We start from the raw sequence: 144179 nt of genomic DNA, 5'->3' as shown, positions 1-144179 counted from the left end.
AAACGAAGAATACTGCATCCAAAACGTTCACCGGGGAAATGTGAAATAAGCATAATTTGGTCAGGTCACCATCCTTACTTTTGCAACAACAAAAAATCCTTGGGATCTGTTGTATTTGTGTGTACTCGCAATCACCCACAGTCGGCAGCAACAATGAACTCTTTTATTTTGTTTTGTCCAAAACAGAAAAAGTACAGATGAACTGCCTGCTAGCAAGGAGGAAGCTGAAGTGAACCCTGAGCAAATCCCTTCCTCTGTAGACGACAGCTCATGGGTACTAACAATAGCACTCCTGGTGATCATGTTCCCCGAGATAAAACTATAGCACCCCTAATGCATACATAACAGGATGTTTAATGACCACAAAAGTAGCTTATGATGATGTATTTTCCAAAATTCAACAGCACATCCAACAGTACAGTGACCCTTAGTGCCATGTTGCCTTATTACTATTGCAGCGGGAAGAGTCTGACTGAATCAACAAGAGCATTTTATGCAGCACTGTGAGTTTTCCTTGACTGCCTCCTTCCCAAGGAAAGTGCAGCACCTCAGCTTGTGAGACCGAAGGAGTGCACAACACAAGTGACTGCAAGTGACCAACCATAAAAAATCAAGTTACCAGGAATATCGCCTCAGCCATGAAGAGGATAACTGTTTGTAGTCCTAAGTATGCTGAAAGTGTGCTTTCAGGTTAGGGGAGATACTGAGAACATGATATGAAGCAAAATAAAAGCACTGCCTGTGAGCAGTGCTGTTTTCTTTTAAGAAATTGGCCTGCAATACTGAATGCTGAGATTTGCAGGTGAGAAGAGACAATGCAGTTGGGTCCAGATTCCTGAGCTTTTATTCTTTTTGATGAAGAAATAATTCCATATATTTAGACAGTAGCTACCTCTGCACTAAATACCATGCCCAAGCCCATTCCATCAGATGGATGGCTCATAGGAATCATTATTCATCTACTGCAGTTTTTATCTGGAATGATATTCACATGCGCAAATTAAGCATGTACTAATAAGCAAAACACATGAACATATTACTAATAAAAATTGTTGTAGATATGGCTGCAATTTGGTTGTGTAAGAGAAAGGTGGAATTATGTGGGCCATGAGAAGTGAGGTGATTTGAGGAGAGGTACAGGTGAGTGTAGATGGGGTACTGAATGACTCATTTGTTTGTTTCCTTGGTTTTCACAGTTTACCTTGGTTGGACAGCAGTCTAGCAATCCAAAGCTAACAAAGTCTTTCCATCTGGATATTTAGGACTTGATGCTGTTCCTCTTGAAGTAAATGACACAGTTCAGTTTACTTCTAGGGGTGCAGGATTGGCCTTTAGTAGTGTGTATTGTACTGTGTACTTAGTCATTGGAATTTACAGATTTTCAGATGAAGAGCAATCATTTAAAAAAAAATGTAGCCTTGCTTTACATAGTTTTGATGTTCTGAAAATGGCGCCAATACATATGCAAAGATTTCCTCTTGATTTCTGCTTCATGCAAACTGTAATTCTATCAGGTCTTTCTAAAGTAAAAGAATGCAATGTGCACCCAAGATCAGAGTTGCTTGTATGATCTACCCAAATTCTAAAATACTGCATTTTCTCTCTCTAGCTCAGAATGCAGATTTTGCAGGTGGGTGCCACAACCAGAGATCCAAACCTATTACTCATGTGCTCTTCTCTAAAATGATTTTATATCACTAGTCTCACCATTCAAAAAAATGTTCATTTTATTAACAGAGTAAGTTATGTGACTAGCGGTGCAGGAAAGCAATACAGAATGTCTGCTAAGCATACTGAAATTACAAATATATTTGTCAGTGCAATGAGTTAATGACCTCTTTTACACTGACTTATTGACCTACCACACACTGCCACTGAGGGATTGTTAAAGCAGCCGTTACCATATATGATACTTGATGGATGAATTGCACTTTTACATGTTTATATTAAGCACGTGATTTTTATCAAAACTGATAATGTTTCTCTGCTGTCCTGAAGATATTTTATGCACAGTATTATACCTTGTAAGTATAGAGAGACAGATTCATGGGGTACATTCCAGCTGCTTTGTGCCTCTCCACTATTGACCACGTTAGGATTTTGTTGAGCTCTACCTTCTGAGCCACACGACTCTTTGGCCCAAATTAAGTAGTGACATAGATGGGGTAAGAGCATAAGATTGTTTGTTTTTACCCCCCCCCACAGGGGCAGAATGATGTGATTGTGGCAGGTTTGTAAGAGAATGTCAGCTTCTGAGTAAGGGCTTGTCAATACATGGAATTGGGAATAGCTGTTCCAGAAAAACTCCATATGTGGGCACTCTTATTCCAGAATTGGAGTGCCTCTTTCTGAATTTATTTAATTTGTGGAAGTGGATTAAGTGAAATCAGCAAAGGCGGTCTTATTTCAAAATAAGGTGTTCACACTTGGAATTATTCAGGAATAGCTATTCCACTTTCAGTTCATATGTACCTTTGTTCCAGAATAACTTTTATGTGTAGACACTCTAGAGTGGCCAGGTGCCCGGTTTTCGACCACAAAATCCAGTCAAAAGCCCTTTTCAACCGGACACCCAAAGTCCAGTTACTGCAGGTGGGGGAGGCACCGAGTCATCACCCGCTCCAGCCCCTATTCAGCTGGGGCTGCCTTCTACCTTCATCAGGTGGCTGCAGCTTCCAGCCCCGGCTCCGCAGGCAAGTCCCTCCTGACCCATGCAGGGATGGGGAGGACAGGGGAAGAGCAGTGAGTGATGCGGGGAGGGGTAAAGAGGAGCTAATGGAGGGTGGGGCCTCCACAGGAAGGGGCAGGAGTGGGGGCCTTGGAAAAGAGTTAGGGCAGGAATGAGGCCTAGGGACAGGGGTGGGGCCTGCGGGGCACAAGGTGGAGCAGGGCCTCATGGAGAAGAGGCGGGGCAGGGGAGGTTCCGGCACTCCTGCTGGAGTGTCCAGTTTTTATATATTACAAAATTGGCAACCCTAAGACAATCCCTTACATCAATTTGCACCAACATACAGTTGTTTACACTGATTTGAAGTACTGATATCCAATAGGCACCATCAAGTATCACCTCTGAATTTATAAATCCAATTTTTATGTGGCTAACTGTAAATATTTGGCAAATGCTGTGTAAGACAACTGGAGAAAAGAATATTATGGGCAGGCTTTCCAAGCAACGTATTGTTATGTTTTATTATTTGTACTGCAGTAGTGCTATAAGGCACCAGCCATAGTGTGTTAGGCACTGTATGTATATATCACAAAAGATGGTCCCTGCCCCCAAATTGATTACAATCTAAGAATAAGTTGAGAGACAGGATGTGTATTCAATAAACTGATGTTGGGAGCATGAGGTAACAGTGACATGAGTATGATCAACATGACAAACAGCAGTTGAAGCATATTGGCTGGATAAACATTTTAGGCACAGAATGATATGCTCAGTGCGTCCATTTGGTAAAGGCAAATACCACAGTGGTAAGAACAAGTCCAGTAATGGTGTATTCAGTAATGGTATGCACGTAGGCATATGGGTCTCTGTTTTTTGAAATTCTGGTCGTGTAATCACATCACTGAAATAGGTTAACAAATGTAGATATTTTTTCTCTCCCTTTAAAAGATGGGAAGTAGGGACCAGCTAGTTCAGAAGCCATGTCACCTGCGTCTTAAACAAGACGCAGAGCCATTAGGAATTCAACCTGAGGTTCAAATCCTTTGACGTTGAGGATCCAGGCCAATATATATTGCTTTTTCCAATGCACAATACACTCTCTTTAATTAATCACCTGTTGCTGTCATGTCATTTATGCAGTATTATAAAGCAATGTTTGTGGGTTGAAAAGCTGAGGCCTTACTTAGTCCTTAGGTCTCTCACTAAATTCCTTCCTCAGGCAAAAATGGAGTGAAGACCTCAGTAATTTTTTCCTGTCTGTAATACTCTGCAAGGAGATTGAAAATAATTTTCCATTTGACAAACTTTGTTGATTTTTTTTCCCCGCAGTGAAATTGGAATGAACATCATGGATTTTGTTTCAGGACCACAACTTCAGCTGAAATAATACTTTATCTTGCCAAAGCACATTTGCTTGTGCAGTGCACCTGCTTCATCAGCGATGTCAGCACAGCTCTGAAATCGTGATTTCCAGATAAATGCTGCTGCAGAACCAGTAGCGGGACCAGAAAATATAGGGCCAAGTGCACCTCTCATGTTAGAAAACCATAGAAACCACAGTAAGCACTAACTGGGTGAGATAACTGGGGTAATATCTAACAGAATGTCTCCTTATGGAGGTGGTATGAGCAGTGTTACATATGGGCCTGAGGGTGTTGCTAGCAAGTTGCAGAGGCACCAAGAAGCTGTTAGAAATCTCTTTCCCAATCCTGCAGACCTCCTGGTATCTGTGTATCTCAGCACCCAGTGAGAATTTCTGGGGTCTGACCTACTTGTTCATTGAATGGTTGAATCACAGTCTGATGTGTGTGCGTGCATGTGAGCACGCACATATGTGCAATAAATATATATCTGCTCCATCCAAAAAACTACATTAAAAGTAATGTTTAGGTCCCAAAGTAAAGCACTCAAAAATTAGGAAATGCCAGAATTATGACAGTCTTTAGTTGCATGTTCACATACTAATTTTTTTCTAGGACTCCTGCCTCAATATTCTTTTTATCCTCTTTTATCCAAGGTGTGGGCCTTGAGTGCTATTTACTGCACACCATTCAAAACCTGTACCAAACACAAAATTAATAATTTCCTCCTGGGCATTTCTATGGTGTTTCTCCATAGTATTTGACTGCTTCACAGACGTTTATCTTCACCATACCCTGGTGAATTGAAGCCTGAAATCATCAAAAATGTCCACTAACTTTGGATGCCTAACTTAAGAGACCTAGGGGACCTGATTTTCCTGAATACCTAGCATTTTTATACATTTGAAACACAGCTCCAGTTGATTCAGTTGCAGTTGTAAGCACTCAGCCCTTTTGTAAATCTGTCCCCACACCTCTCATGTTGGGCACCCAGAAAACGAGGAACACGTAATTAATGGTCACCTGTGAATAGTTTGGTTTAAGTGGATTGCCCAGCTTCTTACAGGAACTCTGTGACAAAAGTAGGGATTTAATTCTGGCATTTCTTAACTTTTGAGTGTTTGACAATGTAACCTTAATGTTAAGTTATTGGAGGTTTTTTGTATGTAATTCCTAATTAAGACAACAAAACAAAACAGAAATTCTATTCTGTGGAACCATATTGTTGACCCTCAACTTGGGTCATCAGCATGGTTTGAACCTTTAGATTCACAGTACAGATCTCTACCACACTAGCTAATGGAGTAACTAGCAGTTGTAGTAGTTTGTTATGTGGAGCAGGAAAGATTTAGAAGTGTGAATTATCTAGCAAAAGGGTCTTCTTTTTTCCTTATTTTCAACATCTTCCACAAGTGCACCTGTCTTGAAGCCTGGCAGAATTGCTACATTTCAGGTGACACAAAAATCTTCCAAAACCAAATTGTTTGTGGAACAAATTCGGAGACATGTTTCTCCAAAATATTTGATTGCTGTGACATAGCTCTCCTTTCTCTCTGTAACTTACATGTGCTTATTCTTTCCTACTGTTAGATTTTTCAGTTCCATGACCGTGAAAGAAGTATGGGTGGATCCCTGGGCCTCCAGTGTGCTCCATGAAGGCACAGGATTCTGTACAGAATTCCTTGCAGGATAAGTGCCTAAGTCCTGATATTCAAACTTCACATCAGTGCTTTGTACCTAGCATGTTATTTCCAATGGTAATTTATTTCAGCTGCTGAATTTTTATGTAGTGTCAAAGTGTCATTTATTACAAAGTGATATTTATCTTTACCAGGAAATAGGACACTTCTTAAATGTATCTTCCCTTATCAGGGAATTTGTTTCTATAATAATTTAACTGCAAAGTAGTCATTGATTCGTTCCATGAATATTCCTTAGCAGACATAAATGAAATACTAAGAAATGATCATCCAGTATGAGCTGTGCTGCAAAATACTTGCAATTTTTGGGAAGCATTTTCCAGCTGCTTTTACTCAACAGCATTGATTAGAGATCACAAAGTGCATGCCTGGCTGGCTGGAAATAATATTTAACATAATACCGTTTGTTTCAGAAACCATCTCTGCAGTAAGAATAATGAGGTGTGATGCCTCTAGAAATGGATGTACCAGCTATATTGTGCCTATCATGTCTTATTTCATCATGTGGAAGTGTCATGAAATAATAGTAATAAGCTGAGGAAAGAGGAACTTTTTACCAAGCTTCTGTCTCTTCTTTCAGGAGGGGCGGTTCTGTACAGTGATGAATTTCTGGCTAGCTCTTCAAATCCTTTCTGTTAGTACATGGTGCTACAAGGTAGAAAGATTTGTCCTGCTGTTTATTTCACCTGCACATGTATTAAAGACATTTCCTATCTTAAGCTGACATGAGCAAGTTTTGCCCCTATACAAATATTGATACATTTTAACATAACAGTGGAGATTAGTCTGGGACTCTGGAAATTGCTTGAGGCTGAGGTTTCTTTTCAGGAGCTCTGTTGTCTCTTTCCATTTAAAAAAAAAAGGAGGGGGATTGATAAATGTATGTAATTTTAGCTGTTACTCTGCACCTAGAGAGCTTCGATGGGTCAAAAAGGGAAAAAAATGGAAATAATGGCTTGATGCCCTCGAGGGTAAGGAGCTCTCTGCTCCCATCTGTTGGTAAATAGGTAGAAGAAGAGCCACAGAGCTGCTTCACCTGCATAAACTAGTTCCCCAGAATTCTAGATGAATGGAAGTTCCTAAGGATAAGGAACTCTCTTCCCTCCTCTGTTGGTGAGCCAGGTGAAATACAGCTACAGAGAGGGCTTTGTTTGCATAAGCTTTCTACCCTGAATTCCTCTAGTGACACTTTGGGAGCCACCATAACTGTACACAAACTCAGAATTGGTTGCATGGTGGAACTGAACTGAGGGGAAATGAAGTGTGCATCCCTGGTTGCAAGAAGTCTGTTCAAGGGTCCTATACACTATTGTCCCATTTGCTGGGGCTCCTGTGCTGTTGAGAGAGTCTCACAGTGAGAGACGATGCAAAGAGAGGACTTTGTGATGGTTGGTGATACAGTGGTGGGGTGGCTCCTTGATAGGGTACAATGCAGAGAGGGCTCTTCACTGAAGCCACAGAAGGCCGCAATAGAGCTTTGAGTGAACTCTGGTGAGGCCTCTCCTATGCAGCCACTAAATAAAGCTGAAATCACTAGAGCTGGGCTAGATGGTGGAGTCTCAGGACCAGACCAAACAGCACTTCCCAGAGGTCTGGAGACAGGCATTCCTGGATGCACATCAGGATCCTGACTATGCTACTCACTGACACCAAACTGTGAATGGAGTTTAGTGGATGGGGAAGGAGAAAGTGACATTGTAAAGGGACATTTGCCTATTGGATGTACGCACTGGCGGGTGGGGAACAGAGCTAACAGACTCCTTCTAGAGTTACCTTGGGGGAGTGATTTACTTACATTCATTGAAATATGTGTAACGATCTGTACCTTGGGGGAACACCCAGCACCCCCATGTTCATCCTTTTAATATGATTGTGTGGTATCTAATGCAAAGTTTGTCACGTTGGGTGTCTTCGGAAGGCTCATGATGCACTGAGCATTGTTGTTATAGTAATGTTATAGTAATCATTGTTATAGTAATGTTATAGGTTGTAATGTCATGTATATAGTTATGAGCAATGTTCCCTCTAATTTTTGACAGGCCATGTGCGCAAAACATTTCTTCTGTGCAAATTTTTGACAGGTTGTGTGTGCAAATTTTTGTGCTTCTGTACAAATTTTTGTGCATGCAGTGTTTCGCCATGTGCACGGGGTTTAGGATCTGTTTGCGAACGCACATGTGCACCGCTTAGAGGGAACAATGGTTATGAGGCTGAGAATGTGTCCTCATGGCTTAAAGCAAGCCCAGGCAAAAACTCTCCAGACGCAGAGGGGCAGTTCACACCTTATCAGGACATGTATGGGACAAACCCAGCCCAGACTCACAGGAACAAAGAACACTGGCCTATGCAACAACAAAGGATCTGTGGACTCTTGAGTGAGTCACCCCCTTCCTTTGGTCAGTTTGGGACTGCGATGAGGTAATGCTCACCAGACTCTGAAGGGGGGGGCAGGCAAAGCCAAGAGGGAAGAAAGGACATGATAAAAAGGAGAGATGTTTGCCATGCTCTTCCTCTCTTTTCCACCTACATCTACAGACACAGCACCAAGCGACTGAAGCACTGATCAAAGGGGAGAGCCTGGCTGAAGCACAATCAGCCACCCTGTGATGAGAAGCATCTAAGTTTGTAAGGGCACTGAAAGTGTTAAGATCAGCTTAGAATGCGTTTTGCTTTTATTTCATTTGACCAAATCTGACTTGTTATGCTTTGACTTACGACCACTTAAAATCTATTTTTGTAGCTAATAAATCTTTTTGTTTATTCTACCTGAAGCAGAGTGTTTGGTTTGAAGAGACTCCCCTTGGGATAACAAGGCTGGTACATATCAATTTCTTTGTTAAATTGACGAACTCATATAAGTTTGCAGCGTCCAGCGGGCATAACTGCACGCTGCAAGACAGAAGTTCCTAGGGTTGTGTCTGGGACTGGAGATATTGGCTAGTGTCATTTGGTTGCACAGTCCAAGCAGCAGCTGGCCAAAAGTGCTCACTCACATAGCCAGGAGCAGCTTACATGATAGAGGCTGTGCATGAACAGCCCGGGAGTGGGGGTTCTCACAGCACAGCAGGGTAAAGCTGGCTCCCAGAGTCAAGGATTGGAGTGACCTAGCAGATCACCAGTCCAGATAACACCAGAGGGGAATGTCACAATATGTTGTTGCTGTTTTCCCAAGTTGATGTTGTGTTTCCTTTCCCTACTAATTTAGTTCCCCTTGTTTCATACACGGACTCAGTGCTTATGAGTTGGAAAGTGTTGCCTTATAAGTATACTTGGTAAGGTATTTAGTGATCCCAAAAATTCTGGGTTGTAGTTTGAGCCAGTGGGGTTTCTTTGTTCTTTATTTGAACTGGTCCTGTTACTGCTGACAACACCCAGAAGAAGGGCTACATATATGGTTCATGAAAAAGATGCTATATTGGCTTTAAACTGGTTATTTTTTCATTTTGTTGCTTGTTAGTTGATCTTTTAGACTTGTGGCAAATCTGTCATAGGTCTGATCCAGCATGGCAATTCCTAAGCTCCTAATGTCCATTTAGTCCATTATTCTGTATCGATAGGTCTCATCCTGATCTGTAATAGTTAGTGATTGGCTTAAGTCCTGAACCATAAGGTTTAATAGCCCTTCAAAAATGTATGTTATAGTAAATTGTGATAACTCTGGATATTTTTAATCTATAAAGATGTCCAGTCCCTTTTTGTTTTCTTACTAAATTCTTGGCCTCAATGGGTATGTCTACACTGCATAGCAAACCCAGGCTCAGACTCAAGAGTAAGCCCCATCCCCTGACCATCCACGCACAAAGCCGTCTGACTCATGCCAGAAAACTCAAGACTTGGGCCTGTGTCTTCGCCGAGGGATATAGATTTGAGCCCAAGTCCCAGTGTGGTGCAGGTCCAATCCCATTCATTTTGCAGCATGAACGCAACTGAAGCCTGGATCGTCAGGTTTGTGTGTGGAGAGCCTGCCAACACTATCGCACGATCCCCTAGGTCTGTGTTTCCTGACCCGTCTATCCCCAAACTTCCCACCCAATGCCCAGGAACTGGAAACAACCTCCTGGTTCAAATTTAGCAGCTCAGAATTTCCATGCAGACTACTCAGCTGTAAGCACAGTTAACCCAATGTGTTAGCTATGGCCAGAATAATGAAGAAGCTATACATCGAGCATGCCACTAGCTAGCTGGCAAGAGGAACAGCCTGATTCTGGTAAATATGTGGTGTAAGGAGGGCAAGACATTTGGCCACCAGACTGCAGGCTCTAGTTCTAGCACCAGCACCATACGCTGAATCATCCTAATGTCTCCTAACGATGTTAAAACACTCATATAAATATATATCCTGGTAAGGTAAAAGTAAAACACTTCTTAAAAATATCTGGAAACATTTGGGTATTACAGGGGTGGTTAGAGGTCAGATATTTGAACTATTGACCTTCCTCTGAACTTTCGACATCTGGCATTTTACATTAATTCCTTAAACAGCCTGCTTCCTAAAAAGTATTACTGTAGAAAACATACCATCAGCTAACTAGCACTGACAGATAAAATGGTGTTCCCAGAAGTGAAACCCAGTATAGAAAGGTAAAAGAAATGATCAGGAATGTAAATAAACGCCAATGATCAGCATCAATAATATTGTTTGTTATGTAGGAAGACTATGGAGGAAGGTTGTGTGAAATGTTCACAAACAGATTTCACCCAAGCACAGAGGGCTCGTGCAAAGCTCTCTACCTATGCTGGGGAGGAAAAGGGGCTATGTGGGAGGCAGCAGATGGAGCAGCCACATGGCTTTGTCAGCTTCTGCACGCCACACTGGAGTTTTCCATGTCAGCCCCACATAGGCCAATATAGAGGGCAATGCTGGTGCAGGGGACAGGAGGGGTCAATGCTATCTGGGATTAACCTGTGCAACTAGCATGGAGAGGGGATTTGGCTATTGAGCACACTGGCTGGAATAGCAATTACAAGAGGAGGTCTGTGTTGCAGCCCTGTAACTTGATTAGGGATGTTGGATTGGCCTTTTCCTGCACAAAACCTTTGCACACTTCAGCCATGTAAATCTGTACAGTGTAAACGGAAACATTAGGAATTCACCTAGTTCTATTTGCTACAAACTTGAAACTCCAACCTTTAGGGCTCTCGAGCAGGGCCCATGATTGTGTTATGGTTTCAGTGTGAAGCCAGGAGAAATTAATCTACTTCAAACAAGTTTGGGGTTAATTTGAACCTAGAACTCAAAGCAAAAGTTGAGACGTGCAATAGTACAAATATTGAATGAAATGAAACCTTGTGAAGTGAAATGGCTGAGTTTTGTACAGCTATGCTTGATGTTACTGGACCCCTCCATAGTATAAGGTACTAACAATAATGAAATCGAGCTGGATTGTCTCAGAGATCTAGCAGAGGTGAAAGTCACTATGCTGTAGTGGGCCTAAACCTCCCTAACAAGGCAGACCTAGAGGTAATGATGTCAGTCATGAGATAAGAGGGAAGGCCCTCTCCTGGATCAGTAACTGGTTAAATGACAGGAAACAAAAGGTAGAAATAAGTGGTCAGTTTTCAGAATGGAGAGAGGTAAATAGTGAGGTCTCCCAGGAATCTGTAGTGGGACCAATGCTGTTACAACATAGAGTAGAACCTCAGAGTTATGAAAAACAGAGTTACAAAGTAACCAGTCAACCATACACCTCATTTGCAACTGGAAGAATGCAATCAGGCAGCCGCAGAGATGACAACGACAAAAAGCAAATACGGTTAAACATAAACTACTAAAAAATAAAAGGGAAGTTTAATAAAAATGATTTGACAAGGTAAGGAAACTGTTTCTGTGCTTGTTTCATTAAAATAAGATGGTTAAAAGCAGCATTTTTCTTCTGCGTAGTATAGTTTCAAAACTGTATAAGTCAATGTTAAGTTGTAAACTTGTTGTTTGAACATCCATAACTTTTTGTTCAGAGTTACGAACATTTCACAGTTACGAACAACCTTCATTCCTGAGGTGTTTGTAACTCTGAGGTTCTACTGTAAAAAGCAGACTGTGAAGAGTTACAAAGGGATCTCACAAAACTGGGTGACTGGGCAACAAAATGGCAGATGAAATTCAGTGCTGATAAATGCAAAGTAATGCACACTGGAAAACATAATCCCAACTATACATATAAAATGATGGGGGTCTAAAATTATCTATTACCACTCAAGAAAGAGATGTTGGAGTCATTGTGGATAGTTCTCTGAAAACATCTACTCAGTGTGCAGCAGCAATCAAAAAAGCTAACGAAGTTATGAACCGTTAGGAAAGGGATGGATAATAAAACAGAAAATATGATAATACCACTATATAAATTGATGGTATTCCTACACCTTGAATATTGCCTGCAGTTCCAGTCCCCTCATCTCAATAAAGATATATCAGAATTGGAAAAGATACAGAGAAAGGCAACAAAAATGATTAGGAGCATGGAACAGCTTCCATATGAAGAGAGATTAAAAAAACTGGGACTTTTCAGCTTGGAAGAGAGATGGCTAAGGGGGGATATGTTAGATGTCTATAAAATCATGAATGGTGTGGACAAAAATGAATAAGGAAGTGTAATTTACTCTTTCACGTAACACAAGACCCAGGGATCACACGATGAAATTAATAGGCAGCAGGTTTAAAAAAAGGAAGTACTTCTTCACACAACACACAGGCAACCTGTGGAACTCGTTGCCAGGGGATGTTGTGAAGGCCAAAACTATAACTGGGTTCAAAAAAGAATTAGGTAAATTGATGGAAGATAGGTCCATCAATGGCTATGAGCCAAGATGGTTAGTGATGCAACCCTATTCTCTGAGTGTTCCTAGCCTCTGACTACCAGAAGCTGGGAGTGGATGGCAGGGGATGGATCACTTGATTGCCTGTTCTGGAGCATCTGGCATTGATCACTGATTGGGGACAGGATACTGGGCTAGATGCACTATTGATCTGACCTGGTATGACCACTCTTACGTTCAGATTGCAGCTCCACTTTCAGAGCTCTCAACTGTGGAATTCCACAAGGCTCCATTTCCTTCTCCATCATTGTAAATATATAGGATAATCCACTGGGGGGCAGTTTGTAAGACATCATGGTCTTGGGTGCCAGCAGTGCAGAGACAGTACTACACTTCACATCTTCTTCACGTCCAATACAAATAGAACCATTTCCCAGCTATGCTAGTGGCTGAATGGAATCAGCACATCAGAAGAACAACTGTCTGAAACTAAATCCAGCCATAATAGTGGTGATTCTGGTGGGAAGAGAGGAAAATGTGAAGAGCTAACAAACACTATATAATCACCCTCTCTCTAAAATAGCCTTGTCCTTTTAGACTCCTCACAGGTACTGGATACTAAATAGCAATGTCTACAAAAAATGCCTTCTTCCATGTATTCTCTCTGGAAGGCTCTGTCCCAACCTGACTAACACAGACTTGGCGATAAGGCATTCCAACCTGAGAATGAAACTACAGTCAAGAAATATCGCCAGATGGTGTAATACAGAGCAGTCCACTGGAACAATACAGGTTGTTGTAAGTATATGTTGTAGGTGTTCTGATCATTTCAGTGACTCCCTATCAAGTTCCAAGGTCTTGGTCTTCATTGCCCATTGATCCCATTGGTTTTAATGGGTTAAGCCTGGGCAATATCAAGAATCAGCTGGCCCGGTGTGACCATGACATTTGTACTGCTCAGGAAAAATCAAAACTATCTCCAACGAGTGAATCTAGTGGAAATGGGAGAAAGAGCCTTCTTGATGACGGCATGTGTTTGTGGAACTTCCTTCTATGACGAGTAGACTGCCTTTGGTCAAAGCAAGGCCTTCCTCTTTACTAGTTTCTCCAACAACAAAATAAATAATTATGGGATGAAAAACATCTTTCTGTGTGCAGGAAAAAGGGGAGAGAAGCAAACAACTTATGGATGCCCCGGTGATGCATGTAGTATAGATAAAAGGATGTTGTAGGCTGTAGTGTAGAAACCAAGTAATTCCCATTTCATCTTGGGTTACATACTCTTTCTGGCCTGGAATCACTGGGAACATAACAGATGAGTGCAGCTTTTGTGTTCATTAAATTTTAATTTGATAAAATGTCTTATGTCGCCCAGAATAAATTTCTTCAAAAATGCCATATTCTGTCCCTCTGATAAATGTCTGGTGAACCCTTTAACTGTGGTTAATTTTTTAAATAGATTCTTCTAACCCTTCAGCATAAATTGTGCAGTATTGTAGTTATCTAAAAAGTCTGAAAAGAGGTGTCTGAGACATGATGCTTCTGTTCATTAGTTTTATGGTACGTCTGTATCTTAACTTTTACTATTAGTGTGCTAGATGGCTATTTACACTCATTTAAGTGATAAAGCAAATCTGTAGAGTGATCATGCTGAAAATGAACAGGAAATAATTTGCAAAACTGTATAGAATATCATAGATATCATTTTATTCCAAGAAAGAGACTAAATTCCTTTTGCCTGACTGATTTTGGCTTTTAGAGATAGATCCTGACTTGGACTATATGCCTGGCCAATGTGTATGGAGAGGTGAGGATTCCCTTTATAATCCTGCACAGGCTACCAGATGCTGGTCTAGGCATACAGAAATAAGTGCGCATTGTATGTCCTCTGATTCCTCTCCACTCATTCTTGCTTTCCTGGGCGCAGGTGTTGAGGGATGGGCTAGCAGTGAGTGGAATCTTGCCTCTGATCCTCAGACTGCTCTGTGCAGCTGGGTTGCTGCAGGGAATATTGTAATTTGTGGCTGACATAGGCCAGCAGCAAATTAATATACCATGGAGCTAGACAAAAACAGGGAAGGAAGTGGGCCTCAAAGGCGTGTCCCAGGGCTATTGTGGGGGTGGTGCCATTTATACTGTGCTCAGGTTTGTGCCTCAATGCACAGTCTGGCCCTTAATTGTTAGCCATTAGTTAAAAATAAAGGGCCAGCCTCTGCCACCCTTAATTGCACTGAGTAATATCTTACTGAAATCAATGGGATTACTTGGGAAGTAAGGACCAGATCCTCAAATGTGCCTAATCCCCATTGGCACTATTAAGCACTACTCAGCCTGAGAGAGACTACTTGGTATTAGTAAAGGCAGCAGAATCTGGCCCAAAGTAATTACATTGTTTTTTTGAAACATATTCAAAAGTAGATCTGACTGAATAATTAAATTATTTGATACTATCATCTTAAAATAAGAGTTCTGAGAGGATAATGGGGTACCACTCCATTATTATTCATGAATATATGGAAGACTGTTGGGCAGTTGTGAAAATATTTGTCAATCCACACATTTTAATTTTAGCACAAATTATTATTCTTCCAAAAAATTGTATCAGAAAGTGAATTGTTGTTCTATTAAAATGTTTGTCATCCAATCAGGGATTAGAAACAGCATCATGCAATTTAGCCTACCATGTCACAATGCTAATACATAGTAAAGAGTGTGGCTGAAGCAAACTGTTTAACCCATACTCTGAGAATTATTCATCCAAACTACTCTGCATATACTTACTAACAACACATCGCAGACCATACAACTATCACAGACCATACAAGTGAGGTTGGGTCCAGTCAGTGTTTGAATGGGAAACTTCCAAAGAAAATCCAGGGCTACAGGAAATGGTGTCAATGATTCAGTAATTGGTGCTCTGTCCTCTACGCCAGTACAGAGCCAGAGCAGTATAGTGAAAGAAGGAATTTTGTTGTGTGAAAGTCCAGTGTTCCAGAGACGTTAATCTCTTAAGGATTCCATGGCTTCCTTTCAAAGGGTGTGTTTAAAAGCAGTGTGAGTGCCTGGCTGTGTCCTAGTTTGTGTAATTACGTGCTGCCTACCTAAATTTTCCTTGCAGTTAAATCTTTTTTATTCTGCTTCATTTCCTGCCTGAGACTGGTTAGCTGCTTAATGGCACAGTAACTGGTCGTGCTGTTGTTTGTTAGTAAAGCAGAATGGGTGGCATTTAAATGGCAGCTGATGTGACCCTAGTATAGCCATATATAATGTACTTTGGGCTGAATGATATTCTGTAGAACAAATGCAGTGGTGATGCATAAAGAGATGCACGTTATACATTTGTAAGTGGATCTGAGTCTAAAGGAATCTAACTAGGTGTAACTTGCATATTAAGAGGGCTGGAAGAAGATGTAAATTACATCTACTTAGATTTGGGGCCAGGCTTGCTAGAGTAATCAGGAGGGCATTAAACTAAAAGCGAAACGGGGAGAGGGGAAAGAGGACAGATATGAGCACTCAGCACAAAACTGAGATGTTGAGAATAAAATTAATCAAGGAACCAAAGGACATGAACAGAAGAAATTCTTTAGTTCATAGGCTAATGCTAGCAGCCAGGGTAACAAACAGGAGGAATTGGAATTGCTCATTTATGAGAATAAATTTGATCTAGTTGGTATTACTGAAACCTGGTGGGATGATTCCCATGCCTGGAATGTTAAAATCAATAGTTAAATTTATTTAGGAAGGATGGAGTAGGCAGAGGGGAAGTGTCACTCTGTCAAAAATGGCACTACCTATTTCTGAGTCACTGACAATTTGGAAGAAAATGATCTTCAATGCTTATGGATCAGTGTCCTAACAGACAGAACACAATATGGGGTATTGCTTGCGGTCTGCTACAGACCACCAAATCGCACTAGGGAACAGGATGACTGACTCCGAACACACCTATATATAGAGTGTAGGGGGAAAGAATAAGTTTGTGATCATGGGGGACTTCAATGTGAATGGCATATGCTGCAGGCGTCAAGCTACCAGTATTAAAAGATCCCTGGAATTTCTAAATATTATAGATGACAATTTTCTACCTCAGAAAGTGTTGCAGCCAACACAGGGGAATTCTATATTACATCTTGTCTTGACAGATAAAGAGCAACTGATCGCTGAAGTAAAATGTAATGGTAACTTAAACACAAGTAATCATGACTTGATTGCACCAGCCATGCAGGGGTCCATAGGGATACCAATTCCTAGTGAAACTGAGAGGAGGGAGGGTTGGGACAGGTGTTGCTATCTGATGGGATGGATGCTGTCTAAAGAGTTCTAGGCACCATCTGATCCTCCCTTCTCCAGTGTTTATAGACAGAGCTGACTGGACTCAACTGAGAGTCCTTGTTTCTGCTCAGTGATTACTAGAGCTGACATCACGGAAGAGTAGGTGTGGGGATAGCGTTGCATTAGAAGACAACAAAGAGACAACAGCTGAGGGGTCCCTACTAACCAGTGAAATCATTCAGAGCTGAAATCACTTAGAGCTTGGCCAAAGTGGTGGATGCTCTGCATGTAACATCACTGAAGTGCCAGTGAGTGGCAAGCAGCACACATGATACAGCGACAGAGGTGGCAGAGATAGCAGCAGCAATGAGTCAGTTTCAGCAGCACCGGGGAGAGAGGTGAACCCCCATGAATGCACCTCTCCGAACTCAGAGTCCTCACTGACCAAGGACAACCAACAGTGAGTGGGGTGCAGCAGAGGGGACAGGGAGTGGCGTGTTGAAGGGACAGTGGTTCATTAGACATTCACACCTCAAAGCAGGAAACTGAGGCAAAGGACACTGCCTGACATAATGTGGGGTGAGTGTAATGTTTTCAAATTGTGGCTGTGGTGTTTCCCCCCAATTAATGCTGGGTTCTCTTTCCCTTTTTATTAACTTTTGTTTTGCTATACACAGACTCAGCACTTGCAAGTGGGGAAGTATTGCCTCTTAGAGGTGCTCAGGGTGGTGTTTAGTTTTCCCAAATTACTGGGAAGGGGCTTGAGCCAGTTCTGTTTTGTACTATTAAGAGGAACCCCTAGATATTGAACCTGGCCCTTGTTGCTGACTCCATCTGGCAGAAAGAATACACAATGATTAGACTCGAACTCCATCTATTTTGCTTAACGAAAAGAAGGTTAAGGGGTGACTTGATCACAGTCCGTTAAGTCCCTACATGGGGAATAAATATTTAACAATGGGCTCTTCAGTCTAGCAGAGGAAGGTATAACAGTCTAATGGCTGGAAGATAAAGGTAGACAAATTCAGACTGGAAATAGGATGTAAATTTTTAATGACGACAGTAATTAATCACTGGAACAATTTACCAAGGATCGTGGTGGATTCTTCATCACTGACAATTTTTAACTGACAATTGGATGCTTTTCTAAAAAATATGCTCTAGGAATTATTTGGTCCGTGCTATATCGGAAGTCAGACTAGATCACAATGGTCCCTGCTGACCTGGAATCTATGAATGTGGTCCTATAAATGTAATGGTCCAAATTCACGCAGTGAATTCATAGGAAGGATGAATTTGGACCACAGTCTATTTGTCTTTCAATGTATTCTTACTTTGATATTTCAGTGCCAAATAATACTGGTACAGTGCTAGTGAAATAAACAATGGAAATGGAAATGAAAGCAGAGTGAATGGGACATACAACTTTAATTGTAAAAAGATATGTGAAAGTATTTGATATTTTTTAAACTTTATACTTTGTATTAGGTTTTGATTAATGTTATACTCAGGCACATCCCTAATTATTAATAATTAGATAATCAGGGAAACTTTTATGAAGTAATGATGGTTCATTACTTCAGTAATTAGGTTTGAAAGACAAATTTTATGGAGGTTGGATGACTGTATTTTTTCTTTAGTTGTTATTTCCTCCTTCATCTTTGAATAATACCCAATCTTAGTGTACAAGTGTACTTCCTGGGACTCCCATGGTATGGGACGAACATGTCCACTGCTAGATCCGTTCAGGGGGTGCACTATGCGCCATAGCATTGCTGACCAGTTCTGGTGCATACATGGCATGGGGCCATGGCTGTACCACCTTTCTGCCCCCTTTGAGTGTCTAGTGCTCAAGGACTGCTATGACGAAATGAATTCTCTGCTCTGGGGAGCATAAAGATTTCAACTTCCCGTAGCCTTCTTGTGTGTCCGTGGAGCAAGTGGATACAACATAGGCTGCAGCCGTCAATGACTTTCTTGTATTAGCAATATTGCTCGTGTAGCTTGTATAAGTTGTACTCCGTTAGGGCTTATAGGTCAAGTTACCTTACCCACCCAAATAGTTCCACTGAAGTCAGTAGAACTACTTGTAGCAGTCAAGGGAGCAGAATTTGTGCCTACATCCCGTATAAGCTGGAGCTGCCTGTAAAAGGCAACATGATCACACAAAGTAGAGCAGATCTGACACATTCTATCCTTATGGAAGGCCTGAGAAGCAGACATAAAAACAAACAGAGAAACAAATAGCTTCTTTATTGTAATGCTAATTTCAGAGTAAATGGCTATTTTGTAAGTAATGGTAAGGTTAGGAATCATTCAACCACCAACTGTTATTGCATCGTGTATTTGTTAAACCGGAGATGGAGTCTGACTTACAAACTGCACATGCAAATTAATGGAATAAAAGAATGGTTTGTAACCACTGTGTCACAAAGGAGTACCTGCATAATGTATGCCTTTATTTGAGCATACATACATTCTCTATTATAAGAGAGGAAGGATGGGTCAGTCACTAGGGTGCTGGCTTAGGACTTTGGAGAGCTGGGTTCAGTTCCCTGCTTCCTTGGTACCCTCTGTCAAGTCCCTCTGACTCAGTTCCCATCTGTAAAATGAGGATAATATTTCACAGGGCTGTTATGAGCCTAATACATTAAAGATTGTGAGGTGCTCAATTACCCTAACAGGGGCCACCTTAGATAAATTATGGTTTTATTACTATTTATATTTTAGTAGTGCTTAGAGGCCCCAAGTAGGGATCACTGCCCCACTGTGCAAGGCAATGTAGAAACAAGTAAAACAGAGACAATCCCTTCCCCCTAAAGCTCAAAAACTAGATTATGGTAATATGCATACAAATGGGGATTGGATGAGTCACAGTACCAGTAAGAATGGGTGCATTTTCATAACTAGTAGTCAGAAGCCAATCATTGAAACAAGTTCCAACCTACTGTGTCAGAAAATGCAGTTTGTGTAACCTGAACTCTTCAGTTGTCTAGCACAGGGAAACTACCTGGTGTATCTTTCATTTCACATCCCAGTACTTCTGCCTTGTCAGCAAACAGAACAGATGAGTGAGCGAATCCAAACAGCACTCAGTCATGTGATAACAGTTGATTCTGTGTCCTAATCAGATAGGAAATCTTACTGCTACCTAAAGGATAGCAGAGGATAAAATAGTTCCTGGATTTCCACAGAGCTCCTATTGGAAGAGAGCAAGGAAAAATACTCTAGGATTCTATGTTGGTTTTCATATTGACAGATTTTAGAACAAGTTATTTAGAACTGTTCTACAGTACATAAAAAAGAAATTTATATCCAAACACACACAAGTAGAGCTGGGAGGTCTTAATGACAGTGCTGAAAGTGATCAGAATATGGGATTTAAAAGCAATTTATGTTTAGAATCAACTACAAATGGCAAAAAAACAGTCTGTGTCTAGAACATAAGTCATATATTCCCTCTTACGTCTGCCATCAAAAACAACTGGAAACCTATGGGAAAAATGTATTAATACTTCCAGCAATAATCTATACAACAAATAAATAGCCCTGATGTCTTTTACAAAGATATATGAAAATACTATGCATCATTCTGAGGAATAAATTCAGTTACAGAGGTCACCCATAGAAGCTATATAAATATCTAAATGATCTAAGGTCTTTTCTGGCCACGATAGTTGTACAGTTTTAATTACACCAGTTAAAGCGGTACAACACCCCTAATGTGGACATAGTTATATTAATATAAAAATGCCCTGTATTAGTACAGCCTAGTCCCCTTCCCATATTGAAAAGGTGCTCTATATGTAAAGGTGTCTTATATAACTGTGTTCACACTAGCAGCTGTAGTGGTATTTAGATTAAATCTCAGGAAAAGCTTCCTAACTGTAAGCATAGTAGGACAATGGACCAGACTGCCTAAAGAAGTCATGGAAGCTCCTTCGTTGGAGGTTTTCAAAAAGAGGCTGGATAGCCATCTGTCTTGGATGGTTTAGACACAACATATCCTGCACCCTAGCAGGGGGTTAGACTAGACGACCCTGGCAGTCCCTTCTAACCCCATGGTTCTATGATTCTAACTATATGATTAAAAAAAAATCACAGCCTTAACCCAAAATGGTGTTCTGGTAGATCAGGCCAAAGTATACGCAGTATCCCCTAGACATTCCCTGTACTAGGGAAGATTGGAAATATTTTAAAGGCAGCTGTTGCATGTTGATGGAGTGAGGGTTGATTGAATGAGGGGGGAGAATCATATAGTTTTACAGTTAATGGTGTTTCCAAATTCAAGTGGTGCTTGATGATTGGAGTCACCCTGTGGTTATTAGCTAGGGCAGGGAGCGTTGGAGACATTCAGATCTGAGCAGTGTGTTGAGCTCCTAAAGACTGGTGGCAAACAGTGGCAATCTGGATAGAACTGGAGGGAGTAAGGGAGGAAGGCAGAGAGATTATATTAACTGAAGGAATGAGCAGGTAAAGCAAAGGGGAGTGTAATGAATGCAAGGAGAGATGGGGAAGAGAAAACAAAACAAATAAAAGCATAAATCAGAAGCTGCTCCAGTTTGGAGGAAAGTTTTTCCCAGGAAAGATGGGCAGAGCCTTAGTGAAGAGAAGAAAAAAAATAAATAGGAAAACAAAAAGGGAGGGAAATGATAGAACCAGAGGAAAGAAGGGGAGGGAGAAAGAACTAAAAATGGCAGCAGAATCAGACTTCTGCTTTTTAAATATTAATATTTGAAGGTATTTCTCTGTAGCCTCTCTCTGATTTATCCCATTTGTGAGGTGCTGCACCAGCCATGTCCAGGAAGTCAGTACAATGACAATTGAATAGGAATGCTGATTTTTATAACTGAATGTCTACCCCTTCCCTAGCCACATCCTTCCCTGCAAAAATAAAATTAGTTTGCTGTGCTCCTCAGTCTAAGCCTTGAACTACTGGTAGCTGAGGAAGATTCCCCTTTAGCAGAAGTAGTGGACTAGGCATATATATTTAGAGAAGAACCACCTGGGTTTTATCTCTAATGCCAAATATAATGTATGTGGTTTAGCTGACAACCAGCCTGTTTTCAGGCAATCATTAATTGTGACATATGAAAGGCAGGGGCCAAGATGAGACTAACCACTGAGTGAAATGAAAAAAAATGCCCTTGGGTTAATCTTATAACAAGTCCTATTATATCCAGCTACTTAATTTTAAACTTAAAATTTTACAAAAGGTATGGCACCTACTACTCTTAAAAACCCATTTGTAGGCTTTAAAAAGTTGTCATTTCTTTTACTGAGCTCTCTTCCTGCCATGCTATTCAGGTCACATCTTTTCATAATTTCATTCTTCACTCTCTTCAGGAACATTTCCGACTTCAACCATCGCTTCTCGGCTCCTTGGAGCTAAAATCAAAGTGTAGTGTCTGTTCTTATCAGTTTAATCTCTTTTGATGAACACTTACAACACCTGCTCTGAAGATGGATTCTCCTGCTGCCATTTTTGAAAAAAAATCGATGCTGCTTTGAAGATGTATTCCGCTGCATCTTCTTTGGAGGAAAATCCTCTCTCTGCTCCTGAGACATCCCCAGCTGCATCGTGTACCGCTAAGGCTGCTGCTCCACGGAAGGTCTCTCGGACAATGACTATGAAGAAGATCCTAGGTGCCTCCAGGACATTGCAGACCAGCAGCACAAAGGGGAAGAACGGTGCCTCCTTGAAGGACCCTCTCCGAGATGCTGCTCCAGAAAGATCCTGCATCCTGAGGCCGGCCTGTTGGGACATCACAACCAGAAGGAACATCCCGCCCCCCACACCCCAGCAGCACCAGCCGCCGAGGGATAGCCCCCGCACTTTCCAGCAGCTGCCGATGGAGAGCCCCCTGGCTCTCCAGCAGCACCAGCTGCCAAAGGAGAGCTCCCCCGCTTTCCAGCTGCAAGATGCTCTGAGGTGACCACCTCCCACCCCTGCAGCTGCCCAGGTCCCTGACACTGGTGGTGCTCTCGCTGCTCTACACACCATCAAGGTAGGAATCCCCACAGATGGGACCAGCATTTCTCCAGAGACCATCCAGAGGGTCACCAGTGCCTCGCCAGATGCCTGCCCAGCCTCAGGAACCACCCAGAGGGACCCCAGGACCTTGCCGGATGCCCACCCAGCCAGACCTCTTGACCCCACCCGCCCACACCAGGAAGAACCAGCCAGCGATACCGCCAATGCTGCTGGAACCCCCCCACTGCAAGGTAATGAGGACACCATCTACCTGCAGTACCCCCTCCCTGCGGACGTGCTCATCTGCCCCATCTGCTCTCCACCCCGAACCTTCCACCTCCTCGGTGGTGTCACCAGGCACCTGAAGAAATGCCACAACAAGCGGGTTGCCTTCAGCTGTGCCCTCTGCAGCCTGCCCTTCAAGACACAGAAGCAATGCAAGCAGCACCAAGTCGCCTGCAGAAAATGCCTCAAGGGAACAACACAGTCTCCTGCCCCGGCTCCCAGCCCTCCTGCTGCACGCCGGCCCGCTGCTCCTGAGCCTCAACAAAGAAAACCTACCTTGCGACCTGCCGTCAAGAAGCCTGCCCCTGTCGCCAGGCCAGCGGAACGGGATGCTGCAATCGAGAAGGTACCTGCTGCTTCGGGGAACATTACCCAGGTCCTCGCCAGCAGGAGGCCCGTCTCACCCTCCCATGTCGCCAAGCAGATCTCCATGCTGAGACGACTCAGTGCTACCTTGCCACCTGTCCAGCATGTCCCCGTCCCCAGAAGGATCAGTGCCCCACCGCGCATAGCTGCTCGAGATCCTGTCACTGGAAGAGCCACCGCCGCCCCTCAGACTGCCCTGCGAACTCCAACTGCTGGAGGAGCCAGAGCCATGTCTCAGACCACCCTACAAGCTCCAGCAGCCAGAGGAGCCAGTGCCAAGCCTCAGACCGCCCTGCCACTCCAACCATCAGAGGAGCCAATGCCACACCCCAGACCCACCCTGCGAGCTCCAGTCACCAGAGGAGCCAGCACCACACCCCAGATCGCCCTACCATCTCCAGATGTCACTGGAGGAACCAGCCCCGCAGCCACACGAAAGCACCAGGCCTTCATCGCCAGACGGACCAGCACGGCCCCCAAGTCCATTCTGTGGGACACTGCTTACGGGAGATCTCACAGTCCAGCGGCAACCGCCCAGGCAGCAGCCACTCATAGAAGGACCAGCGGTGTCCCAGCAACCCCCGAGCCGGACCGCGTCTCTCCGACCACTAGCAACGCCAGCATCCCGCCAGAGATCCCGCCCCAGCACCCAACCGAAGGGAATCCTGACCCACGAGATAGACAGCAGGCTGACCACGCAACAGGCTCAAAGCCTGCAACAGACGAGGTTGAGGATCCTGAGGACCAGCAGCCAATGGTGAGGGCTGCCACTCTATGGCAGATCGCCTGGACCGAGGAGCTACAAGCGGCAGCTTCCTTTGATGACTTCAACCTCCTCGTAGACAGGCTCACCTGAGAACTGTCTGTGGAAATCACTCCCAGGAGGAGTTCGAACCAGGAGAACGCCCCGCCTGCCCACAGAACACCTGCTCCGAACCACACCACCACCACCACCAGGGGACCCAGAAGTAGAGATGCCAGTTGCTGCTACGATCCAGCAGCGGCTTCAAGGATCCAAAAGCTGTACCGGGCAAACTGCTCCGAGGCCATGAGGGAGATCCTAGACGGGCCCTCATCCTACTGCACGATCCCATCTGAGCATCTCTACAGCTACTTCAAGGATGTATTCGACCGCATAGCCCAGAACGACACCCAGCGCCCAGAGTGCCTCCACCCCATGTTGATGAAGCGGGTGTCCTGGAGGCTGACTATACACCCAAGGAAGCGATGGCCAGACTCTCAAAAACAAAAAACACAGCTCCTGGGAAAGACGGCATCCCCTACAGCCTCCTGAAAAAGTGAGATCCCAGCTGCCTGGTCCTCGCCACGTTCTTCAACCAGTGCAAGTGATTCTGGCAGACTCCCAGCTCCTGGAAAAAGGCCATGACAGTGCTGGAGTACAAGAAGGGCGAGTGGGATGACCCCAGCAATTGGAGACCCATCTCCCTCTGCTCCACGATGTACAAGCTATATGCCAGTTGCCTGGTGTCGCGATCACAGAGTGGTCGGTGAGCTGGGGAGCCATCAGCTCCATCCAGAAAGGCTTCATGTCCTGCAAGGGCTGCTGTGAACACAACTTCACCCTCCAAACCACCATTGAACTGGCCAGAAGGGCTCGGAGGCAGTGCGCAGTAGCGTGGCTCGACCTGGCTAATTCCTTTGGGTCCATGCCCCACCACCACATCTTGCGATCTCCAATGGCACAGATAGCTTCAACCTCCATGGTGAGAGGGTGAGCATTCTGGCTTACGCGGACGACCTGGTCCTGACCGCGGATGACCCAGAGAGCCTCCAAGGTATGCTAGACGCCACCAGTTGAGCTGCCGACTGGATGGGGTTCCGCTTCCATGCAAAGAAGTGCGCAACTCTCCACATCAACGGCAGCAAAGGGGACTCGGTGCAGATGACGGGGTTCCAGATCCAGGGCAAGCCCATCATCCCCCTGGCAGAGGGGCAAGCATACCAGCACCGCGGCACGCCGACGGGTTTCCATGTCCGGCAGACACCCAAGGACACCATCCAGGAGATCTTGTAGGATGCCGCCAAGATCGACGCCTCCCTGCTAGCACCGTGGCAGAAGATAAATGCCCTGAATACCTTCCTGATCCCCCACATCTCGTTCGTCCTAAGGGGATCCGCCGTGGTGAAGGTACCCCTCAACAAGGCAGACAAGATCGTCTGGCAGCTGGTGAAGAAGTGGCTGTTTCTTCCCCAGAGAGCCAGCAATGAGCTGGTCTACATCGCCCACAGGCATGGCGGTGCCAACGTCCACCACATGGGCGACCTGTGTCACATTGCGGTGATCACCCACTCCTTCCGCCTGCTGATGTGTCCCGATGCCATGGTACGGAACATCGGGGCGAAAGCCCTCCATGACGTGACAAAGAAGTGGATCAGCAGAGCCCCCTCCAACCAAGACATAGCCACCTTCCTGAGCGGTTCCCTGGATTGCGAATTCAGACGGGATGGGCACGACATCGCTTAACTGTTGTCCCGTGCTCACAACGCCACGTGTTGCCTGTGGAAGTGCATCGGCTGCCGCTGGAAGTGGTGTGAGGAGCGCCAGGAGCTGGGAGTCCGGGTGCCGTAGATCAGGTCCAACAACAACACCATCATCACCCGAGCACCAGAGGCATGCTGGAGAGGACCCTGAAGGCAGCCATACACTCACTGTACATGGAAACCCTGAAGCGTAAACCGGACCAGGGTAAAGCCTTCGAACTGACCAGCAAGTGGGACGCCAGCAACCACTTCCTTGCTGGGGGCTGCTTCACCCGTTTCGCCGACTGGAGGTTCATCCACCATGCCCGGCTCAACTGCATCCCGCTCAACAGAGCCATCTGCCATGGGAACTGAGACAAGAGTTGCAGGAAGTGCGGCTACTCCAACGAGACCCTGCCCCACGTTCTGTGTGGCTGCAAGCCCCACTCCAGAGCCTGGCAGCTGCGCCACAATGCCATCCAGAACCGCCTGGTGAAAGCCATCGCACCGCGCCTGGGGGAGGTTGCCGTAAACTGCGCCATCCCTGGTACTGACAGCCAGCTGCGACCTGACGTGGTTGTCACCGATGAGGCCCTGAGAGCAAAGGGCTACGAGGTGCAGATGGATGCCCTGATCGTCGGAGCCCTGGGCGCTTGGGACCCCTGCAATGAGCGTGTGCTGCGGACCTGTGGGATCGGTCGATGCTACGCATGGCTCGTGCAGTGCCTCATGGTCTCAGACACCATCCGATGGTCCAGGGACATCTACATCAAACGCATCACTGGCCACTGACAGTACCAGGAGGTGTGAGCTGGAACGACATCGTGCATCAACTACGAGAAAGGGACCGAGAGACTTTTTCCATTGGACCATATGAACTGGAACCATAAACTCACTGAACATTAAATTTCACCAAATGAGGGTAAATCCATCCTCATCATGGTATCCACTCATTATACTCCACACCTGAACATGGCCATTATATGAACAACATACCCTCATATCTCAATGTCTGTACTTTGACCTGTTATCCTTTTACCCCCAATCGGGGATATTGCAGATTATGTATTCCTTACGCCACGCGATCCTAAACTGAACTTCACACCCTTTGATAATCTGTACGTTATTCCCTGATAATCAGACACTTCTATGCTTAAACTCTGTACCGTTTTCTTTTTATTTTAACATCCTCTTAACAAAATTATTAAATCTATTCTTATCAATTTAATATCTGCTATGTCCTTTATTTGAGGACTGTATATTAAATTGATTTTTGAAACAGGGGGATAGAAGAGGAGCTTGCTCTGTCCACCCCATGCATTGACCTGGTATTGCAGGGTCTCCTGGAATGGTGCATTTTTATTTATTTATTTTTTTTAGAGGGGAGGGATAGCTCAGTGGTTTGAGCATTAGCCTGCTAAATCCAGGGTTGTGAGTGCAATCCTTGAGGGGGGCATTTAGGAATCTGGGGCAAAAATTGGGGATTGGTCCTGCTTTGAACAGGGGGTTGGACTAGATCACCTCCTGAGGTCCCTTCCAGCCCTGATATTCTATGATCTTTCTTTTGCTTTTTCTTTAATCCCTGCACATTGCAGCACCATTCTCAGAACACTTTCAAAGTCTTCTATCAAAAATATTTGAAAACTACTTTTTTTTTTAAACCACCTTATTCAGACCTGAGCAAAAACTTCAAATCCAGACTCCAGCGAGAGACTGCTGAATTGGAATTCATTTGCAAATTGGATACAATTAACTTAGGCTTGAATAGAGACTGGGAGTGGGTAAGTCATTATGCAAGATAACCTATTTCCCCTTGTTTTTTCCTTCCCCCCCCCAGACGTTCTTGTTAAACCCTGGATTTGTGCTGGAAATGGCCCACCTTGATTATCATACACATTGTAAGGAGAGTGGTCACTTTAGATAAGCTATTACCAACAGGAGAGTGGGGTGGGGGGAGGTATTTTTTCATGCTTTGTGTGTATAAAAAGATCTTCTACACTTTCCACAGTATGCATCCGATGAAGTGAGCTGTAGCTCACAAAAGCTTATGCTCAAATAAATTGGTTAGTCTCTAAGGTGCCACAAGTACTCCTTTTCTTTTTATAATTTACAGGAATTACTTCATGCATGACTTAAATGCAGTGAAATGCAAGCTGTTTAAAAATGCACATATGATGTATTCCAGAATGCCATTGTACCCACAAAGTTGCTTGACGTCTTGTTGAAGGTCTTTGGCTGAGAAGCCATCATACACCAATCTAGGGCCATCAACTCTGATGGCCTCAACTGCTGGCACAGTTTCAGGAAACGTTTGATTTTCTAGATAGTGATGCCAGTGTGACTGGTAGAACTGCAGCTTCTCAGCCTGGGTGCATGGCAAAAGGAGGGAGACTATATTTTAAGGAAGGAATTGCTTCTCTGAAGTGGTTCAGACCATTGCCACGTGTAAGTGGGACATGCAGGAGAGAGGGGACAGGAGAGACTCCACCTAGCCTGAAATGCTGACAAATCTTGGACTCACAGCAGGGTAAGAATAGACTAGGGACAGGTGCATCTCACAGCTTTTATTATTTTTTGAAGATCTGTAGAACTTTTAAAGAGTAGATAGACCATGGTTAAGAAATTCCTTTGCTAAGCCTATGCACCTTCTTTCCTGACATTTAGTCCCTGAACGGGTTAAACGAGAGACCACAGCCTAAGCAGAACTCCGAGGGACTGTGTGTAAGCAACAGAGGAACTGGTTCTAGGATTTAGGGAGGCAGGACTGCAGAGTCCCACATCACAAGGAGAGGCTCAGATGAAAGCTCTTAGATCAGCAATGTGCCTTGCAGACCCCAGAGCTAAGAACAATGACTAGACTCTGCCCAGACACAGCTGGCTTGAAAGCACATGGAATCCTGTGGTTAGGTGCATTTGCAATAGACTGCTGACCATTTTGGGGAGGACTGAGGTAGGTTGTGACAGCATGCATGGAGCATGGCTTTTTAAGGAAGTTATTGGGTTAAATAACATGTCATGTGCAGAACTGTTTGCACATGGGATTGATGTATCTAGCGCTAATTAATTCCAATCCAGAACACTTTTTCAACTGGATAATAAAATGACATGGAGAATGATCTGGATCTGAAGTAGTCTATGAAAGTTGGTAATGTCAAGGATATTCATCCATCTTTTATAAGCTCACAGGAAACAAAAATGAAATCCTCTTTTTCATATTGGCAAGTGAACTTTTTATAACTTTATAGCCATTGCTTCATAGTGAAGTGCTGTTGCAAATGGTACTCTGCCCATGAAGGATTTTTTTACTCCATTAATCTAGAGGTAACAGATGTTTTCAGGCACAGACATACAGTTGTTTCTGTGGGCTTTGGTACATTCATGCATTTGATTTGCACACAGTAGGAAAAGGTTCCAGTTCAGAGATGAAAAGGATTTTTCTAAACTAGGTTAGCTTCTAGAGACATGAATGTGCTGTCTTCGCACAAGTCAATGACCAGATTCATTCCTGGTGTACTTCATTCACTTAAACAGAATTACAGTATAGATGAACTTGGCCCAACGTCTTGTACTATAACTTGGTTATTTGATCTAACATAACAAAATATATCACCACTTTGAAGAGGAAAAAAGTGTGTTATTAATGATTCTTTGGGAGAATTAAAACTCTCATTACACATCTGTTTACATTTTCAGACACTTAAAAGCATTCATCTGTGGCTTCCCAAATCTGTGCACACTAGTGTGAACTCCATGGGCAAAGAAAGTAACCACAACCTTAAACCAATAAACAGCCCAGTAGTAACTGGTTCAGTGCAATCCTGTAAGAGAATCTGTAAAGTCCTCATACTAAGCGGGTAGGCTGACCATAGCCTTGCCCCAAATATTGTTAAAAGGATTTGGCCACATAACTGAGGTACCATCTCAGCTAGATCATAAGTCAGAGGACCCATCTTTGACTTCATCCATCCTTGTCCTTGGGTTTTGGGCATCCAAACCATTTGGATAAACATCAGACACAAGGTCACAATATTTGAGCTAAGACTTCCAATAAACACAGGGCTATGAAGTGAAGCAGCTGATGCCCTGCACGCAGCCCTCTGCCCCACCCCCAAGATGATTTGTGGATGAGTGGATTGCTGTCAGGTATAGACATACTGCCCATGCTCTTGATCTGCCCATGCGCACACCATCCATGGTGAATTATGGTAACCCACCCAAGGGATTTTACACCCCTGCTACAAAGTGCAGTCAAACCAGGAAATCTCTGTAGTGTGCAGTGAGGTACAGAATGCCCTTGGGGAATGTTTTCCTTGCTTTGACTGCCCTTTGCAGTTGACCTGTAACTTTAAAACTGATTTGACCCTACGGGGTCTGACATGTAAGTGTGAGATGGAATCTCAAGCACTTTCACCAAAGATGTGTGAATTGCCATGCCATGGGAACTGGAAAAATTAGAGGCCCTGATCTTGCAGACACTTAAGAATTTAGGGCTTGTCTACAGCAAGTTAATCTAGTTTGAAAACAGTTGCATACACATGATGCAATCCATCATTGAGCACTAACTCTGCATTTGCTGTGAACTCTGGAGTGCCCTTGTCAAGTGGACTATGCTTGCTGCGAATGGAATTAATGTGGTCTATGGTTCGTGTGGATGTAATTGTTGTGCACTGCTTTTTGCCATGTGTCCAATGGCTATCTCACAGTGCTCTGCAGGTCAGCCATTACTGACGCATCCGTTCACCTGTCTGCCTTCCCCTGCTCTGGTGTCAAGTTCCCAGGACGTCCCCCTCCTCTCTTTAAATGCTGGCACAAAGCCAGAATTTGCCCATTTGCTTCTGGATCCAGATGTGTCAGCAATCCTGTGATATAAAGAGAGTAGCACTCCAGAAGCCCCACAATGTGACTCGTGCAGCTGCTTAGAGAGGTGCTGAGACCCTGGATCTCATTGCCATCTGGGGAGAAGTATCAGTGCAGGAAGCACTTGTGGCCAGCCATTGGAATAAAGACCTTTTTGTGGACATTGCCAAGCAGCTGTGTGAGCGAAGCTACAACCGGGATACCAACCAGTGCTGGATAAAGAGCAAGCAGCTCAGGAGTAAGTACACTGAAATGAGGGACAAAAGCAGACAATATGACCTGTCTATTTTATGAAGTTCTCAAGGAACTCAAATACGAAATTGCAGAAATAGTTAGTGTGGTATGTAAACTATCATTTAAATCAGCCTCTGTACTAGATGACTGGAAGGTAGCTAATGTAATGCCATTTTTCAAAAAGGGCTCCAGAGGAGACCCTGGCAATTACAGGCCATTGAGCCCTAACTTCAATACTGGACAAATTAGTAGAAACTATGGTAAAGAACAAAATTATCAGACACACAAATAGGATTTGTTGGGGAAGAATCTAAAGGGCTTTTGTAAAGAGAAGTCATGCTTCATCATTCAGTTAGAATTCTTGGAGGGAGTCAACAGGCATGTGGATAAGGGTGATCCAGTTGATATAGTATACTTGGACTTTCAGAAAACCTTTGACAAAGGTCCCTCACCAAAGACTCTGAATGAAACTAAGTAGCCAAGGGATCTCACTCAACTGGGTGATACACCTGAGATACATTGATGATATTTTCATCCTCTAGAAGATCGCACTGGCTGAGAGATGGAAGCAGTACATGGTGACCCAGAGGGAAAAAGAATTGCAACTCTCCCAGGCGATCATGGCAGTGGCCAAGGAAAGCAAAACCATGACAAAGGAGATCTTGGAAAAAGATAGGGAGCTGCAAAGGCAATTCATGGTGCTATCCTGAGCCCGAAGACTCTTACAACACATCCTCCTGCTCAGCCAGGAGGCCTTGCAATCCTGTTGGACAGGGCTGGCTTCTGGCTTTTAGCCCCTGGGCAAAACTGGCTACAGGGACCAGCAGTAACTCCTCCCCATCATACCCATGCAGCACTTGTCCCAGAGGCCATTCCCCATTAAGAGACCAACATCTGCCTACTGAAAACACTGGCTCCTAGTAGCCCAGCCCTCCTGATCCCTACAAAACACCAGAAAACTTCAAGCTGAGCCATTCAGCTCCAGAATCCCCATGTATAAGAAGAGGCAGAGGGAAGACCTACACGTGCTTCTAATTTTAAGTGCCTCCCCTCCCCCATGTTATTTTTTACACAGTCTGCATTGTTATAACTTTCCGTTTGGTTTGCACTGTTATTTTATTGAAAGCTTTGCTCTTTGTTGGGCAGTAAGTAGATAGTGTTGATAAGTGTATTTTCAAACAAAAAGGTATTCTTATTTCTCCATGGGTTCAATCAAAATTTTACTTTTGCCTTTGTTACTGTTTTATAACAAAAAGCATTTAAAATCCAGTTTGGTCTATTATGACTTATCACTACATGTAACACAAAAGGCTTTAAATAAAGCTAAAATGATTCATATGGTTTTGCAAAAGTATATACGCAACATCTGACTTCCACCACTCAAACAATGCTGCACTGCTCACAGTCTATCCCAACCTCTCCCCTCCACAGATTAGCAGCTGGACGTACAGCTACACATATTCAAGCATGAAACTCAAAATATGAACAATAGGCATCCCTGACAATATTCCCCTGGATGTAAGGCTGCTTGTAGTGCTGAGTGAGTCTCTGCGTCTCAGCCTCTCACCCATCATTAGGGCTTTCCTCCTGGGTCTTACTAATATGCTGAATACAGCATGCAGCTATAATAGTCCCATCTTGTTTTCCCCTGTTGCTGCTGACAAAGAAAACCAATAGCAGTGCTGTTGACTTTCAAAGGGCCAAATGCACACGCGACCATCATTCTTCAACTGATCAGGCAATAGTTAAAATGTTCCTTCCTTCTGTCCAAGTGGACTGTGTATGTGTAAGGGGACTGTTGCCTCCTAACTAACATTCAGTGGGGGTGTTTTAGTGGCTAGCTCCCATACTAAAAGGGGGAAGGGTTGATGGGGAATCAGGACCCTGAGACTGCCAGTCCCTAGGAGCAATGGGGAGAGGCCAGTGCTCCAGGTCAGCCTGAATGACAGGGCAGGAAGGCTAATCAGGGAGTCAGGAGGCCAGGGAAGTCCTGTCCTCCGTGTGAGCTGGATTTGCCTGGGTCAAACAGAGTGGGAGAAAGCTAAGGAGAAAGCAGGAGCCCAACTGAGCTGGGGAGCAGAGCTGTACCAGAGCCAGAGGGACCAGAAAAGCAGCCCAGAGAGAGCAGACCCTGTGCTGGGAGCAGAGCTGCAGCCCCAAAGCCAGAGGCACAGCCCAGAGAGAGCAGACTTGCCCTGGGAGGAGAGCTGCAGGAACCACAGCCAGAGGGGCCAGAAAAGCGGCCCAGGGAGCTGGAGGTAGAGCAGCAGCTGTGCTGAGGCAGAGTGGAGCTGGAGCTGGAGCAGTCCGGGGCTGGGTGTCTTGAGCAACTGGGGAGAGCGAGGGGGGACCCTGGGCAGTGGGCCCAGCACAGGGAGACGCTTCAGCCAGGAGGTTCTGCAGGCCAGATTCAGAGGAGGATTGGTAACCCTGACAGGGCGAGGGCAACGCTGGGAAGAAGGGCCCTGCCACCTAGAGCCTGAGAGCGTGTGGCCACCACCAGAGCGAGTGTCCAACCCGCAGCATCCCTGCAGCACAGCCAGGGCCTGAGAAGAAGGCCTGGGACTTACAAGGAACAGACTGTGAATTGCCTGGACATTCCAGAGACACTGTTTGTGATGTTCCCTACCACAGAGCGGGTTGATGGGTTTCCTTTAACCTTTCCCATTATTCCTTATTCTTTTTAAAATTAATTGTTGATTAAATAACTTGCATTTGCTTTAAATTGTATATAATGATCAGTGGGTCAGAGAAGTGCCCAGTGCAGAGAGAGTACCCCGCAGTGGGGACACCCTAGCCCCTGTCCTAGGTGACCACAGCAGGGTTGGGGATCGAGTCCCCCAGGAATCCTGGGCCCAGCCTTGTTGGGATTACGAGGACTTTGCCAGACAGGAGAGTGGAAGGGGAGTCCTCAAGGGCAGGGAGGTAAAGGAAGTGGGAGCAAGGACTCAGATCCTTTCGCTAGCCTGCTTCACCGGGGTAGCACAGAAGCCAGGAAAGTTCCCCACAATAGCGGGACTATTCCACCGCTTACATATGACTTCATTAACTGGGCATCCCAGAATAACTAGATCAATCTCCCCACCATTAATATCCATAGTGGTCCTTGGGGGAAAACCATCCTTTCTCCATGAATTTAAATAAAATGAGTTCTGAAACATGCTTGCATCATGGACCCTTCCAGACCATGCAGCATTTATGTCTGTAAACCTGCAACAGCAGTCAAGCACTCCTTGGAGCACCATGGAGAAATACCTCCTTCTATTTATAAATTCTGCAGCCTGGTGGAGGGCTGAGGGAAAATGATAAGCATATGGGTTCCATCAACTGCCTCAATACAGTTTGGGAACCCCATGCATGCAAAGCTGTAAATTTCCTGAGCATTATCTGACTTTATAACCCAGCTATACAGAACCTTACAATGGCATAGCAGACCTGCATGACAGTGGCTCCCACAGCTGAACTCCCAATGCCAAACAGGTTGGCTACAGACCAGTAACACTCTGAGGTGGCCAGCTTCCCCATGGGCATGGGGAGCTACACGTTTGTATGCTGCAGCTCCAGAGTCAGTTCTGCACAGAGCTCAAAAAAGGTAGCAGTCCCCCATCCTGAAATTCTCTTGCCATTGCTGGTTATCTTGGGTCTGCAGAATGGTCGTGTCTCATCATTCCACACTGGACCCAGAAACAGCGCTGCATGGTATGTAGTGGATCCTGGAGCCAATCCTCTAGATCCAGCAGCTCAGGGTCCTTGTCCTGCTGCAACAGCTTCATAGGGATCTGCTGCTGTTGGAGGAGCCACTGATGCTCCCATTGAATATTCTCCTGCACCAGCACCAGCTGCTCAGTGATGCAGCAAGCAAAGTCTAATGTTGAATGCGTCCAGGTTTGATGCTGTAATGGAGCCCAAGCAGCCTCTGTGTATTCACATTTGCCACTATAGCAGCGTGGTGCAATTCTGGGTCCAGGCTGGCAGGCAGCGATTCAAAATTGGCGCTAGCCCACCCAGAAAGGAAGAGTGGGGCGGCAACAGCAGAAACATCTTTTTTAAAAAACATTAGAGACCACCTGGCTTCCACTTTGCATCCCACAATTCACAGCAAAAAACAGTCTCATGAAATAGGTTGCTAAGCTGCAAAGCAAAGGACTCTGGGATATACCCCAAGAATGCTACTCACTCTGTTCACAAAAAATTGCTGCCAGGATGAGAATGTACAAATGGGATGCCTGTTCCATTTTACACTATTGGTGCAATTTGCATACTGCAAGTCACCAGCTGTAGATCAAAAAGCTGTGCATTAACCCTCCTGTTTAGACATATTCTTTCCTACTTTTATGCATGTGAGTAATCCCATCGATTTCAATGGAGTTACTTGTGTGTGTAAAGCTAAGCACATATCTAAATGTTTGCAGGATTGGGACCTTAGCAACAAACTGACAATTTGACCAGTCAGCGTAGAACAATTTTTCCTGAGATTCATGCATATTTGCCACAGAAATAATAAACTAGCAGACCAATGAACCACATTCAGATCTATGCAGAACTTCAAGACTCAGTCAAGAAGTCTGCTAAGCATAAGTTTTAGAAGCATACATTTTAATATGTGCTTGCCCAATATGGGGAGTTTGTTTTGTATACCAATTGCCATATTATTCTCCCAAAGCTCTTCCTTCTTAGGTTAAATAAAATATGCCCTCAATTTTTTCATCTTGCTTGTTTCGGAAATGTAATCTCTCTTAAGGAAAAGACTTCCATAGCTCCTCACTTTTAAAGTTGCAGAATAATTAGTACATTCCACTATCAGGCGAGTATAAATCTATATTTCATGTAAATACCATATTCTATGGTAGGCACATAGAGAGCTTTCAAACTTCTCAAACAAGACATATTGTAATATAAAAATTGTATGTGGGATGCTTTAACAAAGAAAAATTATTTATTCATACTTAAATTAGGCTGCTAAATCTTCATGCCAGTATCTTTAGATCAAAACAAAGTAAACTGCTCATTACCAATACTATCCAAATAAAAAAACAACAAGGTGAACATGTCAGAGGGACACAAACATTTACAAAATAAAGTGAAAGCTTCATGTTGTTTTATTCCATCCACATTCTATTAAGGGCTGATGTTATTTTGAATATTTTAACTAAGTCTTAGATGTTCAATGTGCAGAAGCTATTTGTCTGGTTCTGCTTTATTTATTTTCATACTATTTTCAAGACCAGTTTAATCTATTTATACTGTATAGTGTTCTGTCGTGAGCTGTTATATCAGGCTAATCACCGTGATATCAGAGCACCTTGTTGAGCAATAATTTGAATTCATTTAATACTGGCAATATTTCTTAAAAACTAGAAAAATTGAGTATATTTCAACGGACCATGTATTTATTTCTGCTTTTTAGGGTATACTCACAAAAGCCTCTCAAATGAATTGATCAATTTGAGCAAAGAGCATATTTGTTGTTTAATTTGGGGGGAAATAAGTGGGAAAATATGTTGATGCCACAGTATGAACTTGCATAGCTATGACAAATTTTATGAAATCATCCTCTTACACAGAGGAAAATGCATGGGAAATAAGAATTGACTTCTGCAGTTTGTGACACTGACTCCTAGTTGGTGCATTTCAATCAACCCCTCTTTCTCAGTTAACCCACCTGTTAAATGGAGATAATGCCAGAACTAGAGGTCAATACAGAGGATTATATTTAGCATGGCTGTGATAATGCTGTTATAGTGAAGGCTCCATAAGAGTTTTCACTATGACCTCTTATACTCACCCACTGATAACTTTCTGAAACTTCTCCCCAAACAGTGTGTGTGTTTGTGGGAACCACACTTCTACTTCCACTTTTGCTTGAAATTTAACAGCATGGAATTTTATACAAAAAGGACTTTTCAAATGGGTGCATAATTTAATGAGAAAAAGTAATGATTGGCCAATACATTTGTGGAAAAGAAACTGTGGGGTCATAAAGTTATCCCAATGGAAGGATAATACAAAAAAAAAAAAAAACCCACATGAAATCCCACAAAAGAAATCATGCACTTTTCCATAGCCAGGTTTGTTGCTTAATAACTAATAAGTTGCTAATACTTGTTAAGTCACTAGGTGGCAAGCAATTATATGTTTTGGAGAAAACGAAGTTGGGGTTGCTCCGTTTACTATCTCGTGACTGCATTGTAGAACAGTCTGCAATGGTTGTATTTGCATAACGTGTTAATGTTGTTCTATTGCCATTTTATCTTCGTTTCACTAATGCACCACACTTTAAATGGCAAACACTGCTTGTTTGTCTTCTTCCTATATGTATTAATCTAAGTACTGATTTAAGGAATTTAAGGATTTAAAAGGAATTCAACACCACACACTGATAAAGCTAAACAATTGTAATCCTGGCTTGACCAGTCAGTTACACTGGTTGTGTGAAAAGAACAGGAGTACTTGTGACTAACATGGCTGCTACTCTGAAACTGGTTTTGTGGTTGCTTTGCATCACCAGCGTGCTACAAAGCACTTGTCACACACTAATGAATTTAGCCCTAACCATTTTAACAATGGGAACCAAAACCCCCTCCATATCCCTCAGTTCAGGTCCTGATTCTACATATATATTATTGTTTGTTTAAAGATGGTCCAATATGGAAACTATGTCTATACCCCTACCTTTAACTTTAGCAGGGTCAAACATAAATATAAAAAAGGGAACATGCATACAATAAGCAAAAAAGTCTCCTGTAGTTGCTTGTATTCTCTACAATGGGCTTTGTCTCATTTTTCTGCTCTTCATTGTTCCTGAATGAAGGACTTATCTTTTACCTCTGAGACTTCTTTTTCCTGTATTTTATGATTAATGTGTGTTTGAAAAGACAAATTAAGGTCACATCATTATTCTGCATTTATCTGTTAATGAACTGTCTTTCTCACCTATTAGTCTTGAAATACTCAAAGTCTTTTTTCTGTCTTGGTTACATTCTTCATTATTTACTGTTCCTCGATAATCCATTTCAGATGGATTCCATGTAATCTTTGCAAATTTGTCTTTTATTTTGGGAACGAATATTAATAACATTCATAATCCGCTAGATATGCGAATCAAATGTCACAAAGTCAAATGCTTTATTTGTTTATTTATTTATTTATTTTTAGTGAAACTATTTCAACCTCTACCATAAATTTGCTGTTCTGGTATTATCTAAAAGTAATTAACTGTCACTAACAGTTTGTGATACCCCATATGTAAGGGAAGAAACTAGTCTGTTTTATTCCCCTCTTGGGATTATCCTGCAATAGGATTCTTACAGCTTCTTGGAGTCCCATTTACTTCCCTGTCTAGGATCAATGTTGTGATTACTTGGAGTTTCTCCCTCATTTCCTGTCCACCTGTCACCTGCACTGACTATTGTTATGATATAGGATCCATATAATCACTATTGGGAGAGAATAGAAACTGCCAGTCATTGCAACTGTACCTCTAGTTACTTCTCTGTTCAGAACTGGCAGCAAGAAGTTCTCTCTCCACAGGGACACACACACTCAGGTTGTTGGCTACCACTCTTGCCTTTCTGAAAAGTGTACAGGGTTTATTTGTTAATGCTTTTCTGTCGCATCCATTACCACAGTATTTGAACACCTCACATTAATGAATTAATGCATATCACTCTCCTGTGAGGTCTGGAAGTATTATCGCCTGTTACAGAAAAGAAACTGATATAAAAATCTCTCCAAAGAGACCAGATAACGACCATGTTTCCAACAATGACAAGGTAGGAGAATGAACGGGTCTGCTCATAGAGGAATGACACAGGTCAATGGCTGATGGATAGAAGAACACTGGAAATGATGCCCTGAATCTAAGTATTTATATGTCCTCCCATAACAGTAATATCTGAGTACCCCACAGTCTGTAAAGTATTTATCCTCTCAACATCCCTCTGGGCTAGAGAAGTACTATTACCCACATTATACAGATTAGGACTGGAGGCACAGATAGAGTAGGGTCCAAAGCCTCAAAAGGTAGTTAGACTTCAAAGTTAATTTCAATGGAAATCAGGAGCCTAAATAGTTTTGAGGATCTTAGCAGAAGCAACTTTCTGGGAATTGTAGGGTAGGGGATTGAACCTGGGTCTTCAAAGTTCTAGGCTAGCACCCTGACCACTCTACAGGTTAATACAATCCTGGGTATTAAGGAACAATCAAGTATAAGCTACAAGAAATAGAGGTACTTGGGAGCCTATTCCTTAGTTATTATGTTATCTGGGATGGTAAATAGGGACTCAGGAGTTGGAAAAAAAGCATTTTTATCACCCATTTCAGTTTGAGACTGCTCAGGCTTCTGGAAAAATGAATTTCACAATGGGACTGGTCAGAGACCTAACACAAGAATTGCCACAGTCACTCCCTTACTAGGAACTAAATACCTGCCCTTACCAAAAACTCAAGAAGAGTGGAGCCTGTCCCCACTCTGGCTCTAATATTCCTAAATCAGACACCAGACCTCCAGTACAGATCCCAATTCCTTAGATCTGTAATGACTGGAATATTCTAGGAGGATTGTTTTCTGTTGTTCCGGATAGATGCTTTTTTTTTTTTTTTTCCCCCCTCCCAAATGTCAATTTGTTCTAGTCTGAGGAAATTTTGAAGGTTCACCCCTTTCCCAAACCATTTCCTCTACAGATCTCCCCTGGCTTTTCAAAAAGCACCAGGATCCCAACAGCAGCAATGCATTGCGACATCTCCAAAGCCCATCTGCTTATGACTTTGGAGAACATTTGAATTGAATTCTAGTTCTTTAGTGACTGCCAGGAGAGTGACACGACAAGTAGCATTGTACCTGGGACCGCATTTATTTGTGCTCAAACAGAAAAAAGTTATATCTACCTTTCACAAGAATTTCGATCTGCAGCATGATGATGAAAAATTACCAAAAGAGCTTGAAATGCCAAGTAACTCTTCTTTGATGTGTTATCATTAGAAACATTTAAAGACTGATTACCATGGTATGGTCTGCAATATAGTATTAGAATGGGTGAAAGGCCATTTGGCATCATTTTTTGTTCATCCTGTATTTTCATCAATAGAAACATTGGAGTTAACACTATGGTTCAGATTTTGCCATTTGTGTTCACTTTTACTCAAATGAGTGGCCTACTGATAATATTGGGACTGGTCACAGAGCAAGGAACTATTGTGAGGAGAGATGGCTGAACTGGTCCCAGTATGTGATAATCCAGAACCCAGAAAGGTAGAAGTTGTGACCATAGGTATGGCAAAGCATACATCCTCAGTCACCAGAAGGAATGGCAATCATGACTGATAAAAGTCAAATGTTCAAGAGAGGAGAGATCAGTATAAGGAGGATAATTGGCATCAGCAAGAAAAAGCAGCATAAATTTCATGGAGATGGTGAGCAAGACAGCTGTATTGCATTACAATCCTTCCATTACTTCTTCCAGAATAAGTACATGTCAGACAATTCACCAGCTATATCAAATATAAACAAGCAAAATTAGTGAAACCAAGCAAAAGTATTTTAATTTTTGGAAACTACTAAAAGGTTTTGGACTCTTAGGATGAGAATCACAATCCAAAATAGTTTGCCTCTTAATACAAACCAATTCAAAATCAGACTTCACTTTCACAGAGCTGTATTGTATACACTTCAGCAGGAGCTCACTTTTAGTATTCTAAAGCTCAGAACACAGGTCCTATATGTTTGCTGAATCAGGGTTATTATTTGGCAAGTTGCAGAAAACTACAACGTGTTCCAAGGCTTGCAACTATGGAAATGAAACTTCTGAATACATACCAGAAAGAGGCTATATTGTAACAGACACAGTCTGACATTTTCAAATTTGAGTGCCTAGAGTTAGGAACCTAAATCCCTATTTAAATATCTAAATATAAGTGACATGATTTTCAGAAACATCAAAGACTTCAACATTTGGAAATGAAGGCCTTGATCTTTGCTCAAAAGAACAAATGTCATAATATATTGGATGCACTGTTGTTGTAGCCAGTATATTAGAATCATAAAGTGGGTGAGATAATATCTTTTGTTGGCCCAGCTTCTGTTGGTGAGAGAAATGAGACTGAGCTTACACAGAGCTCTTCTTCAGGTCTGGGAATTGTACTTAAACTATCTCAGCTAAATGCACAGTCTGAACAGATTGAAATATGTATTAACTACTTAAGATAAACAAAGCACCATTCAAGGGGAAGTTCCTAGTTAACAACTCTCCAGCCTTAAGGGGGGGAAAAAAAAGGGGCTGTGGGGGGAGAGGTGGGGATTTAGTGGGTTATAGATTGTATTTATGGCTTATTACAACCATCTCTATTCAGTCCATGATTTTTGGTGTCTAGCAAAATCTGGCTTGTCTTCTGAAGGTGTTGTTCAGGTTTCCTTTGAAAGGATGAGGATGAGGACTGAGAGGTTAATATAGAGTGATCGCTTTGTGAAATATGTTCATCCACAGTTGATATGGTGTTTTGTCTTTTATTCTATATTCTATCAGTTGGAGATGAAGATGAAAATTACTAGCAATTAGTCACATGAACCATACTGACAAAAATACAAGGATCATGTATGGATGATGCATACCCTTACAATGTTCAGTTATACACAATTTAATATAAAGAACGTGCAAGGATAACATCTAATTAGAGTACCCTGTATGGCCTATGCATGATCTTTACATCATGTAAAAGTTATCTTAGCACTTTTGTCATTATAGGGATGCCATCCTTTATCCATCTGAATTTGTTTCAGACTGTAGCATTCATTTTTTATTTTGTTCTGTTATCACATTTGCTGCCTGTCTCTTTTGCATACTACTGGCCTGAATGTTATGTTGTGTATAGTGTCTATTGTAGCATCTTTTGATGTCCTTGTGAATAAAGTTAAGAAACCTTGGGTACTATACAGAACCTTCATGAATGGGTATAGACTATTTTTCTTGTTTCCAGAATGTTCCAAATTTGTCGATGTCTGTAACTAAGGCTGTGAGTCTTTCATGAAGGTCACTGATTCTGTGACTTTCCGGGACCTCCATGACTTCTGCAGCAGCCGGTGCGACTGGCCCCAGGGCCACCTGAGCAGCTCAGGTGGCCCGGGGCCAGCTGCACTGACCACTGCTTGGGTGGCTCCAGGGTGCTGGTCCCGGAGCAGTGGTCCAGGAGCAGCAGCAGCGGGGCCCCAGGCCGCCCCCCTCACCTGAAGAAGCAGCAGCCACAGGGGCTCCAGGGCATCCCCCGCCAGAGCAGCAGCTGCACCCCCCTGCCTTCCGAGCATCTAAATTTTAGTCAGGGGTATTTATATAGTAAAAGTCATGGATAGGTCATTGGCCATGACTTTTTGTTTATTGCTGTGACCTGTCCATGACTTACTAAAAATACTAAAAATCATAGTCTTATCTATAACTGATGTCAAAAATTTACGGCAAAAAAAAAAAAAAAAAGAGGAAATATGTTCAACATAATTTCACAGAACAATCTTACTGATATTTTAAAAATCCATTGTCCTAATGCCTTTCTCTCTCATATTTGTTTTGATTAAAGTTGGTTGGGAATTTTTCTGACTGAATGTTTTTCTGTCTGAAAATGCCAACTTGTTATAAGCAACTCCTTTTGTGGAGTCAATGCAATCTTTGCCTACTCTGAGAAAGCTCTTCAAACTATCTTGAATATGTTTGCCAATACTTACGCATGTCTTGGTCTCACTCTTAATATTAAGAGGACTGAAGTGCTCTATAAGCCCTCTCCAAATGAGATATTACATGCCCCATCTACCAAAATCAATGGAGTGGCACTGGAGAATGTTGATCATTTCCTCTACCTTGAAAGTCCTCTTTCATCCAAGGCAGATATTGATGCAGAAATTCAACATCGCCTGAGCTGTGCCAGAGTAGCTTTTTCTCATTTATGGCACAGGGTCTTTGAAGATCACAACATTTGAACAGACACCAAGCTTCTTGTTTATCAAGCGGTTATTCTCCCAACACTGTTGTATGGGTCTGAAACTTGGACAACCTATAGACACCACTTGAAAGTCCTTGAGAGGCACCTTCAACACTGCCTTCGTAAGATTCTGAAGATCAAATGGGAAGACAGGCACACCAATATTAGTGTTCTGGAAGAGGCAAAGACCACCAGTATCGAGGCAATGATCATCTGTCAGCAATTCCCCTGGATTGGTCACGTTGTCCGGATGCCAAACCATCGTCTCCCAAAACAGGTTCTGTTCTCTCAGCTGAAAGAAGGGTACCATAATGTGGGTAGACAACAGAAGTGTTATAAGGACTTGCTGAAGGACAACCTAAAAATAATGCAATATTGACATTGATATTTGGGAGACACTTCCCCAGGATCAGTTAAAATGGAATGAAGTCCTATGTGATGGTCCCCTGCATTTTGAACCTGCTTGCCGACAAGCCAAAGAGGACAAGAGGCGCAGGAGGAAGGGGAGACTGGTCTCCAGTCATGGTCAACAGCCTCCTGCTGAGCCTGAAAACATCTGCTCTCATTGTAATAGAGCTTATTAGCTACCTGAGGACCCATAACTCCAATGGAAGATGATCATACTCGGTAACAAGTGATCGCCCATCATCCTGGCCCAGCTCAGGACAAGGCTTCCCCCTGCTGATGTAGTTCATAGGAGAGGGCAATGTTTCTGTGACAGGATCCCCGGAGTGCAACCTGGAACTGTGGGAGCGCTGTGTTCCCTTAACTCTCTAGCCTGGGTCGCCTCTCACAAAGCCATGTCAGTGACAATCAGCAAACACCTCCCGGAGTTGTGATCACTCAGCATATAGCACCCCACCCCCAGCAATATTGCACGAATGCTCCCTAAGTCACTCATAAATCATACAGAGGCCCCAGCCAATCACCCCCACGTTGCACCCCAGAAACATACCATCTTACTCAAGACTCTCTTGGACAGTGCAAGTTCATTAATAAGTTTGTCACTTCTTCAAAGGAAAGTGGATGTGCACCAGCCTTTGTAATTTGAGCTGAGATTCCTCAAATACTTTGACCAAACCCACACTGTTTTAGGTAAAATATAAAACAGATTATTAACCAGAGAAAGAAAGAGATTAAGTGATTGTAAGTAGCAGGGATAGAGATCAAGATTGGTTACTTGACAAATAAAAATAGAAACATGGTCTAAATTGTAACTTTAACAGATTAAGCAAGATTTGAATCAAGCTGTCTCACACCCTAACAGACCTTACAAGCAGCTCACAGTTCCTCAATACAGATTGGACTCCATTTCAGCCTGGGACCAATCTTCCTAGTTCTAAGTCTTCTTTTCCAGACACTCTTTCAGGCGTTGGGATAGGGAGGGGAGTGGGAAGAGAGAGGCCAACTGATGATGTCACTGTCCCTCTCTTATGCTGTCTTCCAGCTGCTAGAAAAATCATTGCTGTAACATAGAATCATAGAACTGGAAAGTACCTCGAGAGGTCAGCTATTCCAGCCTCCTGAACTGAAGTCAGGACTAAGTATTATCTACACCATCCCTGACAGGTGTTTGTCCAACCTGCTCTTAAAAATCCCCAATGATGATGATTCCACAACTCCCCTAGGCAATTTATTCCAGTGCTTAACCACTCTGACAGTTAGGAGGTTTATCCTAATGGCCAACCTAAACTGCCCTTGCTGCAATTTAAGGCCATTGCTTCTTGTCCTATCCTCAGAGGTTAAGAAGAACATTTTTTCTCCATCCTCCTTTTAACAACTTTTTATGTACTTGAAAACTGTTATGTCCCCTCTCAGTCGTCTCTTCTCCAGAAGAAACAAACACAATTTTTTCAATCTTCCCTCATAGGTCATGTTTTCTAAACCTTTAATCATTTTAGTTGCTCTTCTCTGGACTTTCTCCAATTTGTCCACATCTTTCCTGAAATGTGGCGCCCAGAACTGGACACAATACTCCAGTTGAGGCCTAATCAGTGTGGAGTAGAGCAGAAGAATTACTTCTTGTGTCTTGCTTATGATACTCCTGCTAATACATCTGTAATAGAGCTGGACTCACCTAGAGGCGCCTCCTGCTGGTTGTCCTTGGGAATTAGCTCATCAGCCTCTGGAGCGCCCTTTGCCATCTGGTGATCCGCCTTACCGCTGGCCCCAGTCCTTCCCAGGACCCGGTACCTCCTCCCACTGGGGTGCTGCCCCCTGGCAGTAAACCCCAACGATCCCTAGGGGGTCTCCCCTCCCCATGGAACCCCCACCCACTACCCCCACCTCGCCTCAGTCTTGGCTACTGCCAGTCATCGCTTAGCCCCATTCCCCGGGGCAGACTGCAGTGTGCCAGCCACTCATCACAGGCGAGGGGGTTTGGACCTGCTGCCTCTGTCTACCCGTGGGCTGCCCCCTGGCAACCCCAGTACCTAATAGGCCCTAACCTAGGCATCACTGCCTAGGGCTTTCCAGGCTAGAGCTCCCTGGCCTTTCCCATTCAGGCCTGCTCTAATCTAGGTATTTCCTCAGTCCCTACAGCCAGGCCCTTCTCTCTCTGAACACAGATAAAGACTCTGGCTAAGCTTCAGCCTAGCAGCCCCTTTATAGGCCCAACTGCAGCCATTTCCCCAATCAGCCTAGCTTTTCTTGCCCTCAGCCCTGGCTCTCTCGCCCCACAGGGCAGGAGCGGGTAACCCTGCTCCAACATCCCAGAATGATGTTTGCTTTTTTGGCAACAGCATTACACTGTTGACACATATTTAGCTTGTGATCCATTATGGCCCCCAGATCCCTTTCCGCAGTACTCCTTCCTATGCAGTCATTTCCCATTTTGTATGTGTGCAATTGATTGTTCCTTCCTAAGTAGAGTACTTTGCATTTGTCCTTATTGAATTTCATCCTATTTACTTCAGACCGTTTCTCCAGATCATTTTGAATTTTAATCCTATCCTCCAAAGCTCTTGCAACCCCTCCCAGCTTGGTATCATCCGCAAACTTTAAGTGTACTCTCTATGCCATTATCTAAATTATTGAAGAAGATATTGAACAGAACTGGACCCAGAACCAGTCCCTGTAGGACCCCACTCGTTATGCCCTTCTAGCATGACTGTGAACCACTGAAAACTACTCTGGGAATGATTTTCCAACAAGTTATGTACCCACCTTGTAGTAGCTCCATCTAGGTTGTATTTCCCTAGTTTGTTTATGGGATCAGGTAATCCTGAATGAGAAATCTCTGGGATAGTAGATTTTTCTTGACAGGCCACTAATGCCTGTCTGGCCATTGATAGTTGCTATTTTGTCCCTATTGAAACATCACTTGGGGGCATCTCACAACATATTTCAGTAACACATATAGCAAGACTTCATCATTACACATACAATAACATAATTCAATAGGATATTAATGTTCAATGAATCAAGACTTCTTAAATGATACCTCACAAGGCATACTTTGTACAAAATTCATCATCATCACATCTCAGTGGTGCCATCAGCATTCCAGGGTGCTATTCTGAGGTACAGAGTGTCACAGCTTCCCTCTCAGGATGCCTCATGAGCAGGATCTCAGGGGCCTTTGGGCAGTTGTTTTGGGAAAGACTCTGCCTTCCCTCACCTTGTCTCCCTGGAGCTGCCGAGAACAGGTGTGCCCCCAAATGAGTTGCTCTCTTGCCTTTTAGCACCTTCACCAGTGGGTGCATTTGCTACAGGTGTGGCAGGGCGGAGCTGGCTAAACCCAGAGTAATTCCTTAACTGCTTGTTGCTCAGTGTAAGGTTGCTCAGTGTAGGGTTCACCCATCATAGGAATATTTTGATTTTTCATTTCAAAAGTACTTTTCATTTAGAAATCTCATGTATATATATATAAAGTTCAAAATCAGAACAAAATATTTCAGCTTAATTGAAAAGAAAGGTTTTGTTTAACCCCAATTCTTTTTTTTCAAAATTTCATGTAGTGGGAACTTATGAAATTTTTGTTTTTATTCCATTCCAGAGTGGGGAAAAAAATTTGCAGAACTTCCCACTAAATTGAAAACCTGGTCCCTACCCAGTTCTAGTTTTGATGCATCCACCTCTCGCTGTAATGACACAGATAAAAAATCCTAAATGCACTTTTAAATGGGCGTGCTTTGACAATGTCTGCTTTTAATAACTCTCTTTAGTTTAGGATCTTTCTTTGATACTCTGAGTCTGCCTCTTTAGTGAAGTCTATGAGCAGAGCAGATGCTTTGTAGACACTTTGATTTTCTCAGTCTGTTTCATTTTTCACCTCCCAACATTTACTGCTTCTGCTTTCAAATGTTTTTTTCTCCCTGCCTTATATATCTGAGATTTTGTATAAGAGGAAGTCAAGGCAGGGCACAGAACAAGAACCACATTCATACCTTTATACTGAATACCGTTCAATGCAAGGCATCCACCCACACTTCTCTAGTCCTAAGGTTCTGTTGCTTTACTTCATACTATTGGCTGTCTGGGAGGAGCAGGGGGAAAGGACACTGTCTTTTCTTTAAAGTAATTTTGCATTGAAAACAGCTTTTGTAGGTACAGCACTGCACCCAACTTCCCCTGACTGCTTCCTGATGATAGTTTCCAGTTTCACTCTGTCTCTATTAATATGGATTCTCAGCAGTAATTTTGTCATTGTTAAGTAAATAACTCCTCCTCCCATTCTACATATATAGATTTTGTCATGTACGAGCCCTACAGCTATCTTATATCAGCTGTTTTGGTTCTCTTAGGCATCCTGTAAAAAATGGTGGTTACTAGTTCTAAATAGTTTCACATTTAAAACAGAGGGGAAGCTTAATGGCATAATCAGTTTATTGCACTTTCCTTCCACTTATGAGCATCAGGATTCAAGTTTAGCTGGACACACAAGTGAAATGAGTTTCCTGGTCTGAATCTACTTGAGCATTTGTCCATAATATAAAATCACCTGGTAATTCACTGGGATTGGCAGGCTTTGGCTCCAATCTTTGGCAGCACAGTAGCCACTTTAAGCTACACCACAGGTGAAAAGAAGGTCTAAACCCAGAATGGGAGTCATAAATAGAATCCTCCAATGGCACAGAGGTTCCCATAGCACCTCTTTTGTTGTGGCTGGCATAAGACACATAGCCAGGAAGGCTGCCACTGTAGACATGATCCTTAACTACTCTAAGGTACACCTGGGGACCGGCACAGCGCACAGCCAGGCCAGGATCTGTGAAACACAAAGGTGATTTAAAGAAGGCTCCTTCTTCTCTCCTCCAGTCTGGGCTGGGCTGGGGATAAGAACCTAGGTGCAGGTGAAGCGTATGGTTCAGAATTGTGGAAATACTTCTGAACTTTATTTTTACTGTTATTTGTAATTACATAAGAGTTTTGAAAGAATCATTACTTCAGGTTTTCATTGCACTTACGTTGATTTTACACCAGGGGTCGGCAACCTGGGGCACACGTGCCAAAGGCGGCACGCAAGCTGATTTTTAGTGGCACTCTGCTGCCAGCTGGGGTTCCAGCCGCCAGCTCCGCTCAGCCTGCTTCCGGCCTGGATGGACGGAACCCTGGGCCGGCAACGGGCTGAGTGAGGCCGGCGCCCGGGACCCCAGCTGGCAGGGGCCGGTGGACGGAACCCCAGACCGGCAGCAGTCTGGGAGTTAAATGAACTTGCAGTCCATGAAAGGAAACAACTAGTTAATCGATTAAATGAGATATAGTTAATCTTAACAGCATCAGGAAGTATTAACCCAAATTTAAAACTTTGTGAAACAAAAGATATATCTGACTTCCGTTCAGGAATGAGATGCGTTTACAAAGCTCGGAGGATCTGCACACATTATGACTGGCTCTAGCTGGTGTTTTCAGTCTTTTGCTTTCGTGAGTCCAAAAATACTTTTTAAAAAGAACAATGCATTTGAAGTGTTCTATTTCAGGTTTTTCTTAGGCACAGAGGAGTGCCCACCTTGCTGTGACCCTAGCTATATTTCTGGCTGCTGAATCCGATCTATATCTGCTGTAGCTGTTACAGCTGCTGCCCTAGTTGCATGTAGACTCACTTCGTGGTATTTCACACTGAAGCCAGTTGTACAGTTAAGTAAGTAAATGGGATCCCAGAAACTGCCATGGCTAATGAGGAGGAAATAAATTTAAACTTTTTACTTCAGGCCCTTCCACATCCATCTGGCCTCCAACCAAAAGCAGATTTAAGTAACAAAAATGAAGCTAATATACTTCTCAGACATGCAGGGTAAAATTGGATCAGAGCAAACATACAAGCCCTGACCTTACAGACACTTAGGCATGTAAGTGACTTTAGGCACATGCGTAGTAATGTTGATGTAATGATTTGCCTGATTAAAGTTAACTTGGTATTTGTAGCATCGAGGCCATCATGACATAACTCAGGAATATGGAGGAAATATACAACCTACAGTGAAATCCTGACCCCATTCAAGTCAATTGACTTTAGTGGGTTCAGGATTTCACCCAGGGTGTTTATAGATTGAGGGATACTATATTATACATCCATGTGTAAAGAAATTCCAAATCTGTCAATGCACTGAATTAGTATTTAAGAGGGTCATTAATATGTTTGTACTCAATATTTGTAGCTCTACTAAAGCAATAATTGTAGTAATTTCTAACAGGCAATTTGGTCAGCCATTGAGATACAGTATCAAATGTTCAACCAGCCTGTTTTGTTCACATGCACACACTGGTTTGTCCACGCAAATTTGGTAGTATAGCTATTATAACCTATTTGTTATGTAAACACCTGTTTTTCTAAACAATGATGGGTTCTGCTTAGTTGAAGGACACAAAAGGAGGGTGAGATTCTGTGGCCTGCGTTGTGCAGGAGGTCGGACTAGATGATCATAATGGTCCCTTCTGACCTTAATATCTATGAGGCCTGCTGAAAATTTGATTCAGGGTAAAACAAAACAAAAAACTACAGTGGATAAACTATCAAGGGGCAGTAACAGTGAGGAAGAAGTATGACACTAGTGGTTCCTTGTGAACATATGTGTGAGATGCTATGTTCTGTCTTCTGAATTTATAATCTTTTCAGTATGTTTACATATAGATGTGGAAATGGAAATTCTATTTCTCTCTCTTGCATGTTGTTCTTATTTATTGTCATCATAGTCCCTGGTGGAGATCCATAGGTGAAAGAACACTCTCCCATCTCTGTCTGTGGAAAAATCAGTGAGTCAGAACTCTCTCAGAGATGACTATGCTAGCTGAAGAAGAGGTACTAATTCAATACATCTTTCTCAGCAGCCTCTGCTGGTGAGTCTCCTAACTGCAAATTAAAGCATCCTCTCTATGACCAAAAAGCATAATGGAAGGTACTAGCACAATGAATACCTGTCTATTCTGGAGGTTGTGAGATATGTGTACTGTTTCTTTAACACTGTAGCAGGAAACCAGGCCTGGGAAGGTTCTAAGCAGAAGCTCTACACTGGAGCAGAGTGATAGAGTGAAGCTTTAGGGACAATTCTGTTTTCCTTACCTAACAATGTTCCTCGTTCAGTGTTATAAGAAAGTTACTCTTTCTGTGATATGTGATTATGTAACAATAAGAAACAATGGGCTCTCTCTCTCTCCTATTATGGGTTCAAACTAGAAGACTTAAGTGAAACCGACACCTCACTACCATGACCTGATTGATTCTGGCTCAGTAAGTGAAACCAGGGAACTCCTTTCCCCTTTTGGGGCAGTTTTGCAAAAGTGCAGCAAGAACAAAATCAGCCCTGTTTCCCTGATGCCGTTACAATCCATCACGGGTCAACAGCAGCTTTGTCAAATGCTTTTTGCAAAGCAGTATCACTAGAAGTAGCATGTTGCAAGAAAGGAGAAAAAGGTCAAAGCTATAAATTCAACATGCTTCATCACTTGCTCTCTCTCTCTCTGAATGTTGAAAAGGTGAGCGCCAGCAGTGCTTAGTTATACAACAGGGGATTTGGATGAGGAAGGACGTAGCAGCTGTACCAGAGAGAGAATCAGAAGCAATTAGTCTGATCCAGCCAATATGAGCCAAAATCATTGTTCTGTGATGTTCTCTTTAATATGTAGCAATTATGAAAACTAATTAACTGTAGGTGGATTTGCACTGTGTATGGGCCTGATGCTCCCATCACACCATGTTTACCTGCATATCAGCTAATTTATTATGGAAAACTTTGGAAATCTTGTTATTTAGAAATAATTCCGCATATATACCTTAGAACCTCACTGCTCTTTGCTTCGGGTAAACACCAAGCCCACCCAGTTGGATTGTCAGGTTTGCAGTTTCACTGAAGTGCTGAACAGAAAGGTTTTCATTGCTGGCCTGGAGGAGGATCCAGTGCATGTGCCCTTGTGCTTCCCATGGGCCAGTGTCAGAGCATCACATCACCAGCTGCCTCTCCCCTAAAGATTCAATGATGCCCTGAAACAGTCAAGGTACATGACAGCTGCCTCTGTCATCTTCAGGTTAAACTCCCATTGTTCCTGCAGAAGCTACAGGAGTGAAGAGGAACATGGCAACTGGTTTCCAGTTGGGTGCAGAGAGCTATAGAAAGGAAACCACCCTAACCTTCTCCTGTTTCGGAATAGCTCTTTGGAGAATGGGGCCATTGTTCCTGTTCTCTTGCAGAATTATGCCCAGCCACAGGTGTATAAAAAGATGGGCACCTTGTTACTATACAGGAGAAAATGTCACTCATCAACTCAGTCTCGCCGCTTCTACTCATAAGATGAATGGAAGCAGGTGGACTGGGAGATGTCCTTTTCCTCACAGCAAATGTAGTGGTCTCCACCTCAGTTAACTCTCAAGGATTGCTGTATTGCTCCTGCTTGTGTCCAGAACTGTGGGAGGTAGGGTGACTAGCTGTTCAGTAGCTGACGGGGTTTCCTTTATTTGGTGCTGAACATCCACTGACCTACACCCAACAAGGAGCTAATAAAACACATTTGATCAGATTAAAAAATACGTTTTCAAGCAACGACCCCAAAAAGGATCATGCCCTCCGCTACAAATGTCTTGGGGTGGGGGTACCCACTAAAAATACTTTGCCCTGTATCTTTCTTACATTTGTCCTTGAAGAGGGTAGCTATTCATCTTAGTGGGATCACACAGTCAGTGGCTTGTTTCATACATGAGCAGTGAGTCATGTGCAGAGATCTTTTTAAAAGGCCTCCCTACCCCACTTAAGACTACATGCTAGTTTCCTTTTCATTCAAACTGCAGCGGAAGGGGTTCCTTTCCATTTAGAGCTGCAGGGAGCTATGAGAGCCTGACCCTAAGGACTTGTCTACACACACAAGTTGTACTGCTTTCATTAAACCACATCCTTAATGTGGTGCAACCCACATCCTGCCCCCTCATGCATACAGTTATACGAGTGTGAAAGCGCTTATACTAGTATAGCTTATTTCTGCCCAGGAAGGGGAATAAGTTATGCCACTATAAGGCACATTTAGATCAGTATAACTGGGTCCACGATAGGGGGTTGTACCAGTACAGCTACATGGGTGAAAAGTCATACCCCTAACTGCAATAGTTATTTTGGTACAAAATGTGTGTGTAGACCAGACCTAAGCAGCAGGAGCAGATGAGAGGATAACCAGCTGCAACAAAATAGTCTATTTCAAGCCATCAGTAAACTTCAGAGATGGGACCAGCGAGGTGAATTAGTGCTCTCCTATCATCCTGCAAAAGCACAACATCACCTGCAATGATCCCACCCCATCAAACCTTGATAGTCTGCACACCAAACTGCTTCTGTTCTAATGTAATCGCTATGTTTTCTGCATTTCTCTTCCCTTATTGTTTGAGCCTACTTCCCTCCCTTACCTGAACAGTCCCGGTAGGTATAATGGGATTATTCATGCAAGTTAGATAAACAAGATTTGACCCTACAAGGGACATTTGCATGATAAAAGGATCTTTGTTTCTTAAAAATTAATCTCTTGCTGACACGTTTCTGCATGTTCTCGGTGCAACTGATAAATTAAATGCAGAGTACCAGTTTATTTTATATGTATAAATGCAGCAATGAAAGGATTACATTCCTTCTCTAAATATATTTATGCTGTATAGCTTCAGTTGTTGATTTCACAAGATAAAACATGTTTAGAAACTAATGACCAATTATTCTGTGCTTTGTGTAATCCCTCCAAATATTTGCATGGCTATGGATCAGGAAATGTTCCTTTTAATTGTGTTCTGTATACCAAAAATAGCTTCTTAAATAGAACTGCTGGATTTCTCTGAATCCCTTAGTTTTCTGCAGTGCAAAAAGAATTCTTTCATGCTCATTGGTACAGAGATACCATGCAGGGGGAATACTTATAAATATATGTATTAATAATACATTAATGATACATTAATTAATGCATTTTGTTACTTGGGAACACCATGGTAGAGGAGTAAAAATGTAAGACCAAATGTGGCAATCTGACCAGAATCTGGAGTTTATTCAGCTTTATTTCCATTTTGTTTTAAGAATGTGTCTGGTTGGTTGATGTTGAATCAGAGAGCCCTTGCTTTAGAGTGAAAGCTTACTTGCCTTTTTGCAGTTTTGGGCACATAGTTCAAGAGACAGAACAGGTTTGGACACATTTCTCCAGCCAATTGCTCCTGCTGCTCAGAGAAACACAATAATCACACTTAACTCTTATATAGAGTTTTTCCTCATCGGTAGATCTCAAAGCTCTTCTCAAAAGGAAGTCAGTATCATTATTTTCATTTTACAGATGCAGAAATGGAGGCACAGAAAGGCGAAGTGACTTGCCAAAGTCACCCATTAGACCCATGGAACAGCTAGGAACACATTCCATGTCTCCTGAGCGCCCCCTAGTGCCCTCTTCACTATCCCCCACTGCTTCCTGGTGCTACTTACCTTACACTAGGACGGGGTGGGCAAACTACGGCCCGTGGGCCGGATCCGGCATGCCAGCCATTTTAATCTGACCTTTGAACTCCCGATGAAGAGTGGGGTCTGGAGCTTGCCCTGCTCCAGCACTCCACCCAGGGAGCACGGTCGCGGGCTGCTCCACGCAGCTCCTGGAAGCAGCGGCATGGCCCTGCTCTGGCTCCTACATGTAGGGGCAGCCAGGGGGCTCCACTCTGCATGCTGCCCCCTTCCCAAGCACCACCCCCGCAGCTCCCATTGGCAGGGAACTGCAGCCAATGGGAGCTGCAGGGGTGGTGCCTGCGGATGGGGCAGCATGCAGAGCCGCCTGGCTGTGCCTCCACGTAGGAGCCGGAGAAGGGACATGCCACTGCTTCCAGGAGCCGCTTGAGCTAAGTGCCACCCAGAGCCTGTAACTCTGAGCCTCTCCCCACGCCCCAACCCCCTGCCCCAGCCATGATCCCCCTCCCACCCTCCAAACCCCTCGATCCCAGCATGGAGCCCCTCCTGCACCCCAAAACTCTCAACCCCAGACCCACCCCAGAGCCCACACTCCCAGCCGGAGCCCTCAACGCATCCCCCGCACCCTACTCCCCCACCCCAGCCCGGAGCCCCATCCTGAACTCCTCATTTCTGGCCCTACCCCAGAGCCTGCATCCCCAACCAGAGCCCTCACCCCGTTCCACATTCCAACCCCAATTTTGTGAGCATTCATGACCCGCCATACAATTTCTATTCCCAGATGTGGCCCTTGGGCCAAAACGTTTGCCCACCCCTGTACTAGGAACATGTGTGCTACATTGACCCCTACACAGTTGGCCACGCATGCTGATCAGTACGGAAGAGGGGCAGGGTAATAGAATCTGCCTTCTCTCTACTCTTCCCTATCCCTTTGCATTAGTTTACACCCTGGAGACATAAGTTTTCTCTGTATTCCAGAGACTATGGAGTCTGCCGGTCGGGAGAGCCCTTACTAGCTCTTCCCCACCTAACATGTACAAGGGCTGGCCCTCTGTTAACTTATAACAGTATCATGAATGAAGTCATTACAAAATTCTAGGAACTGTAGGGAAGCTGAGGAAATCAAGAAATAAGCAGCTGCAGTATCTTTGACATCAAATCATTCTGTATCTTTTTATAACAGTACAGAGTAAAATGTTGAAATTAGAGAGATTAGGTTTCATTATACTGGAAATTTCTCATACAAGGTCTACATTTGTTATCATGTATAATAAAACCCAGATTTTGACAGTTCTAGCTGTAACACTCCACCACTTAAACACTTGGCTGTGACTCATCATCTAGCAGAAAGAATGTATTTGCAGTGTCTTCCCACTTTATTTTGTCTACTTACAAATTGTTTATTTCTTTATTTAGGAAGCTTCTTGTTACCCGCATTCAGCAAATAGGATCTTATCAGGTGCATCCTCATCATCTTGATAGAATTGATTCAGGGGCTGAATTATATACTAATTGCGATGACCTGGCAGAGAATGTGCCTGAGTTAATAAACAGGAGCTGTAACTGAATAATGAATAATTATATAATAAAACCAATCTTTGGAAACCCCTGGCAAGGTCTCATTATCAGCCTCTAACACCTACTTGATTAGGCCGTTCTCCTGGTCAACAATCCAGTTTCTTACTCTCTCTCATAGGCGGTGGGTAGACCACAGGCTCGGGGAGGCTAACCCCTGGCCTGGCCTGCCCCACTCCTTCCACCTGAACCCCCCCTTCCCCATGGCTGCCAGCACCCCCCAGGTGTGGAGCACTAGGCACCCCCCAGGCCGGAGCACCCTTTCTACAATAATTTATTCCACGGGTTCTCAAACTGGGGTTTGTGATCTAAGGGGTTTTGTGAACAGGCTGTGACTACAGTTGATTGGGGATTTTTCAGTTAAAAAATGCCAATTTGCTGAAACCAAAGCTGTTTGTAAGAAAGGGTCTGTGTGGAGAACGTGTGGGTCTGTGTTATTATTTTAGGTGTGAGGTAGGAATGAGGTAAAATATTTGGGTTAAAGTGAGAGAGTGCTTTGAAGTCTAAGGCTTCTGTGAGGGCCCACTGGTTGTTTGGAACCACCCCAAAACATTGGCTCAAAAGTCAGAATTGGGAGGAGGACTGTTGAAAGGGTGAAAACTGGCCTACTTGAGGTGGTTTCATCTGGACTTTCTGAAGTTGCCAGGAAATGTCTCTCTAATCTCCAGAAACTGGTCCATCAGGGATTGGAGAGGTCTGGGCTGCCAAGAGGGCAGCAGTGAGACCAGGTGGGGAGAACACTGGATTGTGTGGCTTATGAGAAGGAAGCCTGAAAACTGGGGTATGAAATAAGAATTTCTGGGGCTTGAGAAAGACAGTGGATGCTGTCAGATGATCAGTAATAAAGTTCATTTGTAGGTGTTCATTGTAAATACATTACAAATTATTTAATTCAATCCAAAATGGAGTTGCAGCCTTTCAAAAACATCTGCCATACATAGCAGGAGACTTCTGCAAACCAGGTCCTTGTAATACGGGAACAGAGAAAGGGGTGCTCTGACTTTAGGTCTGTGACTCTGGCTCTAACCACTGGTCATGACTGCCCACATCCTGGTTGCTGACACATGGCTTTTATATATATGATACGGCAGTGCACTGCTACTATACTAACAGGTTTCTGTTATTTTTGAGCTCTAAAAATGTATAGAGAACTATCTTAAAACACTAATAGTTGTTTCAGTGGGATTAAAAATTAACACTTAGTGTACTATCAATAATTGTGGAGTAAAATTTTTTAAATAACATTCACTGAGACTTAGGAACTTAAGTCACTTTTGCAAATACGATTTAAACTCCTAGTTTTCCCCACAGCTAGAAGTTGCTGTAATGTAGCCTGGATGTATTCCGTATCAGAGTCTGCTGCTGGTTCCTGCAAATGGCAACTTCCTACTGAAGCTTAACCCTTTATAGCACAGCCTCTACCTCTTTCCTTGGAAGACAAGTCACAGTTTTTATTCTAAGGAACAAAAGAGCAACTTTAATTGCTTCAGCTAGAAAAGACATTTGAAGAATTAGGTACAAATATTCAAATATTGAAAGCAAACAAACCTCTATTTAGCACCTGCCAAAGCTGTAGGACATAAGTGATGTTAGGTTTCAGAGTAGCAGCCATGTTAGTCTGTATTCGCAAAAAGAAAAGGAGTACTAGTGGCACCTTAGAAACTAACAAATTTATTTGAGCATAAGCTTTCATGAGCTACAGCTCACTTCATCGGATGCATTCAGTGGAAAATAACACTGAATTTTCCACTGAATGCATCTGATGAAGTGAGCTCTAGCTCACAGAAGCTTATGCTCAAATAAATTTGCAAGTGATGTTAGATTCACCATGGATCCTGGGGAATAACACCTGGAATTAATTAATGCAATTAAGAGAGAGCAATCTATATCACATCTTATGTTGTATGACAGATGGGGAGGTAGTTCCAACTCATAGTTGGTGTTAGCTGAAACTTGCTGCTCTCTTACATTTATATGAACAAAACCTGTCAACTCAGAGTAAGTCTTTGATATTTATTTTACTGGGTCTAAAGTTTTTATAGCCATTAGGTTTTGAGATATTTTTGGAGTGGGTATGCTTAGCCATCTTGCAATACTTTGGATTTGGAGGGGCTGTATTAGCTGATTTTTTAAATTCATGCCACAATATTTATAAATCAGAACTTCAAGAACTGATATGATTTCACACGTAGACATATATGACTAAAATGAAGAGACTTGGAGGGTGGTCTGTTGTGGTTAGTAAATATGCTGTATGTTGCTGGTTTTAATGCCATATCTCTTGCTGTCTTATTATCAACTGCTGGAAATCCCTGAACAGTGTTAATTCTCTCTGACTAGTGATATATTAACCTTTCTAACTCAAGAACTTTATCTCTTTCTTGTTTTTTATCAACCCGTGTGTTTATACAGGACAGATGTTTTTTCAAAGAGTTTATTTTTTTCCTCTTTTTAATAGTATAGAAAGGGTAGTAATCTGTAGTTTCTAAAACATAAATAAACATTTTGCAAAAAAGTCAGAGCAAAGTGGAAGAAAGTAATTAACATGAAAAATGTTTAAAGGACATGGTTATTTTGACTTCAGCCCAAACTTTAGGTTTTGTATAAATAGTTAAAAAAAAAAAAACAACCTTCAAGATTAACAGGATTGTCTCTGAGTGTGTAAAAAAAATCAAAGGAAAACAGCTTATGAAACTTGAGGCTTTTAATTTTTGACCAATTAAATTAAACCCCAATGACAAAATCTGTGGAAATACAAATATGTACTTTCAAGCTTCCAAAAATCTAATAACCTATGTCTTTAGAGCAAAAATTCTGCCATTGGGTATGTATGCAGTTTTAACTATTTCAGTGGGAATGACTGGCACTCATTCAGAAGCAGAACTGGGCCTTTATTGTGCAAAATGTTGACTCTACTTCACTGACGTAGTATGAAAAATAATGTAGAAGGCAAAGCTTGTGTTTGAATATACAAGACATGTAATTCTCGTCTTTCCTTTTGTATATACACAAGGTCAGTGTAGTTCAAACTTGTAATTTAAAAGTGCCTGTCCATCTGATTGAGGAATAGCTTCCATGCTGACTATTAATCAGCCAAAAAGGCTGATATGTTGGCCCCAGAAATGACCTCCTGCTTACAGATACAACTATGAAAAGGAGCTGTCTGCCAGGGCAGTGCGTAAGTTCCAGAGTTAGAACATAAGAACGGCCATACTAGGTCAGACCAAAGGTCAATCTAGCCCAGTATCCTGTCTTCTGACAGTGGCCAATGCCAGGTGCTTCAGAGAGAATGAACAGAACAGGTAATCATCAAGTGATCCATCCCCGTTGTCCATTCCCAGCTTCTGGCAAACAGAGGCGAGGTGTTACCTATCAGCTCTCTTGGGGAACCAGGGCACAGTACCCAGCCTGTCTGACAGAGGAAAGACCTTCCCCGCTCCCCCGCCTCTACTTGAACCAAAGCCAATCAGAAGAAAGACTTACAAAAAGCAATGCAAAGGCAGTGGAAGACACACCTAAACTCCTCCGGATAGCATTAAGGAAACTCCCCTAGCCTCATTTGCATTAAAGATGGGACAGGGAGGCATCTCCATTAGCATACAGAATGGAGAACAGAGATTACAAGGCATGAACTGCACGAAACTCTGGAACCAGAAAAGCAGGGAAGCACTGCATGATGGGGAATCTCTGCTCCAGATGTTAATGAACCCATGCCTGCACACACCCAGCTCAGTAGTTATCAGACCAATTCTAGTAATAAATCCTTTATTGGTATCCAAAATACTGAAGCTGCCTAATTGCATTGTGAGCTCCCTTGAAGGAACACCGCCCGTAGTCAGGAATGATCAGTTCCAATTGTCTAGTCTGAACAAAACAACTTTGGTATACTCCCTTGAGCCATCAGTTTACCCATAAACAAATCTAGTGTTTTCCCTTGAACCATTGTTCTTTCCCTACAAAAACCCCTACCCATGCTCACGTAAGTGTTCTGATGCCTGTATCCAACATCTGCATCAGTTCCATTGGGATTTCATCTACTCCTGACCGATCATGCTGCGGGCTTTGCCTGTCTCCAGCACTCCAGACCCTCAGCTACCACCACCACCTGGGAACCCTGATTGATTCAAGCTTCACTGAGTGGTGAGAACCCAGTGCTCGCGCGTGCGCTCTCTCTCTGGCTCTCTCTCTGACTCTGACTTGTGTGATCAGTTATAGTTTTCTAAACCTGACTTTTATAATCAAATTTAAATTAGATTTAATATTATAACTGTTTTGTTTTGTTGGGCTCCCCTTGTATGGTTATTACCTGGCAATAAATAAATTTCATGGTTAAGCTGGTTGCTTCTCTCTCTCTCCCCGTCGTGGTGTTTTTTGGCTTCCCCATTCACTCTGCAGCAACTCTCCTCATACCTAAGCTGAAGATTCCTGTAGTGCCCAAAAATCCCGTGGGATTTTCTCATCAAGTGGGTTACTACCAGAACAATTGTAACGTGAAAGTGGGGATAGGGACATGCTGAACTTGGGGCATATGAGGGAGGCAGCTTGGAAGTGCTGCTCGACCCAGCCTGCTAAGTCAGGGACATATAAGGGGTCAGTGTGGGAATGCTGATTAACCCTGTCCTCTCAGATGCACTCTGTTAATATGTGTGTTTGCCTGATTCAGGGGCTGGAAGAACCCAGCCCTGGGGAACCTAGGTCCTTCAGGATAGCTCCATTGGGAGGGAACTTGCAGAAGGGAAAAGTAGAGCTCCATGTGAGAACACAAGTGACACAAGCAGTACATTGATAGAATTACAGAACCCCCACTCCTGAAGAGGAACCCTAATAAATGAGTATACCCCAAAGTAATGGGCAAATCTGGTAACAGAGGGACACCATCCCTGCCCAACTGGGCTAATAGCCATTGATGGACCTATCCTTCATGAATTTATCTAATTCTTTTTTGAATCCTGTTATCGTCTTGCCCTTCACAACATCCTCTGGCAAAGAGTTCCAGAGGTTGACTGTGTGTTGCGTGAAGAAATATTTCCTTTTATTTGTTTTAAACCTTCTGCCTATTAATTTCATTTGGTGACCCCATAGTTCTTGCCTTATGAGAAGGAGCAAATAACACTTCCTTATTTACTTTCTCCACACCAGTCATGATTTGATAGACCTCTATCATATCCCCCCTTAGTAGTCTCTTTTCCAAACTGAAAAGTCCCAGTCCTATTCATCTCTTCTCATATGGCAGTCATTCCATACCCCTAATAATTTTTGTTGCCCTCTTCTGAACCTTTTCCAAATCCAATACATCTTTTTTGAGATGGGGCGATCACATCTCAAAAAGTTAAGGGCCGTAGCTAAAAAATGCGCTGCCCATATGTGAACCTAGCTAGACACAGTTGGTATGACAGTCCTTTCCTCTCTCTGCAGTTGGATTAAAATCCTGTAGAGTGCATCGATTTAAAGCACAAAACTGAATGCCACCGACAATGCATCAGACAACGTCCCAGATCAATGAACTTCCAACTTGTACTACAGTGTCTTGCTTGCAGTTCTAAAATATGGTTTAATCAATGATGTTAACATGTGGCCCGTTTGAAGCATTCTGTGCTGTCTACCATTCAGTAATTCAGAGGGAATTCTCAGCCAAATTCAGCAATGGACAACTGACTTGCTTAAGGTTAAACGTGTTTTAAGTGCCTTGCTGAACTGGAGCCTCCGTTGCTGCAACTCACAAAGAGTTTCCATTAAAGTAAGTTGGAACTCCACATGTGCATCTAATGACAAGATCTGGCCCACTGTCTAAAATGTGCTTCAGAATCTTTTTGGATGAAGGGGACTCTGAGGATTATTATTTTTGTTATTAGACTGGAATGAATAGATATCAGTTGTCTGCAGAGAAGTCTATTTAGTGTTATCTTGTTTAGGATGGTTCTCAAACGTTTCCAGAAATGCTTTCTATAGTATATGTTGTTGACCCGTATAATATCTGTGTAGCAGTCTCACTCGTATTTTTATTGCATTTTCTTTAGGTGCCTAAAAGTCTTTATAAATCTGGCCCTTCGGGCTTGTCTACATGGAAACTGTACTGCAGTAATTCTTCTGGTATCATTAAATCGGTACAACCCTAGTGTGGCTGTATTGATATAATGGTGCTTATGTTGGTATAGCTTCCTCTTTCCCTTATGGGAATAAGCTATACTGGATTAAGTATCTTCACACAGATATAATATGTCCACATTGGGGGTGTGTGGAGTATATTTAACTATTTTGTAGATATTTAACTAGTTTGGTAGAAATTCACATCCCTGACCAGGCCTTAATCTCTCTGTGCCTGAGTTCTCTGTAAAGTAGGAATAATATTTCCTTTCTCCCACCTTTTGATTTTCTTTGTCCATTTAGAATGTAAGCTCTTTGGGGGAGGGACTCCCTCACCATATCTGCATACAGGGCATAGTGCAACAGGGCCAACATCTCTGTTGAGACCTATAGGTCCTACTTGATGAGGGAGAAGCTACCTAACATGTAACAGCCTGCAAGATACCCTGCCTGCCTTCCATCCTGAGTCCAAATGGTCACTCCTCAGGGAAGCATGAGCTAGTGAGGGGTGTTGGTTGTGTTCTGTATGATCTCTACTCTCTAATGCCCATGCTCTTAATCATATAAAGCACAAACATTAGACTCTGCAAGGTGTTACTGTGTGTTAAGTTCTTTACAATGACCATGAGCCTCCTGAGAGAAACAAACTATAAACCAGAAGGCTCACACCTTGAGATGGAGTTTTAATACAAAGGAGTCTGAAGGCTAAGCCCTGTGTCCACAGGAAGCTGGACATAGGACTCTAGTTATTAGGACAGAGTGCTATCAAAGGGCATGCACCCTGTGAATGTGCCTAGGGACCCCAAGATAGGGACAGTAGCTGGACTCCGTTCAGGCTGTGGAGGCTTAAACCACCTGGGGATCCAGAGGCTTGGATGCCCCTCAGAGCAATCTGCTGTATTGGCAACTTTGGGCACCTGCCTGGATCTGTGACAAGTTGTAAATAGGGAACCTGAAAACTAGTGTGCCCAAGCTTTCTAGAAATAAAGCTTATTGATTTGATGTTCTTTCTCTTGTGTATTTTAATTTCAGTGTCATTCATCTGCTATGTTGCATACATGAGACACTGTCTGATATAGTGTCTAGAGATTTTTGTTTTAAAATAAGAGTTTGGCATTTTGGCATTCAGTGAGGCTGTCTGAGGTAACTCATGCACTACTTTGCTCACAAATTAAACCAAACCAGTTCTGGAGAAATCTATGGGCTATCTTTTTGTATGGCAGTGTGATATGTGTTTTCTATGATTAAGTAATACTGTCCCAAATCCTCATCTATCTGTAGATATTAGAACTGATATTCCTCACTTTGGTGAAAAGGACCTCTGTCTATTCCACTGATGCTGACTAATTTAACTGTGAAGGCTAATTAGCTGGCTCAAGTGCGACATAGGTTGGCAGTAAAATATCCACTGTAGCAAGAAAGTATTCACTGTACAAGTAGCAAGGAACAATGATTTCTATTGACAAATAGAGTGCAGATCAGACATCCATTGTCTGTGACGGCTTACTGCTTTTGGCTTCAGTTTTCTACAAGGAAAATAAAGATATAATTTAACAATGAAAGAACCCCTACAACTAATAGTGTTTGGTGAACTATAAATCAGATGCTCATTGTGGTAAGCTATATTATGCAGGATTGTCAGATACTTATAAATGGAGGATAATGAATAAGGATTCAGGAACAGTAGATCAGTAGAAGAAAAGTGGTAAATATGACACCATAATCTAGTTACAAAGTCTGAAGTTTCTATCAGTATCAGCACTGCTAAGACACAAGCTTTCATAGAGTGGACCATTAGTGATAATGCTGTTTTCGTCTACCATATCCTTAATAAAGAAAGGAATATTGTAGACTTGAATATTTTACTACAAACAAAACTACTGAGGAAGGGCATTAGAGATTGCCAGTGTCCACAGTCGCTTTTGAAGAAGTTACAGCCAAAGCCTATGGTTTATTTCTCTTATGTAGTTTCTTATACTATTGATCTAATCAGTCTAGGTTCTTACCATAGTCCCCATCACTGTAGCCTTTGATCCTAGTCTGCCACCCAACTCATCAGAATTGTCACTTTTATCATGTGCTTTATTCTGTATGGAATTATGCAGCAAGTGTGGAGGAGAAAAGCACCTTCTGTGGAAAGGCCACTGGCTAGGTACATTTTGTTGTGGAGCCAAACCTATGCACTTTTGTAGAAGTAAATTACCACCTTTTGGGACAGTTTATTTGGTTGGGATTTTCTGCAATTTTTTTTCATATGTGCTGTCTTAGAAGTACTGCAACGCTACCTGTTCCCTAAATCACCATTAGTCTCCCCTTCTGTCAAAGAGGCTAGGATGAAATGTATTGAGAGTATTCTGCATTATAATCTAAGGATCATAAAACTAGTTTTCTTTTATGACTATGACAATGTGGAAGGACTATTGATTTGTCAAAGCAGCAAAGAGACAGCTGATGAAAGCAACTGAACTGGAATGATTGAATTATCTATTTCCTAAATGTTGATGTTCTACGGCAGAATGTATTTAATTTGTCTTTTGAATAGTAACTATAGTCTGGGTGATGTGAATGTGTTTAGATTCACAATGTATTCTTTGTTAAACAAGCATATTTTTTTTACCAAAATATTTTTTATATTGACAACAAGAGTTTGGTATTATAGTGCGCTTCCTTTCTCCTGCCAGCTGGGTTTAGATGTGGTTTGAGGGGCAGGGGAAATGGAAAGAGAAGGAGAGAATGTTCTTGGGTAAAGAGCTTCCTGTAGTCCACTCCAGGGGAGACAGGTGCTTCTACATGGGGGCTCTGGCTGCATTAAAGTTTTGTTGGGATCCATTTATTTGGATACCTCTGATGCTACCATATATACACTTTACAATATAGTTACGATGAATATCTAGGTAGTCTCTCATTATTTTAATAGCTTTTGAAACACTAAAATAGAACTATTTCAGTCTCCTGAACAAAATGTCACAAATTTGGAAACAAAAAGCAAAGCCAACACAAAGCAATCGGGAGATCCAGCATTCCTGATATCTATAAGGACTCATTGGGACTAATAAAAAGAGACAGAACATCCCAGGGTGCCACTGCAGCAGGAGATCGCAGTATGGTTCCTTGTCACTCGACCAACATTGCAGAAGTCCAATAAAAAATAAGCTTTAGAGAAGGGCTTACAGCTCAGATCAAAACTAATAATTCTATTGCCACCATCAGTATTAAATCAGATACTGGGTAATATCCCATTAAAATGGTATTACTGAGACAAAAACCATAGCTTGAGATTTTTTCAGAACTGACTACGGGATTTAACCACACAATTACCATTAACTGGTTGCATGGCTAAATCTCCTAGTGAGCTTTCAAAATCTCAGCCACAGCCTTCTTTCTTGGTCCCACCAAAAGTTGCAAAAAAAATCAAGGCGGTTTCTTGCTGCTTGTATGTGGGCCTAAAATATTAGTGTCCATTCCTCTTCATCACCAGCTTATTTGTGTGCCTCACTTTTACAGAGGAAGAAGAAAACTGTAACAACCTGAAAACCCTAGAAGTAAAGATCAGCCACACGTACTTCTTATGGTAAAATTTCCCAGATTCCAGGAGACAACAATGTCTTAAATGTGTCAAAGCACAAGGCCAAGTTAATCATAGATTCCTTTACTGACCAATACACGAAAGAGTAAAAGGAAGCTGGGGTGTGTGTGTGTGTGCTATGGGGAGGCTTAATTTCTGCTGGAGAAACTGCATATTACACTAGCTTTGATTGCATAAGGGGGAGATGGCCCCTTAACTAAAATGTTGTGGGGGTTTTTAGTTTGCCTTTCTCCTCTACTGGGGAGAGGGCCAAGCCCTAAGTTAATGTATTTGCAGAAAACACTGAGCACTGAGGGCCTGATCCAACACAGATTGTAGACAATGAGAAGCATCTTCTTGACTTCAATGGGCATTGGATTGGCCCTTGAAAGGATGATTAAAAATGAATCGGGAAGTAACCATGCCAGGGTGGAGCAACAGAACATGTCATATAGGAGACAAGCTTTTTCCACCCTATCATTCCTACAAAGGAAATTTAACTTACTGTAAGCAGCTTCTTTAAACTGAACCCAACAAAAACACAGTGAGAAAGATTGCTGGGCAGATACTGAACTGGTCTGTCTCATATACAATAGCAAGCTTTTGGGCAGGGGCGTGGAGGGGGAAATGAGCCATCCTAAACCAGAGATAAAATTAAATAAACTTCTCTGCAGACAACTGATATCTATTCATTCCAGTCTAATCACAAAAATAATAATCCTAACAGAGTCCCTTTTATCCAGAAAGATTCTGAAGCACATTTCAGACAGTGGGCCAGATCTTGTCATTAGATGCATGGAGACTCCAGTTCAGCAAGGCACAGAAACACACGTTTAACTTTTAGCAAGTCAGTTGTCTGATGCTGAATTTGGAATCTTCTAACTCTTATCATAATCCCAACCAAGAGAAAAGCCAAAAACTACTTGGCAAACAAGACCAGAGAATACTGGTTCTACTATGAAAAATTTTCTTCAGAAAATGACACTCATCTTTATCAGCTCTGCTCCCAGGGCCTATTCAGTCATGTTTGCTTTCATTAGTGGCTAAACTACACTGGCTATTGGCCACGATTCAGGAAAACACTTAAGTACATGTTGAAATCCATTCCTGTTCACTTAGGCACTTGCTCAGTTTAAAGAATGGCTCAAGAGTACTGTGATGTGAACGTGTTTTTAACTTTAAGCATGCTCTTAATCATCCCTGTGCAGCACAGCACATTCCTGAATTGGGCCCACTGAGAGTACTCTGGCAGAGTGACCAATCTGTGTAACCTGAAATGTGTTTGATGACAAACTTGTGAGGGGGCCCCCTCACGATACCTTCCTCAGGGGAAGAGTTTGGAATGCACCACATTGCAGGTAATTTCAAAGTGTAAAAGATAAATGTCTCTTTAGGTATTTTTATAGGAATGAAATTATCTCTGAAATATGATTTAGCAATATACATAGTAAGTGTGAACTCCAGCAAAGAGAGGGAAACCACCCCCCTCATTTTGATGGTAGAATTTTTAATAGGGATTCCTACAAATCTTGCCTCTGCAATAAAAAGGGAAGGATATAAGCTCCTGACTTTACCAGATCGTTACAGGATTCTGAGGTTAGACAAGAGATTTGTATACAGGATTTGATTCACATTGGCTTGGGAGTCAACAATAGCATTATTATTATTTATTATAATCTTGTTCTTCAGATTAGTTGTTAAGGAGCTTAAAGCAGATGGCAACACTGGATATGCTTAATTAACTATAACTAAGCAAAACAACAATCTATGGATTTTTCTGCAGGATATTTTATTATAACTTGTATAATTCTTAATGATCTCTTTAAATATTCCCATATTATTTGGAAACAACTGTTCATCTGTTATGCTGCTCAAAACACAGTGTCAGATTGATATTAGCTGAGAGAATAGAGGAAGTATTGTACATGAATATTTTGAATATGAATAAGAATTCCAATTTGACTGCATTTGTGACCTTTCCGTGTTGGCTTTCTGTAAATATTTGAACACTGCAGCTTTAGTACCATGAATAGTCATGAAAAGCTAGTCTTAAGCTTAACATCTTAAATATTTACCAACAGCAAATTTCAAATTGTACATTTGGTTGCAATATTTACAATTCAAGTTGTGGTGCTTAGCTACATACATCATAAAATCAAGGAATGGAAACTCACCTATGACTCTTTTTTATAACTTTCCAGCACAGTGTGAATTGTGAATATACACAGCAAACTCTTCACGAACTATTTGCAGACCAAGAATTAAATACTGAAGGCATTCATGGATGGTTGTAAATAATAAGTAAATCTGAATTTTTGTAGCCTGTTTGCAAACCGTTCACAAACAGGAAAAAAGCAAACAGCAAAATCTGTCAAACAATGCACTATAAATCATTTGCTCAGCTCTAGTTGATATACTGTGCTACTACTTACTATGTACAACACTAAGGGCCTGATCCTAGAAGATACTGAGCATCAAATCCTCAGATCTAAGAGTGAATGGAGTGTGCTCAGTACCTTTCTAAATGCACTTGGCTTCTGACTAGATTGAAGGGGAAATAAATTTGAAAAGACTTGTCAAACCTCTTTCTGCTACTGAAACACTGTTATCAAATCCCATTAAATTTCAAAAGTCCTGATTTTAGCTTGCCTGGACTCATGTTCGTGAACAACTATTCATGCAACTAGTTTCATTGACTTCAGTGGTGCTATTTATATAAGTAATTGCAATAATAATGAGGGATTTCAACTATCCCCACATTGACTGGGTACATGTCACTTCAGGTCGGGATGCAGAAATAAAGTTTCTTGACATTTTAAATGATTGGTTCTTGGAATAGCTCATCCTGGAACCTACCAGAGGAGAGGCAATTCTCGATTTAATGAGGAGCAGGTACCACTGTAGCCAATGGGGATACTTGCATAAGTGCTCAAAAGTAGCTGATCAAGCCTGCGTGCACACACATGCCTGTCCAATCTGAAGCAAACTGTTCAGTATGTGCCTGTCTTTGACTGGTCCCTCCCCTTTCATTTGTATTCTTCAACCGGCTGTGTCAAGGTTCCTTCCCCACTCTGAACTCTAGGGTACAGATGTGGAAACCTGTATGAAAGACCCCCTAAGCTTATTCTTACCAGCTTAGCTTAAAACTTCCCCAGGGTACAAACTTTGCCTTGTCCTTGAACCGTATGTTGCCACCACCAAGCGTTTTAAACAAAGAACAGGGAAACAGCCCACTTGGAGATGTCTTCCCCCAAAATATACCCCCAAGCCCTACACCCTCTTTTCTGGGGAAGGCTTGATAAGAATCCTCACCAATTTGTACAGATGAACACAGACCCAAACCCTTGGATCTTGAGAACAATGAAAAATCAATCAGGTTCTTAAAAGAAGAATTTTAATTAAAGAAAAAGTAAAAGAATCACCTCTGTAAAAATCAGGATGGTAAATACCTTACAGGGTAATCAGATTCAAAACAGGGAATCCCTCTAGGCAAAACCTTAAGTTACAAAATGACACAAAAACAGGAATATACATTCCATCCAGCACAGCTTATTTTACGAGCCATTAAACAAAAGGAAATTACTTACTAACTTAACAGGAGTTGTAAGGCTACATTCCTGATCTGTTCCTGGCAAAAAGCATCACACAGACAGACACACCCTTTGTTTTCTCCCCCCCCGCTCCAGATTTGAAAGTATCTTGTCCCCTCATTGGTCATTTTGGGTCAGGTGCCAGCGAGGTTATCTTAGCTTCTTAACCCTTTGCAGGTGAAAGGGTTTTGCCTCTGGCCAGGAGGGATTTTATAGCACTGTATACAGAAAGGTGGTTACCCTTCCCTTTATATTTATGCCAGGATGAAAGGCCAGAGAGCAGAAGAGTTGTGATGGTGGCAAAGAGTAGATCTTTGCTTTAAGAAAATGAAAATTTTCTTTTAAGCCAGGATCTGATGATTGTATTTTACATTAAACACAATTTGATACAGACCAATTGGTTCTGACCAATGATTGTTGGTTTTGTTTTTATTTATTTAGGCTCAGGGCCAATTATTAAAAGTGTATTTTTGGAGAAGAATATCTGCTCTGTTTAAATTTTCTAGTGGCTTTATTAGTTCTTTAAATGACGAGGTTAACACATTAGTCATTTTAAGTCACTGGGAATGATAAGACTACTTTACCAAATGTGCATATATCTACATCCTAAAGCACTAAAAGAATAGAAAATTAAAAATGTACTTCTTTTTGTAAAAAGAAAAGGAGTACTTGTGGCACCTTAGAGACTAACACATTTATTTGAGCATAAGCTTTCGTGGGCTACAGCCCACTTCATCGGATGCATGCAGTGGAAAATAGAGTAGGACAATTTTATATTATACACAGAAAACATGAAACAATGGGTGTTAAGATGAGCTATTACCAGTAATAGCTCACCTTAACTGATCACTCTCATTATAGTGTGTAAGGTAACACGCATTGTTTCATGTTCTCTGTGTATATAAAAATCATCCTACTGTATTTTCCACAGCATGCATCTGATGAAGTGGGCTGTAGCCCATGAAAGCTTATGCACAAATAAATTTGTTAGTCTCTAAGGTGCCACAAGTACTCCTGTTCTTTTTGCAGATACAGACTAACACGGCTGCTCCTCTGGAATCTCTCATTACTTTTGTAAGGTGACATTAGTGCTGATTGACATTAGTCTGGATTGATGGCACTAGAAAGTAAAGCCTGCTTTTTTTAATCTGCAGATAGCACAAGCACTGGTGGAGCAAGTTTCCCCACATTACTCCATTATGTGCCTGAATCCTAATCTGGAAGGACAAATTTGAAGGGGATTAGTATAAAAAGCTCATTTTCTTAAAGAGAGGCAATAAACCAGAATCTCTGCAGTCAGGTGTGCCCAAATAAAGGTGTCTGATAAATAGAACTGGTCAGGAACTTTTCACTGAAATTTTTTTTCCAAAAAAGTCAAAAACCAAACACACCTGATTCTTTGAAACAGTCCTGCAATAAATTTCAGTTACCCTAGCCAATTGCCTGGTGGTTACGGCACTCATGTGAGGTAGGAAATACCCAGGTTCAAGGCTCTAGTCTAAATCCAGTAGAGTAAGGACTTGAACCTGGACTTTTCCTAAACCCCAGGGTGTGCCCTATCCACCTGGCTATGGTGAGGTGCTTCTTTTTTTGACCAGAAGTTCCACCCTTAACCTGAGAAATCCTTTTTTTCTGGTTTGTCATTTTAAAATAAAAAATAACCTAAAAGAACTTTAAAGGGTCTCCTTTTTTCCCCCAGTGCAGAAAGGGAACTTTTTATTTTTGATTTTTTAAAAAAATCTCTAAAATGTTAACGGAACCATTTTCTACCCAGCTCTACTGATATAACCTGGGAAACAAGTCTGACCACACCCCTGTCTTGGGTTTTGCAGAATACAAAACTAGTTATCCGTTTAGATGGTCCTGAGTTGAATCCCAAACTCTGAAAATTCCTGGATAGTGGGAAGTTTGAAATCTGATTCATGGCTCCACAACAACTTGCCAGACAAAACCACACTGGTTTGGCCATCTTTATTTAGAAGAGTGAGGGACTCAAACTGGAAATATTTATCCAACCCAATTTATCCCAACTCCACTCTCCCCCTCTTTGAAAATTTAGCTAATTGGAATCCAGATTAAAAACCAAACCACACAAAAAGCCATGCAGATTTTAGACTTGAAAAAGCAAAGCCCATCCAGATAGCCAACCAAAATCTCCTGCTGTCTTGATTTCATTCTGTCTATGATCCCTTTGTTGAACCTGTCTCCGACAGTATTACTTGACTAATTCAGATCTGAGTCTATGACTTACATGTGAAATGCTTCTTTTCTCTTTAATATACTATCAAGTCCCTCTAATATGTATTTTGGCTATTTTTTTACCTAGCTAGCTTTTCATGTTTAATCTTAACGTGGTGGAAAAAAATCAGGAGAATTACTTTAACATATAAAATGCTGAATCGGAAACACATTTCCCTCTCACTTGCCCCTTTTTTATGCTATGCAGGGAAATATAATCCAATTTTCAGCTATTTGTTCTTGTTACAGATTGTGGTTAAAAACGGTCATATATTTATTGCAGCGTTTATTAAGAAGTTGCTGCATTACGCAGCTAAGGACCATATTTTCAAAAGTGCTCAGGACCTAGTTACTTCTAGTTAGAAATGAATTGGTTGCCATTAGCAAGTCAGCAGTTGCCAAGAGTTATCACATGATGGTAGTATGTTTCCCCCCCACCATACTTACAATAAAAAATAACTGGTGCTTTGTGGGAACTACAAGTAACTAATGATAACCATCATGATACTTTAAAATAATACATACGCCCTGTGTACAAAAGCTCCCAAGGAGAAGGAGCTCTCTGCCACATTTATTGGAAAAGGGGCAATTCCCTTACTCACTAGGAATACAGAAAGTTCTATTGAAGCCAATCACAACAGAAAATGCTTTGAGGGAAATATCTGTTTCTCTACGTTACATATTACTGCTTGCAATTTCCGTACATGGTTCTTTATTAGGGATAAGTCTAGTTTAAACTGTGTCCAATTCTTGTGCTTAGGTGAATGCTATCTTCACTGTAAGAAGATAAACACGATCCTGCTTTTCTTGCAATTATGTAAAGGATTTTAGCTGTCACTGTATTGTTTCCCTAAGGCAGGGACATCCCCAATATTTCAAAGGTTAGGATTTTGCCTCATACCTCCCATTGACTTTAGGAGGAATCTGGATCTGCAATCTGAACTCTGACCTTTCATCCTGCACTAAGGTTCAAAATCAACAAAACAAGGGAAATCCTGTCTTGTGAATGCATGCTCAGCTGTGGGTAGAACTTGGCTGAATGGGGTACAAAAGGCAATTCTCAAAGTGTGGTGGCATGACTTATAGTGACGTGAGCTAGAGCAGACAAGTATTGTCATGGTAAACGCCAAGCAAAAGAATATTTATCCGGTTTTCCCTGTGATAAATAACAAATCTAGATGAAGTCTCAGTAAATCAAGCAGACGACAACATAAAAACGAGGAATAATAATCCATCTTGTAGTAAAAAAATAAAACATAATATGCATCAACTGCTACATTTCAGAAGTAAGAACACTGTGTGCTGTTGCACACCATTCCAAGTGTTGTTCACACTTGACAGCAAGCATGGCCTAAACTTAATTACGTGCTAACATTTCAGCCTCCACCTGGCCAAAGCCCTGGAATGCACATTAAATATTAAAGACCTAATTCTGCTCTCACTAATCCAGGTTTTACACCACAATAACTTCACTGACTTCATTGAAGTCACTCCTGATTATACATTAGTGTTAATTAGAGTAGAATTAAATTATCATTTCCTAGAAGGGCTAGATGATATTGGATGCCAAAATGAAGTCACTTTAAAGGGGCTATCCTCAGAAAGTGCTGAACACTAGCCTTCTAAAAATCAGGCCCCTTGATGGTGTCACTAGCTTGATAATTTCAACCCCTCATGTGTATATCATTATGGTCTCCCAGTAAGCACAACTGAAGTAAAATTTAGTAATATTGATTTTTCTAGTTATGAACATTTAATCAGTTACTTTAAAGATTGTATTTATTCTATGTCCTGATGGGACAATGATATCTCCTTTGTAAAATGCTTTGAGATCTATGGATGAAAAAGCACTGCATAATTGATATATCATATAATAGAATTAATAATAACATTTTAAAATGTATTACTCCTCTTAAAAAAAATATGTCCACATCACCAAAATAAATCTCTAGAACATGCTGTGTACACAGTAAACTGACTGGTAGTTAGTGCAAACTACGAAATAGTCCGTCTCTTTTTAAAATAATATCCAGGTTCCCAATGTGTGTGGACCTGAAATGGTAGAATGTGGCAGAAGAGCTTACTAACACGTACAGTGGATTACACATGGTGAGGAATGTCTCCAACTCTGCATTATAGACAATGGGTTTGCTTGCTGTCTGACTTGTAATTTTAACTCCCTGTTGTTGACATGAGTCTGTGTGTCATGGAGCGGGGAATTGTGAGCAAGGATGCAGTAAACATTTTCTGCCACGTAGTTAAGCTTATTCAAAATGTTTAACAGCATGGATAGGGAAGAAACAGGAGAAGCAGATGCATAGCACAAGGGCCCTTACTTAGGACCTGCTTCTGCACCATTAAAGGCAGTGGTATTTTGCCATTGCCTTTAATGAAGCATAGGATCAAGCCTCTGATATAGAAGAGGTGTGGGTGATGGGTGTAGGTTTGAATGTCTTTTCATAGTTTGTAACTTGCTTTTTCTTTAGATTAAAAACAAATTCCTTACCTTGGAAGTATGTGGAATATGTAGGTGAATTCAAAAAAATCTTGTGAATGCAGGTTTTAAAGCTTCTTCCCTCATGACCTGCTGCTGCATTGCACTGACCAGTTCTAGCTGCTTCCTAATCAAAGTGTGATGGAAAATATGGTGTTAGCGAAAATTCTTGTTCTTGTGTGCTGTCAAGGTTCCTTCCCCACTCTGAACTCTAGGGTACAGATGTGGGGACCTGCATGAAAACCTCCTAAGCTTACTTTTACCAGCTTAGGTTAAAACTTCCCCAAGGTACAAATTAATTTTACCCTTTGCCCTTGGATTTCCACTGCCACCACCAAACTTTATCTGGGTTTACTGGGAAACGTAGTTTGGACACATCTTTCCCCCCAAAATCCTCCCAACCCTTGCACCCCACTTTCTGCGGAAGGTTTGGTAAAAATCCTCACCAATTTACATAGGTGACCACAGACCCAAACCCTTGGATCTTAGAACAATGAAAAAGCATTCAGTTTTCTTACAAGAAGACTTTTAATAGAAGTAAAGGAATCACCTCTGTAAAATCAGGATGGTAGATACCTTACAGGGTAATTAGATTCAAAACATAGAGAATCCCTCTAGGCAAAACCTTAAGTTACAAAAAAGACACACAGAGAGGAATAGTCATTCTATTCAGCACAGTTCTTTTTTCAGCTATTTAAAGAAATCATAATCTAACACATACCTAGCTAGATTACTTACTAAAAGTTCTAAGACTCCATTCCTGTTCTGTCCCCAGCAAAAGCAGCATACAGACAGACACAGACCCTTTGTTTTTTTCCCTCCTCCCAGCTTTTGAAAGTATCTTGTCTCCTCATTCGTCATTTTGGTCAGGTGCCAGTGAGGTTACCTTTAGCTTCTTAACCCTTTACAGGTGAGAGGATTTTTCCTCTGGCCAGGAGGGATTTTAAAGGGGTTTACCCTTCCCTTTATATTTATGACATGTGCAAATTTATTTTTGCTGCATATTTACATTTCCTAAAATGCTATTTTCCTTATTAAGGGGCTTTTTAAATCACTCTAAATAACTAAGAAATGAGAGGACAGGAAAAGACTATCCAACTTATCAAGCATGTCATCTTTTGATTATCTTACTGCCAAATTTCTTCATTTTCACTGCACTCCTCCAGACCCTCTTCCCACAGAAAGAATGCAAATAATTTAAGAGATTATTTGATTTCTAACCATTTCTAAATTAGGTCCCAGTTGTGCAAAAGAGTTTGTGCATGTGCTTAGTTTTTCTTAGCCAATTGGACTACTCATGAATATAAATTTAAGCATGTCAGTTAATCTCTGTATGATCAGGGCTTTACTCCCACTTTCCCTCACTTCTTTATTTCTCCCCCCCTCATCTCTACACTAGAAAAAGATGTAAAAATACTTCCACTTTCTTTTACTTGAAAGATGTAAAATAGTTAAAGCAAGTATTTAAATGTGTTACTTTTCCCGCACTTTTTTTAAAAAACCAGGCAGAAAATAGAGAGACAAAAGGGGAAGGGGTAACTTTTGGAAAGAAAACTGCATATTTTTCCCAAAATATTTGCTTAAAATGTGCAGGAAAAGAAATTGTTAAATTTAAAATGAAACAAACTTTTCTCTTTTGCAATTTTTTCATAATTTTGTTGGGGAAACTTTTTATCGAGGCAAAGCTACAATAAAAAGTTAATGTACAATAATGCACATTACTTATCTAGGATCAGGGTAATATTCAAAGAACCTGGCTAAAGATTCTAGCTTACAGGCTGAGGAGCAGCCTCTGAGTATGCTGAAAAGGTTTACCAAATTTCTAAATATCTGCCCTCTTTTTGGCACTTCTCCTGTGTACGTACTTGATGTGAAAGCTTTTTCCATTCCGAGAACATTCCCTCTCTTACTGTACCATAATTCCACAGGATGAGGAGTCATATTTTGCTAATCGTATGCAATGTCTAGATGCCAACAACAAAGAAGGAAATAATTTGTTTTTCTGTTTAACATGCCGATCCTTTACTGGAGCATTAAGTCAGCATGTCAGAGGTTCTCTAGGAAGCTGACATTGATGTGGATGCAGCGGGGAAAATGAGAATAGACACATGTACAGAATTAAGCTGCAGGCTGCAACTTTTATTAAACTTTAACACAAGGGAGGGATGCTGCTGCTGCTTCTTCTTTGTATGGCTGATGTAAATGTAGAGCAACAATGATAACTTTACATTTAGATGGTTAAGCCAGATGATTGCATCTGGAGTAGCAGAGTTGCTGTGATGCCTCCTTCGTATTTGTGAATTGGGCACCGTGTTGTTATACGTTCCATGGTCTGTTCTAGGTGACCACATTTGCACACTGGCATGTCTTTAAATTTTCATTTGTGCAGCAAGTATCCACATCTGCCATGGTTTGTGCAGATACAATTTAGGGTTGCCTATGAGCTTCATGGGAGATCAAAGCCAGGTATCTTCTGCATTGGGTCTTTCACAAGGTGTTCACACACACACACACACACACACACACACACACACACACACACACACACACACACACACACACACACACACTTTCTGTTAATAAACCCGTGAATGCTTTTTCATTAAGCCCTTTAAAGATATGTTAACTATCTTTTGTGTGATTATTATTTTCCCTCTATTTCTTCATTTAGTCATCTCTCTATTAGGGCTTGTTCTTTCCCTATTAAAGTGAATAGGAGAATTTTCCACTGACTTGTCTTGGAGACCTTTACCGTTAACTTGAGTAGGTTCATGACCATATGGTGCTTTTCATCCATAGATCTCAAAGCACTTTACAACTAAGGTGCAATTCTCATTTTCACAAATGAGGATGCTGAGGCATAGATGGGTGAAGTGACTTGTGCAAGGTCACGCACTAGATTGGTGCCAGAGCTGGGAACAGTGAGGAGAGCTGGAGTGAAACCTTGGCTCCACTGAAGGTAAATGGCAAAACTCTTTCTCTGACTTTGGTGGGGCCAGGGTTTCATCCCACTTCTCCTGAGTCCCACTTGTGTCCTTAGACATTTGGTTTCATGTGGCTTTTCAGCTACCCCTGAAAAATAGCACATTTACCTTCTAATTTTCACTAAGACAGGAATAAAACTCTCAGCAATTAATATAAATTTTATTTTATAAACGGTTCTGTAAGGCTTATAAAATGGGAGGATTTGATATCGAATAAGTAAGTGCTGCCAAAATTTTATGATGTAAATATGAAATGCTTTAATAAGCTAAACCAGAACAAAGATGGAATCATAATACAGCAACTTATTTTTACTGTAATAATGAAAGATAATTAGTGGAATGGGAAGGCTGCAGTTCAGCTGCCTCTGCTCTGTAGTTGCTTTTGTCAATGTCAAAGCAGCTCAGTTTAAATTTATTTTAGTTTCATTAATGTTGTTAGTTTCAGTTTTAATTAGTAACTGCAGCAGCACAGCTTAGAGTTTTAATTATGACACTTTGCATTTGTTTCCCTGGCTATGAACGCTAGGCATGCCTGTACTCTTGGTTCCTTTCTGAGGCTGCTATCTGCTTGCATTGCAGCTACTGCAAATGAAAAAGCTAGATGAGATGAGTGTTTATTGGGCCTGGACTCCTGAAAGAGCCGGACACAGGCTGGCTGACTGGAGAGCTCTATGGACACAGGATTACAATACGTACTAGAGATCCTGAAAAAACAGCTGGACATTTGGAGAACTTGAGAGTTGGGAATCTGATAGCGCAATGGTCATCTGTGCATTTTATCTGTGAGAACCATATTAGGGATCATTATAGCAAAGACTGGTTATAATATGCTGGTGTTACTGGGTTAGAAAGTATCAGAGGGGTAGCCGTGTTAGTCTGGATCTGTAAGAGCGGCACAGTCCTGTGGCACCTTATAGACTAACAGACGTATTGGAGCATAAGCTTTCGTGGGTGAATACCCACTTCGTTGGATGCATGTAGTGGAAATTTCCAGAGGCAGGTCTAAATATGCAAGCAAGAATCAGGCTCGGGATAACGAGGTTAGTTTAATCAGGGAGGATGAGGCCCTCTTCTAGCAGTTGAGGTGTGAACACCAAGCGAGGAGAAACTGCTTTTGTAGTTGGCTAGCCAGACACAGTCTGTGTTTAATCCTGAGCTGATGGTGTCAAATTTGCAAATGAACTGAAGCTCAGCAGTTTCTCTTCGAAGTCTGGTCCTGAAGTTTTTTTGCTGCAGGATGGCTACTTTTAAATCTGCTATTGTGTGTCCAGGGAGGTTGAAGTGTTCTCCTTCCTACAGGTTTTTGTATATTGTCATTCCTAATATCTGATTTGTGTCCCTTTATCCTTTTACATAGGGACTGTCTAGTTTGGCCGATGTACATAGCAGAGGGGCATTGCTGGCACATGATGGCGTAGCTTACATTGGTGGATGTGGAGGTGAATAAACCAGTGATGGTGTGGCTGAAAAAAGAACAGGGTTAAATGAACTTTCATAAGACTAGGTTATACTTCTTGAAAATGTCACAAGCGTCTCAATGAAATTGTGAATTTGAATCAGCGAGAAGATTGAATTCATTGTATTTATCATAACAGACACTTATACAGTGATACTCAGATGGACGGATCCAAAAGCATTTTAAGAGCTTAACACAAGGTTCTTTGTTCCATTTCTATAATGCAGCCACATGAAACAGCACGTGTTTAACAGGATACAACAAAAATTCACAACATTTTTATGGGAACAAGGGGCATGCCAGCAGAATAACCAAACCAGTCCCACTGGTCAGTGGGGGAGGATGCAAGGATTTGGGGGTATGTACAAGGAGTGCACAATGGATTTACACTTTTTTTAGATGGAAGATGAATGTAGCCCTCCGTTTGTCCTTAGTTCTCACACACATAGGATTCTGCACATTGGGGAAAAATGGTGCACAGCAATGTAAGTTTCCCTATATTTCCTTACTCAATGGATAATGGTGACTAGGGGAAACTGGGTAAGATGGGGCAGAGAGAGTATCAGCAGGGAATATGCACTTAATATGAATCCAGAGGATGCTGCCATTTTTATGGCTTTCAGTTACTTCTAATGCTGACCATGAGTACTGGCTTTTGAATTGTAGTTCAGGGTTAGTCATAAAGTCCGGACATAGTTATAGGAATGCATCCAAAGGTCTCCATGAAATGGTATTACTCTCACAGTCATCTGCTCAGAGCCCCGTGATGTGTGCCGGACCTAGTGTTCTTGCCAAATCATAAACTTGCAATGACTGCTTCCCCTCAGCTTACTACATTGATTGGAACTTGAGTAATAAAATACCACAATCAGCAGCCCTATTAATAGCTCTCTGCTGTTCTCATGCAACTCTTACTGACACCTTGGCACACTAGATTGTATAAAGAGAGAAAGACTGAGCCTCATACATGGATACAAAGAGAAAAAATGTGGGCCGGGGGGGGCAATGAAAGAGCAGACACTGACACTGCAAAATCTTGTTCAATGTTTTTATTTTAGCTTCCACATCAGTTCATGTTAGTTCTGAACAACAGTGACAAGCTGGGAAACAAAGTAGAAGAGTGGATGGTGTTGGGGAGGCTAAATAAACTGAGAAACTCCTGATATCCCTGGTGTCAAAACCCTGATAGTCCATTTTCTAGTTGTCATTTGCTATGATTCAGTGCTCCTTTCACTGATGAGTACACTGTAAAAGCAGGAAGGTTTGCCCTGATAGTCTCTTCCATCTCTAATCTTGGTGGTTCTACAGTCAAAGCAGTGAGGAGAAGGGACAGGAGTGAAAGACAGACCCTGGGGTAAGATCTGGAAATGGATGCTGAGATGTTTCTGAAAGGATGGAGGCTGAGAATTCTTTCTTGCCAGCCAATCTGACCAGGTTGCCCTTCTGGTAGCCCTTCAGTGTCAGCTTGATCTCTTTTCATATACAATTCAAATTCCTTGTCAAGGGAACGTAAGAATGGCCATGCTGGGTCAGATCAATGGTCTATCTAGACAATATTCTGTCTTCCAACAGAAGCCAATGCCAGATGCTTCAGAGGGAATGAACAGGACAGGGCAGGGTTCAGAGTGATAGCCGTGTTAGTCTGTATCAGCAAAAAGAACGAGGAGTACTTGTGGCACCTTAGAGACTAACAAATTTATTTGAGCATACGCTTTTGTGGGCTAAAACCCACTTCATCGGATGCATGAAGGGAAATTATTGAGTAGTCCATCCCCTGTTGTCCAGTCCAAGCTTCTGGTAGTCAGAGGTTCAGGGACACGCAGAGAATGGGGTTGCATCCCTTACCATCTTGGCTTATAGCCCTTGATAGATAAATTCATGGAGGATAGGTCCAATACTTTTTTGAACTATAGTCTTGGCCTTCACAACATGGCCTGGCAACAAGTTCCACATGTTGGCTGGGTGAAGAAGTACTTCCTCGTGTTTATTTTAAACCTGCTGCCTATTAATTTAATTGGGTGACCCTTGGTTCTTATGCTATGTGAAGGGGTAAATAACACTTTTCTACACACCATTCATGATTTTATAGACCTATTTTCTAAGATGAACAGCCCTAGTCTTTTTAATCTCTTCTCATATCAAAGTTGTTCTATACTCCTAATCATTTTTGTTGCCCCTTTCCGTACTTTTTCCAATTAGACTATATCTTCTTTGATATGGGGCAACCATAACTGCATGCAGTATTCCAATTATGGGCATAGCATGGATTTATATAATGTCATTATGTTTTCTGTTTTTATTATCTGTCCCTTTCCTAATGGTTCCTTGTTTCAGAGTAGCAGCCGTGTTAGTCTGTATGCGCAAAAAGAAAAGGAGTATTTGTGGCACCTTAGAGACTAACCAATTTATTTGAGCATAAGCTTTCGTGAGCTACAGCTCAAAATTTCCACTGAATGCATCCGATGAAGTGAGCTGTAGCTCACGAAAGCTTACGCTCAAATAAATTGGTTAGTCTCTAAGGTGCCACAAGTACTCCTTTTCTTTTCGCTAATGGTTCCTGATATTGTTAGATTTTTTTATGACTGCTGTATATTGAGCAGATGTTTTCAGAGACCTATTCACAATAACTCCAAGATCTTTCTTGAGTGGTAACAGCTAATTTAGACCCCATCATTTTGTATGTATAATTGGGATTATGTCTTCCCATGTGCATTACTTTTCATTTATCAACACTGAATTTCATCTGCCATTTTGTTGTCCAGTCACCTAGTTTTGTGAGATCCCTTTGTAACTCTTTGCAGTCTGCTTTGGACTTAATTGTCTTGGATAATTTTATATTGTCTGCAAACTTTACCACCTCACTCTTTACCCACTTTCCACGATCATTTATGAATGTGTTGAACATCTGTAACATTTTATTTTATTTTATTTAAGTGAATTTAGTGATGTTGCATTACACCACCTTGGGTTCCACTCTGGTTGCTACGGTTTCAAGCTCCACAAAGTGAAAGTCATCTCTGCTACTTGTTTCTGATTTAAAGCCTCTAGGAATACATGAGGACCAAGGATCGTGACCATACATGTGTTCATAAGTACAAGTTCTAGTCTCAAAAAGAAAAGGAGTACTAGTGGCACCTTAGAGACTAACCAATTTATTTGAGCATAAGCTCATAAGCTTCATCGAATGAAGTGAGCTGTAGCTCACGAAAGCTTATGCTCAAATAAATTGGTTAGTCTCTAAGGTGCCACAAGTACTCCTTTTCTTTTTGCGAATACAGACTAACACGGCTGCTACTCTGAAACCTGTCAAGTTCTAGTCTGTTTCACACTTAAAGTTACAAGTTTATTAAAGTTACAAGCAAAGTTATGATTACCCATGTATATAGAAATCCTATAAAGAACTATGCAATAATTGTCACTGTAGTAGTACTCACATCCTCAACGATATTCTTTGGATCTGATGGACGCTTTGTCAACTGATCATCATTAGTGGGATGTTACCTATGGGAAATCTCCAGTGGGAAACCCAGTTCTACCCAACCAGGGATCCCTCTTTTATCTTGTGATTCTGACTACACATAACTCTCTCTACGTGTGCATGTAGGTGTCAACCCTCTTTCCTTATCTGTATTGAGCCCCCAGAATATTGGGGGGGGGATTTTTCAGAGGTTGTTTGTAATTCCTTTTATTCTCTTTAGCATTTACGCATAACATGTACCCTGAAGTCAGGACATGTGTTGGAAGAGATGTTACAACAAGGTATATCATGATCTCAGACAGTACATTGTAGTCAATTTTTTGCAATATCACCAGTTGGCATATCTTTCTTGTGATCTTGTGGCATAGGATCACTCTTTGGTCACTTATGTCAAATGTTTCTTTAAGCCTATGGCCTAGTATGACTAAGCTGACATCTTACAGGCATCAGCTTATAGGCCTTCTGTTCAGTCCTGATTTACTTATATGTCTAATACATAATTATCCCTTCTAACTACTGATCAATTTTATAGTTCTATAATCCTGCAATTTAAATCTATTACACTTACAATGATTGTATATGACGTAACATGAGTTAATCATAACATCACATAACGTACAATAAACGAATGATAAAATAAGCTAATCGGCTACACAGCACAGGTCCCAGTGTAGATCCTTGGGGACCCTGTTATTTACCACTCCACTGTGAAATTATTCATTTTTCTTCTTCAGACTGGCCATATCTTCCCTGTGTGCTCCTTTAGCAACTTGATCTTTGAGTGGTCCCACCAATTGTTTGGCAGGCATCCTGGTTCTGATGTACTTAATTTTTTTTTGTCTGTTTAGTTTTTGTGTCTCTTGCTAGTTGCTCTTCAGATTCTTGTGTGGCCTGCCTAATTATATTTTTATAGATAACTTGCCCAAATTTATGTTTGTTAGTACCAGTTAGTAAATATTAATCCTTTTTTCCCTCTTTCTTGCATATTATAGTCTTTGCACATCAACTATCCCCACAGGATCTTTTACAATATTAGCAAAGAGTGTGTTTGAATTCTAAGGCCCGGAGTGTTGGTTCCATCCGATGAGCAGTCTGTATTCAGGAACGTCACGTGATCAAGTATTGGGCTGTACTTCATTATTGCTGATGTCTCCAAGTCTGTGGAAATACAAATGTCTAGGAAAAAAACTTCTCAAACTGATAAGTGTCTAGAGAAGTATGGTATAAACAAGACTGTGATTGATAAGGGATGCCTATGATTTAATTATGTTCTATGATTGATAAGAGGTACTTGTTACTGCAGATGTTTTCTTAATGGATGAAATAAGGATCCACTGAAAGATGTGTCAGCAAGAACTGTCAGTTGTCACAGCTGTCTGTAATAATGACTGGATTAGAATTCCCTTCAGCTTATCAATCATGTAACCTAAAAGAAAACGTAAAAGAAATTTCATAAGTAATTAGGTAAAATGAAAATGTCAAAACCAGAATGCATAGTGAAATTAATCATGGAAAGGAAATTTTCTTTGTCTCATACCCTATAGAATATAGAAGGCTTGAACGTCAGGTCTGGGAGTGCAAACTGCCAGCATCCCACTAGTTGCAGAGGAGAGAGACACAGTGTATGTCAACACTACAATGTAACGTCAGGATTAGTGGGACTTGTGTCAGTTGACCCATGTTAGGGAACCCTGGGCTTGAGTGTCCATATTGTATTTTAACCCTACATTAAGACTTTTCTAACCCATGCTCAAACCTAGGGCTCTGGTGTTCACACTGCAGTGTGCAGACCCAAGTCAAAGTAATGATATTCCAGCATCCCAAGCACCCCTAAAATGTGGCTGCTCTAGCCCTAGGACAGTGGTATGCTGTGGGAAAACTTTACTGCCCATTCTGCCTGTTGCAGGAAGTTTGATGCAGCTTGCTTTGCAAAAGGCTTGATGGATTTGCTCTCCATTGAAAACCCAGAAGGTTCTCTGATAGTGTGCTTGCAGATCAGTGACCAAAGAGAATGAGTTAATGCTGATGTGAGCTGCTGCCATTCGCAAAGGAGGGCTGGCTTCCATTTTCAATAGAGTGGATTGCAGATTGTTGGGATAGAGAAGACTTAGGAAGTTATTTTATGGAATTGTGGGATACTTCCGGCTGACTCCCAAGGACCCAAATCAAGTGGGGCTGTGTCTACGCTTCAAAACAATAGGGATAGTATCCTGTGTCTTGGAGCTGGGACCCTGGGTTAGTGCAATTGCATTGTAGATGCAAGGGGAGTTAGGCTTGAGCCTGGGCTCAAGCACGGGCTTGCGTTGCAGTGCAGAAATAACCACAGACGCCAGCTCTTTACCTTACACCAAGGGTGGCAATATATCTATTCTTTCTTTATTCTTTATAGTGCTATACTAATTCCAGATTGTTAATATTTGATTAAATAATTCCATTTGGGCATGTTATTTGACCATCTTGAATTGTTATTAACTTCAAGTGCACAACATGCTCCATTCTGTTTTCCTCACTGGGATTTGACTTCCAATTTTTAAAGGATGTCTTTTTGCCTCTAACCATCTCTTTTACTAATTCCTTTACCTATGGCGTCATTTTTTGGTCGTCTTACTGTTTTTCTGTTGGGGGTATACATCTATTACGGTGTTTTGAAAAAATTTCCATGCATCTTGCAGGCATTTCAGTTTTGTGACTGCTCCTTTTAATTTCCATTTCACTAGCTTCCTCATTTTTTATAGTTCCCCTTTTTGGAGTTAAATGCAACGGTGGTTTGTTTCTTTGGTATCTCCCCCCACCCCCAAGGATGTTACATTTAATTATTTAATTACATTATGGTCTCTATTACCGAGTGGTTCAGCTATATTCACCTCTAGGATCAGCTCCTGTGCACTACTTGGGACTAAATCAAGAATTGCCTCCCCTTTTGTGGGTTCCAGAACTAGCTGCTTCAAGAAGCAGTCATTAATGGTGTCTAGAAATTTTTATCTCTGCATCCTGTCCTGGAGTGACATGTGCCCACTCAGTATTGTCACCATCAAGACCCAGAACAGCTTCTTGCCTACATATTGTCTCCTTTTTTCCATATTCCCCCATTAACATCCTATGCTCTGCTAACTCGGATATCTTGCTATTCCCCTGTATTTCTTATTTCACAGGTGACTCTCTCATAACATCCCTTATTCTTGGAGTATCCTCCCTGAGACTTCAGCCTCAGTCTTCTCTTTTCTTCAAATCTCTCTCTCTTTCTCTTTCTTTTATCTAACTCCAACACTCACCTATACTCCTGCCCTCTTCCTGGGCTTTACTCATTCAAACTACGAATATTATGTCTTGGAGAGAAAAATAAAACTACTAGATCTAAAAATTGCATATACAGATTTTAAAAATGAACAAGAGTTACATAACAAGAGAGAGATCCCACACCATGGAGGTCAGTGGGGAAAACTTAGACTGACTTCAATAGAAGCAGGATCAGGCCACTGAAGAACTAGCTTACCTTCATCTTTCCTATGTGAGACACACTGTACCTCGAAATAGCACCCTGTACCACCATATTCATCATTCATATATGGTTGTGATATTTCGTACAAAGCATGCTATGTAAGATATCATATGAAAGGCCATAATCTGGTGAAACCTTTTGTTCAGTCCAAATATGTATATCATTAGTGTATATGGAGTTATGAAATTTTGCTATATGGTTGTTACTGAAATATGCTGTAAGTTTGCTAACGACATACAAAGGACCCCTGCCCAGGAAGGTGTTCAAATGACCATCAGTCAGTAAGGGAGTTGTAATCAAGGGGTTTACAATTCAATGACAGCTGCTCATGTACCACTCAGTGGGGACTACTCAACTCTGTGACTCAGTTGCACAAGACCACAGCAGGGGGATTTCTCAATCCAGTGACTCAGCAAAGCCCACCAGGACATGTCTGTGTGTCTGTCTTCTAGGTGCAGGGACTAAGGATAAACATAGGAAACAGTGGCAGCATGCCTTTGTGTTTCTCCTCACCCACCTATGCTGCAAGCAACAAGAATGCTGAGAAAATGACAACTTCATCTGAGGAGACTGATCCCGGTTTAAGAGGGAAACCTGTGTACTATGAACTGTAACATTGAGTGGGATGAGAAAATTGCTGATCTAAATACTGCCTAGTGTAATAAGATTCAAGATTTAAATGGTGCATTTATCTTTTTCTTTGGTAACTATCTCTGACCTTTTGTGCCTACCATTTAAAATCTATCTTTCTGTAGTTAATAAATCTGTTTTATACTTTATCCAAAACAGCATATTTTGGTTGAAGTGTTTGGGGAAACCTCAGCTCAGTTTACAAAAGCTGATGCATGTCCTCTCCACATTGAGGGAGGGGCAGACAGGGTAACAAACTTACTTTGGTCAGGCTTCTGACCAGGGCAGGATGGTACATTTCTGGGGTGTAAGGCTGGAGAGCTGGGGGGAATTGGCTGTTACTTTTCTCTGTGTGATTTGTGAATGGCCTTGGGAGCCATTAATGCAATCTAGCTGGGTATGGGGCTTCACCTGCTGTTGTGTTGAGTGATCACAGCACCTGGAGGGGTTTGCTGCTTGTCACTATCGAAGCATTGTGAGAGACAGCCCAAGCTGGAGAGTTAAGGGGGCACAGTGGTGCCCCAGTTCCAGGCTGCACCCAGGGGATCCTGTCATACCATGTCACCACCATCCCTTTCCATTTTTATTTTTTAAATATTTGTTTCTGTATTATATTATTGTATCCAATCCTGCTCCGATATAGATAATGGGAGCAAATCTTGGAACCAATTACTTAAATGGGAGCAAATCTTGGAAACAAATTCTCAGGTGGAATGGCTCCAATGGGATTCCACCGACAACAGATTTGGCCTTCTGACTGCAAGGCTGTAAGGACAGAGACCTGCCTGGCTTTTCTCTAAAGCACCCTACTATGGCACTTCAGAAATAAGTAATAATAAAAAGACTTCTAAATACTTGACATACCAGTGACCCCTAAATCATTTCTACCCTGGCAGCAATAATCCCAGGAGGAAGGAAGAGACTATGGGTAAATACAGAGTGCCATGAAGTACAAGGAGAAATTTTAAACCATCTTATAGAATAGCTTGTTAGTTGTGCTTGACAATATAGCATCAAAAATTAAAAATCTCACCAGGAGATAAATAAAGAGGATAAACAAAATAATAATAATAATTATAATAAAAAGGATAAACAAAATCCTAGAAGAAACCAAAATGTTATAAACAGAACTGAAGGTACAGTATCCAGAAAGAGGTTGAAACACATGGAGATGTTCAGAACTATCATAAGTCTTTGTATATATATATAACATTTATGAAAAATAGAGGAAAAGATCATACAAAAACAACCTTAAAATAATCTAGACATCTAAAGGAAGCAAAGCGGTGCAAATGGGCAATTCTAAGACAAATCCCTTTTAAACTAGGAACAATGAAACCAACATCACAGAAAGTAATTTAGTAGGTGTCAACAAGAATTCTACTAAGAATTGTACAGCCCCAAATTGCAATTCCAGCCTGACAATTAAGACAAAAGTAGTTTTAATGATCAAGCAGGAATAATACCATAATTTGATGTATATGATGATTAAAAGCCTCCTGTGGTTATTAAAATGTGAAGGCGATGGAATCAAAAGTAATATCTCAAAATGAATATCTTAATAGAAGATGGTAATCTGGTTTCCAAAATATTCCAGATGTGACTAAGTCAGTGGGAGCTACCAGGAACATGCAACAATAATTCAGTGATATTTCTCGACAAGAAGAATTAAAAGACCCCCAAGAATTGTACAACAATAAACTTTGTGAACTTCAAGGCACTCTGTGTGTCAGTCATTATCACTGCCATCTGTGAGGCTCATAGCAAAGCTGGAATCTAGCTATCCATGGGAACGAGCTGGCTTTAGAAAAAGAAACAGTGTTACCAAATGCAACTTGAATGGCACCAGTAAAATCACTGAGAAGGCAGGTCTGCACTGTGGGTTAAATCCAGGCACAAATGAAATCAATGGGAGTTTTGCTATTGACTTTAATGGAGTCAGGATTTTATTTTGTGCAACCTACTCTGAAAGAGACATAGATGGAAAGACAGGAGGAAAATTGGGAGAGGACAGTGTTGTGGAAAAGTTCATAGTTTATCAAGAAGGTTGTGATTAGCAATGCCAAAGGCAGCAGAGAGGTAGTAGTGGGTATAGTTGCAACAGAGACTTAGAGATTTGACAAGGCAGAGGTTGTTGGAGATGCTGGTAATGAGAACAGTTTGTGTAGTGAAGGTGGAGGAAGCCAGATTGGAGATGATCCAGGAAGGAAATGGGGGTAGAAGGAGGGGGAGAGGGGTGTGTGTGTGGGAAGACCACAATATATATAAATATACTTGGCAGACATAATCCATTTGAGTATTTTTTCCTTTGAAATCAGTGGGACTGTGATCATAGCCTTCATGACTGGGAGTAAGTACCATATGTGTGACCAAAAATGGAAAAATGCATCTATTTCCATGGCTCATATTCTGTTTGCTGTGCACAAATTGTTTTACTCCCCAGCAACTTAAATCAAGATCTATTTCAGGGTCCCCACACAAATGGGCCAAGTTCTTTACTGAAAAACAAACTATTAAATCAAAACAAAAGTGAGTCAATCAGAGCTGTCTTGGTGTGACATTGGTTTTGTTCTAGACATACACAAGGATTTTTACGATGGCAACTAGTCTACTTTTTAAACTGAAAATAACGGCAGTAACAGCTCTTGCACAAGAGCCTGCTCCTCTGGGAAAGCTTTTCAGAGACAAACTACTTTGCTTTGTGAACAAGGATCTCACCTATTTTCTTGTTTTTATGCTATTATACTATTTACTTTATGCTATTTTTGTTATTGCTTGCTGCCACAACAAAGCAACTTGTAGGATAGAGGGTGCAGTATTATAAATCAGAGAGAGGATGAAAATGTTGTAATGGCCACCATAAGTTTTGATTTAGAACATAACATAAGAACGGCCATATTGGGTCAGACCAAAGGTCCATCTAGCCCAGTATCCTGTCTTCCGACAGTGGCCACTTCAGGTGCCCAGAGGGAATGAACAGAACAGGTAAGCATCAAGAGATCCATCCCCTGTCGTCCATTCCCAGCTTGTGGTAAACAGAGGCTAGGGCAGAGGTGGGCAAACTATATGGCCCGCAGGACCATCCTGCCCGGCACTTGAGCTCCTGGCCAGGGAGGCTAGCCCCCAGCCCCTCCCCTGCTGTCCCCCGCCCCTGCTGTTCCCTCTCCCCAGCAGCCTCAGCTCGCCGTGCCGCCAGCACTCTGGGCGGCAGAGCTGTGAGCTCCTGCCAGGCAGTGTGGCGGCGTGGCTGGCTCCAGCTGGGTGGTATGGCTGCTAGTCCTGGTGCTCTGAGTGGCATGGTAAGGGGGTAGGGAGTGGGGGGGGGTTGGATAAGGGGCAGGGAGTCCTGGGGGGGCCTGTCAGGGGGCAGGGGTATGGATAGGGGTTGGGGCAGTCAGGGGACAGGGAGTGGAGGGGGGCATTGGAGAGGGGGTGGGGGGTCCAGGGAGGGGGCAGTCAGGGGACAAGGAGCGGGGGAGGGGGTTGGATGGGTTGGGGATTCTGAGGGGGGCAGGAAGAGGGAGAGGGCGGATAGGAGGCAGGGGCAAGGCTGTTTGGGAAGGCACAGCCTTCCCTACCCATCCCTCCATACAGTTTTGGAACCTCGATGTGGCCTGCAGGCCAAAAAGTTTGCCCACCCCTGGGCTAGGGCCACCATCCCTGTCCATCCTGGCTCATAGACATTGATGGAGCTATCCTCCATGAACTTATCTAGTTTATTGTTAGATTTTTTTGTGTGTGTTTTGCATTAATTCTTTTCAATAGTGTGGCTACTTTTCTTTATCAAGAATCCCCCTCCCATTCAGCAATATGGAAGGATAAGATAGTTGCAACCCCTAGGTAACCCCATGTTCTAAATAATAAAACCTTTTCCTTTTTTATCTTTAAACAAGAAATACACATCTGGGATGTCAGCTCACCATTTGGAGGGTGATGCATTCGTGTTCACATCTCACCTTGTGAAATCATCTTGGTTCTGGACTGCCACCCAAAGAGGATGGAGGATAAGGGAGGGGAAATGGTGCAAATGTGTAAGAAGTGGATTTGAATGAAACAATGGTATGAAGAGCAAATGGGACAAAGAAAAATAATTGAATGTAAAAATAAAGGGAAGAGTTGGGAGGGGAGATAAACAACAAGGCATAAAAGTGTTTTAGGGGAAGAAATAAAAAGTTTTAGAAAGAAATAAGCAAAAACATTTATACTGAAGATCTAGACTGAGGAAAATGTATACAAGACCTGATTCAGTACAGATAATATTTAAAGACTTATGTATCTATACTGAAAATTGTGTTCTTAAGGTTTTGGAGTGAAGTTGGTTCATCTCCTGGCAGCTTCTCCAGGAGGTGGCGTGCCTTGGATATGTTCCTTTCAGGCAGGAGATAAAAGATGCTTTTCTCTGTGTCTGGTCCTATATGTATTATCTGCCTCACAATGGAGGCCAATTTGCATACTAAACCAGGGGCCAGTTGAAAGGCTGTAAACCTGCATGAGAGAAAAATCTACAAGAAGAAACAAAATAGCAGGGCGGTGTCCTATTTGTGAATGAAGACGAAGTATGAGGCTTCTATATCTTGGGAGGCAAAGAAACACACTGGGTCCTTCGCTTAGGAGACAAGTTGACAATGTGTCTGGTTCAGGACCACAACAAAGCCGGGCTGTAAAATGCTGCAAGGACTTTGGGTAAGCATTGCTCCATACGACATATGAGTATCTAGTTAATCATAGAAGATTAGGTTTGGAAGAGACCTCAGGAGGTCATGTATTTCAACCCCTTGCTCAAAGCAGGACCAACACCAACTAAATTATCCCAGCCAGGGCTTTGTCAAGCCAGGCCTTAAAAACCTCTAATGATGGAGATTCCACCACCTCCCTAGGCAACCCATTCCAGTGCTTCATCACCCTCCTAGTGAAATAGTGTTTCCTAATATCCAACATAGACCTCCCCCACTGCAACTTGAGACCATTGGCACAGCTGCTGTACTGCCCCCAACCCAGCCCCCCTTGCCCTGCCCTCTGGTGGGGCTGCTGCTGTAGTACTCAGATGGAGACACAGTTCTGTGGAAGGACAGGGGGCAGGGGTTGGAGGAGCAGCAGGGAAAGGAGCAGAACCCCCCGCCCCCGCCCCCTGCCCTTCCACGGCGTCTCCATCCTCCATCTGTGTACTACAGCAGCAGCCCTGCTGGAGGACAGGATTGGAGGGCAAGGCTGGGGGTTTTGCTCCTTTCCGCACTGGTAGGGGCAACGCGGAAGAGAGCAGAATGCCAGCAGCTCCTCCAGCGGCTGTACTGCCCCCAGTCCCACCCCCCGCACCTCTGTCCTCTGGCGGGGCTGCTGCTGTACAGATGGAGCTGGAGGAGAGGCAGTTCCATGGAAAGGCAGGGGGTGGGGCTGGGTGTGGTACAGCCATGCCAGAGAGGAGGCATGGGGCCGCTGGCTCCTCCTGTCTCTTTTTGGTACACTGTACCAGCTATAAATATCTTGCTGGTACGGTGTGCCAGAGTGTACGGGCCTAGTTGCACTGCTGCCTATTGCTAACCTGTAGGATAACAGCTGAGCTGGAGAGGTCTAGAGGGAGTGCTTGTGTTTCCTGTGGCCAGTGGAGTTGGGGAGCTGACCCTTGGCAGACACAGACAAGGCATGCTAAGGGCAGGTGGTAGCAAGTTTCCTCACTGATCTGGGTACTCCTCCCACCCCTGAGGAAGCGTCACAACTGATTCTTTATTAATGGAACTGAATAACAATGTATGAAAAATATACAATACCAAAGTGATGTTAAAATGTAAACTAGGAAAAATATATTTTTTAAAAAATAGATCCAAAAAACCTTTCGAGCTAACTGACAATTTATTTTTAGATTTATATGCAGGGTGTCAAACCCAGAATTAATTACAAAATTCTACAATTTTTAAAAAATAAACTGGTTTTTTTTGCCTAATTTATAGCTAGAATCTTATACTAAGATTAGAACATATATAGTGAAGACAGGAATTTTTGTCAACTAAACCCAGTGAAATAACTTTTTAAAGTTAAGATTATTTCTTCCCCAACTCCGATGCCATATCAGAACATTGATTGATCTTTTATTTCAAATGAGCAACAATATCTATTCTATCTAAGAACAGCTCTGTGTGAATTTCACTCCTAATTAAGAATTTCTTGGCTTTTGTGAGTTCCATACTGACTCTTTATATTATTTTAATGCAGATGAACGAACTAGTGCTAAAAGCACATGTACTGTATTACATTCAGAGTTCCAATGAAAATACAAGAACTAAAAATAGAATATCATTATTTCTTTAAGACAAAAGCCAGCACTCATTTTCTGATTAAAAATTTTCATGGAACAACAAGATCATAAAATCAGGGGATTATAAAGTGCATCAAGAAAGAATGTGACTAGAATGGGTAACAAACAGATCTATGTTGGCTTCTTCAAACTGTATCTGCTGCCATTAAGGCTTACTTATTGTACTGCCACTTGTCCAGAAACATTGACAGCTATGTTTCTGAATAGAAAATTAATTCTGCTCTTTATTTTAGTAATTTGAACTCAAAAGTGTATTATCTCTAACATACAACAAATGTAATGGCTTATGGATCGGTAGAAATGCTTATTAATAACCCATTACCAGATTTCACAGTAATGAAAATCTAACAGAGTAATTTAAATGCATCTTCTGAGTTAAAAGCGGATGTTAAAATGCAAACTACATAGCAATGTGAATGCATCCTTTACTAATTTCTTCATTCAGAAGTCTCTATTCACTAAAGAAAGCTTATCGAGACGTAGCACAGAAATTCCCAATTTCATGTTGAGAAAGCATGTGCATTTAAATTCTCACGCTTAAAGGTGTGGATAAAGGACTAGCACGTGAAGGGACTCAGAAGTGGAATGTACATGATTTTCCTAAAGTGAGGAATGAATGGTATTCTATCATGGCAACAGGCAGCACTAGTCGGAGAGTATTAATGGAATTCTGGGAAGCGAAATAAGGAGCCACGCCTGAATCCTGCACAAATGAACTTAATGAGATCTTTGTCATTGACTTCAGTGGGTGCAGGATCAGACCTGAACCAGAGTGAAGGAACAACACGTAAGACCTAAGAGCAAATAAGAGTGAAGAGAATATATGTCTATATCCTATTCCATGCCAACAAAGTTCCCAGTTATCTCACGGGGGGGCAGGGGGAGGGAGAGTGAGGCAGGTACAGCAGAGCTGCAAAAGGTCAAGCTTCAAAATTTGGATGTAGATCCAGATTTTGACTATGCCAAAGTTTGGGAGTGTTTCTAGTTCAGCCCCTATTAGAGAAAAGGAGTCAGCTATAAAATGCTGACCTAGATCTAGGTTATGATTCTTCACCCTCTATTACACCCACATTTATAGAAAGTGTTTCGTTCGGGCCCCTCTCTCTGAATAAATTGCCTCTCCTGTTCATTAAGAGTGCTGTCCTCTCTCACTTTCTCTGGCACTGTGCTTAGCACCACAGAGGCAAGTAAGCAGCACAAGGAGGAATGGTCGTGACAGTATTTTGGCCATAGATAATGAATGTACTGGAGTTACGAATACTGGATCCCCCAGATCTGTATGCAGAGGAACTCTCCATAGATTGAACTTATCCCTGCTGCATGGAACAGGGGTGGGAGGTTAGAATACCACCCTCACCTCCTCCTGAACCTTCGGATTATTGTCTCATGTCATGCAGAAAAAAGAAACTAAACACAACTGTGTGACTAATATGATTCCTATGTTTTTGCTCCGATTATAATTCTCTTCCCCCCCCCCCCCCCAGCTTACTTTGGCTTAATGAAATAGTGGTCACCCATATTAGTGAACTATATAGAAAACTGTAAATCCATGACCAGGATCCAAATTAGGAGGGTTGCTGGAGGTAGCAATTTCTAACACTTAGAGTGCTAGATGAAACTTCAAACAAAATCTTGAACTCCTGGCCAAAAATCAGTTTTCTGAACGGAAGTTTTTGTATTTATCTTAAATCAAACTTGTTTTCTTTCATTTTCCTCAAAGGAATGCCAGTTGGCATGAGCTGAATCTCCCAGCTGTTTTATTAAGAACCATTCTCATTGTAAAAGAAGTACAGACTTTCACTGTGGAAAAAGGTGATCACTTAGGGTACTTACTAACTAAAATAAAAAACAACTAGGAATGGTGTCTACGAGAAATTCTAATATACTTTGCTATGAAGTATGAATCTTGGGCCAGATTTTGCTCTCTTTTACCCCCTGCATCCCCAAGGAAGTTGATGGAATAGAATTTAGGTAAAATTTGACTCAGGGGACTTGATTCTTTACTGCCTTGCCCCTTAAGTAGGGTTTTTTGTTTGTTTGTTTACTTCATAACTAAGAAAATATAAGCAAAAAGTAACTGTAAATTTAATTATAAAGTAAAAGTGACTGAATATCACTTCATTAGAACTGTCTGAAATTTTTCATTCAAATGTCCTTTTCAATGCAAAATTGCAATTTCTCCAGGAAGTGCTCATTGTCAATGACACTTTTTTGGTTTTTAACCGGAAAAATTTTTTTTGACAAGAACTGAAAATCTTCATCCAGTCAGGTGAAAAAAAAATCAGCTGAACTATAAAATTTTGCCTCACCAGCCAAATTTTCCAGTGAATTTTCCATGGGAATTTTTTTCCCCCCAATCTATTCACCTGGATATCCACACAAGAAAATTACTAACAGATAACTTAAATGTAAAAACATCCTGCCAGAACTGTGAGCAATGTTCAATCATTATAAAGTATTTAGATCAAAAAGACTATTTAAAATATGCCTTCTGTCAATGATATTTGATTCACAATGATAGAAAATATGAAAAGTGTGTGTTATGCATTGAATTACATGCCATATTAGTATGCTTTTCTGACATTTGTAATGACTTCCTGGTTTTGGAATCTGTAGGTGAATTTTTTTTTTTTGCACAAATTCTTTTTGGGGCCGTGAGTGTGTGCATTGTGTAGAGAAATGATGCATATCTCCCCAGCCTTCACCCTCCTGCCCCGGCCCTGTTCTCATTTAGGATCTGAACCCTGTGAAAGGGAGATTTCAGTTCTTTGCACTGGTCACAAGATCACACTCTATAACATGGCTAAATTTTTCCAGCTTTGGTTTAACTTCTGCTTTCCTCCTATTCCCCTTCTCCATTTAACTGAGGTTCAAACCCCAGATTCTTGGTTCACAGGTACTCAGCCCCACCGTAAAAATGTAATGACTGTCGTGCTAAGTTGTATTATTTTAAAGTGTATTTCCCAACTGCTTTGAGTTTCTGGTTGTCTCTCATCACTCACACTCTCTCTGGCAAAGAAAGAACATATTGTGATAGTTCATTTAAAAAAATAAAAACACAGGTTAGCATATGCTTCTGTTACCAGGTGATTAATATTTGTCACACCATTTTATAGCGTAATGGGATAGCGGCTTCTACTAAAACAGGGGAAAAGATGTCTGTCAACTGAATCTGCACTTTCTGGGGGAGGGCAAAGTTTTGGTGGAAAAACTTTTCATCTCTACTGCAGCATGAGTGCATCTGTAATTACACCTTGTAGCCAGTGGTTAGTGCAGGGGGAAACGAGGCTCTTGGCCCCACCTTGTCCTCATTTTTCCTGATCCCTATTTAAGTTTTACTCCAGAGAGTGCTAAAAGGAAGCATTCCTTACACTCAGAGTGTAGTGGATAGAAATAAGGTAGTATCTCTTTAGATAGTTTGTGAGCCTTGTGGCAGTGCTCACTATGGTCTATGTTTTAAAAACTTCCAGAAACTAGTCACAGCAGCTAGGCTTAGCATGTCTGTGTTTATCTAGCAAACACCTTTATTTGGGACCCAACCGTACCAGTGTTTTTTTTCCATATTGCTTTTATTGTGTAAAGAGTAAGAGACACCATAGAGCACAGGGTTTGTGATAAGTGACCCCTCTGTGGAAAGTGCAAGGGGGAAGATTCTGCTTGCTCTTCCCATCCCTTATATGCTCATAAGCCCGGAGAGCCACAATCTGCTAAACAGTTTAGAGCACAGGTCTACCACTTTTCATTTGTCTGAACTATAATAAATGCATTCCTGGTGCAACTCCATTGGCATCCACTGTATATAATCAATCATATTACTGCATTTGAGCTTTTCAATGCAACTCTTATTCAAACTTATCAGTTTCTAGGGAAAATTATAGAAGCTGTTAGTTTTACCAAGCATCTGTTAGTGCTGCCACACATAAAAATAAAACCCACATTAGCAACTTGCACACTTTCTTTAGACATTTCTCCTGAAACATCTGCTGAGCTATTTTCTCTCTCTGTCTCATTGATCTGTTGAAGTATAGAGAGGTGAGCAAGCTGCTTGAGACTTTGGTTTTAAAGTCTTAAATAGGAAATGCTCAAAGGGGAAACATCTGATGAAGTGGGGGGAAAAAACTCTCACAGGGCAGTAAGAGAAGAATATAGTTGGGTTAGTGACCGAGGTGTAAGAGGGAAGAGGCTTTGCAATATTTTTTTCAGCATAATATCTGACTTATTTGTTCTTGTAAGTCATTTCAATTCAGTACCTGAATCATTCAGAAATATCCATACCAGTGGCAGATTTATCTTCCCCCTATATTGATATTCCTTTGACTTAAGAGCAAAAATCATTTGAATACAACAGTAATTAATTAGTTAAAGCACTATCACTTCACTACCTGTGTGGTCTGAGAAGGAGACACCATGAAGTTAAGTTCTAACTTCTAATCCAATCTTGTGCACTTCAGAACATCTGTGTACCAAAACTGCCCAAGTGCCCATAATGTCTTGCCATTCTCAGCCAGCTGACTCCATACAAGCTCATACTTCCAAGATGTAAAGATAACAGCTTGCCAGAGTGAATTCCCATATGTTCTGCCCATAACTGCAAAAGTGCAAGGAACACACATGGATGATGCGATGGTCACTTACTCAGTGTTTAATGTAAGGAAAATGAGGATACTCATCCATAGTCTATATATGATCATGGCTCCTTGTATACTTGCTTATGTGGATGAGATCACAAAATAGATTTCAGAAAAGAGAGGGAGCCTGTTGGAAAGAGAAAAAGTTGGGACTGAGCCTACCCACGTGCATGGACTTTAGAGTACTGACCAGGGGAAGGAGGGCCATCTTCCCTGTGCCATTGTCAACTGGAGAAAATAGAGGTCAGCTAACAGCATTCCCAGTCAGGTAGGAAGGGAGTGCACACCATCAGCTGCAGAGACTATTTGACGGGACTATTAAAAGAGAAAATTACATGTAGAGAACCTGAAGTTCCAATCCCTTTATATTGGTGTAAATGAGGAGTAATTCTATCCATGTCAATGCAATTGTAATGTCATAAATGAAAGCAGAAATACATGTACTGGCTGCAAGACTGGTAATAAATCTGGCTTACCATATGTCTTTGTAAGTCAGACAGGAAATTGCCCTGCTATCTTTAAACCTGGGATCCATGAACACAGCTAAACACAATGCACTTTCTTAAGCAAAAAAAGACTGGAAAATATTTTAAATCTTCTGCAATTCCCTAGTCTGCTTCCCTCCTGCTATATCCTTCTGCCTGAGAGATTAAACAGTCCAATGACTTCTTCAAACAGTGCTCAATTTGTAAAGGGGAGTTTAGCCAATTACGGACCAGTAACCACACCAGGTGATGTAGGTGACCAATCACTCAGCTCAACTGTCAAATACTCTAAGGAGTTCTCAGGATAAACTGTCTGGGGAAAAAACATGCAGGTCCATTTATAAAAAAAAAAAAGTAGTCAAACAATTATGCATAATGAACAAACTGAGGAAATCTGAGATTGGTTCACTGACCATTTGAGTACAGAAAAAAGGGTAGAAAACAGTGAACAGTTCCAGCTATTCTTATCCCGTAGTTTATGGGCAATACAGCAGACTTAGGTTTGTTTGGCTGCAGCAGAATAATAAGCAGGTCAGGTGACCTGGGTAATGGGAAGGTTTATAAATGTATTGCTGGAGATGTATCACTAAGAAAAATCTTCTAAAATAAGGAACAGATGTAGGAAAGCATTGCACAGTGATACATACTCATGACTTTGATCCTGAACAAATGCAGCCAAACCTCTAAAGACACAGTCTATCCCTTTGAAAACCTTGCTTTCAAAGGGATAGACTGTGTCTTTAGAGAGAATTCTGAGCAAGGGACAGTGTTTACATTGCACCACTCCAGGAGTAGACCTGGGAGGCATGATACCTGGAGACAACACTTCTGATACACAATTCTTCCCACGTTTTCCTCCTGTGCTTGGGGATGGGGGGAGGAGTAATTTGTAGCAGACATTCACAGGGCTTGGCTGGCTGATGCATGGGCAGAGTGGGAGGGGGCACCGGAGGAAGAGTATCAGCCCCTGTACTCTCACTGTGCTTGCAGCTACAATTCAGGCAGCTCCCATGAGTCTGCACAAAGGAGTAGGGGAGGCCCTTGTTCCTTGCACGGCCATGTAAGATGAGGAGACAATCTAGCTTCAAATGAAGTCAGTACCCATGATAAAAACTAGTCTGAAGATGCTGGAAATGATCTTTCTGCTGTGATCAGTGCAGTAATTACTAAATCAGCACAGAGTTTAGAAAGACTGAAATATGCTGACTTCTACTACAGATATGCCAACAGGAGCTCAAAGGGGAAAAGGGGCTGCTAGATGTATCTCAAATTACCTATTTCAAAAAATATCCTAAACTTCCTATCAGCTAACATTGGTGGGTTTGTTTTCGAGAGGCATGTCACTTTCAGTGAGCACCTGATAAACATGTGTGATTTTTCTCTTTGACTATGCTGACATCCTTTGAAAGAACAACTTTTCATTTTAGGAGTGAGTACTGGACCTTACTGCACACATTTTCAGCGCACATTGTTAGAGGTGCGCATCCGCTCTCTTCCTTGAAAAGGGGAAGAGTGTCCATATGCCATTTCCGTCACTAAAGGCTGTGGTAACTTTCAAGAGAGCTTGTTTTGATCATTTATATTCAGTAATATTTCCACTGTGTATATAAGTATTTCACTTTCTGGCACTCATTTTAGTGAGACAAGGCTGCAATGTCAGCAGCCATCTGCTTAATTTTGCAAAATGTTTGGATTAAAGTTTAAGTTGAGCTTTGCAAACTCTTCACAAAAATAAGATCATTGATATTCCTTAAAGCAAGGAAGCACCTGGTGCTTTATTAATCCCGTTCCCAAAAACATTTCCTGTGTTAAAAAGGAAAGGATGGGGGAAAAAAGGTTAGTAACATAAAATTGTCATATCTATGTAAACAACAATGGTAGAAAACGATTGTTCATATAAATGGCCAAATTTAAACAATATAATTTAGAGCTTCTGTAATTGAGTTTCCTTCTCAGGGTTCATGAAACAAGAATGACTTTAGCAACAATTTGTTCTGTGTTGTTTGAGGACAGAGTGAGATTATTTTTCTTCAGAGGGAGTTGTTCTTCAGCTTTTAGAGCTGGCTAGTAATTTTTCAATTAATAATTTTGTCAAAAAATTTAAATTTCTCTAAACTGAAATTATTCCCAAAGCAGGTTTGGATTTGATGAATTTCCAAATTTAAAAAAAACTGAGAAAAAAAGTTTTGAAATTTGTTAATGTTTCATTTTGATTTTTTTAAATGAAAAAATATGGTTTTCTGCTTCAAAATGACCGTTTGGCAACAAGATAATTAAACTAAAAAAAGATTAAAGAAAGAAAAGGTTGAAGTCAAAATGAAACTTTCTGAAATTATCAAAAGAAAATATTTTGATTCATCTGTAATGGAAACAGAAAATATTTGTAAACCAAAAAACCTGGATTTTATTTTTAAGTTTTTGACTTTTTGTCCCAATTTGAATTGAGCGTGGAAAAAATGTTAGCTTTCAAAAATATTTGAAATGGGAGATCAGTTTCCTAATAAGCTCTATCAACTTCATGAGCCATCAAGAAAGGCTTAAGAATCCCTCATGCAAATGGTCTGCATTCCCCTTCCTTACTTCCATTTAAAGATCATTTTGAACTAGACCCATACCTGAAACAAATACTAAGAAGCCTGTTAAAGAAGAGGAAGCCCCAGAAGCATAGTATAAATGTAAACTGTAGTGAAAATATGAATAAATAATTTTTGAGAAAATAGCAACATAAAGTAGGAAAGGTTTTTCTTGTCTTTTTAATGTAAAGAAAACAAAGGGTGTTTCCCTGAATTAGGGAAGACCATGTAAACCTTGGATTTCAAATTCAAATCTCAAATTAAACCCATTCTAGGAGACATCTGTCTTCTGGCAGAAAGAAGGCCAGAAAGAAGGCCTCCATCGACATCCATTATGATATCTGTCCTTTGAAAAGGAAAGCAAGGACAGGTGTAAACTTTCATTTATTTGCACATGAAAATAACTGGATAGGTGGACAGGAAAAAACCCAAAATATAACCCAGCATATTTTAGTTTAGTGTCTGAAAAAATTTCATTATTCCCCTCAAATAATCTGAATCTTCTGTTCCTGAAATTTCAGGTAATTTATTTAACTATAATGACATAATAATCATAAATATATGATATATTAAACATAATAGTCTTGTCTGCATATGAAGTACTGAGATTCACAGCTGCAGTCTTGTACATCTTCAAGTGAGGAACGACAGTAATATTTCACGTTTCCAGAATAGTGGATTACATTATAATATGGGTGGAGATGTTATATTCCCTACTGACTGCTGCAGATGCAGCTGCCCTTTGAACTGAGTGGGCTCCTTTTCTAGGCACTTCTAAGCCTTTACTTCTTACTTGGGATTTAATCCAAGTCCTTTTAAGATTGGATATGACAGGTTTACAGGGACCTACCACTGTAACATCAAGGGTGTCACTATAGGCACTAGTCTTTCTATTTTCAGATCTGTCAACGTATTTTTGAGACCAGAGGAAATATGAACACCTAGTTCTTGGTTGTACTAAAATAGAGCAAAATAGGCTTCTCATTTAGCTGAGACTTCTCATTTAGCTTTAGTTTTACCTGACAGGAATAATTTCTATTCTCTTGAGGGTTTCCCTTCATCCAAGGTTCACTGTTTATTGAAAGCCAGTCTGATAAACTGGCAGATCAAAATAACACCAACAGTAATACCGGATTATCAACTAAATCCCTGATGATACAAGAGGAGATGTCAGTTAAAGATGACTTTCTTGAGACAATTTACTAAATCTTTCAGCAGGTTTGGGTAGGATAGCACCTCTGACTGTCATTCGAGTTACATCAGGAAAACAGAAGTAGTAAGAATATGGGTCTCAAGTTAATAACGGGAGTGGCTATGCAAAGAGATGATGTTTGTAAACATGACATATTAAAGGGCTCTTCTTCAGGACTGTGGACTGTGTGGCTCAAGAGCTTGTCTCTCTCACCAACAGACATTTGCATGGGCAGCGGGTGGAGCCCCTCTTAGGGGAGGCTAGCCCCCAGCTCTGCCCTTTCTGCCCCTGCCACTCCCACGTGGCCGGAGCCATGAGTCCCTCTCCCCCCATCCAGTGGAGTCCTGAGCACTGCCCACCCTCGGCTGGAGGAGTCCTGGGGCATCCAGAGCCCTGAGCCTCCCCTTCCACCTGGCCGGAGGAGCCCCGGGCCAACTGCACCCGCGCCACACCTCCCCTCCCTAGACCCCAGCCACTGTGGGGAAAAAGCCTCCCACTTTTGTCCAAAGAAGCTTTCATATGCCTCATGCAGGTTTCGGGGTGGCTAAGGAGGTGGTATATGCTACTCAGTTTTCTGGGGTCATCAGTAATCTCTCTGGACTCCAGAGAGATTACTGATGAACCCAGGAAGCTGAATAGCACATACCACCTCCTCAGCCGCCCCAAAACCTGCATAGGGCATAATAAAACAAAAACTTCCCACCAAACCCCCGCAACCGGGGGTCTGGCAGCGGCGGGAGCACCAGGGGAGGCAGAGCCTTTGGTGGCCTATTATACCTGCTGCCCGTGGAAGTTGGTCCAATAAAAGATATTACCTCACCCACCTTGTACCTCTAGTATCCTGGGACCAGCCCTGCTTCCACTACACTGTATTTTAGTATGTATGTCAAGACACAGAGATGTCATTGACTAATTTCTCCTCCTCTGTCCAAGTCTATGTGAATTATGCAGTAACTATCAAAACATGCCAGAAATGTTCCATGTCCACGCAAAGAAGTGGGCAACTAAGGTGTAAAAATAGACTACAGAAATGAGTAATCCAATGTACTGCATTTGGGTTGATGCGTGTTCTAAGTGACCAAAAGTGGTACGTGGGAAGAGCGCTTTTGAAGTTAAGACTATCACAATGCTATTGGATATATTTGCTGAATATGGGTTACCAGAAGAGATCATTGCAGATAACAGACCTCCACTCCCCTTTCCTGAATTTCCAACACCACTTCTGGAGAAATTCAGTACATCTGATGCTGATCCCTCCAGCATTGAATGGGTTAGCGGAACCCTTTATCTGGCTGGTGAATCTTGCCCATATGCTCAGGGTTTAGCTGATCGCCATATTTGGGGTCAGGAAGGAATTTTCCTCCAGGGCAGATTGGAAGAGGCCCTGGAGGTTTTTTGCTTTCCTCTGTAGCATGGGGAACAGGTCACTTGCTGGAGGATTCTCTGCTCCTTGAAGTCTTTAAACCACGATTTGAGGATTTCAATAGCTCAGACATAGGTGAGGTTTTTCGCAGGAGTTGGTGGGTGAGATTCTGTGGCCTGCGTTGTGCAGTAGGTCAGACTAGATGATCATAATGGTCCCTTCTGACCTTAGTATCTATGAATCTATCTATGAATCTATGCAGGTATTTAAAAGGACATTGCAGCAGGGAAATTGATGAAGACACTGACTTGCCACACTGTACTGAATTTCTTTTGTTAGCATGTGGATCTACACCACAGTCTGCCACTGGGAACTCCAGCTCAATTCTTTCTAAAACATCAGTTACTGATTAGACTAGATAGCAAAATAACTGGATGAGAAAATGCCTCAAAAAACCAACGGCTGTATATTAGCCTGGAATTTGGCATGGTAATTTTGTGTAAAAGCTAATGTAATTTTTAAAATGGGTTTTGGTATTTTTGTTACTGTGGTGTTACAGAGCTCAAACAAACATGGCCATTAGCTAGGGAACCATGTCTAGATTGTTTAGATGTGTTTCACAACTGAATAGGGTTGCCCAGCCAGTCAGAGATATAGATAACCTCTTGCATTAATCAAAGTATGGGTTTTGACACAGTTTTGTGCTGGAAATAAAACAGTAAACCTCAGGTTCTAAAAAAAATTGTCTCCTGCAAATAGATGAGGCATAAAATTTCCCTTTCGCTTTGGTCCATGGCAAACCTCAGCTATTTTCATTCTGATGTTTAAGTGTGAAACCAGCATATTCACCTGCTATCAGGATGAACATGGAAGTTGCACATAGATTTACCGCACAGTCTTTGGATGAAGTTCAGGAGAATTTATAGGTGGTGGTTTGACCACTAGAGGGCACCCTGCGTTTTTCCAATCTTGCAATAGAAAGTTAAAAATTGATAAAGTAATGATTTACATATCAAATAAATGGACTATGATGTTCAAACAATGTATTTGTAACAAAACCTATGTTTTATACTTTATTTTATTCAAATCAGACCTAGATTACTGTATTTCTTTCAACAAAATCATTCTTCTGGATTTTTGTCCTAAATTACAGAAATGTTGTACGATAAACTAATCTCACGTGATTTTCATAGTTTTTAACAGTGCGAATGTCATGTCTGCATCTGTTTTTGTAAGATTTTATGCCATTTGGAGCCGAAATATTTAGAGCAAATGTTCTTATGGGATTTCAACCACTTTCAAACTGGAACTGAAAATAGGCTACTTCCCGTTTTGGCTTTCACCTCAAACAGAAAATGTAAGAGCTGGGGTTTAATCTGAGGCTCTAGATTTGAAATTTGAAGGGTTAAATTTCAAAATGTCTCATTTCAACTGATCTTTGATTAAAAAAAGTCCTCACAGTAACAGAATTGCTTTTAGTCTAACTTATTTTCGAGAGTTTTGTCTTATTTAGCCGTTTCATATTCCCCACTTTAAAGATATTCTACCAAACACATTAGCAATTGGTCTGGCTAACCTTACACCATCTCTCCAGAATAATATAAAATATGTTTTTTAGGTACAAGTAACACAATCACTTTTTTCAAGAAATATTTTTAGGTATAATTGATAATAAAAAGGTGCTTTTGGAACAAATTGTTATTGGTAGTCTTAAGCATCATTTGCATTGGAAGGATGCTAAACAAATTCAAATGAAAACAAGGTGCACATTTTTAACAGTGAAACAACTTACCACTGGAAGGAGTGGACTATCCATCACTTGGAATTTTTAAAACAAGATTATATGTGTTTCTAAAAGATGTGTTCTAGCTGAAGCAAAAGTTACTGGGCTTTATAGAGAAACTACTGGGTGAAATTCTATGTCCTATGTTATAATCAGGTTGATGATAATAATAGTCCACTCTAGCCTTAAAATCTATGAACTGAGGCAATAAATACATGTTTTGAATTGACAGAGGTATCAAATTTATTTGTGGCCACAACAGATATATAAGCTTATATTATCAGCTTTGCCTGTTCCTCTGGGGTATGCTCATTTATTAGGGTTACTTTTCGGGGGTGGGGGTGGGGATCTGTACTTCTATCAATGTACTGCTTGTGTCACTTGTGTTCTCATATGGAACTCTACTTCTCCCTGCTGCAAATTCGCTCCCAATGGCGCTATCCTGCAGGACCTAGGTTCTCCAGGGCTGGGTTCTTCCAGCCCGAGAATCAGACTAACACACACACACACACACACACACACACACACACACACACACATTAACAGAGCACATAGAATCATAGAACTGGAATGGACCTCGAGAGGTCATCTAATCCAGGCTCCTGCACTCAAGGCAGGACTAAATATTATCTACACCAACCCTGATAGGTGTTTGTCTAACCTGCTCTTAAAAATCCCCAATGATGATGATTCCATGACCTCCCTAGGCAATTTATTCCAGTGCTTAACCACTCTGACAGTTAGGAAGTTTTTCCTAATGTCCAACTTAAACCGCCCTTGCTGCAATTTAAGCCCATTGCTTCTTGTCTTATCCTCAGAGGTTAAGAAGAACAATTTTTCTCCCTCCTCCTTGTAACAACCCTTTATGTACTTGAAAACTGTTATCATGTCCCCCCCTTAGTCTTCTCTTCTCCAGATTAAACAAACCCAATTTTTTCAATCTTCCCTCATAGGTCATGTTTTCTAGACCTTTAATCATTTGAGTTGCTCTTCTCTGGACTTTCTCCAATTTGTTCACATCTTTCCTGAAATGTGGAGCCAGAATTGCATACAATACTCCAGTTGAGGCCTAATTAGCGGGGAGTAGAGCGGAAGAATTACTCCTTGTGTCCTGCTTACAATGCTACTGTTAATACATCCCAGAATGATGTTTGCTTTTTTTGCAACAGCGTTACACTGTTGACTCATATTTAGCTTGTGATCCACTATGACCCTCAAATCCCTTTCCACAGTACTCCTTGCTAGGCAGTCATTTCCCATTCTGTATGTGTGCAACTGATTGTTCCTTCCTAAGTGGAGTACTTTGCATTTGTCCTTATTGAATGTCATCCTATTTACTTCAGACCATTTCTCTAGTTTGTAAAGATCATTTTGATTTTTAATCCTATCCTCAAAGCACTTGCAACCCCTCCCAGCTTCGTAGCGTCCGCAAACTTTATAACTCTATGCCATTATCTAAATCATTGATGAAGATATTGAACAGAACCGGACCTAGAACCAATCCCTGCGGGACCCCACTCGTTATGTCCCTCCAGCATGACTGTGAACCACAGATAACTATTCTCTGGGAATGATTTTTCTAACCAGTTATGCACCCACCATTTAGTAGCTCCATCTGTGTTATATTTCCCTAATTTTTTTATGAGAAGGTCATGAGAGACAGTAACAAAAGCCTTACTAAAGTCAAGATATACCACATCTACCGCTTCCCTCCTACCCAGTCAAAGAAAGCTCTCAGGTTGGTTTGACATGATTTGTTCTTGACAAATCCATGCTGACTGTTACTTATCACCTTATTATCACATCTGAGAGGACCGGTTTAATCAGCACTCCCAAGCTGACCCCTTATGTGTCTCTGGCCTCAGTGGGCTGGGTCGAGCAGCACTTCCAAGCTGTCACCCTCATATGCCATGGGTACCGCATGCAAATAGAGCACGCCTGAGCAGACTGGGTCGAGCAGCACTTTCAAGCTGCCACCCTCATATGTCCCTGGTTCAGCATGTCTCTATCCCCACTTTCACACGAAAATTGTTCTGGTAGTAACCCACTTGCTGAGAAAGCTCTGCAGGATTTTTGGGCACTGCAGGGATCTTTTAGCTTAGGTATGAGAAGCGTTGCTGCAGAGCGAATGAGGAAACTGAAAAAACACCCATGAGGGGAAGAGAGGGACAGAGAAAGAGAGAAGCAACCAGCTTAATCATGAAAGTTATTTATTGCCAGGTAATAACCATAGGGGAGCCAAACAAACAAAACAGTTATAATATTACTTAAATATAATATTAATATATTACTCTAATATAATAACTTAAATTTGATTATAAAAGTCAGGTTTACAAAACTATAACTGATCACACAAGTCAGGGTCAGAAGGCTATACCTAGAGAGAGAGAGCACTGGGTTCTCACCACTCCATGAAGCTTGAATCAACCAGGGGTCCCAGGTGGTGGTGGTAGCTGAGGGTCCTGAGTGCTGGAGTCAGGCAGAGCCCCCAGCACTATCAGTCAGGAGAAGATGAAGTCCCAATGGAACTGATGTAGATTTTGGATCCAGGCATCAGAACATTTACCTGAGCATGGGTAGGGGTTTTTGTAGAGAAGCAACAATGGTTCAAGGGAGAACACTAGATTTGTTTATCTGTAAACAAGGGAGAATACCAAAGTTGTTTTGTTCAGGCTAGACTTGGGAGCTGATCATTCTTGGCTTTGGGCAGTGTTCCTTGGAGGGAGCTCACAGTGCAATTAGGGAGCTTCACTATTTGGGATACCAATAAAGGATTTATTACTAGAATTGGTCTGATAACTACTGAGCTGGGTGTGTGCAGGCGTGGGTTCATTAACATCTGGAGCAGAGATCCCCCATCATGTAATGCTTCCTTGCTTTTCTGGTCTCAGAGTTCCATGCGGTTCTTGCCTTGGAATCTCTGTTCTCCATTCTGTATGCTAATGGAGATGCCTCCTTGTCTCATCTTCAATGCAAATCAGGCTAGGGGAGTTTCCTTAATTCTGTCATCCTTATCCCAGGGGTTTAGGTGTGTCTCCCACTGCCTTTTAATTGCTTTTTGTAAGTTTTTCTTCTGATGCAGATTTTGTTCAAGCAGAGGCTGGGGGAGGGGACGTCTTTCGTTAGTCAGACAGGCTGGGTACTGCACCCTGGTTGTCCAAGAACACAGAGCTGCTAGGTAACACATATTAGAAAGGACATTTTTAACATATAACATTACTTTATATGTTATAATTAGTGGTTGTGCTTTGTGGCTCTGTGTTCCTCTTAACCACCGCAGTATACATTGCAAGATTAGTATACTTAACCATAGGCCAACCACCATAATGATCCACAGTAATATTGAGAGCCCTGACCATTGTAATATAGTCCAACATTTGGGCCATCACCAGAAACACTGCTTCTCCTCTTTTGACAGGGTTAAGATCTTTTTAACACCATTCTGGAGAATATATTTAAATGTTTAAATATTTAAATATCATAGAATCATAGAATATCAGGGTTGGCAGGGACCTCAGGAGGTCATCTAGTCCAACCCCCAGCTCAAAGCAGGACCAATCCTCAACTAAATCATCCCAGCCAGGGCTTTGTCAAGCCTGACCTTAAAAACTTCTAAGGAAGGAGATATATTTAAATGCGTCCAATTGTTGGCAGTTGCATCGAGCTACTCCTGCAGGTTTTGCGTGCCTCTGTCCATATCACTATTGACTTTGATGGGGCCAGGATTTGACCCTACATTTTTATCTAATAAAATGATGGTTGACCAGAATGGAATCCACTACTACCAATTAAGCATTCATTAAAACCTCCCGGTCAAAAGAAATTTGAGACCTCTGAAAGGCTTTTTTACACCAAACACTGATATGTTGCCAGAGATAAGGCCATCGAATGCCTGATACCCAGCCCTAAACTAGTTGTTCTAACAAAAAAGCCTTCAGTACACCATTGAAAGTGATCAGGAATTTATTGCAACTCTTCTTGTTTGATAAATGGAAACCCCATGAATAAGCTGTTTCATTTTACCAGAGTTCATGATGTAGTAAAGAATATTAATAATCTAAGTAAAGATAAAAATCCATGGATGCAGTGTAGTTGTAACCATGTTGGTTCCAGGAAAGCGTGTCTCTGTCACCAACAGAAGATAGTACAGTTAAAGGTGTTACCTCACCCACCTTACCTCTTTACTAAAACTCCACGTCACTTATAGTTAGTGAAAGCCTTCTAGAACCTCAATTCATAATTGCTCATTTTTACTTTCCACTACAGATGCTGTCTTTATTGGTTGGTACCTACATAAATGTGTTACTAGGGAATATTGGGTGCCCCAGAGAGACTTGGGTTTTGAGCAGCAGTTCTACAATTAAGATTAAGCTATGTTCCAGAATGTTAAATGACATATAAATATTACCTCATCATTACTGTGATAGTAGCTATTCAGAATCTTTAGTACATTTTATGATTACACTTAGCAGATTGATACCATTCAAATTAATGTTTGAAAAACATTGTGTGTAGTCATTCATGACAGCATGTGGGTTAATAATAGACATTTGTACTTGCAAATATTCAGTGGCTAAAAAAGGCAAAGAGTAAAACATTTTACTTGAATCAAGAGTTATCAATTTAGAGCAGAGGTGGGCATACTACGGCCTGCGGGCCACTTCCTGCCCGACCCCTGAACTCCCAGCTGGGGAGGCTAGCCCCCGGCCCCTCACCCGCAGCCCTCCTCCCCCGCTGCCACGTGGGCATCGCAACTTGCACCCGCCCACCTCCCAGGCTTTCCAATAAGCCTGTCCTGCTGCTCTGAGTGGCATGGTAAGGGGGCGGGAGGAGGGGGGTTGGATAAGGGGCAGGAGGTCCCAAGGGGCAGTCAGGGGACAGGGGGCGGTAGGATGGGGTGGAGGTTCGGGGAGCGGGGCAGTCAGAAGACAGGGAGCAGGGGAGGTTGGATAGGGGGTGGGGTCCTGGGGAGTTCAGAGGGTCCCAGGAGTGGGGGGACAGGGAGCGGGGGGGGTTAGATAGGGGGTGGGGTTCTGGGGTGGCAGTTAGGGATGGGGTTCCCGGGAGGGGGCGGTCAGGGGACAAGGAGTGTGGGGGAGGGTGGATGGGTCGGGGGTCCCGGGGGGCCTGTCAGGGGGCGGGAAGTGGGAGGGGAAGGGGTGGGGGCCAGGCTGTTTGCAGAGGCACAGCCTTCCCAACCCGGCCCTCAATACCGTTTCGCAACCCTGATGTGGCCCTCAGGCCAAAAAGTTTGCCCACCCCTGATTTAGAGGGGAAAACAAAAGCATTCATTGTTTTTTGTCAAGCAAAGGAAATCTTTTTTTATGAGATGTCTTCTTGTCTTCAGTTTGCAGGGAATGTGCTCTAAGATATAGTAAACAATTTAGAACCAAGATTGTGAATATTATAATGAAAGGACTAATGTTTCCTATAAATGAAAGAATGAACTCTATTATTAACCAGCGCGAGCTATAAAAAAGCTTCCTTTCTCTTTTTGTCACAATTTATTGAACAGAAAACTGAGGTATTGTACAAGAGTGTAATCAGTTATTTTACATTTCATAGGAAAAATGACTTTCTGGTTGCATCTAATGGATATGGTTGTATATTTTAAGTGCTAAATCTTTTCTGAATTGGTCTGTTGTAGATCAGCATACACCAATGCCATGCATTAGCAATATCTATAATCCAAAACATGCATATTAGAAAATAAACTTAAAATCATAGAATCATAGAATATCAGGGTTGGAAGGGACCTTAGGAGGGCATCTAGTCCAACCCCCTGCTCAAAGCAGGACCAATCCCCAAGTAAATCATCCCAGCCAGGGCTTTGTCAAGCCTGACCTTAAAAACTTCTAAGGAAGGAGATTCCACCACCTCCCCAGGTAATGCATTCCAGTGCTTCACCACCCTCCTAGTGAAAAACTTTTTTCTAATATCCAACCTAAACCTCCCCCATTGCAACTTGAGACCATTCCTCCTTGTTCTGTCATCTGCTACCACTGAGAACAGTCAATATCCATCCTCTTTGGAACCCCCTTTCAGGTAGTTGAAAGCAGCTATCAAATCCCCCCTTATTCTTCTTTTCCGCAGACTAAACAATCCCAGGTCCCTCAGCCTCTCCTCATAAGTCATGTGTTCCAATCCCCTAATCATTTTTGTTGCCCTCCCGCTGGACGCTTTCCAATTTTTCCACATCCTTCTTGTAGTGTGGGGCCCAAAACTGGACACAGTACTCCAGATGAGGCCTCACCAATGTCGAGTAGAGGGGAACGAGTAGTCCCTCGATCCGCTGGCAATGCCCCTACTTATACATCCCAAAATGCGGTTAGCCTTCTTGGCAAAATGTACCATTCCTCATTTGTGCTATCATACAATAGTAATTAGCCTTGCATACAAACCGTATTTTGAATTTACCTGTCAAAACAATGAGCCAAATCCTCTAGCCCTTAGTCAAGCAAACTTCCCAGTGACCAAGGACCTGGATGATTGAAGTCAATAGGAAGGCTCCCTTTGACATCAGTGGGCATTGGATCAGGCCCTAAACACTTTGTCCGGGTAGAGGTGGCAGTGTGTAGCCTTATGAATAACTACTTGTTGGCAGTCTGTAAACAGAGCTTATCAATAAAATTATTTTGTTGAGTTTTCTACTTATGGGCCTGATCCTGCAGTCCTGATTCAGCAAACTCGCAATGACTTGGACATGAGAACTGCATGAATTGAACCCTCAGGTCCCATTTTTCAAGATATGCACCCTTATTTCATTTCTACTATGGTATATTCTTTGGGTAGGAATTTTTAAAAAGAGTGTTATCCTAAATCCTCTTCCACTGAAGGCAAGGGGAACAGCATTAGTCCAATACTGAGTGCTTTTGAAAGTCCCCCTGTTTATGTGTAAATAAATAAAATAAAAAAATGCAAGTCTGAGATATTTATTACAATGAGAATTCAATCCTAAAACAACCCACAGACAAAAAATGATTGTATATGGTTTCCAATAGAAACTTCTATAGTTAAGGATGTCAAATGTTTCCCATTTAAACCTCCTCTTTTCACTCACTAATAACTCTCCACAATAATTCTTCTGCCTTAAATTTTTCTAACGGGTGGTCTTTGCCTTAAAGCAAATTCAGGATGAAAATGAGAACAAATTCCATTCAGCCATTTTTCAGTAAGTGGTACAATTCCTGGGTTTGAATAGGGCTGATTTTTCTCTGTCTGTCTCGGATTTCGAAACACAATCCAGATAGCTGACACCCAGTTCACGTAACCTAAAATAAGCTTGCACTCTTACCCTTCTAACTGGTCACTAGTTTTGGCAGCAATTAGTGTTGAGAGAGGGTCATATGCCTCTGTGACCTAAAATAGAGATGACTTAGCACAGGCTATCTCTGATCTTTCAGTGCACTTAAGGTTAAAAATAAATAAATAAATAAAATTAAATAAAATATCCAACCCTGGATTTGAGAGATTGAGTTACTCTTATTATATAATATTTGGGGCATATATCCTCATTCTTCTGATGCATGTCAGGCTTGTTAGTCACATTGTAAGGAGATTAAATCATGCCAGACGGATAAAAGATGGAGTAAAACAAAGAATGCATGTCATTAAAAAAAAAACCACAGAAAAGGGAAGTAAAGAAGATACCAATGACTAGGAGAGATTGCACCCCTGCTGTCCAGCCTGCTCAATAACCAAAGAAGAAAGCAGCAAAGTCAAACAAGTGATTTGCTTAGTTCTCAGGGACAGGGGACATTTCAGGCCTGCCTATTACAATAGGCTTAACACCTCCAACCACCTTTGGCTTCTTTGGGAGCTCAAGGTGAGCAGTAACTCTTGGGAGATGCTTAGAAGCATTCAGGATTGGACTGTCACACTCATGCAATGCATTAATGGAACTGCATGCCTACATGTGAGGGCAGACCTGGGTCAACTACCTGTACCTTTTTGTTTATAGAAAAAACTATTTATCCTTTGCTTAAAAATATTAGCTTTAGTGGGCTATGTCTGTCACTTTTATAGTGCATGAACTGCATAATTTGGAGCCATCAAACTGTATTTGGGCCTCAGTCCAACAAAGCACTCAAGAATGCATGTAACTCCATTCAGTGGGCCTGCTGACATGCTTAAAGTTACGCCAGGCTCAAGAGCTGTGCTGCCTAGGGCCATAGCTAACCTATATAACTGGTTGATCTTGTTACTCTCATTCCAATCTCCCACATATCCCACCCCTCCTACTCCCCCCTCCCCTCATTTCTGTCTTATTGTTTGTTACGGATTCTTGTGTCTCATTTCAAATTAGATTGTAAACTTGACAGGAACAGGATCTTGACAGGATTGTGTTTTTCTATGTGTTTGGTCAGCCCCTACTACAATGGGGCCATGACCCTGCCTGAGACCATTAGATGCAATCGTAATACAAAATAATAATTATAATGATTAATAATAAATTATTAATATTAAGGGACATATGAATCTTTCATGCATCTGGCACATAAATATCTTGCAACACCGGCTACAACAGTGCCATGCGAAAGCTTGTTCTTACTTTCAGGTGACATTGTAAATGAGAAGCAGGCAGCATTATCTCCTGCAAATGTAAACAAATTTGTTTGTCTGAGCGATTGGTTGAACAAGCAGTAGGACTGAGTGGACTTGCAGGCTCTAAAGTTTTACATTGTTTTATTTTTGAATGAAGTTATTTTTTGTACATAATTCTGCATTTGAAAGTTTAACTTTCATGATAAAGAGATTGCACTACAGTACTTGTAGGTGAATTGAGAAATATTATTTTTATAGCACAAATATTTGTAATAAAAATAAATATTAAGTGAGCACTGTACACTTTGTATTTTGTGTTGTAACTGAAATCGATATAGTTGAAAATGTAGAAAACATCCAAAAATATTTAAATAAATGGTATTCCATTATTGTTGAACAGTGCGATTAATCATGATTAATTTTTTAAATTGCTTGATAGCCCTGATTTTTATCTTATCTATCAATCTTTATTTTCACAGTTTTTCCTTTTACCATGTTCTTCTCAGTCACTTTTGTTTTTAAGGGACTGTCCAAGGTGTTTTTGAGACATTGTCCAACTGTACTATTTTATAGTCTGTAATATGTAACTATACTCAAAACAGTACTCAAAATATACATCAACTTACATTATATTGCAATATAGGGAAATTATTTCATCTGTATATTGTTAATTTAGAAAAGCTGTTAGTGATATCAACTTTTGCAGTGTCAAATTTAAGACTATATGCCACTTACAAGGATATGAAATTGAAATAGAACTAAGCTTGAAAAAACAACAGGAAGGATGAATATAAACAAATAACACAAGTATGTAGGGACAAAATTAGAAAGGCCAAGGCACAAAATGAGATTAAATTAACTACATACATAAAGGGTACCAAAATAAATTCTACAAAGACATTAGAAGCAAGAGGAAGACCAAGGACAGGTAGGCCCATTATTCAATGATGAGGGTGGAGGGGGGAACAATAACAGGAAATGTTGAAATGTCAGAAGTGCTAAATGACTTTTTCGTTTCAGTTTTCACCACAAAGGTTAGTAGCGACGTCTATCACAGTGAATACCAGTGAAAATGAAGTAGAATCAGAGGCTAAAATAGAGAAAAAAACAAGTTAAAAATTACTTAGACGAGTTAGATGTCCTCAAGTCACCAGGGCCTGAGAAAATACATCCTAGAATACTCAGAGCTGATGAGAAGATATCTGAGCCATTAGTGATTGTCTTTGAAAAGTCATGGAAGACTAGACAGATTCCAGACAACTGGAAGAGGGCAAATATAGTGCCAATCTATAAAAAGGGGAATAAGGACAATCTGGGCAATGGAGCAAATAAGCAATCAATTTGCAAACACCTAGAAGATAATAAAGGTGATATGCAACAGTCAGCATGAATTTTTCAACAACAAATCATGTCAAACCAATGTAATAACTTTCTTTGACAGAGTGACAAGCCTTGTGGATAGTGGGGAACCAGTAGATATGGTATATCTTGACTTTAGTATGGCTTTTGATACTGTTTTGCATGACCTTCTCAAAACAAGCTAGGGAAATACAACCAAGATGGAGCTCCTATAAGGTGGGTGCATAACTGGTTGGAAAATCATTCCCAGAGAGTAGTTATCAGTGGTTCACAGTCAGGCTGGAAGGGTATAACGAGAGGAGTCCCGCAGGGATTGGTTCTGGGTCCGGTTCTGTTCAGTATCTTCATCAATGATTTAGATAATTGCATAGAGAGTACCCTTATAAAGTTTGCGGATGATACCAAGCTGGGAGGGGTTGCAAGTGCTTTGGAGGTTAGGATTAAAATTCAAAATGATCTGGACAAACTGGAGAAATGGTCTGAAGTAAATAGGATGAAATTCAATAAGCGCAAATGCAAAGTACTCCACTTAAGAAGGAACAATCAGTTGCACGCATACAGAATGGGAAATGACTGCCTAGCAAGGAGTACTGCGGAAAGGGATTTGAGGGTCATAGTGGATCACAAGCTAAATATGAGTCAACAGTGTAACACTGTTGCAAAAAAAGCAAACATCATTCTGGGATGTATTAGCAGGAGTATTGTAAGCAAGACACAAGGAGTAATTCTTCAGCTCTATTCCATGCTGATTAGGCCTCAATTGGAGTATTGTGTCCAGTTCTGGGCACCACACTTCAGGAAAGAGTGGACAAATTGGAGAAAGTCCAGAGAAGAGCAACTCAAACGATTAAAGGTCTAGAAAACATGACCTATGAGGGAAGATTGAAAAAACTGAGTTTGTTTAGTCTGGAGAAGAGAAAACTGAGAGGGGACATGATAACAGTTTTCAAGTACATAAAAGGTTGTTACAAGGAGGAGGGAGAAAAATTGTTGTTCTTAATCCCCGAGGATAGGACAAGAAGCAATGGGCTTAAATTGCAGCAAGGCCGGTTTAGGTTTGACATTAGGAAAAATCTCCTAACTGTTAGAGTGGTTAAGCACTGGAATAAATTGCCTCAGGAGGTTGTGGAATCTCCATCATTGGGGATTTTTAAGAGTAGTTTGGACAAACACCTAACAGGGATGGTGTCGTAGATAATACTTAGTCCTGCCTTGAGTGCAGGGGACTGGACCAGATGACCTCTCGAGGTCCCTTCCAGTTCTATGATTCTAAGATACATACCTAATGTCCAAAGTGTCAGAGTTATCTTTACCCCGCATTTGCTGGGTTGCCTTTTGGTTGTTGCTTCCCCTTCATCTCATCCCGCGCCTCTGCTGACATTACAACTTCTCAGCTGCCCAGCCCCACTCTCCTGCCCATTGCACTTCTCACGTCCATTATTCTGCAAACTGCTATATTGAGGATGTGAGCTGACAAAAGGTGCTACATGTTGTAAGTAGACAAAAAAATTCTAATGAAGACAGTGAACTGTGAAAATAAAATTTGTCTTTGAAACAGATGAAAAATAAGTGTATTCAAATTCATTGATATTTGTAATTCATTGGAAAAAATCTTACTTAAAGCTGCATCAGCTTTAAATGAGTGCTATTTTTAACTGCTAGCCCCCTACAGTTTTCTAATAATTGATTTTACTAAGCATTGACTTCTGTATGTAAGAGCATAAATCTATGATATTTCTATGGGCTGTTATTTTAGGTGTTGGTCTAGTAGCTTGGTACAGTTAAACTCCCAAATATTTGAATACTTCACTCCTCTACAGGATTGTCTGAAAACACTCACACATGACAGAACCACACATCCTTTGGTGTCCTTGTACTTCAGCTTCAGTCCATAAACCCTCCCTATTCCATGTACCTCAGACTTTGGACAATCATATACTTATTTCTACTGTCTTTAAGGAGATGACCACTTTGGCTTGAAACCCTGTCAAAGGGCTCCACTCACTAGTAGGGTGCCTCCCCCTGGCTTCTCTGGGGATTTTCTTCACCTAGATCCAATGCCCTTTTCCTCACGCCATGCCCACTACCCCTCTCTAGGACTCGGGATACTCCTTCATGACTCAGTCCTCCAGCCATGTCACTATAGTCCTCCCCTTCCAGGGTATCAAAGACCCACTAAATCAACCCCGTCTCAGGCAATCTGCTATTCCACTGCCTAGTCTGTTCCAACTAGTGACAGAACCAGGGGAGCCAGGGAGCATATGTGCCATGGGAAAAAAAATATGATAGTACTGCTAAGAGCCAAGATGCACTAAGAGATCGGATCGGATGCATTCCTAGATATCCATTGCAATCCTCAATAATCACATAATCGTGTGATCAAAATTGCATTAAGTTTACATTATTTGATTGATAGATATCCTATTGCTTCTATCTGGTACAGCCTGTTGGTGGTGTGTGTTAGGTTTTCTAAAAATATATTTTTTATTTTATTTTATTTTTTATAAAACATTAGAACAAAATCATTGTATATGGTAGCTGTTATATGGGGACATGTTTACCTCCCTTCAAAGTAGTTTGTTTTTATTATTAATTTTGCTGACACCGTTTTCCAAGGAGATTTATAATTTAGGGTTACAATTGTTAAAATATGCATTATATATAAACAAGAACAATTTGATTGTAATGTTACAGAATTGCAAGTTACAGTTCAATAATAATAATAATAGTGCAATATATGCAGTAAAATGATAAATGCAAGTGAAGTACAATACATGAAGTGCAAAAATAAAATACAGTTCTAATGTTTAGAACTAAAGTTGTTTTATTTTGTCATTTGTACTATAATTGTACCTTAAATATTATAATGTGGCTATATTTTGTAGTCTGGTTATTTATGTTACAATTGCACTCTTCAGGATATTTAAGTAGTATTTTAATTCTCCTACCACTTTGGCATTGACCTCCTCGCTTTTACAAAGGTTCCAGCACCCTTGCCACTTTCCCAGTGGCTGGTAGGGGAAACCAAACCTGTGGTCCACTTTAGGTTCCAGTCCAGGGACCCTATGTCAAGTAACTGTGGTCTGCTTTCTCTCAAAGTCTGTTGTTCTTTCCCTGGACTCCTTCCTATAGCTTCTGGATCCCCACCTCTGTGTTTAGTTCAGTTCAGACTCCCTCTTCCCAGAGAATAACTGCAGATCAGTTCCCCTACAGCTTTAATCTGTGCTGTCAACTTCCTGGTTGTATACTAGCCTGACTATTCTTCTCAGCAGGGCTCAATCATGAATCAATCTCCCTGGATCTCCCCCAGGTGTAGTCAGGTTAATTAACCTAATTTAAACTGCTCTATTTTCTGTGGGGTGAGCAACCCATCACAGATCCATTAGCCTTCTCCCTGGTCTTCAGAGGACATTGGATCTCCCCAAAGCAATGTCTCCTAAGGGGTGATTAGGTAAACACCAGGGCCTTCCCCCAGTCCAGAATATTAGAGGGAGGTGGGTACAGGAAATGTCTGGTACCCAATGGGCCACTGGAGGGGGGAAAGTCCCCACTTCCCTGCTCTAGCTACTATCATCAAATGGCACCTCATAAACTTTAGCATAACGACTAAGTGCTAATGAGAAGAAACCTCAAAATACTTAGTATGTGACTATTAGGGAAAGTGTGATGCTCCCCTAGCTCCTGTCCTTGGAATTATAGGCCCGGTATCTGCTCTTAATGCTCTCTACTTAGTAGAGCTGCTGATGGTGGTGGTGAGAGAATAATTATTTCCTCTTTATAGGTACCTGATGTGGAAGATGGGTATTTCATGTTCTCCCTCCACAAAGGCTGTCAGCAATGGGGACACTGACTTGTGGCTGGTGCCACCCCCGAAAGTCTGTTCTAGGGAGCATATCCACCCAACGACTCTGTAGAATGAGGAGCCACTGTGTTCAAGGAAGGAGGACAAAAAATCAGCTCTTGAGGACAGCAAACGAAGAAGGATGGCCCACGGAATCTGAGGGAAAGGAATGAATGAGAGAGACAGGTTCCCCTTGGACATGGGGCATCTTCCCCTATGCTGTCCTAATGGATGATTTCCTGCTGCTTCCTCTTGGAGTTTTGACTTCTTCATCCCCTTGCTGTCACATTTTACTGCCTCCAAGTGATTGTGCAGTGATTGCTCTGTGTTTGTTCTCTGTGAATGAACTCTCCAGGTTTTAGTTGTGTACCCCCAACAAACCAAATCCTGCAGTATTCACCAAGCTAAACTTAGCAGGTCCCTTCTCTTCTTCTCCACAGTTCTACATTCCATCCTTCAGTCCATCCAAATTTTGTCCAACCCCACCTGTCCCATCTCTTCAACTCCCCTAACCTAATCTTTGAATTAGATCTATCTCCCATATATCTCTGGCTTTGTTCCAGTGGCTACTGTTACCTCCTTATATTTTTTCTCAGACCCATCCATCAACAGCCCCCTACCAAATACACCTTGGCCGGTATTCTGTCATATTCATTGTGGTATCTCAGGACATGTGACAGTAATATCTGAGGGAGCTGCTGCCTTCAAATAACATCACATTCAATCATATTAATTTGTGGCAGCATCTCACAGTCCACGGTTGCATACTCAGAAATTACATTTACTAGCTGACTGAATGCATGCAGGAAGGGGAAATTATAGCCTTCTGCTCCAAAGATCTTAGGCCTCTTCCAGCTGAGCTACAAGAGAATCTCCACTAGATATGGGCTGTATGAAGACTTCAGTTAGGAACAAAATTTCCACAAGATCTAAGACCATGCAAAACATTGTCTGATTTCAGATGTTATTAAAAAAGTTAATCTCAAATTAGATTAATAGAAAGGGTTGCAAACTGTGCACATCACATTACCAGAAAGATAATGACAAATTAGAGGGGAGTACAGAGAACATCAGTCATAAACAACAGCAGGCTGGAGAGAATGGTTTGAAGAAAAATTAAAAGAGCTTGCTATATACTGCCTAATTAAAGGGTGACTGTTAGGGGGCTTATTCCTTCACCCACTTACTTCCCTGTTCCTTCTCGCATGAACAGAGAGCAACAATACCCGAAGTCCAAAGGTGCAAACAATTCGATGTTTATTGGGGTGAACTTCCAGCAAGCATGATTCCAGTTTCCTTCCTTAGTATCCTCCTTCCCAGCTCTGACACCACAGAGCCTTACACCTGTGTCCCTGTTCCCATTCCTGCCCTTAGCCAAACATTATTCTAATTTCCTTACTCCCATTCCCTGTTCCCATTTCCCCCTTTAGCAAAACATGATTGCAATTTCCTTACCCCATTCCCTGTTCCCATCTCCCCCACAAACACCCACCCCCTCCCACCCACACCCCCAGAGTTTTCATGCACACCCACCAAAGCAACAATCTGATCCCCCAGAGCCACCCCAAGGCTCAGTGCTCCCATCATTGACTAAGGAAATATATTACACTCTGGTTACCTGAAGTACTTAGAGAGAAGAATTATTTAGTTCCCACTGTACATCTAGAAGTAAATAGCTGAATTTAAGAAAGGGAAAATGTAGGATGAATATCGAGAATTACTTCTTAACAGTGAAAGAGCTATTCGAATGTCTAAAGGGACATGGTGGAAACCCATAATTTAGGACTAAAGCTGGTTGAAAATGGTATAAGATTTTATACAAAAAAAAATTCAGGAACACGTCATACTTTTTCCCCCCTTCAAAATGTGACGTTTCAGTCACATGTTTCATTGAAATTTTGAATTGTTTTGCTCTGTTTTATGTGGGACTTTGAAAATTAGACCAGATAAAACATTAAAAACTGTACAATAGGGATGAATGCTGCACTGGCAAGGAGATGGACTGAATGATTTAATAAGACTTTTCCATGTCTGAATTCCATGGGTCTATGAACTTTCAACCAACCTGAGTTAATTTATAGTTTTGAAGTCCTGTATTGTTTCAATGTGAAACGTGACATCTAGATTGACTTTCACTGAGGTTTTGAGTTCATTCTAACTCAAGAATCTAAACCACATCAGCTGACAAGCTGATTTACAGTTTGGTTTGAATGAACCCTGTAAAATGAAACCTTCATATTTTGCACAGCTCTGTTTAAATCATCTCCTCTGGTCATCCACAAGAAGGGGAGAAGATGACAAGATTGCTAAAAACTTGAACAGTTTCAGTATAGTACACATCCAGGACAGGGAACTGATGAATGTAGAGAGTACATTATAATCGGTTCAAGTTAGTTACAGCCATCCTCCAGAACTAACCAGAGATGGTACCCCAAATGTTTTAATTCCTTGATAAAATGTTGTAGAATATTGGTGTTCTGTCACCTAAGAAATCCAGCCCCTGCTACATATATAAAAAATGTAGATACACAGAAACTTTATTAGGGGGTAGCCATGTTAGTCTGTATCCACAAAACCAACAAGGAGTCCGGTGGCACCTTGAAGACTAACAGATTTATTTGGGCATAAGCTTTCGTGGGTAAAAAACCCACTTCTTCAGATGCATCATTAAAGCTTATGCCCAAATGACTCCTTGTTGGTTTTGCAGAAACTTTGTTTATTATTATTTATTGGTTGTATTATGGTAGCATCTAGATTCTAGGAGGCCTAATCAAGGTTAAGGACTCCCTTGTGCTAAGCACTGCACAGACATATAGCAAAGATAACTGTCCCTTCCCAAAACAGCTCTCAGTCTACATGACTGTCAGTGTGCAACAGATGGACAAAACAGACGAACAACGGGGGGATGGGTCAAGTTAGGAGGATGAGGTAATGAAACAACAAACAGAATTTGGCAGCGAAGCAAGAATCACAGCTCGATGTTTGCCTAACCAGTGCCAGGTGGGAGTGATTTGTAGGCATCACAGCAGAGGTAGGGACTGAATAGGAATAAGGTGGCAGCTTGAAGAATTTTGACGGGAGCATTGTGGGAGAATATATGGAGGTTCTCGAGGGTAAAGTGCACAAGTGGATGACTGAAGTTGAGGTAACCGGCAGACTGAAGGTAGTGAGAATCGGCAAAAACACATACACACCCCTGCCCAGAGGGGAACAGAAATAGTTTCAAATTTAAAAGACAGTGTGATGCTACCAGCTGTTGCAGAACATGCGAAAAATGTCCCTCAAATTAGACACCATAAAATTAGTCATAGCTGATAGCTGTTCATAGGTTCAATTAAAGTTTTGTTAAGATAAACTAACATCTTCCTTTTCATATGTATGAAGAGCTTTATTATAAATCCTATAGGGTTCTTGAGGTTCATTAGGAGAGAAGATCTGTAGGATCTTTTTAAAGACCATCTGTTTTGGGTCTGGGATCATCACCTTGTCAGGCTGTGAGGAACATTGTGTCCAGCAGGAAATAACAAATACAGTTTTAAAATTCATAGGATGTTTTTCTGATTAATAATGCAGATGCCTTACTTTGCTTCATTTTAAAGTCTGTTTCAGGGAACAATTGAAGTCTCCCATTCCGTTTTGAAGATTTTTGTTTCTTTGAAGAAGGCTGTCTTGAAACCAGGAGTAGTTTTTTGCAGATCTAAGCTTTTGGTATCACCATGTTTTTTTTGGAGGGTTTTTTTTTTTTTGGACTAGTACTGGTTTCATGTCCAATTTGATATATTATTTGTCTCCTTAAAAATCTTAGTTGAACACCTTGCAAAACAATATTTGCAGAACTGTCATCACTTTGTGATTAATAAAAATGTAGGCTACATGATCTACACAAAACACAGTTGACACTATTTGGGTTTTGAAACTGCACAGACATAAAAGACCTTCTTGATGTTATTGCAAAATGTTACCAAAGCAATTACATTTTGTCACTATCTGTTATTTTTTAAAGAAGCAGAATAACTGCAAAACTTCCAAACTTTTCAAGGGAAAAAAAGATTTAAGTGTAACTGTTCATTATTTGAACCATACAGAGAATTCTAGCGAGCGCATTGTAGCAGGGTCATCACCCGCTCCTGCTCTGAAGGGTTTAAAACAGCCCCGGGAGAGGGCTGGGGCAGGGGAAAAGCTGGGCTGATTGGGAAGGCAGCCACATCTGGGGCCACGCCCCAATCAGGCCATAGCTGGCCCTATAAAGAGGCTGGGAGCCAGGTGCTCAGGCAGTCTTTCTCTGGTAGTAGAGAGAGATGGGCCTGGTTGCTTGGGAGCTGAGAAAGGTACCTAGAGTGGAGCAGGACTGGGGAGCTCCAGCCTGGAGAACCCCCAGGCTGCAGGCCTTGATAAAGGCCAGGATATGTGTGGGGCTACAGAGGGGTAGCCTAGGGTAGGCCAAGGCAGCAGGTCCAACCCCCCCCTTGCCTATGATGAATGGCTTGTACACTGCAGTCTGCCCCAGTGAATGGGGGCTAGATTGTGACAGGCAGTAGCGATACACTGAGGTGAGGTGGGGATAGAGGGTTGGGGGGTTCCCTGGCATGGGGAGACACAGAGAGTGGGTGTATAGCCAGGGGGCAGCACCCAAGGGAAAGGGGCACTGGGGTCCAGGAGGGACATGGGGGGCCTGAGGCATGCAGGACACCGGCCTGCAGAGAGCGCTCCAAGGTTGAAAAAAGAGCTAATTCCCAGGATGACAGCAGGAGGTGCCTCAGGGGTGAGTCTCGCATCACCACAAACATTAAGAGTTCTGGGCTCATTTTTTGCATGTGGGCACAACACACATTTATCATTAATGTTAATTGGATTTATATGCCTTCATCAAAGGAAGGATATAGGTTTAAAAGTGTCATTCAGCCATGCTGAAATCTCATTCTCCCTTTGGCATTTTGCACATTTCCTGGTGCTTTTCTCAGACTCAGTTTGTTTTGAACTAAACAAAAGTTTACTGCTGTGTCTAATAATGCAAGCTTAATCACTTTAACAAGGTCAGCATACCTGGTCAATCTACACAGTGTTGCTTGTTCTTTCATAACCCTGTTCAGGAGGCTTTATTATGTTTTTTTCCTTCACAAAGGCCTTTTTCTGAATTACAGTCCCCTCAAAAATGAATCATAAGCCACCATCCTAAAACAACGTCACTTCCATTTCATCAAAAGTAGATAACTTTCCCTCCTAAGGGTTGATAATTGAAAAACACTTCAGTGAATGTTTTTACAGAACAATCTGCAGCCATTTTTATTTGTGATTCTTTTTATGTCTGTAACAGCCCCTAGTTGTAAACAAATGCTGTAAATCAGAGGTACAAGTGACTAAATATTCTCAAGCATATGTTTTATGCATAGTCTAAAAAATACAGAATTTCAGTTCTCCAATGTAGCAATCCCTTTGTGAATATATAGTACCATGACTGTATTTTTACATTTACTTACTAAGGTCTACATTTTAATCTTTCAATTTATCCTAAGTAATGGGCAGCATATATCTGTTCCGACTCAAAAGCTGACCAGGGTAGGAATTGTGGTTCAGAGTCAGTTTGTTCTCTGGTTCCCTGTTACTTCAAGTGGGAAAAGTAATCTGCTTCTGACCTTCCCAATGGACTACTTCCCATCCACACCAGCTCAGATCTGCTGGCTGGCATTTTGGGGCTGGAGTCATTCTTCCTCCTGTCTGCCCACTGCATGGGGCTGTGAGGAAGTAACAACTCCCTCTGTGCACTGTGACCAAAGATCAATCAGGATCAGGGCCCCACGGTAAGTAGACAGTGCTTGCTTAGTCTTTTAAAGAGCTAAACTCTTAAGATTCATAAACCATATTTCTATAGCTGCATAATTTAGCTAATGCTAAAAAATTTCCACAATTAAAAGCTCTCTTGTATGATTTAATACAGTGTGAAATACGGGGGGGGGGGGGGGGGACATGGTAGGCCCTGTTGCATCATCTATAGTTTTGGGGCTGCAAATCAATCTCCATTATAAAGCCCTGTTTTCCATCACCCATAACTTTCTGAAACATTCCCTTTTGGGCTGATAGGTTCCCTGCTAGGTGACTGTCCTGAGGTGATTGAACCAATAGATTTTGCTTGAACATTTAAAAACATTGTGGAGTTAGCTGATGGTGTGCAACATACACTTCTTCCAGTGTCAGAAAAAGCTTTTTTTTTCTGGGAGGGGCTCATCGATAAATGTTAAACTTTGAAACACAAAACTTGGCATGTTGGTAGTTCCTAATGCATAGTACACGCTTTGCTAGTTGCACAAATATTAGCTGACAATTAACAGTGTAGAATGATTTAAAAAATTGTCTCTGTGCATGCCCAAGAGGACAATTCCTGCCAGAGTCAGGGAGGATCTTTTGTGAATTTAAGCCTTCAGAAATTTTAAATCATGGAACAGATTTCCCCCCAAACTTTTTATTTAAGTGTTCAGTTCATGGCATTGGCTAGTCAGGTCACACGAACATGACAGCACCTTTTTCCTCCACAGAAAGCAAATTAAGTCATTATGCAGGTACTGTTCTAGCAAGGACCTATTCCCATGCTTGCCCCAGGTTAGATGTCTTATAAACTTATGCAGTTAGGATGCATGATTTCAAACCTCTGATTTATAGACAGCAGAGCTCGTGAGCCTTCTAGACTGAAGCTCTTGCTTGCTGGTTTAGCTTTTCTTTGAAAAGAAAACTTCACCCAGACTGTTTTGACTGGCTATAGACTGTACTTCCTGCTGGAAAATGCTAATAGAGTAACTGTGTTGCAGAAGAGATTGCCTGAATCAAAGACAATTTTTTCCAAGAGCAAGGTAACAAAATAAGAGCAGAGGTTGTGAATACCCCAGTCCCCCTTATTTGTCAGAATTTAATCCAGCCATGCAAATTGACATACACAAAGCAGTCTAAGCCACCAGATGCAAAAAGGACCTTTCTCCGTGGGGTTGGTGGAAGCCAGCAAGTAGCACCTACACTAATTTAAAGTTGATGTGCTGTGTCAACATCCCCATGGACTCCCCACCACTCAACTAGCAGCAATAGCCAAAAATGTTTTCTCCTATCTTTGGCTAGCTAAAGGATTGCACCTTTTCCTTTCAGATGTAGCTAGCCTCTACTATCTATGCTTTGAGCACTTCCATGCTAGACTACTGCAGTGTTGTCAACCTGGGCTTAACTATGAAGCCACGTGGAATGTGCAAATGATTCAACACTTCACTAAGTACCACACATAAATGAGAGCATGTAACACTACTGATCCACACCTTGCACTAGCTCCCCATGCTGTTCCAAATCAACTTTAAGGTCACAGTACTAATATTTACAGACCAAATTCTGCAAAGTGCTGAGCACCCAGAACTTCCATTGATTTCAGTTAACCCAATCTGATAAGATTGAGTCTGGAACCATTAATGGCCTTGGCCTTCATGGGCTTGGGTCCTGGTTGCCTCAGAGACTGTCTGTGACAGCTGGTCCATCATGACAGCTGCAACTATAAGTGAAGGTGAGGCTGACAGTGCCATGGGTGAAATTCCTAGGGGCAAGGAACTGAGCATTCTCACTGTCAGACCCTCTACTGTGGAATTCATTACCTATAAATCTTGCCACATTTTGGTCTTAAGCAACATAGGATCATTCATGGACTGTCTGCAATGGAGTGAATGTCACCCTTATTTTGTTCATCTGACACTCCACTGCCGATAGTTCTGTTTTTACCCCAAATAAGGAGGTGTTAGTGATAATGCTATCTGGCTTAAGAATCTCTTTTCCTTTACTAGTGGTTCTTTGTCAATCTGTGGAGTTTGTTTCCCTGCACTTATTAAAAAGAAGCACGCTGAAAACAAAATTGAGCAAAATAGTTTTTACAATTGTGAACCTGGAAGTGTTCCTTTGCTCAAGCCAAGAACACTGCAAACTCAAACATGACACAGATGCATGCCTCAAGATCAAAAAGAAAAAAAGAGGAGGGGGAGTGGTGTGTTGATGGTTTCACATCTATAAACAATACTCCCCAAGGGGTGCTCATGCATCTGTTGTATATTTAGGTAAATGTATACTGACAGCTTTAAAGATTTATGCAGGTGAGCATCTGTAGATACAAGACCATAACAAGCAGCTGTGAGGTGGAACAAGGGGGTGGTGGAGTGCTCCCATTATGGTTAATGTAGTAGGGAATGTATATAAAATGGCTTCCCAACTTCTGAAAAGCTCTGTCATTCTCTCTCCTGCCCTCCCTCAGCACAGTGCTTGCTGTGAGGTCCAAAACAACCTCCTCATTGTTAGTTGGCTACAGAACATCCTTCAATAGGGGTTGACTCGTCCCATCTGGGATGAAGATATTTATGGCAAGACTATTTATTATGAACTGTATTGGTGAAATGCTAAAAAACATCTATTTTACTTGTGAAATAGCATTCCAGCATTAGAATCAAACAGGCATCACCTTGTTTTTATTTCAGCTGGAGCAAGACGAATAACAACATGCAGTTTCTTGAGGAAAAAGACAACACCACCAATAACAAAAACCCTGTTAAACCACAGAGCAGTGGAAGTTTATTCAACTGATGTCTCCTTTTTTAAGAATGACAGCAACATATATATAATTTCATCATATACTTCTGAAGTCAACACACCTTCAGTGCTAGAAACTGACCTTCATTTCTCTCGCACTATCATAAATCCATTTTATTGTTTGACATGGTTGACTGAATTACAAATTATTGCCTTAGTGACAGCCTGAGTTTAAGCAACACTATTGGTACAGATGTTTCTGCAGTGCACCTCTACGTCACAGCTTAGTGCTATAAAAATATAGATGATTAAATGTGATATTTAAAACTTAGTCAGCCAACAATAGGGTAATAACCTAATAAAGTAGTAATACAAATTCAGCTTTAGTTTTGTGACTATATTACAGTGTGCTCTAATATCAATCATTAACACTTATAAATATGGTCACAATCAATGTGACCCTTAGGTCACGTGTAACAAGATCTCTCAGTGGGCTGGCACTTAATTCCTGTCATCACTGTACATTTCCAGAGCACAGATGCTGTTTTGGGGGGTGAAGATGACACTGAGAAAAGCCATTTATGAAAAGGAGTGTGGGATTGTTTCTCATCTCACCCACATTGGATTTCATTGGATCTGCTCCCATTTTATCCTAGCATACATAAGATCAGAATCTGGACTTGGGTCTTAGTAGGGTTTTTTTTTAAACACTGCTGCACTGCTTTTGAACATGGGCCACATGAAAAATATGGTTGCATATTATTATAATGTCTGCACTGGTCCCCCATTAACTTTCTGACATACACCTTTGTCACTGTCTAGGAACTCAAAAAAATAATTTACTGGTGAGCTATGACTAATGGAGCGACTGAACCATGGCATGATTTATTTTTCCCAGTGTGAAGGTATAAGGGATAGTATTCCCATGCGGCTGGCTGGATAGCTAGCTCGACCCTCTGCACCTGGGAAAAGATCAGAAATTTAACTGGTTGATCCTTATAAAAGGAGGAACAGGAAATGAGGCAGGGGGCTTTAATATCTGTGAAAGGTTAGAGCCAATGCTGGGGGGAGCAGCCCCAAGAAATAGGGGGAGATGGGAGGGGGGGAAGTCCTATAAAGGCTTTGAGGTAAGAGCTAGGAACTTTGGAGTTGATGAACTCATGGGGTGAGGGCAGATTTGGAGGAAAGTGACTAACCTTTGTGGGGAAAGGCTGTGAAGCATTGATCCTGTTCTTGTTAAGAAGGCTTGAAATAAAGAAATTAATTGGACTGGAGACTACCCTGCCTGGATTTCCCTAGCGAGGGAGCTGGCCCTGCAGGCACCAGCCTGGGTCTGGCCAGTAGAGGGTGCTATAAGGTAGGCCCAATCCTTCACACCCAAATCTGAAGGCCATTTTAGTGTTGTCCAGAAACTTTTCTGCAGAGATGAAAAAGGAAAAGCATTTGCTCTGCACATATAAGCAATTTTATTCAGAGATTCCTCCAATTCGTCTCTCGGTGGTGGTGAACAAGTCTCTTCAAACTCAGTACCCTTCAGTTGGGCTACAGGCACTAAAACACATGCTAAAAGCAATGCCAACAAGTCAAAAAGAAATCTGAGCCTGATAGGGGAGCTGAGTTTCAGAAACTGAAAGTCTATCCCAACTTATGGCTGTCTGATGGCCTCTTTAAAATGGTGTGGTCCCATTTCCTGTCCTGCTGGACAAAAGTCCTCTGAAAAGTCACTAGAAGTGACAGCCTTTCAGGCAGTCTCAGTAGAATCATGAAAAGTGAGCTTCTGTCATACTCCAAGAACAGAGAGACACAATGGCTAGCCAAACAGGAAAATATTACCCTCCCCCCCCCATCCATGCTCTAGCTGGTCAGTTGATGACTTCAGTGATTAAGGCTGTCAGTTTGCCCATCTTTAAAATAGGAATAATGATATTGACCTCCTTTGTAAAGTACTATGAGATTACAAACTTGACTGATAAAGGTGATAGTGTGGATGTAATGTACTTATACTTCTATAAGGCAGTTGACTTGGTACCAGAGGCAGCTCTACCAATTTTGCCGCCCCAAGCAGTTGCCGCCGAATTGCCGCCGCGGGACACGGACTGCCACCCCATTCTGAATGCCGCCCCAAGCACCTGCTTGGAAAGCTGGTACCTGGAGCCAGCCCTGCTTGGTACAGCATGACATTTTTATTAAAAAACTGGAATGATACAAAATCAATATAGCCTCTATTGAATAGATTAAAAACTGGCTAACTGTTCTCAAAATGTAATTGTAAAAGGGGAATAATCATCAAGTGGGCATGTTCCTAGTAGAGTTGCACAGGAATTAATTGTTGTTAGTGTAGTGTAGTTAACACTTTTTCAATGATCTGGAATAAAACATAAAATCATCTGACACAATTTTCAGATAATGAAGAGGACAGCTCACTGATGCAGAGCAAACTGGGCCAGTTGGTAACCTTGGCACAAGTAAACAATACACATTTTAAATGTAAAGTCCTACATCTAGGAACAATGAAAGAATGCCATATGTGATGGGGTGTATAAACCTCTCGCTAGTTAGTCAGGGGCTAACAGGGCCTGAGCCTAGTTAGGCCACTGGGTGGCAACTGGAGAGGCGGTAGGTAGGTATTACTTGATGATCAAACCCAGTTGTGGAGGCGCTGGGCCTTCATAAAAGAAGGAGCACAGGGCAGTAAAAAGGGGGCTGAGGAGACCCAGGGGAGAGACAGCCAGGAGTTACTTCTCTTGGGCTAAGGGTTGGGAGGCCTGCAGTTTAGAGCCAGAACTTGAGGGGTCTGAGTCAGGGGGAAGCTTGGAAGGCCAGGGGCAGTGAAGCCTGGAATAAGAAGTGCATTGTCCTAAGCCAGGAGGAAACTGGTGGCAATGAAGTGCAAATGGCAGTGAGGTTAAAGCTTAAGGAATGCTTGGACTGAAGTTTGGGGGACTGTGGAGAGGAGCTTCAGCAGGGGATAGGCTCCTATGGCAGCCCCTGAGGAGGGATGATTCCATGGGGGAAGCCCTGGGAGACAGCAGTGGCGGATTAAAGATTTTGCCACCCCTAGGCCCTGAAATAATTGCTGCCCCCACCTCAGCTCACCTCCCCTCCGCCTCCGCCTCCGCCCCTGAGCGGGCCACTGGGCCCTGCTTCTCCCTGCTCCCTGCCAGTGCTTGTGCGCAAAACAGCTTCGCGAAGGAGGGGGACGAGGGGGGAATGCGGCACGCTCAGGAGAGGAGGCGGGGCCGGGGCGGGGATTTGGGGAAGGAGACCAATAGGGACAGGGAAGGGGCGGGGAATGGGTGGAGTTGGGGGCAGAGGGTGCGAACCAGCTCCGGGGGAAGCAGCCTCTGGCTGCTATTATAAATTTGCCACCCCTGCAAATATGCCTCCCTAGGCCATGGCCTTGTCGGCCTAGGCGTTAATATGCCAATAGGAGGCAGTGCTCTGAAATAAGAGCAAGAAATAACTTTGCTGCCATTTGGCTGTGCCCCAGGAAGAAGCTCTTAGGAAGGAAGGTGAGGGACCTGGAAAGGAAGCCCAGGGAGCTGAAGGTGGCAAGGAAGGCAGCTAGAGGCAGAAAAAAGCTTTGGCCTGGATGTCACCAGGAAAAGGCTACAGAAGATAGTGAGTCTCACTGCAGCAGGCCCAAAAGAATGTTCCACACAGAGCTGCGACTGAGGACATACTAAGATGGGGGGAGGGATAGCTCAGTGGTTTGAGCATTGGCCTGCTTAAACCCAGGGTTGTGAGTTCAATCCTTGAGGGGGCCATTTAGGGATCTGGGGCAAAAATTGGGGATTGGTCCTGCTTTGAACAGGGGGTTGGACTAGATGACCTCCTGAGGTCCCTTCTAACCCTGATATTCTATGTCAGGAGCAAGGGGTTCTCACCATGGCGTGCCCAAGCCTGGGTTTGGTAAAATCCTGGGAGTTGTGGGACTAGAAATACTTGAGTTTAAATTTCTTTGAGGGGTCTATTTTGAAAATCCCAGGTAAGAAACTGTGGGTCTTAGTAACCCACAGGAAGAGGGGCTGAAGAGACTGGAACTTTGGATATTGTTTTATGTGGACTAGGAACTGGAGTATCTTGAAAGTGTTGTGGAACTAAACCATGACAGGCTAGAGGGATGAATCTGAAAAGATGCAGACGACTGCAGGACCAGAGTGATCGTCTGCTGGTGGGCACTAGACAGGAAGAGCTGTTATGCCACACCCAGCCACTAGGGTGTGGAGGACACAGTGAGCCCATTCCTCTACACCATACTTGTATTATGGGGGAGTCTCTCCCGGGAAGCAGGGACTCTGATACAGACTTGCGGCTCGTAAGGGATAATCAGCTATGCATGACCTCCCAATGTGATGCTGTGGCCCAAAGGGCTAATGAGATTCTTGACTGTATAAAAGGGACTATTGAGTAGAAGGGATGTTATGTTACATGTGTATTTGGCACTGGTGTGACTGCTACTGGAATGCTATGTCTATTAGTGGTGACAATTCAGGAAGGATGTTGATAAATTGGAGAGGGTTCAGAGAAGGACCATGACAACAATTAAAGGATTAGAAAACATGTCTTATAGTGAGACTCAAGGAGCTCAATCTATTTAGCTATCAAAGAGAAGGTTAAGGGGTGACTTGATCACTCTTCATAAGTACCTACATTGGGAACACAAATTTGATAATAGAGGGCTCTTAAATCTGGCAGATAAAGGTATAACAAGATCCAAGAGCTGGAAGTTGAAACTAGACAAATTTAGACAGGAACTAATGTGATTTTTTTTTTTTTACAGTGAGGGTAATTAACCATTGGAACAACTTAATAAGGTTTGTGGTGGACTCACCGTCACTGGAAATTTAAAACATGCTCTAGTTCAAACAGGTATTAATTCAGGGAAGTCCTATGTGTGATGCTGGCAGACCAGGTGCCAGCTCTTGCCAAGGCTTTAGGCCTCAGCCAAGCACTGGGAAATTCATTGCTGGAAACCAGTCTGTTTCATCTGTGTTAGTATGGTTAAGATGGGTTTTTGATTTATAACAACGTGTTCAGTGTTTAGACTTTATGAAAATCTTGTAAATTGCTGCATGTATTAATCTCACTTATAGTTTCTTTATCACCTGCTAAAGGTAATATTTGACCTATTGCTTTGTAATTGTAAAAATGTGTGCTCTGAAACTGAACCCAGTCAGGAGGGATCATCTCCTGCACATCAAGACGGTCTATCAAAACTAAATGGACCACTGTGGGACATCACAATGCAAAGACTTAATTGCTCCTGGCACCCATGAAGAGGCTACATGTAAAAGAGCTTGTCCCATCATCTTGAATTCTGAAAGAAGGAATTGTTTTTTATCTTGTTTGCTGTTTGAACTCACAGGGTTGGGGCTATGAAACAGAAGCAGAAATTGCCAGGGTCATCCTAGGTTAGCCCTAAAAGACAATCAGAGCTGACAGATTACTACAACTCTGTCAACTCTTGAAACTCATTTGTGTATATATTCTTGCCTGCTTTAACCTTGTAACAACTCTCTCATTTCTTTTTTTTATCTTATCTAATAAATCCTTAGATCTCACCCCAAAGACAATTCTTGTAGCCAATCCTATAGTAAACTATGTAAGGTACAAACTGACCTGGAGTAAGTGACTGACTGGCTCTCTGGGACTGGGAGTAATGTGAATATTTTGTGATCTTTGGTGTATAGCAACCATCTATCACTAAGTCCAACTTGCCTTTGTGGCAGGATAGACTGGAATGCCCAAGGCAACTGTCTGTGAGTCCATGGTTAGACTGTTATATGCTTTAGGAGCTCACTCGTGTTACTGAGTTGACAAAATCTAATTATAGAATATACAACCAGTTTGGGGTCTCTGCCCTGCTTCTTGACAGTCTGCCCTGAGATTGGCACTCATGGTCATGGACAACTCCAGACATCATGACGCTGTTGATCTCAGTGGTCCCAATAAGAAAAGCTATAAGCTTCAAGGTCTTTACATCTTGTCTCTAAGGAAAATACAAGCAGGTGTGGTGGGTTTTTTTTGCCAGGGCTGGGAAGTTGGAGATCAAAAGGACTGAACAGCTTTTATAGGGGATCCTTCCTGATGCATAGGAAAGAAATGGTTGGTGAGATAGGTGAATGCAGTAGGCCAGCTAAATCCTAGAGGTCTTGGATAGGGTGGAGGGGTTGTCGTGCATATAGAAAGTGTATACCTACCTGGACTCCATGTGGAAGATGGTTAAGTACCTGGTAAAGATACTTGGTAATCTAAACATGTCAAGAGGGTAAAGACAATCTTGTCAGAAAGCCTGTTCTGGCCAGTCCAAATTTGGCAACCTTTGAACTGTGTACAGATGCATCAGACATTGGTTTAGGTTCAGCTTTGATGCAGTCAGGTGAACATAACAGAATTGTTTTCTTGTGTGTGCAGAAAAAAAAAAACTTGACACCCTCCAACCAGAATTATTATGTCCTAGACAAAGATTGTTATGCCACTGTCTGTGGAATCAAACAATTAAGGCCCTATCTCTCTCACAGAAAACTCAGAGGTCTAACTCACCACTCTTTATTAATTTGGTTACACAGAACCCAGGGCACCAATTCCAAACTGCTCCAGTGCAGCATGATGCTCCAAGAATATGACATGGCAATTGTGTATATTAAAGGGAAAGACAATATAATAGTAGATGCTTTGTCCAGGAAAGCAGGGTCTGACCCACAGCCTACAGTTCAGCCAGTGGCTGACCCTCCTGCAGCATTGTAAGAGGGGAGGTGTGACCGTGGGATCCCCTTAGTGCTCACTGGCGGAGGGTCCACAGTACTGTAACTCAGATCAGGCCTGACACTCATTACCCCAGCACACTGTTGTCATAATATATATCTAAAAGGTGTTGTGTAAGGTATCATATGTAAAGTGGTGACATGCTGGTCCCAAATATCATTGTGTGATATATGTACAGGATGTGTGCTGGAAACATGTCCTTAAAATGTGTTTGGGAGGCACCTCATAAACCCAGCTTGCAACAAAGGAATGTAGATTTGTCTGACCAGCTTGATTACAGGCAGAGGACAATGAAAGCACAGGACATATAAGGTAAACAAAGCCATCAAGCTAATGAATTGAGGAAGGAGTGTAGTGAGTCTGCACCCCCGGATGCTTTCTTGGCTCTTGAGGCAGAGACAATGGACTTTGGGTAATATAAGGGGAACAAGAAGACATTTTAGATAATGGCTAAACTAGAGACCTTACAGGGGCACAGCTGCACCAACACAGCTGCTCTGCTGTAGGTTCTCTGGTGGAGCCTGTCTATGCAGAGGGGAGAGAGCTCTCCCATCAACTTAATTAATCCACCCCAATGAGCGGTGGTACTGGCGCTTAGATCAGTGCAACTCATGTCACTCGGGGTGAGGTGGGGCTTTTTCACACTCTGGACCGCCATAAATTATACCCACATAAGTGGTAGCAGACACACTGACTTTCTAATTTCCAGGGGGTGCTCGACCCACGCTCTGCCCCAGACCCTTCCCCCACTCCACCCGTTCCTCCAAAGCTCCACTCCCACCCCACTCTGCCTCCTTCCCCAAGCGCCCTGCCCTCACTCTGTCCCCTCCCCCAGCACTTCCTGCACACCGATGAACGGCTGATCCACCGCAGGCGGGAGGCACTGGAGGGGCGGGGGAGGAGGTGGTTGTTGTGGCTGCCAGTGGATACTGAGCACCCACCGTTTTTTTTTCTGTGGGTGCTCCAGGGCTGGCGCACCTGTGGAGTGGTAGTGAGACATCGCCTTAGGGCACGTCTTCACTGGCAACGTTAAAGTGCTGCTGTGGCAGCGCTTTAACGTGGCTTGTCCACCTCCACGAGGGGTGTAGCTGGGGCCCTGTCTACACTGGCACTCTACAGCACTGACACTGGCCGCGCTCAGGGGAGTGTTTTTTCACACCCCTGAGCGAGAAAGTTGCAGTGCTGTACAGTGCCCGTGTAGACAAGCCCTTAGTTAGTCATCACTTCGGGGACAGCACCCTGTGCAAGTTGGCTCCTCTTGGCCTGAAGACTAGGAACTGCTGATAACTTGCTGTAAGTGAGAAACTTTTTAGGCAAAGATAAGATTTGCTAGAATTAAGTATTTTAGTCACTAGAAAATGTTTTGTTTGTTACCACACCTTTCTCTCTTTCTCTTGCTTAGTATCACTTACATCTGTTTTAGTTAATAAGCGAATTTTGTGTTAAGGTGAAATGTGAGTTGTCAGCTCACCTAACAGGCTGGTGTGTGCTCTGTCTCTTTGGAGGCAGTGAATTCAATTTCTGTCAGGGACTGGACACTGCAGGGAGATGTCTCTAGGGAAATTGGGAAATGGGGTTCACTGATTGTTACTGGCAAGGAAGAGCTTGCTGACGAGGCAGACAGGCTGGTGTTGGGGAGCTGACATACAGAATAGCACTAGAAAAGCTCTCACGTTCTGAGGCAGAGGCATGACACAGCAGCTTATAGTTTGGGGGGTCCTGAGCGGCATGTCACAGCATATAGTCTATTTTAGTGTTGTAGATCTTAAAATGTTCTTTGTTTTAAATAACTAATACTTTGCTGCAAGGAAACTCTCTGGTCACTGATCTCCACTCTCTTAGCTCTCAGCGGTAATGGAATTGCAGGGTCTGAGTCTAAATCAGACCTGCTGAAGTAATCACAGTTGATATACAGGGGATTGCAGGTAGGGCCTGAGCTGAGTGGAAAATTGTGTGATACCACCCTGGGAGAGATGATGGTCGAGGCTTGAGTCCGAGGGGAGGTGTGCTCGAGAAGACCAGGAGGGGTCAGAGACACAGTTAGCCCGATCTCTATCTCATGTCTGTCCGTGTTTCAGTGTAACTGAGTTCATGCTAGATTTTTCAATCTGTTTATATTTCATCTGGGCCTGTTTAGGGGGTCTGTCCTGCTCTCTGGAGGGTCACCAGTATATCGTGATTGGATCCAATTGTTGAATCCCCTGTGCTTCTACGTTCCCTGGTTCTCGCTACTGACTGATCACTGTTCCTTCCTCTGTGTCTGTCAAGTGCCAGTCCCCTTGCTGGGCAGTGGGACACCACAGTCTGGCTGCTAGAACCCAGAACTAGCGGCTCAACCCTTCCAAGCCTCCATTGCTTAGATACGTTCCTCCAGGTTCAACCTGGCTGTGAGAGCTTTGGTTTTCTAGTTACACCTTCCAGGAACCACGTGGTAGTAAAGCCAGGAAACACAGGCTTAGCAATGGAACTTCCATCCACAAACACTTCTTACTCTAGGGGAAAAAAAGTTACAGATCTATGGTAAACAACAAACACTTGAATGCAATACCCCTACGTCCAACCTCACTGCTCCTGTGAGTCCTGGATGTGGTTTGTTGCCCAGATCTTCCAAGGTATTTAGGCTTCTAACTTCCATTAGTTCTATGGAAATTAGGGGTCTAAATACCTTGGAAGATCCGGGTCTGAGTCTTTAGAATAGGCAGGTCTTCCTGCCTTCCTGGCCAAGTCTTCTGCGTCTGGTGATGAAATAGGCCCCTTGCTTAGAGAAACAGTTTTCTTTTAAAACAGGCTGTCACCTTTCTTGCCCATAAGCTTCTGCTGGGAAACTTCCAGCCTCCCCTGGTCACCTTCTGGGTAGAGAGTTGCTCAAAGTCACCGGCCCCTATTGTCAGCAAACCATTTAAAGGGTGGAGCCATTTAATGTTGTTGGCACCTGATTGCTCTTTTGCCAGTTCCCTTTGGAGCCCTAGGTTCAGTTCCCTGCTACACCACAGATCTTCCTGAGAGACCTTAAGCAAGTTACTCTGTGCTTCAGTTCCCATTTGTAAAATGGCCGTAGGGTACTATTCTGCCTTACAGGGATATTGTGAGGATAAATACAGTAAAGATTGTGAGGTTCTCACATGCAATGGTGATTGGGGTCATAGATGGATACAGTTTTACAGTCATTCCCTATTCAAGTTTTTCAGGTAGATCAGGGTGGCTTTCACTCTCCAAGAATCTCCCATGCAGTTCTTTTTCTTACTCATTCTTCTCAATGAAATCCAAAATGGTGTCCATGAGCAGCCTGGTCAGTCAATGTTTAAAATCAACCATTCAAGACTTACATTAATGCAGTAATGTATAGGAGCCCCAGTTATAGACCAGGACCCCATTGAGCTAGGTGCTGTACAAACACATAGACTCAAACTTTAAGGTCAGAAGGGACCATCATGATCATCTAGTCTGACCACCTGCACATTGCAGGCCACAGAACTTCACCCACCCATGCCTGTAATAGACTCATAACCTCTGGCTGAGTTACTGAAGTCCTCAAATCATGATTTAAAGACTTCAAGCTAAAGAGAATCTGCCATTTTTGCTAGTTTAAACCTGCACCTGACCCATGCCCCATTCTGCAGAGGAAGGTGAAACACTCCCCCTCCCCCAGCTATTGAGACCAATTAACTTGAATATCATGGGGCGAAAGCCATGTGGCTCTCCAAGTTTTATACATTTTCATCATTCACAGCAAAAGTCAATGGAGTTTCACCAAAATGAAAGAGCTGCGAGAAGAGAATTAGGCCCAATGTTTGTTTGGGGTTTTTTTTGGTCACTTTGAAGTTTTTTTGACCAGCTGTACTTTGGCCCGTGATCCAACACACCCATGAGAGACAACTGATAAGTAGAAGCATAATACAATAAGGATGCCCTATATCATTAACCTGACTGTCTGCTCCCAAAGTTTCAACCAGCAGTGTTTCTTCTGAAAGCCCCTATAAGTGTGTTGGGAATATGATGTCCGAGAAGCTGCTTCCAGATAATGCAGGAACGCTTTGGTTTTTGCCCAGATTTGATTATATGTACTAATGGCTATTTGTAACTCTCACAAGAGTTTTTATTGCATATTCTTAAGTACTTACCAGAAATGTCACGCAGTTGTTTTAAATGATCAGTGCGCACTTTAAAGGGTAGCACTATTTTTATAATAAAATTTGTATTGACCTTGTTCACTCAAACAAAACTAACTGCTGTGGGATAGACTGACTTCAAGATATAGTCTTGTGGGGTGAAGGGAGTGTTTCATGGATGCACCAGGGCTCCAAGTCTGAATGGGGCTCAGCACCATCAGTTCTCATTGACTTGAATAAAATTTGAGGGTGTGCAGTAGCTCACAGGATCAGGCCCCATGGCTTGGGGACCTGTATGGGGTGTGTGCCAGAGCAGCCCCTGTTCACACCAAGGTGCAGCATGCTTCCGTCTATGTGAAGTGCTCTCTGCTGGCCACTGAGTGGGTGGGGTTAGGAATCTGCCCTCGTACCACTGTACTGGGCAAGGGTAATACCACAAGCAGCACTAGTTTTGAAGTGATTCTTGTACATCCAGAGTAAATGGTCTGGGATTGTGTGACCCTTGAACAGAGGTATAAGGGGCAGAGGTAAGGTCCTTCATCTCCCATTCTCTTTACGCACCCTGCAGGACTAAATGTAATCTAACCCTCATACAGTGATGTAGCAGATATCGCTTTGAATTCAGTTTCCCCCATCTCCTCCATCCCCCCATAATAGAATCACCTTTTTATATAGCCTGTGTGATGATCTACGGCTCAAAATCATATTTGGTATCTGACAAAATTTATATCAAAAGTATTTTGTATCTGATTAAAGTGAAAAAAGTGGATTTGTCATTATTCCTAGTTCTATGTAACATATTTAAATAAAAGCTATGTAAACCTCTCTCTGATGGCAATAAAATGCCTGTGGTTCCTCAGGAGTTTTCAAAATCCTCCATTTGTCATTTTTATTTTGAATAAACCAGCAGATCTTTGACTAAATAAGCAATGATTTAATGCAAACAGAAAGAATAAGAACGTTTAAAAATAATAAATCAACCAAAAGAAAACATATGCATGTTTTATGGATTAATATCTGGGATATGTTAATTGATGTGCTCTCTTGTGGATTTCAAGAACATGCAGATTATTCTATCTAAAATGAAAGCATGTGTCATTATCTCCAAAGAGTCCCCAGAAGCCCGGTAACAGTGGCTAATGACAGCACAGTGTGAATGTGAAGCAGCTGTGAATTATTTTCAGATACTATCACTGTCAGACTAACAATGTAACAAGAAATAGCTCTTATCTGGAAACTTCCATTATGTTTTCTATTTTTCTTAGCCGTTTAAAAAAAATAATACCCGCCACCCCCCCTCCCCCACACACGTTCTTTTATCCTGGCATTGTACTGCTAGGACTTTCGTCATCATCTTCTTTTCTATTAGAAAAATGATGGCCCTTACTTTTGGCTTGCTGACAAGTGCATAAGTACTATACCTTATTCAAGTGACCATCTCACCTTGCTGAACTTTGTAGCCAAGTGAAAAAATATTTAACCTCAGGGGACAACTCAGGACTATGTATGCCTGCTGAGTGGCACCTCTGTTAGGATACACCTCTGTTTGTGATCCTGTATTTCATCCTTTTGACACCAACAAGTCCTAAGGTGTTCACCACCACAAAGGCTAGCCATTTTCCTGGGGCTGAAGAGTGTGGCATTATCAGCTGGAGGGAGGGGTTCTGGTCTTGGGGGTTGGTTCCTGCCTAGAGTAGGTCTGAATGACCCCATCTTTCCTTCATCAGGAAACTTCCTTTTCCCACTCTGTGCCACCAGTGCCCACTGCAGGTCACAATTATCTCAGCCTGGGAACCAGCTGGGGAGATGTGGCATGCATGTGGATTCAAGATAAGGGGCAGAGAGATTGGGGAGGCCTGAGAATTATTTGGTGGGCTGAGGCTTTTGGGAGTTGCAGGAAGGTCATGAGTGAGAGAGCACCATTGAGTGTTGTCCTGTCCATGGAACTGGTGGCTCTTGTTCTTCGTCTCCAAGTGTTCTTGCCAAGTGCATCTTCCAAGATGACACATACCTTCTTCATATCCTCTCAAACCATCCTTTTTCTAGATCTTCCTTGTAGTTTTTGTCCCATAACTACTAGCCCTTGTATTCCCTGGCCAACATATCCCAAATTTGTCAATATTCTCTCAGATAAAGGTCCTGATGCTGATCTCAGTTACATCAAAGTGGATTAGGAGATGCTTCAGGTTAATTTTCAGGTTGATATTCGAAGGAACAAAGGGCAATTAGCCCAATTCCCATTTAGGCCCTTGAAAATCTCCCCCATAATTCCGCCAGCTTTATAACAAGTAAAGTCTAGTGAAGCTGCTGGGAAAACTGAGTTCATACGTAGAGGAAAACATGGGTAGATTATCTTTTTTGTATTCATAGCCTAATGTGAATCAAACTTCAAACAAATTCACCATAGCAGTTCAGCATTTAAAACCTATTCTTTGTCCCCGTGACCTGACAGATAGCAAATACCAGGCATGGATACTGAAAATCTTTGGGTGAGAAGTAACGCTGCAAAAGGAACAAATCCTATCACACTTTTATAGGAACAGTAAATAAAAGGCAGTAGCCTATTTCACAAATATACCATGAGAACCATGAATGGTTTATTAGATTTACCTTGTTCTGTCATTATGGCTTCGTTCTGTGATAGCTATCCTAGCATGTAACCATTGGTGTTTTTTATAAAATATAATTTATTAATATGATAATGAATAATACTTTTAAAATAGGCTATGAACAAAAGCAAATGGTCAGTTTAAATTAATTTCTCCACTTGGAAAAAAAATTGGGATCTTTTTCAAAATGAAATGTTTCATGTTTTAAATTTAACTTAATTTAAAGAAAATCTGATTTTTCCCAATTCAAATAGAATGGAACAAGGGTACCACTATAAGTAAAACTGTTTTTTTGTGAAGCATTTTAAAGTTACGAAGAAAAGAGAAGTTGTCCTGAATAAGAACTGATATGTTTTTATCAGAGGCCCAAATTGCTAACCACTTGTTATGAGCTTTTTCTCAGAAGTGCTCTTTGATGTTACCATCTCAGCCCTAACTCCATTAATTATTTTATTCCCTGTTTTGATAAATGCTGTACCACATGCATCTAAGTCTGCTAGCAGATTGCTCCAGCTGAGAGAGTACTGGACTCTACTGTGTTGTATAAACTTTTATAAAGAATGTATAAAGCATTTCTACTGAACCATAATTGGAATGCATCCTGTTGCACTACTAGTCCTGCTTTAGGGATTATTTGACCTATTCCTGTCTCTTCACAGACTCCTGATCAAGAGAAATCTTCATTAAAGGTGACATTCACCACTATATTGAGGGCCAGTACAAACCTCTGCATCATTTATGTCCCTCTTAAGCCCTGTATGGGGGACTTAAGTGGGATTTAAGTAGTGTAGACCTTGTGCTGGTCCTTTTGTACAGAGCTGAATTCATTCTGTGAGGGGAGAGATTCTAGATCAGTGTAAACTAGGGCTGTCAAGTCATTAATCGTAATTAAAAAAAATAATCGTGATTAATCATGCTGTTAAACAACAATAGAATGCCATTTATTTTAAATATTTGTGGATGTTTACTACATTTTCAAAGATATTAATTTTCAGTTACAACATAGAATACAAAGTGTACAGTGCTCAATTTATATTTTGGATTACAAATATTTGCTCTGTAAAAAAACCAAAAAAAATGTATTTTTCAATTCACCTCATACAGGTACTGTAGTGCAATCTCTTTACCATGAAAGTTGATCTTACAAATATAGAATTATGTACAAAAAAACCCCTGCATTCAAAAATAAAACTGTGAAACTTTAGAGCCTACAAGTCCACTCAGTCCTACTTCTTGGTCAGCCAATCACTCAGGCGAACAAGGTTGGTTACAATTTGCAGGAGATAATGCTGCCTGCTTCTTGTTTACAATGTCACCTGAAAGTGAGAACAGGAGTTTGTGTAGCATTGTTGTAGATGGCATTGCAAGATATTTATGTGCCAGATGCGCTAAAGATTCAAATGTCCCTTCATGCTTCAACCAACATTCCAAAGGATATGCTTTCATGATGATGATGATGGGTTCTGCTTGATAACGATCCAAAGCAGTGCAGACTGATGCATGTTCATTTTCATCATCTGAGTCAGATGCCACCAGCAGAAGGTTGATTTTCTTTTTTGGTGGTTTGGGTTCTCTAGTTTCCGCATCAGAGTGTTGCTCTTTTAAGACTTCTAAAAGCATGCTCCACATCTCGTCCCTCTCAGATTTTGGACAGCACTTCAGATTCTTAAACCTTGGGTCAAGTGCTGTAGCTATTTTTAGAAATCTCATATTGGTACCTTCTTTGCGTTTTGTTAAATCTGCCGTGAAAGTGTTCTTAAAACGAACATGTGCTGGATCATCATCCAAGACTGCTATAACATGAAATATATGCAGAATGTGGGTAAAACAGAGTAAGAGACATACAGTTTTCCCCCCAAGGAGTACAGTCACAAATTTAATTGATGCGTTATTTTTTTAACGAGCATCATCAGCATGGAAGCATCTCCTTTGGAATGGTGGCTGAAGCATGAAGGGGATATGAATGTATAGCATATCTGGCAAGTAAATACCTTGCAATGCTGGCTGCAAAAGTACCGTGCAAATGCCTGTTCTCACTTTCAGGTGACATTGTAAATAAGAAGCAGGCAGCAGTATCTCCCATCAATGTAAACAAGCTTGTTTGTCTTTGCGATCAGCAGAATAAGAAGTAGGACTGAGTGGACTTGTAGGCTCAAGTTTTACACTGTTTTGTTTTTGAGTGCAGTTATGTAACCAAAAAAAATCTGCATTTGTAAATTACACTTTCACAATAAAGAGATTGCACTACCATACTTGTATGAGGTGAACTGAAAAATACTATTTCTTTTGTTTATCATTTTTACAGTGCATATATTTGTAATAAAAAATAATATAAAGTGAGCACTGTGCACTTTGTATTCTGTGTTGTAACTGAAATCGACATTGAAAATGTAGAAAAACATCCAAAAATATTTAATACATTTCAATAGGTATTCTATTGTTATAAGTGTGATTAATCATGATTAATTTTTTTGAGTTAATCACATTAACTGTGATTAGTTGACAGCCCTAATGTAAACTTTTTATAAACTTTCCAATGAAGTGAGCGTAGAATTTCTAATAGATGGAAACTGGGAATGACAACCTTGAACAGATGGTTAGTGGTTCCGCTGAACAAAACTTTTCAGTCAAACCATGTTCCAAACTGATGACAAAAATTCCAAGTTGGTCTGAATAAGGAATGTACAGAAATGAATGAAAAGATTGTGTATCACCATTGGAGAGATGAACAGTGGAGATTCGTCCCAAGTAGGAAATCAGATGGGTAGATGCACTTGAAACATCCTTGGTGCCACTTGAGGGAGAAAAGCTCTGGATGGTAAACATTTCTGCAATAGCTCATTTAAAATTCTTATTCTGCTGCTTTTGTCTGTGGAGCACCACACAGCGCATTGTCTTGCCTCGCATACATACACTCAGGCTGACTGAGGGCACTCAGGGCCAGGTTTGTTAATAAAAAAAATGATAATGAAAAGTTACAGCTGAATGGCACTGGGAACTGCAGTGGGGGAAAGTCTCTGTTGTGTGCACTGGCATGGCAATGCGGCATAACTGCAGCAACGTTTCCAAAGGGTAAGTGATTTTTAGGACAGTGATTTTAAAAATTTTTGTAAGGAATAATCATGAAAAAGAATCTTAAGCTTGTGCAGGATAGGCAGATTAGCATGAAGACTGGATTTTGATTTCACCAGTTTTACAGCAGTGTATCTCCACTGACACAGCGTAAATGAGGTCAGTGTATGGACCCTTAGGTTTTTTCCAAGCAGTCCAATCCACTGATCGCAAATCCTTAGTCACAAATGTAGACCCATTGGGACTATTTGTGTGAGTAATGACTTTTTTCCATGAATAGTGGTTTATGGGATCAGGCTTTTATCTTTTACAGCATCTTACATATAACCTATGTCCTGAAGTAACATAAGAACATATGTACTTTACATTGAGATAAAAATATAAAAGCAGAAAGAAGAATGAAGATTTATGGGAGAAAAGGTTTATTTTTAGATGAGTTTTGGAAACAGTTGGACAGATAGTGAAGTGAAAACATAGGAAGGATCTTCTCGATGTGTGTAATGGAGCCCTAATTCTGAGTGGTGGGTGGGGGAGCTACTGCAATACAGATAATAGAGCAGAAGACTCCCATACCGAGAGAAGTGAAAACAGAGAGGAGATGTGTGTTAGATGTGCAGAGAGACCAAGGTGAATAAATGATGAAAAATAAAACCATTTGCAAACTAATGGAATGGTGTAAGTGCGAACTAATTTGTCAGCTCCCACAGGTGAGAAGACCTGCACTGGCTACAGTTCAGTTTGCTGCTGCTCGCGGCTATTTCTACAAATAATGAACAGCTGATTGGCTAATGGGGTGTCATGTAGAATACTTCTAGTTAGTTGCAAACTTGGAGCTCATCACCATCTGATTTTTCTGCAGCTCCTGATGACAGCCACAGGTGATACATTTAACCCCCCCAACTTTGCTTAAATGAGGGTATTGAAGGATGCTGCTGAACTCTACTTGTCCACCAGGCATGGGGAATGAGCTACCTCGTGTAAGTAGGAATGAGCAATAGATACCCAGTAAAAGTATGTTTAATGTTTCTTTAGGCCTTGCCTTGTCTTTTTCTAGCACAAAAATGTAAAATGTTTCACTTTCCATGGGAACAGCTTGTTCTCATCTATAATTCTTTTCTTTTTGTTTTCCTTTGGATTATTAGCCATCAGGTACATTGTTCTTGCATCTCCTCAAAATTTCATGAAAAATTATGCACATGTCAGAAAGGGTGATGCTAAATCAAATGCGCAGGAAGAAAACAATCTGTGCCTGATTTGCTTTGGTTTTTTTTTTTGCATTACATGCAGGTTGTTATTAAATGTTGAGGTTGCTTAATTGAATGTTTTGCAATCCAAGCACTGGTTATGAAACCATCAAATATACTGGTAGTTTATAAGGAATAAACAGAAAATATGAACAACGTTAGTTTATTTTGTATTCAATGTTACAGTAATTATTAATTGCATAGGAGCTCACACACATAGAATAATAAAAGAAGCAGTATGCCAATGAGGGCTTGATTCGGCAAGGGGCCCCCAAGTGTTACATACTTTTCATTCCCATGGACTTCCAGTGGAGTTGAGGCTGCTCAGATCCTTGTAGGATCAAGACCAAAGGTCCAAATTCAGTGCACATTTAAATTAAAAGGAATCCTGCCACTAACTTCAACA

The 144179-nt window shown here is 41.8% G+C and overlaps 1 long non-coding RNA gene and 2 pseudogenes across 1 annotated transcript; all 3 read left to right on the top strand.

Annotated features, from left to right (window-relative positions):
• The first annotated feature begins 22123 nt into the window (after positions 1–22123).
• Positions 22124–22328, top strand: LOC114020217 (annotated as a pseudogene).
• A 4722-nt stretch (positions 22329–27050) lies between these two features.
• LOC114020216 lies at positions 27051–27225 on the top strand (annotated as a pseudogene).
• Positions 27226–57271: 30046 nt separating this feature from the next.
• On the top strand, positions 57272–118577 carry LOC122465389. Its single transcript, XR_006290196.1, has 3 exons — positions 57272–57335; positions 66195–66344; positions 117374–118577. It is a non-coding gene; the product is annotated as an uncharacterized LOC122465389 (long non-coding RNA).
• Positions 118578–144179: the final 25602 nt, after the last annotated feature.

Source organism: Chelonia mydas, chromosome 4, assembly GCF_015237465.2.
Source record: "Chelonia mydas isolate rCheMyd1 chromosome 4, rCheMyd1.pri.v2, whole genome shotgun sequence".
NCBI classification, from domain to species: domain Eukaryota; kingdom Metazoa; phylum Chordata; order Testudines; family Cheloniidae; genus Chelonia; species Chelonia mydas.
The sequence above is the reverse complement of the archived record's forward strand: the minus strand, read 5'-3'. Positions and strand labels throughout refer to the sequence as shown.